Source organism: Pezoporus wallicus, unplaced genomic scaffold, assembly GCF_028554395.1.
Source record: "Pezoporus wallicus isolate ANWC-B61680 ecotype Strahan unplaced genomic scaffold, APGP_CSIRO_Pwel_v1 contig_7506, whole genome shotgun sequence".
Lineage (NCBI taxonomy): Eukaryota > Metazoa > Chordata > Aves > Psittaciformes > Psittacidae > Pezoporus > Pezoporus wallicus.
This window is the reverse complement of record NW_026637546.1, coordinates 1,117,688-1,261,866: the sequence shown is the minus strand read 5'-3', so window position 1 is coordinate 1,261,866 and position 144,179 is coordinate 1,117,688. Positions and strand designations below refer to the sequence as shown.

The 144,179-nt window shown below is 43.2% G+C and overlaps 2 protein-coding genes across 2 annotated transcripts in view; both read left to right on the top strand.

Moving 5' to 3' along the window:
* The first annotated feature begins 54,397 nt into the window (after positions 1 to 54,397).
* Positions 54,398 to 109,262, top strand: KANK1 (KN motif and ankyrin repeat domains 1). The gene is made up of 11 exons (XM_057406096.1): positions 54,398 to 54,514; positions 81,268 to 83,922; positions 93,110 to 93,328; positions 94,115 to 94,223; positions 94,959 to 95,168; positions 97,095 to 97,182; positions 101,592 to 101,811; positions 104,313 to 104,455; positions 104,991 to 105,191; positions 107,517 to 107,615; positions 108,268 to 109,262. Exons 1-11 carry the CDS (start codon positions 54,478 to 54,480, stop codon positions 108,328 to 108,330), a joined length of 4,044 nt encoding a protein of 1,347 aa, XP_057262079.1. The 5' UTR covers positions 54,398 to 54,477; the 3' UTR covers positions 108,331 to 109,262.
* Positions 109,263 to 123,015: 13,753 nt separating this feature from the next.
* DMRT1 (doublesex and mab-3 related transcription factor 1) overlaps positions 123,016 to 144,179 on the top strand; it is a 56,651-nt gene continuing 35,487 nt past the window's right edge. Inside the window, exons 1-2 of the mRNA XM_057406095.1 lie at positions 123,016 to 123,385; positions 125,922 to 126,105. Of these exons, the coding sequence (XP_057262078.1) occupies positions 123,101 to 123,385; positions 125,922 to 126,105 (469 nt within the window). The 5' untranslated portion in view covers positions 123,016 to 123,100. The remainder of the gene's footprint in view (positions 123,386 to 125,921; positions 126,106 to 144,179) is intronic.

The following is a 144,179-nucleotide window of genomic DNA, read 5'->3' as shown; positions in this document are numbered from 1 at the left end:
TTTTTGGAATGCCTCTGTTGGTATCTCTTTCTGGTGTACAGACTGTTTGCAAACTGCTGCAACAGCCCTGATAGTCCTGCACAAATCAACAAGCTGTGGCAGAATGATGATTATATATGTGGTCAAGTTTTCATCTGCGGTGACCCTGAGTACCCACAGGCATGGGGAGCCTTCACCCTGACGTGATAAAGCACGGTTGCATGGCTTGCGCTGGCTCTTTCACTTGCTTTTCCAGTTGGTCCTCTCCCTCCCCTGCCCTTTGCTGGCTGCCCTTGCGAAGGAGACCCTGCAGCTTTTCAGGTGACATCGGCTCAGGTCACTTTGCTCTGTGGTGTTCTACAGACTGGGGGTAGAGGGGATTTCTGCAATTGTTTTTTACTATTATTTTGACTGTTCAGGGGAAACATATGCTGAAAATCACACAATTCACACGTGTGTTTTTCCCCAGTCTGCTTTGAGATATTAGGCTGTTGGTTTACAACCTTAATGTCCATGTGCTGGTGCTTCAAAGTCCAGGATTCAGTGTGCATATATGTTTGTATCTTTTTCCTGCATGGATAGAGAGACAGAGCACTATGATTGCACTGTCTCCCTACTTATTTTTTTGGCAGAAGCAACAGGAATACTGCCCTTTGTGTGTGCCTTCTTTTGTGGAATTTCTAATTTGTACCATTGCTGAATATGCTAGCCAAACAGTTTCACCAGAAAAGAGTATCTTGACCAGCAGCCTCATCCTTGTCCTCTCTTTGCTAGGATCAGTTACTCTCCTGCTTTGCTTGAGGGACACAAATGTTTAGGGTGATAAGGCTTGAAATAAAATTGGGGAAAGCTGTTAAGGGCTAGAAGTGGGACTCTGGCAAATAATGTCCTTTCTGCTGGAGGCCACATGCTTGTTTGCATAATTTTCCTGGTCACCGAATTCCTGGAAACACTTGGTTTTGTTTACTGCCCCTAGTCCAAAATGAGTTGCCGTGTCTGTAACATACTGTTCTTGAAGGCGTAAGGACTTCCATTGGTTATTCTAGATGTGTTTGTTTCGTAGGAAGCAAATTCCAAATTACTTTATTTTTAGCTTTTCTTGTTCAAGTTGTTGATTTCGAACATCTGATGAGGCAGCTGTCGTATTTCTTTTTCTCCCTGTGACTGTGTTTACACTTTTGAGGATCCCTCTCATTGCAGCCTGCTGTACCAAGCATACCACCCAATAGCACTGTGCAGCTTGGGCTCATCAATTCATTGTTTTCAGAGCTGTAGGCTGAAAATATGACAGGGTTATTCTTCAGTACCAGAAATTTTTTGGAGCTATTACAGGAGTTTGTTGTGTGGCTGGTGTACCATCCAAAAATTCTATCCCTTGGGAATATAAACTCTGGAATGTCAGTAAGGATGTGGTGGTAAGACCTGTTTGAAAATCTCAAAAGTAGGTAAGCAACATGCGTATGGAAAGCCCGAGCTGCAAAGCCAAGTGATCTGGTCTGAGGTTTGCTTTAGTGCCAGAGAAAGACATGAGAACCATTATTTTTTTTCTTTTTTTGGTCCTGCCAGCTTAGTCCTGGGATGTGGCCTGTCCTGAAATAAGGGGAGCTTTAGCCTCCAGACCTAGATATGGAGATGGATATGGGGGATATGAATGCCTGAAGATGCAGGTTCTTGGAATGGTCCTAGAGCAGATCAACTGCCTATTTCATTGTTTGCTATAGCTGTGTTATACCGTGAAGATACGTAGTGACGCTCAACAGCTGGGGTATGCTTTCATTTTCTGTGAGGATGGGGAAATAGCACAAAAAGGGAGTAGAGTTTTTATGAAAGTTTTTTTTTTTTTGTCACTTGAAATCTAGCAATTAAGACTTTTTGGGGTTCATCAGAGTTACTAGTGTTTCTGACCTGCTGCTTCTGGAGATAATGGCAATCAGTTCTATATCTTTATCTTAATTTTGAAGGTTATTAAAAGCTTTCTCTCCCTTCATCTGCTTGTCCAGCTCAGATGGGACCAGAGGAGTGAGCAGATGGCTCTCATTAGGGGCAGCTTTTGTCCACTGGCAGGTGAGAGGCCATCTGACCTAGGAACAAGGCAAACAAGATAGTGTTTTAGCGGTCCCTTTCAGTTTCATTCTCCACCTTCCCATTTCATTTTCACTGGAAGACAAAAGAATGACCTTCATGGCCTTTCCTAATCTCTGCTTCCCTTAAGGAAGCAAGCACAGTTTTATCATATATGCTATTGCTTGTAAGAGGTGTTTCATGATATGGTAATGTGAACAAGCAAAGGGTATAACTAGATAAGGGATGTAGCAGGGGATGTAACTGGTGTATTGAGAAAAGTTAAATGAAGACTGTGACTGAGGGTGTTCCCAGTTTTCCTACTTTCCTGAACCATTGCTCTGTAACATCACACTAGTGCTTCATTTGTGGCACCCTCTTTTCCCTCCATTCCTTGCCTAAAATGAAATATCTCAGCTACACTGCCCTTGTCAAGCCCATCCTGCTTTAGAGTCCTAGGAAATACATGGTTTTTAAATCTGGGCTGTTTTGGTAACTTAGCCTTGCAGACAGAGAATAAAGAATCAGATCTGTCCATGCAAGTGGTCATCTGGGAAAAAGGGGAAAAAATTACCACAAACAAAAATTGGGTGTGCTAATGACTTTACCTCCTCTGACTCTGGACATGAGTCCTATAGGGGGGTGATGAAGTCCATAAGCAGCGCATGAGCTCTAGCACTGTCAGTGACATTTCATTTGTGGCAGCAGCCACAGTTGTTAGAGTGGGTATTTGTGCCGTCTCTTTTCAGAAGTTTGCCCATTTCTGGTTAAAGCTGAAATTGCTGTCCGCCAGCTGAAGATAGCAGTGGTGGTTGTGTCATGGCACTGTTTGTGCTACCTTTTTCCTTTCAGAAAGCCCATGGTGAACTCCACAGTTTGCATAGGGAAGTATTGGAGGAGTGGGATTTGTGTATCTGGCCTCTGAGGGTACAGTGAATGGTGAGTCAGTCTTGCCTCACTTGACAGATAAAGGTGTTAAGATTCAGCACATCTGCTTGTATGGCTTGCTGGGTTTTATGTTTTGTCACAATCTTGACTAGTTCTTGTTGGTTGGGGACTGAAATGTTTACCTGGATTGTCAATTCACATTCAGCATGTGAGTCAAAAAAAGCGCCAAGAAGGTTTGGAAGGAGACAGCCTTTTATTAGTCAGTCTCAATCGTATATGTGCACCAGATGGGTATGAAAGTAGTACTGTTTTTTAAAGTGATCAGGTGGCAAATGTGTCTTTTATTACACGTTTCCATTTTTCATAAGCTGACTTACTGTGTGTCTAACATGAGAACTGCTTCTTTAATACCTATTTATCAAATGCAGTTTAATTTCTCATAATGATTATGCTTTTTACACTGGTAGAATTTGCATTCAGCCTTGCTGGACCTGGCAGATTTATTTGAGTCCTTGTCCACTCTGATGAGAGCACGAAAGGCTCAGGTAGGGTTTTCATGCTGCTTTTTTGATGTGGCTTCACCATGTCTCAATGCAGCCTGCTTTATACTAGACCAGCATTGTCCCTGTTCTTTTTGCCGTAAGAAACAGCTTACTTGTTGAAACCAGTCACTGTTTTTTGACCACTGTACTGCAAACCCTGGACCAAGGTGAAGCCGCCCTTTTCTGTGCTGTGACCTCTGCCTGTGTAAATGGACTGAAACGTGAGAAGCCAGTGTTGCCCTCCAGGTTCTAGCTGAGCTGGTGTATCCCATTTACCAGCAATGCGAGTCCCCTTGCTGAAGTAACTCATGCATAAATTCATGGGGCTGTACTGTGCAGAAGGTCTGCAGTTCTGGAGAGAGGCCATATGAGCAGTACTGTCTTGGTAATATCTCATTTTAGGTGGATTAGGGGGGAGGGGAGGGGGGACACACACGGACGGGCAGACTGAGGCTGTTCAGGCTCTGAAATTCTGTTCTGCTTGGCACTGTAGAACACTTTTGCTCGACTTTGCCTTGTTTGTGCCAGAAGGTTTGGCAGACCCTTCTTCTGTCTTTCCATCTTCTGGTGTTGGGCAGGCTATGAGATTACATTCTGCTGCAGGTTGCATTCCAAGGCAGATGTTCCCCTGGCTGCTCACAATCCAGTTACTGTTGGGTACTGTTGAGTATGTTATTCCTTATGGGATGTGTTTTAACAAGTCACAAGCAGCTCAAAGTCCATTTGCAATAAGTACATGAAGTCTCTGTACCAAGAAGTGGCATCAGGTACAGCAGATAAGGTGTTCTGGCTTTAGCCCAAGACCTGTCTTATCACCAGAATGTTGAAAGGAAAGTTGCTTTGGCACCAGTTTGACTTTTTTAAATGAGCTAACAACCACACCATTATCTGCTGTTTAGAACCTACTAACTCCCGAACATTTATGCTAGCACTACAGGGTCTCTCCTTGTTCTATATTGAGACCAGTTGGGAAATTAGCATTTGTGGTCAATTGCTGCAGGTGATTGGCAGACAATGACCATTATTATTACAGGTAGCTTCTCTGAGATGCTGTCCTGGACCTTTTCTGCTGGGGTCGAGGAGATTGTCCATAAATACTTCCTCTTAAGCTCCTCCTCCTAGCAACGAAGGATTCTCAGTTGATTATTTTCCTGGTTGTTAAGAATTAGAGCAACGTACAGCTCAGTGTTGTCTGCTGTTGTCACAGACTTAAGTAAAAGAGCTGTGTGATACATTCTGAGAGGAAGCATCCCTCCATAGGGGGTTCTTTGGTGTAAGACACTTCTTTCACGTGAAAGAGACTGCTTGGGACTGGGGGTGGGATGTGTGACCAAATGGCATGATGCATTGGCATGAGGAGATTCCCAAGGCAGCAGAGTACTCACGTTGCAGTGGCACCCTGCCCAGATTAATTAGTGTCTCTGCAGGGTTAATTAGCATGGTGCTTTGTGCCATGCAGACATAGTTTTAGTTTATTTCCTTTAGGGATTATGAGAATTTATGCGGGTGAAGTGTACCAAGATTCATTATTGCTTTTGATTACATAGAGGCGTTCTGTCCAAAAACTTAAAACATATTCATGGGGAAATAGGGTCTTTTCCCCTGGAAATGTTACCTGCAAATTCAGATTTATTTTAAAATTCCCAGCAAGAATGTAATGACCCTTTGGTGCTATGCAAGGCACCTTTAACTGACTTTGAATTGTTTGACCCAACACTGGAGGCATATCACAGTAAGTTATCCAGGCATGTCCTTGCAGTTGAGGGGGCTAGTGTTTTTTCAGACCTCTTTAGATAAGTGAATCTGGCTGCTGGAGGGAGGTGTGTGTGTTGGAGGAGTGTGTGGGAGGAGGTGTTGAACAATGTTAAAATGGAAAAGGAGAGAAGATGGAATATGTGTGTTAGCTGCCCATGGGGAACGTGTCAAGCTAGAGTACGCTGTGATATAGACTTCCTATGAAAAACTGGTGAAACCATGTCTTTGGGAATTTAAGAAATACCTGTTGCATAGCAAGCTTTGTATAAATTAAAATGTTATCAAGGCTAAAGCTTCATGTAAAAATTACAACTTTATCAGCAAAAGTCCTCCTTGTGCTCCCTTTGTATATTCAATATCTCTGCTTAACTGTTTGACCATGTTTGTTTTCATTTCTGCTTTTCTTCACTTAGCACTCAGTTATGCTGATCACTAAGTCAGTTTTCTGACTGGGAATGAATTTAGATTGCCATTTGCAAGGCAGTTTCGAAGAGCAATTACTTTTTGGTACAAGATACATAAATCGATTTTATACCGATTCAAATTTTGCTTAGTATTACGCATATTTTTTAACATCATATCAGAATGTTTTCTGATGTTTGGTGTTTTTGCTAATACTTGCTAGGTGTGGTTTGTTCTCTTCTTGAGGGAAAAAAAATGGGTGTGCAGTGTAATGTTTTTTGTTTTGGTTGGGCTTAGATGAGTAGGAGTCAGTTGATTGTGTTTTGCATGTATGCTCCGATTTGTTTGGGGTAAAAGGCAAAACTGAAGCATTCTTTCAGTCTGGCATGAAAACCAGTACAGTATGTGATAAATCTTGGCTCCTAAAGGATTTCTGACTTTTGTTCAGTTCTCTTTGACAAAGCGGAAAAATTACATGGATTTGTCCATAGTCATCTCGGAACTCAAGAGTGTCCTACTTCTGGCTTTTGGTGTAGCACCATTACTGTGCTTTCAAACTGATCTGGATCAGGTGTAAGCATAAACACTCTCTCTTCAGCTTACACAGAGTACCTGGTACAGGGTTTACGGTAGCTGTGGGATAGTGTGCAAAAGACAAAATCTGTTGGAGCAGAATTAACCCATGAGAAGTACCTGAATAATCTTGACACCACATTATGGGGACATGATATGCTGGGTGTGGTAGTAGGAGTTTCAAAGTCAGAGTGTGTATCTGTCAGTTGTGTATCTTGAAGATGAAGGCTGAAGTTGTGAAATATTTGGAATTTTTACACGAAACTGTTGTAAGGCTTATATGGAAGTGTAAAGCAGGATGTTGTACAGAAATACAAAGATTGTGGTGCTTCCTATTAGCTGTGATTATATAGCGCCAAGGATATAACTTGCTTTCTAACATCTCAAGTTTCTTAATGCATTATAGTTTTTAGTATTATGTAAACAGAGGTACTTGCATCTTGGAATGCACCCCCACTGAAATGTAAGGAAAGCATTTTTAGGGTGTTGTGAATAGCTAACGTGCAGTGCAAACAAGTTCATATTTTACATCAATAGCTGAAAGTATAACTGAATGTATTGGGGAACTGTTGGAGGGGTGGGGAGAAGAAATTGATTCCCATTTCCTAGGGGAAACTTAAGAGCACTGAACACTGTATTAAAGCTTGCCTAAACTTGGGGCTTTTGAGATTTCTGGTTTTGTAACAGATGTTGTGTTTCTGGTTTATCTTTCCACAGTCTACTATCTCCCACTTAATTCCTCCTCTCCTACAGCAGAGAGACCCTTAAAGTTTCCCTTCAAATGCTACTTGTTTTAGTTTATGAAGACAATTAACCCTTAGGAGGCTGGTTTAGGGATTTGTAAATGATGTAGGATTAGAACAGTATAAATATATGTAGGGACATCGGTCTGTGACATGCTTTCAGTGGTAGTTTATTTATTAATTTATAATAAAAACTCTTTCATACCTGGTATGATTCCCTTGTACTCCGTGAAGCCCACATGTAGCTTTACAAACTGGGACAACAATAGCTTTTTATCTTCAGACTAAAGCTTTAGGGAAGTACTTAATTAAAATTTGGATGATAAGAAGTGTCTTTTTCCTGAAGATAATCTTCAAAACTCTCTTGAGTAACCATGCTAGATATAAATTGTTTTGCTGTCCCATCCCTCCATTGCTGTCAAATGTCATAGCAGCTGTCAGATGTGATAGCAACACTGTTGTGCAACTATTTAACATCAGCACAGCTTCAGGGTGCAGCTGGCTTAGCCTGTACCTTTAAGTGATTGTGAGGCAGGATGCTTCAGTGCAAGGAATGGTGTCTGTGTATCTGTGGTCTTGGGAAGTTTGATCATTTGAGGGACATGCCAGCTAGTTAGAACTGAAAAACAGGAGCCTATACTGGCAGAACATCTTTGCTGAGTTGCTGTGGAGGAAAAGAGCTGTCTTATGTGCTATATAGGTGCAGGCATGAACTTTGTTGCAGTTGGAAAACCTTTACTCAGTGAGGGCTGAGCATGTACAAGTCCTCGCGAGGTGAGAATTTCTAAAGAAATGAGACGAAGCAGTCTGTAGATGTCTCTTCTGCAGTCTATCAAGTACTTCAATGTGTCTTTAATGTACATCAACATCCTGGCTTATGTAGTGCTACTGCATAGCTCACATGGACTTCTGCTGTATTTTCCAGTGCAAACTAATACTAGGCTACCTTTCCTTCAACATTCACTGTTGTGTTTCTGCATCTGGCATGGCTGGTGTATCCTGAAATGCCTGGAGTTTTGTTCCAGTGCATTCACACAGACTGTTGTTTGAACAAAGAGGATTTAAATTGGGAAGGCAGTGCAGGGTGACACAGCTATTGCAAGACACATGCTTTCTTTCCTGGGGGGACTGTAACCAAAATATTGCTTATGCGTTTCACACTGGAAGCAAAAAATTACTTGGCCTTTCATATTTGTAATTGTTGGTAATTTCATTATTGTTTAGCTTGGCTTTATCAGGTATCACTGGTTTTAAGCATGTGATATATTGCTTGACATGTACAATGGCTAATTGGTGCTTTTCATTTTGCTTCTTTAGGATGACTCTCAGCTTCCTGAATGTGCTGTCAAATGCTGAAACATTGAACTAGCTGAATCCTTTGCATTATTTCTGATGTTTAAAAAGGCCTAAAAGAAAGTAGACAACTGGCGCTTCTGTTACAGTGTTTTAAGGTAACACGTGACTTCTTTTTCTGGGTTCAGAGGGAAGAGGATAGGTAGACATGATCCCACTCACACCAGAACTGTTTCTTGCTTTGTAATAAACCTGTCGTGGCTTAACCCTGGCCATCAGTTAAACACCTTACAGCCATTCCCTCTGTGTCAGGATGGGGGAGAGAATCGGAACAGTAAAAGTGAGGGAAAAAAACACTGGTTGAGAGAAAGACAGTTCAAGAGGTGACGCAAAAGTCATAGAGGCAAAGCAAAACAAGGAATTCTTTCACTTCTTCCCACTGGCAGGCAGGTGTCCAACCATTTCTAGAAAAGCAGGGCTCCATCATGCATAATGGTTGCTTGAGAAGACAAACACCACCACTCCATATGCCCTCCCCATCCTTCTTCTGCCCACCACATGGTCTGGAATATCCCTTGGGTCAGCTGGGGTCTGCTGTCCCAGCTGTGTCCCCTCTAACTTCCTAGCCTGCTGGCTGAGCTGAGAGGCTGAAAAGGCTTTAACTTTTTATGTAAGCACTGCTCAGCAGTAACTAAAACATACCTGTATTACCAACATGGTTTTCAGTAGAAATACAAAACATAGCCCCATACTAGCTACTATGAAGAAAATAAACTATCCTAGCCAAAACCAGCATGAAACCATACTAACATGAAGTCTTAAGAATGGACCCAACTATCACTAGTTGTTAGCTACAGGTAAATTTACCGACTTCACTGAGTGAGTGAAGAAATGAAGAATGAAGTGAATAAAGCAATGAAGAAACAACTTGGTTTCTTTTCCTAAATAATGAATTCTACACTCTTACATGCTTCCATTAGAATTCCTTAGTCCTTCATCTATGCATTAATAATGTTTCAGTAGTAAAAAGATAGCCTTCAGTCCCTATGGGATGTCAGGCTGAGACAAATTCTTCACTGCGAAAAGTACGGGCAAGAATCTAAGCACAACTGTGCCTAGAAAAGTGACCCTTCTGCTTTGACTAGAGCTGCTGCTGCTGTCTTTTATCAATCAATTACCATATTTTGTACCTATCTTTTGTATTCATAGTTGCATTGTCAGCTTCTTTGCTTTTTCTGTGCAGCACAGTAGACAGCAGAGTGACTAGGCCAATGGAGAGTATGTTTGCGAAATGCCCAGTGCACAGCATGGTCTTCTCTTGCTGCAGGGTCATTTCAGTGAGTAGGGAATGGGTGGAAGCACCCCAGCAGGACATGGCTATACAGAAATCTTGCTGTGCAAAGACACAAATCATGTTAAGAGCAACACCAAAGGGAGGGCCTGAATTAAATCTGTAATAAAGGAAATACAGATGGGTAATCCCTGTGTAAAGGCTCTCTTTGCTGCTGTCTCCTGGATTCCCTCAGGTTTGGCAGCTGCTGTTCGAAGTGGCAGCTGACTCCTGTTTACTTATGGTGACTGTCACTGCCCACCTTATTATATGCACTGCAGTGTGCTGCAAGTTCAGATGAGAGATGAGACACACCTAAAACTGAGCTCATCTCTTGGAGAACAAAGATTTAGTCTTTTGGCCATTCCAACTATGAAGGACAGCTCACTGCAGATTAACTCTTGTCTCATGCCACTTATGCTGCTTGAATCAGTGAAACTAAGCAGTGGGGGACAGCTTGTCTAGCTTTTGAGCGTGGAGTAAATCTTAGTGTTTGACTTTGAATTGATGACAGCTTTTGGGACAGGTAGAGGGCTACTGAATCTAGTGATCCAAAAGATATGCAGGCACCAGCTGTTTTCCCAAGCTGCGGAACTCAGCAAGTGTGCAACAGCAGATCTCCTGCCTTGCTGCATCACTTTCTGAACTTGCCATTTCAGTGGGGTGTGTTCATGTGTGTACGTGCATGCACCCGGGCTCCACTGACTCTCCCTTTGGCTCTCTTGCGCAAAACTCAGTTGAGAGAGGGTGCTGCAATGTACCTGTGGCAAGCTGCTGTGTACCTGTGGTACACAGCTCACAGCCGTGAGCAGAAAGCCTCCCTGCACTTCCACTCATTGCAGCACATTTCAAATCGGCCCTGGGTTCTTGCAGTGGCTGTACCTCCTTGTTTGGTGCTGTTCTTCATTAGTATGTGGTAGGGCTTTGGGTCTTCTGGAGGTTTTTTCACTGGGAAAAGCATTTGTAGGTTAATTTTGTCTTTTGTGCTGGCAAAGAATTGCTTTGTACAGGAGTTGGCGGAAAGTTCAGGCCTGGGCCCTGGAGCAAGGCTGTAGCTGGCAGGGGGGAGAAGTGCTTAGCAAAGGCTAAGTAAGGAAACTTATTACCACTGTGACTAGGCTCGTCCCAGTTCCTGTATGGCTGTGTGCCACAGCTGTGTCCTGGCTGTAGAAGTTTGCATCCTGAGCCATGGGTGGGCTTCTAAGAGAAGGAAATGCAGGTATATGCATGGAGGGGCTCTCAGGTTGCCCTTGGAGGCCTCCAGGCTTGTCTGCCTGGTGCACTGCAGCAGGTGTTGGTAAACCAGTGTAGTCACAGCCTGGTTGTCTGGCAGGGTGCACAGGCTAGGCTAGCAGGGTATGGGGTGGGAGGAGAGGGGGCTCTAAGGAAACGTGCGAACAGAGAGGGAGCGTATGACTGCAGAAAGGCTGGAAAGCGCGTATCAGACTTTTATCTGCTGTCAGGAAGCCAAAGCAGCAATGATTGCGGTCTGCCTAGCAGTCAGAAAGCATGACAGCACAATGTACAGTTGCTAAGAAATGGACCATGAAGGCACCTCCTGTGTCAGTGATTGTCACAAGGCTGTGACTATGGAGAGGAGCAGGATGAAGTGTTATGCTTGTCAGATTCTCATGTTATATACATATATATGTATTTTCTTTGCATATAATTATACCAAATACATAGCAAACTGTTGTGTATATTTAAGTAGTGCTGGGCTGTGACTCTGCTACAGAGGACGAGAATATACAGGCATTAATGGCACTTTAGTAGAAGTACTCAAATAAAATGTTAATACACTAGGGCTACTAATTTAGTAAGTCTTTGGGAGAAGTGGGCTCTATTTATCTTCGTAAAATGCAGTGTTTGAAGATCATGTGCACGCGTGATTGCATGTAACACAACCACATTTTGGTGTTCTCGAAGCTATACAAATCTTGTATTTCTACAGGTAACTGGTGCTTTGAAATACTAACTTAACCCCCTCAGAGTATTTTGCCTGTGAGTTACAAAGGTAGTGTCCCACTGAAGTGACATGCTCCATGGAGAGGGCCCTAGAGCATCCTGTGTGTTTCTCAGCTTCACTGCATATGATCCCTGTGCAGGTGATTAAAGCAGTGCACTTTTAATTGGGTCACAAGATTCGGCAATGTAAGGTGAGCAATGAACTTAATAAAATTAATTTCTGCTTATAAAGCTGTAGTTGCTTCAGTGGGATTGGCTGTGCTTTCTCAAGGATGTGTCCTGTAGCCTTGATTTAGCCAGGGATTTTACTGCAATATCATCAGACTTCAAAACAGCAGTTTCACTTTTCACAGCAGAAACTCAATCTATTAAATGGAAAAATACAGCAGCCAACCTCCTGAAGAAAACCTTGCACTTCTGACAGGGTAAAATACAAATGCTTGGCAATTGCTTTCTGCAGCTAAGTCTTAAGCTTAGTTTTTTAGATTTCTGCTTACCTTGAAAATCTTAAAAAAGATTTTATAAAAGCTATGACTAGATGTCAGTAGAAGTTCATCTGGAATAGCTTCTACCCATAGGGCAGAGCAAACATTCTGCTGTCGCAGGGATGCAGCAGCTTCACTAAAGGCTGAGGGGTGGTTGCCCTGGCACAGCAATGTAGTGATAAGATTTAGTCAAGTCTGACTCTTCTCTTTCTGAATTTTGTAAGTTAAGTTAAACTTCATTATACAGTAATACAGACCTTAAACAGGAAATAAAAGGTGTCTGCGAATGCACATATCACTGATCAGTTTATTTTTTTTCTCTCTACTCCTGCACAACAAAACCAGTCACATTTGGTTTTATTTCAGATATTTCCACTTGACCAGCTTAGAACAGATGTGGCTTAAGTCTTGCCTTTTACATAGTTCCTGCTTTGGTTGTGGTTGGGATTAAATATACCACAAGACATCAAGCTGCCAAACCATGCAACATCCTCTACCTTCCCACATTGTATAAAAGTGTTTTTCCCAGGCAGGGACATCATCTTGTCATGACAGTTACAGAAACACGGAGTGTCCTGCCTGGAGGAGTAGTGCTGTGGTTATAAAAAGGCTTTCACAAGCCTCATACTTGCTAGTGTTGGAATCGGAGGGAAGCTGGGCTCTGTGACTGTAAAAGAAACAGTGGTAGAAGTCTGCAGCGTGACCCAAACCCACCTCCTGGTGGTGCTGCCATCCATGTTGTGGCTGCACAACCTGATGCCACACCTGAAGCCAGAACGTGGAGACCTGGGTAGCACATTGGCCACTGCCAGAGCAGAGCCTGGGTAAGACTGTTGGATGCATGATCCTGGCATCTGCGTCCTTTTGCTTCTGATGGCCAGCTCATGCGCTACAAGTTCCTTGATGCCTTCATGTGTTCCAGACATTCAAATGCTGGGACTGCTGTGGTAAGAAGAGGTGGGATTAACCAAAAGCAACCAAATTGTCCCATACCATCTCCTGGTTAATTTGGCCTGGGGAAGGGACTCCACCTCTCACTTGTTTGCTAGTGCCATAGATGTTGCTGAGGCAATTTCAGTATGATAACTAGTTCTTTATTTTGATGAAAGCTTTACATGTGCTTTTGTGATTTATATGGCTTGTGAAGGATTAAAAAAGAAGTCTATTAATCTTTGCAGCTACCTAGATGTAAACAAAACCCATCAAAACTGTCTTTGGTTTTTAGCTCTCTTGTTGTCAGAACATGACCCTTCCAGCATCTCTCAGGATTTTCTGGGACTGACAATCAATTTCTTGTATAGAAGACAAATTCTCTTGCTTTATGTTTTAATCGTAATAAATTTAGGGGTTTGAGTTGCTGCATGTATACATTTCTTTTTTCCTCTTGCTATTTTTCTACATGTAAGGCACAAGAGTAACCCATCTCTCCTTCTGCTAGTTTTACTTTTTCAAAGGAGATGCTTTGTCCACTAGGAACTGTGGCCAGCATGCTAATAAAACTCACTGTATGCCTTTAAAATATTTATTCAAAGTGGCCTGGCTTGCTTACAGTAGCTGTGTGGGTGGACTGTCCTTGAATTTTGTAGACTTAATTTAGTACTACACAATACCCAGTGATGGAAAACAGCTATAAATTGTCTTGTGTGCAGCCATGCGTTATTGATATAGGGTAGAATAAGCTCTACAATTTCTTTATTTGATGTCGTTAGTGCAACAGCTGGCTGATTTGTTAAGACTTTTTCCCCCTTTTGGCAGTAAAATATCTCTTCATTTTGAACTCTGAATTTCCTCCTGAATTTTGATTTGTGTGGGGGTGAAAGCTTCCTTTTTGTCCAGTGCTGCTGGAGAAATCAGATGGAAATGTTTCCACTGAGTAGAAACAAGCTTCATTTCTGGGAGAACTAAGCAAACAGTAAGTTTGACTGTATGAAGAAGACAAGATTTTTTTCATTGTCACAAATACTTACAAATGGAAAATAGAGCATAAAGTGTGCATTTAGGGAAAAAAAAAAAACACTTAATATGTGTGATTTGGCACATGCTTAGGGAAAATGCTTTACATTCAGTTAGGTGTGCTTTGTAATTTCAGTGTTCCTTCGAAGTTCATGAAAGAATCTCAACAGTCTTAAATCTGTCATAGGTTTTTTTTCTGTTAACGCTTATGATGAGTAAAGAGTCTACTGAATATAATTTGCATATAAAACTGTGCTGTAAACTAAACAGTTCTTTCCCTGTAGTTGAATAAAGGTATAATGAGCTGCTCATAACACAGGAAATAAATAAGTAAAAAACAACACCACTATAAAAAACTTACTATTTCCAACAAATGCCCAACATTGAAACCTCTTTTTGAGCTATAATGTCTGGAATGGTAGCTTCCCACAGGTTCTTATTCTAATATGACACAGGGAAAATATAAATTGTGGTAAGCAAATACTGTATTTGATTACAGAATTGTTTACTTCCGTCTTGTATGTGTGTGCAACATGTATGTGTGTAAAAATGTGTAAAAAGCATTAGGGTAGTGAAGAAGTATGAATATAGTTGATTCTCGCAAGCTATACTGATGCTTATAACAGTTTATTCTGTGGTGAATTGCTGTGTATTAGTTTAGCTTTCATATATTTATGGCCTTTTAAGGTAAGAAGCCTTTAAGTAATGAAGTAATTAAACTGGTTGTGTGGTTTTAATCGGAGGCAGAAAAAAACTAATGGAGAAAGGACTTACATGATTGACAGAGGCTTGCTGGAGATTTACATTGAGAATAACTCATTCTTCAAAACTTTTTCATTTTCTGATAGAAATTGTGGGGTAAATCAAATCAGTGGCTGTGAATGATTAAAATGTGCAAGTTATGAATTCTTACTGACTTTGTAAATCTCTAACTCCTTCACTGCTAATATAAAATCATTTATCTTAAAGGGGTCTTGGGGCTGTGAGGATTTAAATGAAAGCTTCAGCTTCTCAAAGAAGACTATTCTGATATTCAAGATCATGAATTTTGTGGTTTGCTTGATGCATAGAAGGTTGTAGAAGGAGAATGGGAGATTTTCCATAAGTCATCTGATAGGTCTGCAGTAATTCGCTTGACTGATCAAAGGGGCAAATTTTCCAGTCTTTTAAGTGCTTATGCAATTCAGACTTAATATGGGCAACTAGACATTCTGTGCTAGTTGAAGAGGTTACCTTTGATCTTAAAGAAAATACAAACAATTGGACATCGACATGCCTATGTTTTGTTTTTGCAGTAAGTGTGCAGCTGTTTGTGTTTTCATGCAGAAGGATTGACTTCAGCCATATTACTATAATTCTAGCTTTGTCATAACCACCTTCTGGTCACACTGTTTTGGAGTATGAGTGTGGGTGTGTGATTTTTTTTCCTGAAACAAGTATACTTCTGTACTGAAATACAGGTTTGGAAGTTCCTTGTTCTTCTTGTTCAAAAAATCATCTTTCACTGGCATTGATACTGGCTGCTGTAATGAGAAACTGAAAGAAAAGGGAGCATCACAATGTACACTGGGGATGGATTCTCCTTCAGTATATCTCTGTAATCTCTGCAGGCAATGCATAAATGAAGTCACTGTGACCTCTTAATATATGCCTCTAGAAATCAAATAAAAGTAGCCAGACAAACAAAAAAGAGCTTTAATGCAATTTGGCATTTCTTAATTTCTTCTCACTACCAGAATATGCGCTAGTCCTGAAAGATAAGTGACTCAGTAAATTGCCTAGATTAGAAATCTACTGTGCAAATGCCCTGAGGGCTGCTAGCTACCATCCCAAATTCTCTACCCTTGGGAAAGCAGTTATGGAGGAGGCCTTGAGAGTGGGATGGATGAGGTGGTAAGAGATCAGCTTCACATGACTGATCTCTGCAGGCCGTGCTCAAAATAGAGGGACACCTGCAGCAAAATCTTCTTCCTGTGCCCTGTAAGTAGGGCTTTTAAAAATAAGAAGAAAAGAAATAGAACAAAATTAGTGTTTGATTGTAGTCCCAAACAGGCAGTGCAGGTGTTGCATGATGCAGAAGGACCTGAAAGTAGTTGATTTAGAAATAAACAAATATTCATTTAAAAAATTATGCTTTCCCAAGGGAAAACACAGACTTTTCCTAGCAGTTAGTATAAATGCAAAGCGGTAGGGAAGCAGTGAGGTAGGTGGGCTTGGCTTGTGAACAAAAGTTACCTGACAACCTTCCATTACTTTTAAGGTGGTATTTCTTGTTCCTTTTCAAATGTGTCAAAATATGATTTATGTTTTTTCTTCCAGTGTAGGAATTAAGGTGTGTGTGGGGATATTCTTCAATTATTTTTGAAAGGTACTGCTTAAAATACTCTATTTCTGAAAGCATTGGGCAGGATGGTAAAACAGGTGTGGTTGCATCCATCCCTACTCAGGGGTAGCACCAAGTGCTTTGCCTCTTGACAAGTTGCAGCATGTCCTATTATAAGGAAAAGAAAACCCCTGTTCTTTCTGTTCTCCCTTTTTTTGGTAAAAGAAATGTATAAAACTTGTTTGCGTGAGACAAAGTCCAGCAGCCTCTTCCAGGTTTGATCAGTGATGCAAAAGTCTTGATTATAACACAGATGCTTCATGGTCTGATTATCTGTGTGGGCTAGCTTGCAGGACGCACTCATCCTGTGCATCACATGGACATCATCATGGACAAAATAATTTTTCTTCTCCTTTTTGATGTTGCATTATACTGACCTCCATTAATTTGAAAAAGAAGGGCAGGATAATGAATTGCATGCTGATTTTAGCAAATTACCCTGATGACAATGCTGTTATCTGCTCTGGGGGGTTCTGTAGTGGCAGAAATTGATTCTTAATGTGACCATATAATGCATTCACTAGATGCCAAGAACAAACTAACTTTCTGCTGTAAAAGTAATGAATTTTCTACAAAACTTGCTTTAAGTGGAGCTATGTCCTTGCCTAATGTCTGTAACCACAATAACTAATCATGTTTTGTCCTTCTAGAGGCCTTTATTGATTATCTTTCCAAAGTGAAGTTGGTGAGTCCTTTTTTTGCAGAGAGCAGATAACTTTTTAACCCTTCTTCTCCTAACAGCCATTTTGGCTGGCAACTTTCATTCAGTTTACACGAAATGTGATGTGCCAAGGCACATTACTCATTTGCTGTGTATAACACATATAGCATGTATAACAGGTGCTTTCCTGCTTTTCTTCTCTTCTGCCTTTCTTCCTCCTGTGCATGCTGCTCTTAAAGAGGTGCTCAGGGATGGCAGCACAGATTTTCCCAGTATGCATCAATGCAAACACGTCTAAGCTGTATGCAATATAAACAAACATGGTTAGAAATGGCCAAAGAACTGCTGGGTAGGTAGAAACTGAGCTATATTGCTTGGGAAAATGATTGAGCCTCTGACTAATTACAAAATAATTGAATAAATAGTTATGCATGCCTCACTGCAAGCTTCAAATATATGAAACATGATCTGGCTTTTAGTGCTGAAGTTTGCTTTGAAATGGAAAATGGAGTAAATAAGGTTTGACTCCAGCATGATCCTAAGCTGTTCTTCAGAGTTGCTCACCCTTCCTCCTTCTAGTTTAACTGAGGATATTCTTGTGTACCTGGACTACTGTGCTATAAAAATGCAGAATTTTTATTGTTTTGTTTGTATTTTTACTTTGCTCTAGACAAATCTGAAAGCTTTCTGGAATTTGCCTACAGGGAAGACCATACTGGCAGGTGAAATTAAAATACAGAATAGGCTGGAGAACTGCATTTTTAGGGGGACATCGTGAATGATAGGGATTAATATGTTGTACAGTCAAGGAATTCCTTCCTCTCCCTTCTCTGCTCTCCCTTCCCTGCCTCACACCCCCCACCCCCACCCCCCCCATATTTTTGAGTTAAGTACCATTTTTAAGTAGTCACCACCTTGAAACAGAGCTTGTTGTTTACTTTGGGACAAATTCATAGAATCATATACAGGTTAGAACTGGAAGGAGCCTCAAAATTCCACTCTCCCACCATGGGCAGGGACATCTTCCACTAGACTAGGTTGCTCCAAGCCCCATCCAACTTGGCCTTGAACACTGCCAGGGATGTGGAACATCCACAGTTTCTCTGTGGGACCTGTGCTAGGGCCTCATCACCCTCGTTGTAAAGAACTTCTTCCTAATATCCCTTATCTAAATCTCCTGTTTTTTTAGTTCAAAGCCATTTCCCCTTGTCCTGTCACCACATGCCCTTGTAAAAAGTCCCTTCCCAGATGTTTTGTAAGCCACTTGAGGTACTGGAAGCTGCTTTAAGGTCTTTCCGGAGCCTTTTTGTCTCCAGGCTTAACAAGCCTCTCTCTCTTAGCTTGTCTTCACAGGAAAGGTGCTCCAGCTCTATGATCATCTTCTTGGCCTCCTCTGGACTCACTCGATCAGGTCCGCACTCCTCTTGTATTGGGGCTCCAGAGCTGAAATCACAAGTGACTTCAGCAGGTTTTGTTCCCCCTTTCTCTGCTTTCTTTGCCTTGGTTTCTAGTGTTTTGGCATCTTTTGCTGCCTTGGTTCCATACAGCACCAGCTGATGAGGCACTTCAGCTTGCCTCAGTAGAGATGCATCAGCGATGATGTTACCTTCCCTGATGAAGAAGGATGCATGCTATTGCTTCCCAATGGTCAGTGTCAAGGTTCAGATGCTAACAGTGTCGCTGTGAGAAGGATCTAGGCGCAGGCATTTAGGAGCTGTTACAGCTTATTGTAGCTGTCAGTCCTCATGGGATAAAAGGAAAATTTGTCATTGACTTTGCTGAAAAGCTATTAGCTACTGTGCTTGAAATATTCCTCAAAATCAACAAAGTTAATTCTCTCACAGGTAAATGGGAAATGTTGCGTTTTTCATTTTCTGATTTTTAAACTTCAGAATAACTTTTTAGAGTCAGTGGAGAATCCATTTTCGGAGTTGCTGGGATATATCCATGATTCCCAAAGGTTAATAGGTCCTGTGCCGAATTCAAAAGAGTGGCAAGAAATTTTACTTTAAATCTGTCCTCACCAAAGGATGGATTATTGCTTGCTCTGGCCAAATTAAAAACTGTACAAAAGAAGGAAAATGTTTTCTGCTACGTTAAGCCTCATTTGTGAGTAATGCTACCATCCCAAACTTGTTTTTCTGTCACATCACTTAAGGTTAACTCCTCTCTTTGTTTTGCTCCAAATTCTGTGGTATAAAATTAAGTACCAACTCCCCTCTGCTTTAAGAGAAGGGGAGGGGGGGGGGGGGGGAGTGTATTTCAGCAGGATTAATGATATTTTTAAAAGAAATAGAGAAGCCAGGAGACTGCCTTTCAAAGTCAGTAATTGATGGGATTTCTATTCAGGGAGGAGTTTTGCTTGTTTAGTGTAACTTTGCAGCAGAAATATGCATCTCATTATTTTATGTGTCTATATTTATTTAACTTTTGGCTGTGAATTTTAAGGTGCCTGTAAAATTCATTTTTGTTGTGGCTGAGATCAGGCTAAGAAGGTAAGCACTGGTTTAAATGTGTAATAGTGTGGCTTGGCTGCGGCTTGGCTTTTAATTAAAAATGCATAGAAATAAGAATCAGTAATTTATTTAAAACTGAAATCTATTTTTGGACAGCACAAATATTTTCCTTGTGTTAAAAAGAAGGGTTGGCTACTGAGGCATTGTGTCCTTTGCTAGGTATCAGGAACAATTTATGATGTGTCAGTGGTCACTGACTAATTGTTTGAACCCTGGTTAAAATAGGTTTTCTCTTTAGACACCTAAGAGAAAAAATGTGCCTGGAAGTCCAAGTAATTTTGAAGGCAAGGGAGTCTTGCAAACACAGGAGAACTCGGAGATGTGCATAGGCAATGAACTCTGGTCTTGAAGGAGTTGAGAGAGGAAAAAAAACTTTCTTCTGCTGGTTAACTCTTCAGCCTTGAGTACCTTTTCTGTATTAGATTTGCTCTTCAGAAACCTGCTTAATTCATGCTATCCCAACATTAGCTGTGATGATAAACTGCATGCACAGTGTTTTTTCTGAACATGTAAAGTGACTTAAGTATTATATCAAGACTTGTGCATATGCTTTGGAGATGGGTAACTGTTTTTCAATTTCAAGATTGCTAATGCATTGAGCAACAAAAGCTCTACAGCCCAGACTTTGAAAGGAATATCATAAGCATTATTTCAGCTGTAAAGAGCTTCAGAGGTTGACTTTCATGCTTCCCCTTGTGCAGGTGATTAAGGGTTACCTAATACTACAAAATCTATTCTTGTGTAGGGCACTTCTGAAAAGGCTCTCTAAGATTAATGGTACGGGTAATTCATCTAAGTCAGACACAAGCTGATGAAGCAGTTGTTATCCAGAGAACTCTGCACTGTGAACCTTTGTCTCCAGCTGCATGTGCTCTTCATATAGGAGTAATGAATATGCAGGCAGGACCACATAAAAAGACAGCAAGAGAAGATTGGTGTGAAGGAAGGATATGTAGGAGATAACAGGACTTCAGAGAAGATAGCAAGCCAAGCCACAGAACTGTTCTACTTGTGAAGGCTTTTTTTTATGCAGTATAAGAATTATGATGGTGTATGTATCGTAGTGGAAAACTAGTTATCTGGGAAGCTTGGGGGTAGCTTTCTATCTCTTCTTACAGGACTCGAACACACTAAATGTCTCGGCAGTAATTAGCCTGTGGTGCAGCTGAGAAGAAAGAGATTAAGGATCTGAAACTTAAAAGTCTATGTAGCAATTTAATCTCAATAAACATAAAATAGGTCATAGTCCATTCATCTCCTATTTCACTGATTTTTTTTTGGGAAAAGCAAAGTCAAAAGTAGTTCCCAGTGATGCAGCATCCCTCTGTGCCTAGGGGTTGACCTCCCTGCTTGCCCTGGTAAAGGTTCTTTTAATGGGGTTTTTCCCTGCCCCTTGCTTTCTGGAACAATTTTCAGACAAAGCAGGATAAATAGATTTATTGAGGAGGTATGCAGTTCACCTTATGTTTGGGGGGTGGAAAGGGAGGGGGAAAAAAAGTATAGTGAAAGGAAGATGACTGTGTGTTTCACATGTGTTACTAGCAGTGGGGAAGATACCTCCTCAGGCAGGAACTTGCCTGTGTGATCAGGCCAGGGAGGAATTGGAAAAAGAAGAAAGTATTTGAAATCATGAAAACAGTTTGGTTTATCACTAGTTTTTAAATCTTAAATGCAAGTTACAAGAGCTTCTTTGTTGTAGTGGTGCGATTTAAAATAGTTTATAGTAGGGAATATGTTGGTATCCATTTTATCTGTATGGCATACAGCTGCTTGTGTCTTTGTAAACCTCAATAAATGCAATGATGGGACTAGATAATTTTAGAAAAGCAAAAAGCTTAATTGAGAACACCAGAGCTTTGTAGTAGATTTTACTTGTTTTGCTGTAGATGCCTTCTGCCTCATTGTAAGAGAACTTAAGTTTTTCTTAAATAAAGGGGGATGGGGAGAGATATAAGATCTTTTATGTAATCTCTGCCTTCCTTTTTTTCTACTGAATGCTTTGGGAAGGCCTTCTGATTCAGTAATCATATTTTATCATTAATATTGCTGCAGCATGGTATTTGGCCAGTGTTGCTCATAGAGCAGTGAGAAGTGATGGCCTATAAAGTGGATTAACAAGTTAAAGGAGCTGTCAATCACAGAGCTATATTCATACACTGTATCACAAAGCAGGTGTAGGAAAGCAATAGATGCGGATTTTAAGCAATCACCTTGGTCCCATGTGAAGTCTTCCAAGCACGGCTTCATGCTGAGTGTTGACTTGAGCGCCTTCAGCCATGCGTGCTGCAAAGATACATGATCTCAGAGGTCAGCCTTGGTTATGACCTCCTCCGAGGGCAGGGGCTAAGTGACCTTGGGTGACAGTACCTTTGTAGGTGGCCAGTGATTCATGATTCTTGCAAGGCTGTTTCTAGTCTCATACTTACTAATGAGGTCTAAAAGTTGTATATCCTATCCTACTGACAACCCCATAATGGATTTAAAAACTTGAATGGCCTTGCTTTCCTTAGAAATGCTTAGCATATGTTCTGAGTCATGGTTTTAGACTGAGTAGGTATTGCTGTTATTGAGCGTAGAATATTGGTGCATTGCAGTGTAGTTTTGGAAGGTCCTGATTGAGGCGGGAGCTCACAGGAAGAGGAGGATATTAGAAAAAACTCAAAAAGAAAGAAAATAGGCTTGTATGTGAATTTTGCATAAATCAGGCTGGTGGTGCCTCAGCTGGAGAAGTTTCCCATTCTGGGTCAAGGCTGAACATTTGTGCCCTGGAGAGACAAGGCGAGCTGGAAGAAATGCACATTCAGAAATGCTAATTCAATGTGCTGATGTTTGGAGCTCTGCTAATTCAATGTGCTGCTCAGCAGAAAGCTGACGTGACAAAATAAACATTTCTACTGTGTTAGTGAAATGGAGTAACACTCTGAGAGAGAGCCTGGGTAAGGACTAGGATAGAACTGCACGGCAATGGTAATTTATCTTAGTTCTCTATTTTGACATTCACTTTTTTGTTCTTCACACAGATGAGTTCAGGGGAATGCTGCATGCTGGGTTTCAGTGTGCTGTTGCAAAAGTCAGTTTAATTTTATGCAATGGAGAGTGAAATGTAAAATCACTCAGTTTCATTTTAGGAGGCAGTAGCTGTTCATGCTTCACTCTGTAAATAAACACAGAGTCTTAGAGGAAAGACCTTCAAGCATGTCGAATCATAGATTCATTCTTTTGTTCACTACTTGCAACCAATAAACACTGTTTTCATCTGATTACTGTTAGTTCTGCACCTGTGACCTTTTTTCCTCCTGTGTGATCAGGTAAAATTAGAAACTCTGTGGAGATTTTTCAGGTATTTCTGTCTGGGGATGCTAATAGCTATTAATATGCACTGATTGCTTTCCCTTTTCTCTTGGGAAGCAAGGAATTATTTTGTTCTTGACTCTTAACACTTGGTGCATATAAAAATGTGCATGAAAGAAGATTGACTTTGCCAGCAAACTGTTGGTATGCTCTTGTAGCTTAAAATCTGTGCATCTGTTTTCCAGAGTGGTGAATTTGTTGTGGAGTTCGGGAGATTGAGGTCACAGTTCCCAAAGTCACAAACCCTGTGACAACTCTGAAGGAGCAGGGGGGTTTCCTGTCTGTGCAGTGCATAAAAGTTATCTCGAGGTTAGGATTTGTGCTCGCGGTGCATATAGCAGGCAGTGTCCATTAGGTGGCTCTCGGTTATGGTACATACACTTTACATGCAGCCTAACTTGGAGAGGCATTAGCGGTGTGTCCTGTCACACAGTTAAAACAAATCAAGAGGCCATAAATATAGGCTTTCTTAAAAGCTGGCAGCTTTTGGTGTGTTGAACAGCTCTGCAAATACTGCCTTGTCTCTGTTCACTTCTGTTGTTTGTAAACTGTTCTCTGTGGCAGGCTCTACAAGTGAGATAAGATGGAGACACCATTACTGTCTGTTACAAGGCACTGGAAAATGATTATACTGTTGTTTCATTAAGAAAGATGCCCTTCTTGTAAGAAACTGACAAGGTAATATAAAGCATTAATGGCGATCATGACTCCTCCCTAAGTGAAGCAAGGCTGATGCAAAATTCAGGCTTTCTTGCTTGCTCTTTAAATTAATCTGGTACAGAAATGACGAAGCCCTGTTCAAAGCAGCAGGTGATCCTCATGCCTTTGAATGTGCAGACATGCTGGAGCAACCACTGAGTGGACTAATCTGTCCCTTTCTGTTCCTTGCGCAATTACTCCTGGAGAACAATGGTTACAGTTGAAATACATGGTAATTACCACATGCATGGTTACATGCTTTATCCGTGATGGTTAGGCTGAGTTTCAGATGCTGTCCTACACGCAGAGCAAACATTGCTGGCCACAATGCTGTGGGTACTACCACAGGTGCTGCTCTGAAGGTTTGTGGGAAAGCAGAATAAGATTAAGGCTGCGTGTGATAGTCCTCGGCTCCCTGAGGCTGCAGCAGTACAGCACAGCCACAAGCTTTGTTTCTACATCTTACAGATCCCTCCATAGACTGAGTATCTGTGTGAGCCCATGGGGAAGCCTTGGACTTGCCTTGACCATGCTTTGCAAGCAGGCTAAACTAGCCTTTCTGGGGGTCAGTGGAGGGAGGAAGGGCACAAGTTGGTTCTTTGCCGTTATCTTGAGAGCAGGCACAAGGAGGAGTGGGTTGGGAGATCTGGCCAGCAAGAGGGGTACCTTGTTTGTGCCTCTCAGATTTAATTTGGATTAAACCCTCCCCACAGGGTGCAGCTGCATGATCTCCCCTTGAGCCAGTACATCAGCCCGCCTGCCTGCATGTGAGCTGAGTGGGGGGACTAAATGGGAATAAAACCAGCACTACAGGAAAAAATCCCAGCATTTTCTAGCTGTTCATCTGTCTGATGAGCTTATGGTAAGGCATCCAGGCAGTGGTGGGGCTGTAAAGACCTCTCCTTTCAGCAGCTAGCGGTGAGACTGGCTCTGGGGCATGTTGCAGGACTCCTGGTTTAAGGACTGCTGCTGGCTGTCTGCAGGGGACTCCTGGCTATCTGCTCTGCTGTCCTGCTTTCCAGGGAGCAGAGATAGTGGTTATCCTGGCAACTCATATGCCTGTGTACAGGCCACGCTTCTTGAAGGAAGACATCTCAGAGAAAGTGGGGATTTTTTTCCAATTCAGCCATTTGTATCAAATGTCTTTCTGAAGGAAAGTTGGGATGCTCTCTTGGGTTTATGCAAGGGAGGAAATAAGCTTTAGAGAAACTGAGATGCTGAGAATCACATATCGGTGGCAAAGTAGAGAGAAACTACAATTTTATGTGTTATTTATTGTGGGACTTTGTGCCTTACTGAGAGACGCTATGCCTTAAGCTAACACTATTTTTCAGGTTAGTAATGCAACAATTCTTCCACTGGTGGGATGTTCTTTTTTTTTTCAAGAGAATTTAATGTTAATCCCAACAATGCTATACTTCATGCTTGAGAGCTTTCATAAGATTGTTACAAGCCTCTCACCAGATGTATATAATGTATGAAGGAAACAGAAGGCCTTAGGCACACAGTGATCATGGGAAAATTAAGTCTAAACCCCATCTAAACAGGAAAGACAATTTGGTGACTTTAATGTGCTTGGCTGAGTTGACACTCCTGCCTTCTTCTGTGTTTACTGCAGGCTTTGTCCTTAATAAAGATCATTATCCTGGCAGTGCTGTTCTGGGTTTTAGATGACAGCAAGGACAGATATCTGAGAAATGTCCTTGTACTCTTGTGTTGTTAGGCCTAGCATATATGTGTGTGTCCCACGTTTTGAGTAATGAGAAGGTTAAAAGTTGCATCCAAGCACTGTCTCCATGTGTGTACATTTGCTTGTTTATGAATTCTGTCAGTCTTTCTATTGTTTCCTGGTACTTATGCATAAAAGCACAGCTTGCTTCCAGAACAGTCACAAGTCTTGAAACTTGGCTGTAAGGCTTCAGAAGTGTAATTCGCTTCATGCTGAAAGCATTAAAGGCAGTGATATATAGTGGGACAGTTCCCAGGGCTTCTGAGACATCATATTAACACAGCCAAAGATGTTCTTGCTAGGGGGAAGAGGGAAGTCTGTGGACCTTGGCACTCTCTTATGGGCTCCTGAGGCTTACAGCCTAGGACTAGAAGGCAGAGGTACACTGTGGTGCTTGCTCTCAGCCCAGGAGCACTTATGCAGGCTGGGTCCCATCCCTGGAGTTACACAGAGCCCTCACTGGCACACCTATGGCGGAACTGGCTCCATCATGCTCTCCTAATTCCTGGTGCCTTGACAGCATTGGACAAAGGCATGCCCCAAATGAGCACATAAATTATTCACTGGGAGGCACTTTGAGTGCTGTGTCATCCCTGAGTTCCCTTTTGTGCTAACCTGCAGAGCAAGTCTGGAAATCCTACGAGAGAAGTGTGGGTTTTATCACTCTGTAGTACTTTAAGCGTTGTATCTTTATGAATGTGGCAGCTCCTGGTCCCTCCATGGGCCACCTAGACTCCTTTGACTGCAATGGGGCATTGCCTGTGTTGTGCTCAGTAGCGTACTCTCAATGCAGTGTTAGCCCAGGGGATGCCCCACATACTCTCCCTTCTGTTGTCTTAGTGTTTTCCACACCTCCCAGCTGTGTCTGTTTTACAAAGTGGAGTGTCCCTGGTCAGTGTTTCCAAAATGTGCTGAATGTGTCTAAGGAAGAAGTACAGCTCCCAAGAAAAATACTGTACATTCACTGATCTATTAGCTCCCATGCCAATTTTGACCCATGTGGAAATAGGACTGTTCTTAATCCAATTTGCATTGGATTGTTTTGTTGTTGGTTCTTTTTTTAAAGACGCATTACTCTTGTGCAGTGCTAATACTGTACAAATCATTCTGCATTGGCTTCAATATCATAATTCAATAAGCCTAAGTATTTAGGTGTGACTCATTAATCAGTCTCCTGCTAGCCTCCCTGTCTCCTAGTACCAAAGCTGCAAGGGGCAAGATGGGCAGAAAGGTGAGTATCGATGGGTTTCACAGGCTTGTGAAGTTAAGTGCAGTTACAGAAACCCAGATATTAGCCCATGTATGACAAGGACTCAGATGATATCAGGGTGAGATTCTTGCACTGTGCACCTGAGTCTGCTGCCTGATCCCCTTCTTCCTACAGAAGAACTGCAGGCAGCTGAGCAGCTACCTATGGAACCCCTGCAGGAAATGAGCAGCACTGTATCCTCAAAGGGCTTGTGACAAGACTCCATGCTAGGGGTGTGCATTGTAGCCTCCCACAGGGGTTCAGTGGATGGAAGGTGAGGCAGTTTGGAATTCATGCTTTGCTTGTGGTAAATCTGTGTGAAAAGTCTTTTAAGAAACATATTAAGGGCTGTTCTTTTAAATGTAAAACTATTCGGGACAGAAAACTGCTCCAGTTTTGCCTTTCCTTTAGGGCTCTGCCTTTCCCTCGCTGAAAGTCTTGGTGAGTGCAGTGGGTAGCTCAACACAGAAGGTGCTGCATGGAGTAATCATCAAGATATACAACTTGACTGAGGGGGGGAAAAAAGCCAAGAATGAACAAAGCAATCTTCAGAAGTTCCCAGGAGTCTCTGTAACAGTCATGAGGGTGAGCAGCTGCAGCAGTTTGGCAGCAGGCACCTCTGTTTTTCTCAAGAGCCAGGCTGCTTTAGAACTAAGCTATCAGGTAATATCTGTGTAAATCTGCCTGAGTATGCCCTGAAGGATGTTCTCTCTCTCTGTTCAACAGGATGGCCTCCTTTGCAAACACTGTTTTTCATAACATGCTGTGTGTGTATAAATAAATCATGCTAATTAGAAAGGTGAGAAGATTTTCCTCTCCATCTGAGAAGAACAAATTTTCAGCACAACATGCTGTGGGTGTGAAAAAGACCTTTATTTCCTAGCCGGTGATAATCCCTAGACTTGCCAGGCTTCTCTCAAGACATGTGTGGCTTACATTAGCCATTCCTTAGCAAAATGCCCTATCTGTAGATGAGCAACACCCCCCCAAACAAGTTCCGTCTGTGGGCACTCTCACACAACCTGACAGAGAGCTAGTCAAATATTTCCATGCCTTTGAAATTTAGTTAGCAATTCTGAATAAGTTTTGGCATGTGCCTGTGGAGATAGGATACAGAGCTTGCATCTCCTTTGAAATGTCATTCCAAATGACTTGGAAATGCTAAGTGTTGATTTAAAAAAAAAGAAAACCAGAAAGCCAGCTGTCTGGAAAGCTTTAAGAGAAGCGCAAACTCTCTACACTATCCTTAGGCTCTTTCTAGAGTTACAGAGTTGAGCATGCATTTTCTAAAAAAAAGATGAGGTTGACTACTTGAAATAATCGCTTCAAACTACTTCTGTTAGTTTCTTCCACTAGTAGCAGCATTATCTGAAATGGTGCTTTCCTTCTGTCACTTCATTCCATTCTATTTATGTGGATGTGGCTGTACTTGATCAGGTCAAAGTCCACAGGGTTCAGAGTGTTCCCAGGTGGTGACCAGGGAAAAGTGTCCAGTGAATAACATAAGAACTGGAAAGGCAGGGAATGCTTTCCCAGCATATTGCTCCAACCTTTTGTGGTGCAGTTTTGTCAAGCCATGAGTAGCTGTTTCTTTCAATAGCCCTTGCTAGATGAATACATTGTATTCTTCTTCCATTTGGGTTTTTAAATACCTGGAGACTGTTAGCACAGTCAGCATCCCGTGTCAAGGAGTTTCATGTATGAATTCACCTCACTTTCACTTTCTCCTTTTAACCTGCCTGACATCTCCTAGTTTTTTGCAGATTTGGGAAACATTTGTTCTGTGTTCACAGTTTTCAAGCCACACATTTAATATGCCTTTGTATGAATAAAACTTTTCATTTTCCTTCAGATATGCCAGTAAAAAGCCCCAAATAATAATAAAAAAATAAAAAGAAAAAACCTAAAATTTCAGGGTTTTGGGGTTTTAAAAAATACTGAAGGGGTGGGGGGAGTATTGGTATTTATTGTGCAGAATTTATCCTTTTTGCACAGTCTTGTTTTGATAGCTGAATACTAGGAAAAATACTTGGTTTTCCTTGGCTGTTGCCAGAGGCTTGTTGTTAAACTGGTAAGAATATGATCATGAAACTCAAGTGTATTTCTTTTATCTTCCATTTTGAAGTCTTTTGAGTATTTCTAGCTCTAAACAAAGAGGAGGAGAGCAGGAATCAAGGCAATCCTGTTCTGTTTGTGCATGCATCAGCAGAGATGAAGGGTTTACATATCCAAAAAATACTTGCTGCTTTTTTTATAGCATTTAATAGTTGTTGTTTTAATGTAAGAGAGGAGGAAACATTACTCTCTGCCAGTGAAATTTATTTCTTTCCTTGCTGCTCAGGTTTGGTCTGGTAATTGACGTGATATCATCCGTGTCACAGCTCATCAGCTCTGCCTTCAGATGGTGAGACCTGAATTGCCGATATGGTGAGCTGGCCAAGGAGCTGCCAAGTCCTCCTCCCTTCCAGACCAGAAGACTGTTTCCCTTCCTGACAACTTTATGGCTAGGCAGCTTTTCAGTAGAACTTGTTGTTAGGGCAAAATGTCAGAAGCCTCCTTTGCAGCAAGGGACCCTAGTACTGTCCCTCTGGGTTGTGTCCAGGTGGCCATTGGGGGACCGTGGCTAATCTGGGCCCAGGTAGAGCAGAGTGGAGCTGCGGGTAAAAGTAATGCCTCCTAAATGCGTGGTACTAGCTGACCACTGTGACTTGGAGAGAGGCTGTAACAGATAACCAAAATGGCCCCTGGAGCTGGCACAGTGGGTGATGACCGCTCTTGGGAGGCTGCCACCGTCATCTTACGTACCATGGTGTCTTCCAGACTTAGCCATTAATCTACCAGCCCCCCCTTACTTTTTGGTACCTTGGGTAAGGTGAGTCTTTTTTTGATTGTAAGATAAAAGCTCAACTGTAGGTAATGGATCTGTTCAATTTTAGACAAAGCTCTTCTGTTCCTGAAGGACAGTAGAAGGGTGGACAGAAGTGACTGGTGCCTTGCCCACGCACAGCAAGGCTTTGTCTGCTTGTCACAAAGGTGACTGGGTTTAGTAGGCAGCTGTCTGTGCCATGGACTGTTTTACTTTTCTTTGCAGTGCATCCACTCCCATGAAGCAAACTCTTTCCTGTTACCAAGCTTTGTAATTACACTTGAAAGAAAGGTGCCAGACTGGGGCATGTCCGCTGATTGCCGATCTTGCTTCTCAGGGCTGTTCAGCATTGCAGGTGAGTTAAGTGGCACAGAAAGCAATCACTTTCCATGATATACAAATGTACATGGCCTCCATAGGATCCTCTCCAAGGATGTTTAGGACACAAAGCAGAAAACCTCTAGCAAGTAATAAAAGGCACAGTCTTCTTCAGACTGCGCAAAGTATTTGTTCATTTAAAAAGCTTTAGATTCCCCACCTGTATGGGTATTTTTTGGAGATGGGTGAACCTTGTTCCTTTATGACAAAACTAAAGAACTTTCCATTCTCTTCTTGGGATGCTGTAGAGAAAGCAAGCATTACTCAATCACTGCTCTTGAGGTCTTCAGCCCCAGGGTGGAAGAAACTCATGCACAAGACTGACATGAGAAGGAGAGACATCTTTTTTTCCCCTCACTGTTACAGGTGTTCTTTTAAGATGCTGGCTTGCAGGAGGGTGTTACACTTGGTGCACAAACATTCCTGCTTTTCATCAATGCTAAAAACGAGGTGCCTTCAGGGGTCCTGCAGAGGTTTTGCTCTACTCCAAGTGCAGTGCAGACCTCATGGCATATTAACATCATATAACTTGGGCAGTTAGTTGAAGAGGGGGGTTTAATTGTTTTCCCATTATGACCTGGTGCAGGAGGCAGGCAGGTTCCTGCTGTAGGTAAGTTACAGCTTTTATGGGAAGTTTTGACTCCTGCTCTTGAGAGTAGCTGTATATCCCCATTCTCTGGACAGAGGCAGGCATCCACTCTTCACCATGTAAGTGGTATTGCTAAATGCTGAGATGTGAAAATGCCCTGATGAAACAGCCCAGACTAAAAAGATGGGCTTTTTTAAGGTACTAGGCAGCAATGCTTGAAACAGACAGACTTGATACTAGCTGGCAATATGATTTTCCCTTCCTGCTGACCAGAAGTTCAAATAGCTGGTGTGGTCCCCTCAGCATCCTGCAGTGACCCTGCTGGCAGGGTATGGGGTGCCAGGTGACCAGCAACGTGTGCTCTGCCTCGTCCTTGGAAGGTAGCCAGGCAGAAATTGCCCCAGAGACCCTCTTGTGCCTTGGCTATTCATTCCTGTCCCTCTGTTCTCTCAGCAGTGGTAGTTCAAACCATCATGCAAAGCTGCCAAGCCTCTGTATTGAGTTTTTCCTTGTACCAAGCTGCGTAACGCTTGTCCTGTGCGTTTTAGTTCTGACAGCATCTACAGCCAGCAGTGGTTTGGCTTTAGACATAGTGTAATGATTAGTGTAACACAAATAATAATTTTGTTGTAACATCTGCCACCCTGTTGGGGTGAGGCTGTGCGTTTTCCCCATGGGCTGACACTTGCTGGATGCATTTCTCACTAGGTTCCCAGACACACCCTGGTTTCTGTGTAATAGATGTGCTTATTAAAAAGGCAATAGAAAACCCTCTTCTATTCCCAATACCTGATTTAATAATAAACTTTCATTTCTGTCTGTGAACAAGTCTTTCTTCCCAACCCCCATCTCTGGGTATTATGGTATGTTGTACAACAGTGAGAAGTAGCTGTGTTGGCCATTGAAAAGAAAGAAGATTGTTTCTCAATTCTTATCTCCATTTGCTGCTACATAAGGGAGAAACACACTGACAACTTTCACCCTTAAAACTAGTAGTTAAATATTTTTTTTTTTTTCTTAGAGTGACTTTAACTCAATGTGGATAGATTTACAGGAAACTTGTTTTAGTTGCAAAAATCCTAAGAATGATGATAAACAGTATTCAGTATAAAAAGCATTCTGTGGTGACAACAAACAAAAGCCACTTTAATGATTTGTCCGACACTCATTCATGCTGAGGAGAAATGGGTATTCCAGGTCTAAAAACCTTTGGTGTAGGAGGTGCCCATTCTCATGCTTTAAAATTGCATTTTTCTCCTTTTCAAGTCTTCTTCTTACGTCTCAGATGTAGAGCTAAGTATTCATCTGCTACACATTACTGTCACTCTGCATACATAACCCCTGAGAAGGATTCTGCTGAAGGAGCAGGGACAATTGCTAAATATTAAAAGTGTGCCAAAATTATTGGCTATGTTTACTTATTCTTGGCAAAGGGTTAGCAGTGGTAAATAGGTACATCAAGTGCAGATATCTTGAAGGAACTGTCAAGATTAAGCCATAGCTAAGAAAAATATGGCATCCTTCTGTGTATAAAAATACTAAGCACAGAAGATAAACTTAGTTGAATAAAAAGATGCTTGTCCTGTACTTAAGTGTCAACATGCAAATAAAATCCCAGTGAACACTGGAAATCTTTTACTGAAATTTGGTAGTTCTCCTTTACACTGAAGGGAGAAATGGAAGGGCAGACCTGAATTGAGACATAGTATCTGAAGCTCCTTTATGAGTAGATGGTAGAAGTAGATGTTAGACACTGGAAAACGTTAAGGTCCATGTTCTGAGCCATTCATGCCAAAGCATGTCTGTGAGATGGTGGAGTTTGGTCTGTGGAGTAGCAAGCCCTGCCTACCAGAAGAGAAAAAGGTTTCTCCTGTAGAGGAACTGAAGATAATCGATGACAAAGCCACTTGCATTATTATTTTGAGTTAGGAAAAAGTTGCTATCAGGCCTAAGAAACAGTTTCTAATTATGCATGAGTTGTAGCTTAAGTAGAAAAAGTACCATATAGGCAAACCATGAGGAAAAGTTGTCTCAGGTATGCAAAAGTACGCTTTTACCTGGTATTTTGTGGTATGTCTGTTAGCTCTCATACATAACAGAAATAAGAAATTAAAATTTAGTGCTTTGAGACTGATTATCAGATTTTAAGTTCAAGTTAATTATGTTGGTAGGAGAATTAGGAAATTTTTAACTGCAAATAGGCAGTGTCCAGGTGCTCTTATGCTGAAGTGACAGTATCTTTCTATGACTTGTACTACTTGCATGAAATAAAGTATGAAAGATAAAATTAAAATAAAAAAAGGGGGCAGATAATCAACAGAAGGAATAAACCTTGGCTTGTAGACTATCAAACCGGGTATCTGTTAAGCAAAAGCTAACTAATGTGTCATGTCTGTCTATATAAAGTCCCAACCTTTCAGTTAAAAATGCACCTTGTTTTTGTAAGAAGCAAGCAGGCCTGAGAAAAATAAAAGTAAGTAATTGAATTTTTTGGCCTTGGCAATGCATGTAAAGCAAAAATATTTTAATCCTTAAGGCTACTTAAGTATATATTGTCAGAATGCTGAAGTAAACAAAATTAATTTTGCTACTTGCAGGGTTGCATTTTTTGTTTGACTTGTTTAGACGTCTGCTAGTTAACACATAGTATTATTCATCGATTTGAATACAAATGAGAGTTTGTTCACAAATAATTCCTGTTGGAATGAGTAGCTGTTTCTTTATTGCCCATTGCTCTGCTTATTTTTTACTAAGAGTGTTAATACTAAGTTTCTTAATCAGGCAAAAACTGCAGTGTGATATAGGCTGGATTAGATACTCAAATGCTGGAAAAAAAAATTACATTTCTTTCACATTAAGAGAGCAAATTGGATGACACTTCCATTCTGTAAGTGATTGAAAAGAGAACTGCTGTGAAACAGTCTGAATTTCAGTGCCTGGAATGAAAATTCACAAAATGCTGATGCTCAGTCACAGTTCTGTTCTCATAGGCAGTGATTTAAAGTATAGCTGTGGGAAGACATGGCAGGCAAATTAGGAGCACGGACTTTACAAAGGAACTTCTTATGCAATTGCTCTGCTTTGACTGAGTAGCAAAGCTAGAGGACAATGTAAAACAATTACCACTTGAACATGAACCTCTTATCTTGCTACTCCAGGGAATATTTGTAGTTAGAAAAAGGCCGTGTTGTTGTAAGTAGGAGGTAACTGAAAACACAGACAAAGATTAGGCTCTCCTGAAGGAGCATGTCATCTCTAAGCACAGCTTGTGATTGCAGCCTCAGCTGATGTTTTTGGTGATTCCATAGGCTGCTAGGCAGAGAGTTGGTACCAGTCGATAGTACTGCTGGTACCTGTGGGGCTTCACCTTTAAACTGGTTTGTGCTACAATTTGCTGCTATGCTGAAAGTTGCTGCTTTTCATGCTACTAGCAGTCAGGCTTACCAATACTTAACAAAATGTCTATTTTTTGCTAAACTGTTAAACTAACTAATGCTGTGGCTTAGTCAAAGGTACGCTTCATTCAGCTGTCATCATAAGACCGCATTATCTATGTTAAATGGCTAGGATTTTGCTTAATTGAATGCTGAGTAAAACAATCTCTAACCTTATCATCTTGTTTTGACTTAGATACCAAGGTTAGAGCTACAGTATATATTATGCGGTAAGATTAGTGTACGTTTACGTAAGTGTCTAGCTGTCCTTTCGAACAGTGACAGGTTTCACAGAACAAGTTAGGACATGGAACAGTTGGAACAAGTCCAGAGGAGGGCCACGAGGATGATCAGAGGACTGGAGCACCTCCCATATGAAGACAGGCTGAGAAAGTTGGGGCTGTTCAGCCTGGAGAAGAGAAGGCTGCGTGGAGACCTCATAGCAGCCTTCCAGTATCTGAAGGGGGCCTATAGGGATGCTGGGGAGGGACTCTTCATTAGAGACTGTAGTGATAGGACAAGAGGTAATGGGTTCAAACTTAAACAGGGGAAGTTCAGATTGGATATAAGGAAGAAGTTCTTTACTGTAAGTGTGGTGAGGCACTGGAATGGGTTGCCCAAGGAAGTTGTGAATGCTCCATCCCTGGTGGTGTTCAAGGCTGGGCTGGACAGAGCCTTGGGTGGCATGGTTTAGTGTGAGGTGTCCCTGCCCATGGCAGGGGGGTTGGAACTAGATGATCTTAAGGTCTTTTCCAACCCTAACTATTCTATGATTCTATATTCTGGGTAAAGAAAATGCAGTTGTGTTTATTCATGAGCTGCACAGCATGCCCAAGATTTAAAAAAATTAAATAAAATATGGAAAAAGTTGTTTGCCTCATACTAACCCCCTGTTTTCTCTGCCTGTCTTGTATTGGAAAATAATAAGAAGTTAGTATGTTTTACTTCTTTTCCTCCCCTTTTTAAATTAAACAAAAAAAAAAAATTAAAATATCCCCCAACACACTTTCTGCTCTATTTCTTTTTATGGTCTCCTCCACCAGAACACTACTTTGCACTGTAACCATTACAGGGAAATATTTCTGGGAAACTGATTCCCTAGGGGTACTTATTAAGAATCATTGCTAGTTGTTTCACACTGCAGTACTTAACAAACAGAAACCTCAATCCTTCCTTCCAATTTAGAGTGACAGATGACCTTAAAGAGAACTCACAGTGCCAATGAAAAGGTTGTGGTCTACCAAAGATAAATGGAAATACATACATGCTATAATATAAAAGTTACAGAAAATTGGGTAATAACCGGTTTACATTATTCCGTAACCACTGGGCTGAGTGTGCTCAAAGTCAAGTATATTTCAGTGAGTAAGAGAGGAGGAGTTTGTTTTCAGGAACAGTTGTTAAACACGGGTGCTTTGACCAGCAAAGGAAAAAGGGGCAAAAGGAAGCTTGATTTGTGCAGCTGTGTCTTGCTGATACAGTGTCTCCTGCAGAAGTGAAGCTTCTGTGGCAAAAGACCTGGTTATTCCAAGTAATATTCTGAAGTTTGTCTTGGTTTGGTGTGGTTGAATTAGTTTGAACTGAGAGGAGCATACAGTTTCCTGAAGGAGTAGCCACAGTGCTGGGAAATTAAGTTTGTTATCGTTCTAGTTATCTGTTGATTGTTCACCATTTTGCAGTAAATAAGATTTATACTAACACCAGAGTTTATACTGCCTTAGCCAGATTTGCCCTCAGTGGTTGACATTGTGCTGAAAAACTCACGTTTTCCAGGCTGATTAGAGAAAATGTATCTATGTAAATGTGTGCACATATACATATTTCCTCTTATTTTTATAAGTTTTGAAACTCGGACTACGCAGTGGAAAATGGTCGGTCACACCTTGCAAAATACCAGAGGCATCTGCAGCTGGACGGATTGGTTAGCAGTTTGAATGCTTTACCCAGGGAGGCTGCCAAAGCTGAGGAAGTTAGGGTTTACAACTTGGAGAACTTCTCCAGCTGACAGAAATTTTGCCTGAAGATTTTGGCCTCACTTAATGGAGTTCAGTCAGTCAGTGAATTTTGGGGCAGTTAAAACATCAGCAGAGTGAGTTACGCACCAAGAAAGGGACCTTTATGAGGTCAGCCACACTGTTCACGTGGGAGCTCTGATCTCAGCAAAGCGTGTGCACAGCAGCTGCTCTGAACCTGGGCTTGACCCTCCTGTGGATTTCCTGAAACAGCAGCTTATCAGTTGGCATGGGTCGCAGCTTGCACATTTTTACCACTAATGGCCTGGGAAAGTTGGGTGTTTGCGCATCCTGTACTTACCCATTGTTAATGTTCCCCACAACATGCTGTGAAATAGGTGGGAATAATACCTTGGCACTTGCTGTTAGCTTTTAGTTTATCAGCTCCTGAACCTGCTGGCTTAAGCTAAAAGAAATGGCTGGGCTGGAGGGCAGGACAGGCTGCCCAGGCTTCAGTTTGGACATACGTGGAGGGAGCAGCACTGAGCATGCTGACTTCAGCAGGTCCCAGTGCTGCAGGCTGCTTGGGAGCTAAACTGCTAAATTAGCAGTGTGTCCTTGTGGAATTTTTTTTGTTGCTGTTTTCACTCTCTGGATGTACCTGCTGTGGGATCTTACGATCTTGCAGTAGTGAAGAGGACAAGGTAGTGCAAATTAATAGTGGCGCACACCACCAGCAACCTGCATGGGAGCAGCAAGCTGAAAGTGGGGCTGGTCTTGGTGACTACTTGGCCTATGCCCTGTTACCATCTCCTGCAAAACTTCCCCTTCCTGAGGGGAAGCTTACAGATCTTGTAGATTTGGGTCAAAATTCAGAGGCTTTTAAGAGGGTAAATGTGTAGCATACACACCTAGCATGTTACTAGCCTAATTCAGGTTCCTAAGTTCCCTTTCTATGTAGGATACAACTGCTGTAGTGGATTCCTGCCTTTTGAAAATTAGTGTCCTCATAGTTCCTTTAAATCTGCCCCTCATTAGCTGAGGAGTCTTCATATAGAAAATATTCCTGGTAAAAATGGCATGCCTCTTGGCTTGCAGCATGTCCCCCTGTCCTGTTTGACTTTGAATTGCATTGGTTGGGTATATTAGGCAGCACCTATGGGGTAAGAGCAGGAGCTAAAGTCTCCTCAAGAACAGAGATATTTGCCTGATTACACCCATATAGAGACTCAGAATTTTCTGAAGAAAGTTTGCTAAAACTAGCACAAGTCTGCCACAAGTCAACATGATACACTTTGATTTCGTAATATGCATAAATAACCTTCATTTAATCAACAGGTCTGGTAAGGTCAAGAATAGGATTGATTAGGACATAAAAAAGACAATAAAATTAATAAACAATCATCTTATCTATGGTTGGAGATTGGTGTGAGAGAGTTGGCAGGAAATAATTAAAATACATTTCACTGGGAGATTTGGTTATCTTTCATTCCTGTTATTTATTCCTCCTACGTTTAACTAATGCAAATTTCCACCCATGCTATAACTACTAACTAAGCTGGTGCAAAACACAGCTGGCCCTGAGGGATATTGAGAAGTCTGATGTCTGTGTTCCCCCTTCCCCTCAGTGGATGCTCTGTGGACGTATGCATTGCTGTGTCCACTGATGGATTCTGGCAAGTCTGGGAAAGAAATGTGTAGGTTCCATCTGATGGTGCTCAGAAGCCACCAGCCTTGACCCTAGAAGCTGAAAAGAAAATGTAATTCCTTCATAATGTCTTACAAACAGGTTTTAAGTGTTGTGATTTGAATGTTAAAAATTAATTCTTATTGCCATTAATCAGTGTTTGGATACCAAAGAGGATGATACCATAAGCTTTTTAATGGAGTCACTTTCTGGAATTAAGAAATTTGGATTAAAAAAAAAAAAAAGCTGCTAATTGTTACACAAAATATGATCACCATTGGGTGCATCAGACGTAACATTTGTTCTTGGGAAAATTATCTTGTTTTGCTTTGAAATAGAATAGGTCTTATTCTAAAATCTTGCTATTTTTCTTTATGGTCAGATTTTTCAAAAGTTGTTTATGCATAGACAAGCCATACAGTCTTCTCAGTGATACCATGAAGAATTGTAAGTGCACTATGGAGATGATCGCGTTGGGTATCCCTGACTGGACTTTGATAAGATGAGCTCTGTTCAGTTCTCAGCTGTGCATCATTTCATATCAACCAGCGTTTCCCAGTGCTGCAGAGCAAAGAGCTCAAACATCTGTCATACAGCACACTATAACATGGATGAGCACAGTGACTTGTGAAATATGGTTTTCTACAGTATTTCACTGTACAGGATGAATGGATGAAACAAATAATGTTTCTGAAGGAGTGCCCAAATATCTTCATTCTGCTTGTTGTCCCTTTGATTTTATTTTTGTCCTTCCTTCAGAAACATAAACTGATTAACATAGAATTTCCAATTAACTATGAAATGCAGTCTGCAATGTTTATTTTTACTGTAACTAAGGTCTTTCTCATCTTCACAGGGAGAAATTAATCAAGTTTTTAGACAGTAGTTGTCTCCATCATGAGTCAACACTAACTTGCAGTGTTTATCAACACTTTTTAATAAGATGAAATTTATATTTACAGATAATATTCATATGCAAAGAGTAGCTCTGATTCCTAGAGATATTTTTTTAAAAGGTGTGTAATCTTCATTGTTGCTTTTGAATGCTATTTTATTATTGCAGCAATGTAAACAGGTACTAATCTCTCAGATTCTGGGAGGGGCTGGCTGGTGTCTTTACAGGTCTAGAATGCAGAGGAAGCAATTTCTGCCGTTCTGTCCCACCTTGCCTCAGCAGCCGGTGTGGAACTGAACGTTCTCCCAACAGTCGCATTCCTTCTGCCACTGTTCATTGCTGCAGTCAATAAAACAAAGGAAAATTTCTTAAAGCTGCTCTTTTTTCTTTTTTTACTTTTTTCTTTTTTTTTTTTTTTTTGAAAAAAATCAACCCTTAATGATCCTGTGCTCCTGCTTTCCCAGCAGGGAGCTGCTGCCGCCAAACAGTACGCCTCTTCAGGTTTTGCCTTCCCACATACTTGCTAATTGGCCCTTTTGGGAAGGTTTGTGTCTGTAGCTTTTTGGAGCACAGCAGCTGCATACCAAGTGCTTCAGATGTTCACATTCACAGCTGCCTTTATTAGTATGAGAGAAAAACTGCCCAGCTCCAAAATACACTGTCGTGAGCAACACCAGAGCACTGTAGGCTACCGCACATATGGAGTGAGGGTTTATGTGCCCATCCTGCAACAAGGACAGCTGCCTTGAGCTCTCAGCAAGGAGAGGTCAATGCCATGAAGAGCCATGTGTTCAGGGGTGTCACTGAGCCATGGAGAGGTGATAGTCAGAGGCACCTTGAAAATACTGATGCGTCTTTATAACTCTTGCGTTATAAAGGCTACCTCCTACTTTAGAGAAAGTAATTATGGAACAAGAAATGTTGCTGTTAACTCTGGTGCTAAGCAATTTATTTTGCCTGCTTTTTTGCTACACCTTTTCCTGCACAGGGTGCAGGATACATCACAGAGAGGGATATTGCCACCTCCTCTGTCTCAGGGATTCCCTGCTGTAATTATCAGCAGTTCTCTGAGTACACTTTGAAAGTCTGCTGCTGCTTCTGCAAGTCCTGCATGAACTCCCTAAGGCAGATCAAGTGCCAAATAGCTCTGAAGATCTGTGTTCTACTTTTTGTAGCTGCTACTGTTCACTCCTAAGTGAACCTTTCCCTTTCCTAAAGCAATTACTCAGGAGTGTATTATGGTACCTGAGATGCAATACAAGGTACTGGCTGGTGACTTGCTTTGATGCTCTCAGGCCCCCACCTGTTTCTTAAAGCCATCCAATACAGACCTCAGTAGTAATCACAGCTACCTAGTTATTCTAAAGAAACTGTGGCTGTGTGATTTGTGCACAAATACTCTTAAAGCTAGCTGAGAGCTGGTTTTAGTTGAACACAGAGATACATGCATAGTTGCGAGGGTTTATGCTGCAGCTATAGGACTTCAGTTAAGGATAAAGTTTGCAGTCATCCAGTTCTATGCTTTGCCATGGGCATAGTTTGCATGAAAAGCATGGTGTGACTTGGCTTATTATCTTGTGAGGTGCATGATGCCCTGTAAGGCTTGACCAACAGTTGAGATCTGTCCATGTTTACCATCTGCATTCCTAATTTTGGTGGGAATGGAGACAATGTAAACTGAAGAAGTTTCTGTAGGAATTTTGTTATATAAGATTTTTACCTTTCTTAAAATTGGCCCTTGAAGCATATGCCTTTCTGGACAGTTGCTGATGAAAATAGTGCTTGTCTATGTGTCCTTAAAGGCTCGTGTGCCTGAGCTGTCATATGATGAATTTTAGCTATACTTAGAAGGGAACTAATGCTGGCTTTCACCATTTAAGAACTGACCTAGATAGTCTTTTCCCTTTCTTGGTAATGTCCTATTTTCATAGCAGTCAGTGTTCAGTATGATGGCAGCAGGTAAGAAACATACACAAATCTGTTCATGTCCTCAGATAACTGAGGATAACCTTAATCTTTTTTTTTGTATTTTTTTTCCAATTCTAAATGTGCTGTAGGATTATTAACATGTAGCAAAAATACACACCTGAATTGTAGTATTCAGTTACATACATAAATATTGTCTACTTCTTATATCAGAGCTTTAAAATAGTAATTTGCACACAGTGTTCAACATTTCAGTTTTTAAGGTTTCTCTTCTGCAGACTTTGTCTTCACATTGTTTGCTTGGTATTTCTTTTCACATTTTTCTTGTGAGGCAGATATCCTTTCACTGTGTTGGAAAAGTTGTTACCCTGTTTACAAGCTAGTATCTCGTACTGGTAATTCTGTGCTGGTAGAGGTAATCTCTGGCAGTTTTTTTACTCTGTACTTTTGTAATCTTTGAAAATCAGATCATGTTTTTCTCAACAGGATGTTTCCCCAGCTTAAACAATTGCAGGGAGCTTCCACCTTGGTCGCAGCCTTCTTTCCTTAAAGTAGAACTGCTTTTTTGAGTAGGGAAGTGTAGAATATTTCTAAATACTGTGCAATATACTTTCTCAGTTTTTTATTTACTGCATTGCTTAATGGCACAACATGACGTATACCCAATCTCATGAAAGTATGTATGTACAGATATGTAATGGCAGTTAGAAACAGACAACGGGAAATGAAATGTTTATTTAAGGAAACTTTTTCCCAGTTTATACATTTTCTGCTTTTGAAACTTCACTGCTGACTAATATCATCATGCTGCCTTCTTGTTGTTTGTTTTCCTTTTGAGGTTTTGCTACGGGAAATACATTGTGAGAGACAAAGGGCAAAACATGGGTTAATAATTAGAAATAAATGTGTCAACAGAATTCAGTTATAACCTCTGGGCTTGTTTTTGCTATTGTATGGTGAGAAGTGAAAAAGTCATTCCAGTGCAGTGGAAAGGAGCAAACAGTAGAACTTAGTTATTTCCTCATATGGTGATTACATAGCTTTAGAAAATTAAGAAATTAAAGAGAGGAGGAGGAAATGGATTTGCAAAGGTCTTTAATCCTAACATGCCATGCTGCCTTGTAATGGTTTGGGCTGTTTATTCTCTTGCCTCCCAGTGGAAGTGTAGAAGTGTAACAGTTCCCATTGCTTGCTTTTAGGCACTGAACCTGGTGCTTTGGGGAATGGGAGTAGGTGAAAATTAGGGCAGCTTAGCCTTGAGTAAGGTGCATGCATCCTTGGTGACAGAAATACGAAAATAGGCAGTTCCTGAACAAGTAAGGCAGGGGAGAATGAGCTTCAGCATATCTACGAACAAAGGCCGGGAGAGAACTTCTACTGTAACACCCTTCTATAAAAACATTTCTCAAAGTTAATTAAAATTAGTAAAATTTATCTGTATTGCTGAAAAAGGTTATTTTTAGGCTTTGTAGGGAAATTACATAGGCTGCATAAGGGACCTTTGAGTTCTGCTGTGACTCAGAAAAACAGAATGTAAATTTTTAAAACTTTTTATTTTAATCTGACTGGGACAGACCAAATTCAACTGCTCCGTTTTTGATTATGCACAGAGTGAGAGGAAAGAGGGAAAGGTATAAATAAGTTTTGTATTTCCCGTTTTGCAGCTCTTCCAAGAAGACAGATAGATCTGATTTTAGCTCTGTATTGGTTTGTTCACTGTGGCTGGCTGTTTACCACAAATCCATGGGCACTGCGGCTGGGAAGAGCACAGACTACAGCTTAGCTTCCTGGGGAAGTGGGATGTGGATGGGAATAATCTCAATAAAAAAAGGGCCCTTCTGCTAGTTCCTGGTAGGCAGGCATTGGCAACTGTGCAGTAGTTTATTTTGCTCTCCAGATAATGCGAGGGAATATGACAGCCATTCTTCTGTTCCTAAGAACATCTGATTTAGTTTTGGTTTTATACATGCCACATAGTTCCCTGTCTAGGAGTGGTCTTCTGTGAAGAAACACATGAATCACATTGAAGATGCATTGTTTCATTGACAGTCCTGCTGTGTTCCTTTTCAGAAGATTTAAGTTCTTGTATTGCTTTTTTCCGAGATTTTGGCTAGTGGTGAAAGATGCAATGCCATCTATTTATGTTTGTGTGCTCATATGGGGACTGATAAAGATACAACCTGTTTTGCTCTTTCTTCATGAATGTGCTGCTATCCAATAATAAATCAACTAAAAATATCTTGAAGGTAACATTTATGGATCTCCACAGAAAGGTACAGTTTTTGCACTTTATGCTGGACTTGATCCACTATCTCAGTTTTATAGGAAGGTAATTTTCAGATGCATATGACATTTTGGGGAATAAAAAACTTGATCCTAGCTTGATGCGTGCTATAAGATATAGATGGTCCCTTGTTCATGGAGCATGTCTACTCGTGTCAGCACCAAGGTGTAGTTTTGGCTGATAGACAATTTGAATGGAAGCCGAGTTTATTGAGATGTGACTGACTGGTGCAAAATGAGTGTCAGTGCTGTGAGCCTTGATGCTGCACATGGCAGTAGGACTACATGTGTTCCCACAGCTGGACACCCATTTGCTTGTGAGCACCTCTCCTTCCAGGCACCCTTGGCAGACCAGTGTGTGTGCCTCATGCCAGCAACCAGATGCAGGTCTTTAGATAAGAATTTGTAGGTGAGAGACATAATTCATAGAATAGCAGAATGGTTTGGATTGGAAGGGACCTTAAAGCTCATACAGTTCCAATCCTCCGCCATGGGCAGGGACACCTTCCACTAGACCAGGTTGCTCCAACCCTGTCCAATCTAGCCTTGAACACTGCCAGGGATGGGGCAGCCACAGCTTCTGTGGGCAGCCTGTGCCAGTGCCTCACCATCCTCTCAGTAAAGAATTTTTTCATAGGATATAAACTAAACCTCCCCTCTTTCAGCTTATAGCCATTCCCTCTTGTCCTGTCACTACATGCCCTTGCAAGTGTCCCTCTCCAGCTTCCTTCTAGGCCCCTTTTATGTACTGGAAGGCTTCTATAAGGTCTCCCCTGAGCCTTCTGTTCTCCAGGCTAACAAGCCCAATTCTCTCAGCTGCCTGCTTCCCTCAGGTGAAAAGTCCTTGTACAATTAGTCAATCAGCGCACTTCTGCATGCAATGGCACTCTCAGAACTTGCCATTGTACAGGTTTTTGGAAAAGAAGAGGGGCATGAGCATGGTTTGAGTAACTAATACAAGTGTTGGCTCACCCTCTCACTGAGGAGGAGGACAGGTTGTGTAAACTCTGTGCTTACTTAAATTACTTGGATTAAATGGCAGAGTCCCTGAGCATTAGGAACAGGTTGTTTTAATGTTGGTTTGACTAGCCAGCAGAGAGGAACACCCCCTGTACAGGACAAGTGCATTGCCCTGACTTGTGGTCCTCTCCTTTGGGTGGGCGAGTTCCCTGCGGGTGGCCACATGCAGCAAAATGTTTTTGGCTGCACACAAGGCAGAGGCAGTAAGACACTTGCAGAAAACTGACAAGTCTTTCTCCATGAGCTGTTGAGCAGGAAGAGTTTGGGGACACCCAGCGAGCCTGGCTCCATCATGCTCCACTGCAGGCGCTGCTAGAGAGTCTCCATTTGATTCATGCCAGTTCCAGGTCAAAATGTTTGTTGGGTTTTGTGACTCTGCATGCAGTTTTGCATGTGGTGGGGTGGCTGGTGGGTTCTTGCTGCCATGAAATCCCGCAACCCTGCCATGACAGTGTGCAGGCTTGCAGTCCACAGGCTGTGGTTTGAAGACAGTGGCTTTGAAGGAGGGAGCAGAGAAACCTGCTCACCTCTGGAATGAAAGCAGAAAGGCTCAGAGAGATAGTCTGCGGTCAGGGGAGGAGGCGAGAAAAATCATGCACACATGCTGGTTGTTCTGTGATGAAATAGGAAGGGAAAGCAGCCTGGAGGATGTCTTCAGTGTGTTCATGGGCCAAGATGAAGCTCATCGCTTATGGTCTTAGTACAATGGAAAAGTTGCAGGGGATGAGGTCCCATTTCTGAAGGGCCTCCAGCAATTGAGAGAAATGGGCCCATGTGAATATTAAGGCTGTAGATCCATTCTGGCAGTTAGTAGTTACGGGATATTGGCAGTGTGGGCTGTAGAGTCACATGGAAAGTAGGACTTTACAATCCTCTGTTGTAAGTTTGTGATGGAGGAAAAGTGTGATGTTGGCCCTTGCAATATTGTCTCCTTGCCCCCACAGTTTTTCATTTGCACTGCGGGAAAACCCTACAATTTCTGTGTTTCTGTGTGGGAAGGACTGGTTGATACTGGAGTCCACAGTACCCATATTTGTAGTTAAAAAAAGGAAGAAAAGAGCTACCAGGATTTGGCTATTGATTTGGGGCAGGACGCAGCATTTAGGGCTAGATGGGGACAAAGCTGATCTATTGCTGGAACTGTCTTTTGTAAAAATACTCCTTTGGCTGGTGTATTCCACCACCATGGAATAGCTACATGGGCAAATGCTGCTAGACAAGTCTTTGAACTTCCCAACTGTCCCACAGCATCACGGCTGCAATGCATGCCACCCTTTTGTCGCAACAGATTTATGGTTCCTCTGACTATGTATAGTACCTCAGACCTAAAATCAGAAGACAAGACAGACTGAGATTTGGCTGTCCACCTCTAAATATGTTTTGTGCTTGTGCCACTGTTTCTTAAAGTGTCATCAATAACTAAATACTTGGGTGTTTTGTAGAAGAGTTAGATTTCTCTATTTACCAAAGTTTGTGCCTTAAAATCCTTTTTTTAGATGCGAAGTCTAAATCATAGTGCATTTCATAAGCTGTTTTATAAAATTCCGTGATTGGTTTATTCATCTCAACCTTCAAGTTTATCTACCTTTAAATTCACTTTAAATAAGTGAATTCATTTTAAAGTACTGGGAACTGCAGATGTGTTTTCACAACTGTTATTCAACTTTTAATGTTTAAAAGAGAGTGAAAAGGCTTCTGTGTTTCATCCTGTCCCACTGGGTGAACAGGTGTGATAGATAGTTTAGGTATACACTGTAGAGGAGAAAGTGGAACTGCTTCTTGTGCCAGGCACAGCAGCTTCGGGGTTGTCAGCGCTGGGAGGCCACAGGTATACTGCAGCTGGCATGCGTGCATCCCCAATAAGCATTCAATCCTCTCCTAAATTGACAACTGTTTTGGAAGCCTCTCCATTTGTTATTGGTGCTGAATTTGGGTCTTTGTCATGGCAGGTGAAAACACTGCTCAGCACACATGTTGTTTCATTTTCCTCTTGGGGAATGATCAGACTGAACTCTTTCAAGCCAAGGAAGTCTCAGCCCTCCCACATCTCCACAAGAAAAATGTGGATAGCCCAGTTCCATCCTTTGGGCTCCCTGTCACAGCAAGCATTACAACACATAGCAATATCATACTGGCCTGAATTCATGTACTTTCATGTGACTCATTTATTCACTGGCACAAACAGAAGGGAGTGTCTTCTTCATCACCCATTAGGAATTTCGGGTATATAAAAACCTTTTTTTCTACCCTCGTGTTTCTTTTTCTAGTTGATGTTTTTTCTCTAACATAAACAGAAATTAGTTTCTGAGTTACAGCACTGTGCAGCCTCCTGACATTGATGGGGTTATATTTTGGGTTTTTTTTTCTTCTGTAATGTAATGTGATGACAGTGATGTTGTCAGGAATGATTTGCAGAAGAGATTGGTGGTCTGACAATGTTTGCAGGGTGTTGGGGGCCTTGCAGCACTGTGTAATGAGTGTCATCTGAACATACCTGTCTGTGTTCAGGCTCACATCATATGAGCAAAGATCATGCCTCCGGCACATTAGACAGAGGCCACCAAGTCAACACACTGGACAAAGATTTTACCCCAGTTCTACGTAGATGGGGTATCCTCTTTTGGGGGAGTGTCAAGTGTGCCACCTACAATGTGCAGAATCCATACAAGGACTTGCTTTTACCAGTGAACGCTGATGCTGATAGTGAGAAAATAAGCAAGAGCTGCCACTCCTGGCTGACAGTCAGTCTTCTGGATCTCAGAGAACAGGTATGGTTACCTCAAGTCCATTAGGCTGACCTAATGTGCATTTGGATGCTTGGGAAGGCTGTGTTCAGCGTCTGGCCTATACTAGGGAAACCTGTGTGTGCTGCACATAAGTTCTGTTCTGTTTTAATTCTTCGCTTGCTTGACAAAATTACCAAAACTGAGGGTTTCCTTCCTATGTATTAGCTGGTTGTTAGAGCCAAGCTCAGTTACGTTAAGAAAAGTGCTGAATTTACCATTTTATAAGATTGTTCTTGCAGACATTTTTTTAGTAAGATTCTGTTCATAACAATGGTCTTTTGCATGGTCAGGCTCACAGCACATGAAAGGATACAAATAGGGCAAGAAACATGATCTGGGGACGAAACTGCTGAAGAGCTGGGGGAGAAGATTGAGTTCTATAAAATCGTGAGGGGGGTGGATAAGCTGAATCTGCACTGATGTTCAGCAAGCCCTGCAATGCAAGAATTTAGTGTCACTTAGTAAAATTGTAGAACTTCAGTTTAAAACCAGAAAAAAGGTATGCAGTGGGTATTGATAGCCCTGGACTTCCTATCCCAAAAGGCAGCAGAGGCAGACAGCATCAGCAGGGTCCGAAAGGGGCCAGTCAAATTCACAGGGGACTCACTTGAATATTAAAATGACACAGTAAGCATCATATAATCAGAGCAGGTAGAGTTGGAAAGGACCTTAAGATCATCTAGTTCTAACCCCCTGCCATGGGCAGGGACACATCCCACTAAACCATGTCACCCAAGGCTCTGTCCAGCCTGGCCTTGAACACCACCAGGGATGGAGCATTCACATCTTCCTTGGGCAACCCATTCCACTGCCTCACCACCCTCACAGTGAAGAATTTCTTCCTTATATCCAGTCTAAACTGCCCCTGTTTAAGTTTTAACCCATTACCCCTTGTCCTATCACTACAGTCCCTAATGAAGAGTCCGTCCCCACCATTCCTGTAGCCCCCCTTCAGATTCTGGAAGGCTGCTATGAGGTCTCCACGCAGCCTTCTCTTCTCCAGGCTGAGCAGCCCCAGCTTTCTCAGCCTGTCTACAGGAGGTGCTCCAGTCCCCTTATCATCCTCGTGGCCCTCCTCTGGACTTGTTCCAACAGCTCCATGTCCTTTTTATGTTGAGGACACCAGAACTGCACACAATACTCCAGGTGAGGTCTCACAAGAGCAAGTAGAGGGGCAGGATCACCTCCTTTGACCTGCTGGTCACGCTCCTTTTGATGCAGCCCAGGATACGGTTGGCTTTCTGGGCTGCGAGCGCACACTGCAGCCGGCTCATGTTCAGTTTCTCATCGACCAGCACCCCCAAGTCCTTCTCCACAGGGCTGCTCTGAATCTCTTCTCTGCCCAACCTGTAGCTGTGCCTGGGATTGCTCCGACCCAGGTGTAGGACCTTGCACTTGGCATGGTTATATACCATATACCTTAAGGATATACCTTAAGATATTTCCAGTCCAATTATTGTTGATGCTGTAAGCGCATGGAAGCATGGACTCATCATCAAGCAAGTGTACTGTCCTTAAATAGTATCTCTTGTTGCCACTATTGAAAACAAGGTTGTCTAGATTGACCACTTATCTGGCTCCATTGGATGCTGGTTTGTATCTGCTGGGTAGTATTTTGAACTTCTTCCCCTGTTGCTCGGTTCCAGCAACTCAATGCATAGCTAGTGCAGAACAGCTGATTTATTTTCTGGATCCTCCAGACCCCCTTGGGATAACTCCGAATGAAGGGAAAGGGAAACTAAACCCAACAGCTGATGGTAGAGCATTGCTGTCATCAGTAACACACTCGACCAAGCACTAATGGGGGAAATCCAGAAAATTGCTAGGTTATTTAGGGTAGCTAGAAGAATTCAATGCCTTTGAAAGATTTTCATATATGTTCATTTCCTGAGACATAATCTGTACCAAAATCTGCCCAGTAAGCCCCAGCAATAGATAGGTGGCTTGGGAGAGGGAAGTAGAAGCTTTTGTATAAGCTTAGCTCAAGAGATAAGGAGACCATTTTCAAGTATGCAGAAGAAAAGCCCTCAGACTCTTACGTTATTGAAGACTGTACATTTATTCTCTGCTTGCAGAAATAACAAGGCAGGCAGACAGCTAATGGAAGTCTGCTTATGATGGGGGGCAAGACATCTTAGGACATCCCCGTGAAAGTGACTGTTGGTTAACTCCAAGAGAACTTGAGAATTAGAGCCCGGCATTGCAGTAGTGGGGAGTTTGTGGTTCAAAAGCAACAAAGCTCAGTTGGATCTCATTGGTTTTGGGTTTGTGGCAGAAGCGAAGCATGGGCCCTGGCTGGGAGCACTCTTGACTTTTCTTTCTTCAGCTTGATGACTCAGGTACCAGGATTTCTGAGACATCACTCTCTTAACAGAGCTTAGCTCAGCGTTTGCCTGGAGCTCTGCTGTAAAGAGAGACTTTTTACAGGCCAATGCTGTAAGTGGAGGGAGCGAGGAAGACAGGCACGTAAAATCATGCTGACCACAGGCATATCTGGTTAATTAACTCACCTGTTGAAAGGATTTACAAGGCTTCTTTTGCTCCCATCATACTGGAGATCCTGCAGAAAAGAACATACCATAGTGAGAGGTGGCTTTTCTTGGTTGCTTGCTTATATTCCAAAACAAATTGCCTGTCATATTGCATACAGTGAGAATAGCCTCTGGATCATCTCTGTTGATGGTAGAGGCTGAATCACAACAGGCTGCTGCCTGAGAGTGGCTGCTGGAAACACTGATTCCAGGGAGTTTTTACTTTTGCATTTGAGGGTGGCCTAGGCAAACAGCCTGTGCTAGCGACTGATCTTGTTCTGTTACTGAGACTTAAGCAGCAACTGGCTTGTGTATTTCTGCTTGTGACGTGGATGCAACATTGAAAAGACATTCACTCTAGAACGTGAATTGTTACATGGTTAAATAATAAAGTGAAATTTAAAATCGTTCACTGCTTACCCTTACACCAAAGTACACTGCTCTGTGTCTGACCTGGAAAAAAATACCCTTATATGCCAGCATTCTTGCTTGGGTCTTAGCTTTAATTATAAAAAAAAAAAAAAAAAAATCACTCTTACCAACTTTGCCTCTCATTTTATTGGCCACCTGTTTTGATAAACATACAGATAAGAAGAACACAACCACAGTAGGGGGTGAGATTAGAAAGCAAATATCAGTGAGATACACAGACATTCTCCCAGGGTAGATACCAACCACAGAGCAACTCCCCACATACTTTCTCTTTTATGGTTGCTGGCTTCAGCCCTTGCTTCATTTAAATTGCACCTGGCATATTTGGTTGAGGGTATGAGTTATGTTGCAGACATTCCTGTTTCCTGTAGAGCCACGCAAGTCTGGAAAGTGCTTGCCCCTCTGGCTGAGCAGGAGGAGGGATTTCCAGTGCCAGTTTCTTCTTGCAGCTAGAGAAATTACCATCTGTGTGTTTAGATGGGCTTTGCATGTATCTTGGCTCTTGTGTGCAAATGTTATTGGTATCTTGCAGAATGAAACTGAGTGAGTTCTACCCACATGTGAGAGGGAAGTGTCAGGCAGAAGTCTTGTTGCACTGATGCCTAACAGGAATGGAGCAGTACCAGTTCTTCCTCGAGTTCTTCATCTTGCTGGTCAACTTGCTCTGTCAAACCGCTCTACCCCAGGTCTACTTAATCACTGCTTTGTGCTTGTTGGACAGAATTGCAGGGCTGGTTTTCCTCCTGGGACCATCTTTTGACTGCGTCTCTCTGAACAGTGGTGAGCTACTGTCTTTGAATCCTACACGTCCCTGCCCACAGTGCTCCCACTCTTAGTCCAGAACTTAAGCAACAGCATCTTAGTGTCTCAGACATGTGGTTCATGATATCTGCACATCTGCAGCTTGTGTTGAATGGCTGACGTGACCATTTGCTCTTAACAGTCTGTGTGCCATGAGAAAAAAAGAAAGTAATATGCATACCTACTTAGCCTAAAGCCCTGTTGCCTGGGAAGCCAAGGCCTGTCTTCTTGACTCCCACAAACAAGTGTGTAATGCATCACTGTTTCCCACATGTGACTGTGGTCCTCGGATAAGAGGACTTTCGTGACTGCTTTTTTGGGTTAAGAGCTGAGGTATCTTTCTCTTCTAATTACTGTGTTGCCAACATGCCATTCCACAATCTCTCTTAGATTAAACCTCAGCTGTTTACTGCCTTAAGTCTTTCTTGCAAACATCAGACTAAAATGGGAGCCTGGGTTCTCAGCAAGGTCTGTGCTTCTTGAGACTGCAGCTCTGCTTTGTGGATGCCAGAACTGATATATATGTCTTCAGATATTTCTGGTGCAGAAAGAGTAACATAGGTGTAGGTGACTTGACAAGATGCAGCACAAAGGAGGAGCAAGGTTCTTGTCCCTTGTGATTATGACAGGGTTAGGACATAAGCTTTATGTTCTGCTTATAGAATCACCATTCTGGAAAAACCTGTAAAAGCTGCAGTGTCGTGAGAGTTTATAGAAACTGCAGATCATGTGTGTTTAAGGTTTCTGCTGTTGAACCTTAGGGCCGAAGAGAGTTTGAATATCTAATTCAAAACACTTTAAACAACTGCTTCATTGAGCAATAACACTTCATATAGCTAGTCCCTGCTTGTTTTGCATTTGCCCTAGGGCCTCTAAATCACAGTGTTCGCAGGCAGGCATGGCATGAGCATGTAAAAACACATGGGCAGAAAGTTGAAGAGTTGGGAATGGAATATATAATCTCCTCTGCTGATTTTGTTTTGTGAGATGTCTGTGCTGGAGAACACCCTTTGCTGTAGAGCTGGCTAAGTTTTCCTCCTGTGTATTCCAGCTGTCCTTCAGTGCTGTCCTGCGCCTGGCCCACACAAGACGCTTCTGTCAAAGTGCAGCTACTGGGATGTGTGTGGCTGGGGAATCACATGCACTGCCTTTCTAAAAATGGTCCATGTACGTGTGGGTGCAGCTTCAGAAATTCAGTTCGCAACATACTGGGGCTCAAAGCAGTATGAATTCCCTTCCTCCATGAGTCAGCTGAACTAGATCAGATTTTTTACATACTTTAACAGCTGTTTAATTGTCAGGTTGTCAGCTGCAGTTAAATTTCATCAAAAAAACCCCAACCCCCCTCAAACCTCAATTCTTCCACGAGTTTTAGCTAGAAAATTATTAGACCCTATGGTTTTATCCTTTTTTTGTCTTTGTTTCTATGTGTAGAACTAAATATGCTTCCTGAAATATTTTATTAATTTAAGCTCAGAGGCATCGCTGTTTTAACTAGAGTCAAGTTTGTTTCTTAATGGAGGTACTTAAGCCTGCACAGCTTTGAAACCAATAGAAGTGTGCCCAGAAGGGATTTTGTAGCAGGCCAACTGCATCTCTTTAAGGCACAGCAAAATGTAGACCTGAGGCCCTGTCTTGGCTTTCAGCAGTGTCTTTATTAATTTTATGTCAATTCTTACCTCAACTGCATTTGCTTCTTGTTATTGGGAAGCTCTCCTCGCGTATGCCCATGATGGTGACTGTAGCTTTTGAAATTGATGGGATGACTCTTAACAGATATTAAATCCATGATGAGTTTCCAGGCATGCCGCAACATGTTAAGTTGGGGTTCACTGGCTGACCAGCTCTCATTTGGGACTGCATTGCACCTAAAAGAGGTGTGTGCCCCAAAGTGCCCCCTCCCGCCTCTCTCCCTGTACCCATCCCTTGGTGCACATTCTCACATCTCCCGTTGTACAGGCACTAGCTGTAGTGCAGCTGGTGGTACAAGCAGAGCAAGCTCAGGCAGCAGGCTGACATCCAGCCCTGCACAGGCACCAAGGCAAGACCCTGACAGACTTGGGCCTTCAGTATGGATGCAAGTCTTGTGTCAGATTTCCTAAGCAGCCTGCCCTGGGCTTGCTTTGCTTCTAGTGGGATAGGAAGGTACAGATGGGCAGAACATGAGTAGTCTAATAAAGCAAGGGCTGCGGTAAGACAGTGTGCTCGCTGGTTAGGTTTACTGTGGTGCAAGGCTTATGCTGCAGCAGCGTCAGATGAATGTATATAGTGAAAGCAGGGCAGCACACCTGTTGCAGGAATAGTGAGAAGCAGAGAGCAGTACTTAACCGATTAGAAGTGGGTGAATTACTTCATCCCTGCTTACCCTGTGGGGCACTGCTGGTAAAGCCTGACATCCAGCTAAGTGCAGCCTGCTTGAGACAGTGGCTGTCCTGAGAAACTTAACAAGGAGACACATAATTTTTCAGAAAGCATTTGCTGCGACTCAGTACAAATTGCCTTTCTTAAAGCATAACTTTATACATCGTGATAGCAATGGCAGAGATGGGAGTGATGCTTTAAAATTTCTCTCTTTGAAACAAAGTGGTTAATACTTTACTAAAAGCTCACAGATCTCAAACTTGGGTCCTGACTGAAAACTCAGCCAGCGACATGCTCTTCTGTTTTGTGTTTTGCCAAGCTTCGTTGTTTCAGAAATCTGATAATTATTGTTATGCCTGGAATCTTGTGATGGGCCTCCCTCCATCACGGTCTGTGTTGGATGCCTGCTTTATTTTGTTGTTGGTAGCCTTCTGCTTTTACCTCTTTATGACAGCTTCATGTCCTACCCACCATTCAACAAGCGATCATAAATGTAAGGGTGTATGGCAGAGCCTGGGGAGGAGGAGTTGCAATGGAGGTCTTTTTGCATTCTTGGAAAATTGATGCCAGGATTGTACTAAAAATGAAGCAATTTGTGCGTATGTTCATTGAAGGGGAAATCAAAGACTTTATGATGGAGCTCTGTCAGTTTTAAGAGACAGCCAGCTTCTCTGTCAGTTGGTATACCTTTGACTCAGATTCATATGGTGCTTACATCAGTTCATTTCTGGATTTTCTTTTTCTTTGCTAATCTGCTTAGCTTTTAAATACCTCCACGCACGTACTGTCAGAGCCAAATCAAATACAATTGGGAAAATGTGACTGCTTTGTTGAGGAGCTGTCAGCCTGAGTCGACTGGGGTCGGTGTGGCAGGATTTTCTTCACGCACCTAAGCTCCGCCTATTTGAGTCAACAAAATGAAATGCTGTTTGTAGAAAACTTGAAGCAGAGCCAAGAGGAGGCATCTCTGCAGCCCCAGACGAGTCAGATCTGTTGCTCTGAGGATGAGGGTTGTGATCAGGTTGCCCCTGTGGTTGGCAGAACAGGAGCCCAGTTGCAGGGCCAGCAAGGCTGGCTTTGCAGAGACAGGCAGCAGCCAACTAGCCACAAAACTGCTGCTGGTTTTGCTTCTGCCTCTCGTTTGCCTTCTGCTGGGCAGCCACCTGCCCAGAGCAACAGTACCCTTTTTCTGTACCTGCAGCCTGAGCTTTAGGCAAGCGCTGCTTCTCCATTGAGTCTGCTACATGTGGGTTGAAAGAAAACCTTACACCCTTAAAATCCTGAAAGCCCGTTGCTGCAGGGACCTCAGGGGACAGGTCTTCCGGACAGTGGGGATGCACACGCTTGTTTTGGCTGTGTCCTCAGTGAGGTCCTTCTGTTCTCACCTTCTCAGGGGACATCTGAGCTTGGAAATTGCAACACGTCCCTTGCTCGCTGGTACAGCTCTTCTATAGGTGTTCTTCACCTAAAATCCTCTACTCCTGCCTCTGTAAACTGTTGGGTAGTCTAAAATTTTACATATGTGCCAGCAAATGTGAGGAAGCTGCTCTGGTGCCAGGGAGGCTGGGGACAAACTGCAGAAAAGCTGCAGACAGGCAAAAAAAAAAAACAAAACCCCAAGGCCAATTGCAAATTCATTGGGCTATGTCCTCACTGAGGGCAGATCTGGAGCAGCGGTGCTCCTTGGAGTTTGTCAGAGAGCCACAATTCACCTTCAGACACCAGGACAGCCTTGGGTTTTGTGATAGCTGCAGCACTGATTAAGAGAAATATAAGTTACTGCTATGGTGAGGCTTGCACTGAAGATGAGACTTGAAACATTCAGAAATGCCTACTGCTTAATGTACCTAACTTCTTAAGACTAAATGGTTTTAACTGACTTTTTCTTGTCTGTTCCAGGTTGTATGTTAGGTTGGACTGGATGCATGGCATTTGCATGATACCTAACAGCCTAACTCTGGATGTGTCACTGAGCAAACATGGCCTACCCAGCAAATACTAACGGCGGTGCTACAGGTAACTGATCAGGAACACTTTTCCAACTTTTGGATTATAAATTTTTTTTAAAAGCTTTGTTCTTAAGCTGTGAAAGCAGCAGCAGAGTAGCACCAGTGAAGATTAAATACTGAAAACTGATTTCCTGGTCGAGCAGTCCCTGTCTGCTCCCCCTTCCCCACCCCCAATAATCTTTTAAATACTTAAAGTGTGGAAAGTTGTTTGCAAAGATGTAAGGGTTGGCACTTAGCTGTTCAGTATGAGCATGAACTTAGTTGTTCAAGGACCTATGCTGCCTTACACCAGACTTTTGAGAGGCCTAGGGGTTCGCTGTGTAAGTCATGTGGTTGTTATCTTGTGTCTGTAATTACCTGGTGAAATTAACCAGCTCTTGCACATGGAGTCTGCAGCCCCTCTTGGCCACCTTTACTGTCCAAGCTGATGTTGCTCTTCAACAAAACATAGAAGCATTTCTCAAGAAACATCAAGAGGAGTGTTCAGTTCACTTAGTGTTACCATTTTTTTAAGAAGCTCCTGATTAGACGTCTCTTTTGTTTGGGTGATACTCTCTGAAACAGATTGCTAGGCGTGTTCAAAGGTTGCTGAATAGGGCTGATGGGTCAGGAGGGGGCAGAGATTGCAGAATGATTGATAACAGCACAGCAGCAGCACTCCTCCTTTGGTTGTGTCAATATTTTCCTGTTCTCCTCATCACTGCACAAACATAACTTTAGCCCACTAAAGCTGAGGCTGCTACAGTGGGATTATACGGAAAACTTCAAGTGCGCAGCAGGAGCTTGTGGGTGTTCTTGTGAGACGTCCTAATGTAGGTATGATGGGAAATGGATTTATCAGTTAAGGCTGGGGTAGCTGGGAGCACTCTGAATATCCTGGGAAGCAACATTAAATATCTTTTTTTGTTGCCTATGTAAACAGAAATTTCAGCTCTTCCCCCCCCCCCCCCCCCCGGCAATGTTCATACACTCATGTTCAAATGCTGCCTTGCTACATCATGACGTGTATATACTGAGAGTTGGCTTGTCTGGTGGATTTTAGCACCAACCTCCTTTGCAAGTATATTCTGGTATGGAAACAAATCCTTAATTATTCACTGTGCTCACTGTAGAATTGTTCCAATTAGTGCAAAGCATTTTGTGTGCCCAGAATTAGAAATACGGAGTGTTGTTATCTGCCATTTATGTAAAACAATAAGTCTTTTCTAAAGGCTAGTGGAAGTTACGTGGAGACATTGGAGTTACTATTATGTGTTGATGATTTAAATTTTCCAATGTTATTAAATCCTGAGACCTCTGAAAGAGGATGTTATCTCTTCTTCCTCCTCCACCCATTTTTATACAATTAGAAATGCATTCTCTAAGAAAGAAACCATACCCTTTTGTAACCTTTTGTAATTCTTTTGAGAGGGCAGACTTCAAAACCTCTGCTGTGTGACTTAACTGTAGCTGTTTATTGCCTAACACCTCCCCATGTAACTTGACTTTTTTTAGTAATATGCTTTTAACTTAAGTCATGCAGAGCAATTCCCTCTGCTTACAAGGAAAGAAAAAATATGTGTGGATTGTTACTGATTGGTTTACTAACTTCTTCCCCCTCCCTCCCTCTCCCAGTAGGATTGTCTGTTGAAAAAGTTGGTAGGCTGATGTGCAAGTCAAAAAGAAGCTAAATGCTTGTACTGGGGATGTGTTAATGCAAGATGCAGTTTCTTCAGGATTGTTATGCAAACAAGGCTTCTTGCAGGCAGAAGCTGTTTGTTACCTTATTGGTAGAAAGACTATAATGAATTGCAGGTATTTAATTCAGAACTAAATTGGACAACATTTTGCAGAGATTGTCAGGACTTGTTGGCTTTGCAAATCCTTGAGGCTGGCGTTCTAACATGCAGCTATGTATGCCTGTGTCTCCAAATGCTCAGCAGTTCATAATGGACAGAGTATTGGGGCTGCAGAGATCTGTGATTTGTTATCCTGCGCTTGGATGAGCAGGAGCTGATTTGGGCGTTGGTGGAATTGAAGCAAGTTTCTTAATTGCATAGAGCTCTAAGAGTGGAAAGACAAACTTCAGGGGTGGTGTTTTCTGCACCCTCTGAATCAATCAGCAATAGGAAAAAGAACTAGAAAGACTTGTTACGGACTACTAAGCTGCATTTATGTTACTTGAATATTTTGGCAAGATTGACCACATCAGCTGCACTCAAGTATGAGGTGACTAAGGAGCAGTGGTTTGCTTTGGTTAACTCAAGGATGTAAGTACTTGCACTATTAAATGGTTATGCCTATGTGCCATTTCGGTAATTTTTCTCAGTATGCAAGCCTATATGGACTACTGCTGCTGTGATAAAATCTGTAGAGGAATGCTTGAATTCAGAACTTGTTTCCAGGAAAGGATCAAGCAATTTTGCATTTTTGCTGTAAATATTTTCAGTGTGTGTGTATGCAAGATAACCTACAAAGCAAATGATGACTTTATCATGAAAGTACCTATCATAAATTTCTGTGCTCTTGCATTATCTTGTTAAAGTCATGAACTTCGCATGTGATGAATAAATAGCAAAGACTGTCATTTAGACTTCAGTACTGTTTGTCAATAGTTTCATTAAAGTTTTAGCACTCTGTTCCCAGTTTCATCTCGCAGAGGTCTGTGAGCTGCAAGCTTATTTGTTCAGTTTTAGACATTTTGGAAACTGGTTTAGAGACTTGGTACTGATTTTGGACTGGGCTCAGAAAGTAGCTGAAGTCTCTCTAATGCTCATGATAGACTAATTGGTCTCACAGAAAAATTTATTTTATCAGTTGGGTACTGAATAGTCAGAGCTGTTTGCTGTGGCATGTGAGCTTACTGCTCAGTCTGGTAAACTCAGCAGGGTTAAGGGGTACAGTGGAAGTGCAGAGCATGTGGAGCGCTCGTCCGAGAAGCTGCAGCAGGAGCTGGAAAATGCCCTTTGTCTGTGGGGAGCTAATTAGGAGACTGGAGCTGGTTTGGTGCATGATAAAAATTAATTTCTCTTTGCATGGTAATTAAAAAAAGAGAGGTGACTGTTTCTCGAAATAGTATTAGTGTCTCCATTAACTGCTCAGTGAAACTTCCAGTAATTGTTAGTTTCTGCCCTTGCTAGGACTGATGCATAAATAATCTATTTAATGAGGCTCTGCAAACATTGCTGTAGTGGTATCTGCAGAAACGTCCTTATGTCAGCTACAAAAAGCACAGTGCACACCAGCCTAAAACTTACCGGGCAGTTTGGAAATGCTTCTGGCCGGATTTTCATTCCTTTCACTAACCCCTGATCTGCTGAAACTTTCTTTTCAAAACACAAGTTCTGAAGAGGCACTGAATGGTGTGAAATTCCAGTACAGTTTATTCTGATGTGGTAAACAGGGAAGCAGCAAAACTAACATAGGAATCTGATTAAAAAAGATAAAGGGTTAAAAACTGCATTTGTTTCTAACCATAATGAAAACATCTGTTTTATTTGACTTTCCTACGCACCTCATGCTCTGTATCCAGAGACCGCAGTTGTCAGTCATCTCTTTTAACAGGGACATAAAGTGTTTTAACAGAAGTTAAGCTTTTCCAGTTTTCCCGAGTAGGATGGGCTGCAGGGGTCAGTATAGCAAGGCTGTTGCACAATTCCTTACTTTGCTGTAACACAAATGCATAGTTTTCTATACATGGTGTTTGAGATTTCCCTGATCCTTTCTGTTTTCTTCCTTATGATCGTTGCGATTTTCTTCCTTCTGTCTGCGCCTTCCCCCTCGCTCTTGTTTAAACAATTGTGTTTTCATGCCTTCCCGTCTCACTTCTGACGTGCTTCTTCTTACAGGAGCACTACATCTTATACAGATTCATTTGGACTATTTCCCTGAGTGTTTTAACTCTGCTATATGCTTTACCTGTCAGAGTTCTACATGATTCTTAAAGCAGTGGCATCCTAGGGAGTCACTATTGTTTTTACTGTTGGCATCTTTGTGCCCTTGAAGCAAGGCACTGCTGCTGTAATAGCCATCGTGCCTGCATCAAGGGTTGTTGCTTGCAGTTTACTCCTTTCACTTTCAGCCTCCCAGGACAGGGAGATGTCACCACCAGCAGACCTGAGCATCTGCCTCTGCTCTGTAGAGTGCACCAGAGCTGCGGGACAGTGGGGTGTTTGATGGCAGATACAAATAGTGTTGGAGCACTGGGTCCTCTGCAGCAGCCTGGTGTCCCTTTGGTTATTCTGTATATGCACAGTTACTCTAAAGTACCCCATGGACCTCTCCTTAGATTTTCTTTGTGTCTGAGCAGTTTTCTTGACTCCTAAATAAAGCTACAACTATGCAACAAATTAGAGAATGAGGCCATTACAAGAGGCTGTAGCCTGGATTAATGTTGTCTGAGATATTAACGTCAGCATGAATTAAAGACCAAATGTTAAATAAATGTGTTTTCCAACTGCTGGTATGTAAATGCTTAAGCAACTGTTGTAAAGTATTATGAAAACCCCTACTGACTTATTAACCCTTTTTATTGAAGCCAATAAAATAGAACACACGTTTACTTAGAGTGAATGTTTTTATCATACATGTCTTCTGCACTGATTTGTAACAACCATTGAAATGTACCAACATTTGTAGACATGCTTTCCTTTCTGTTACTGGATTATCTGAGCTAGACTCTCGTATGATTTCATTTTCCTGATGCGTACAGTCTTGAGCAATATTCATGGAGTTTTGCATGATTTCCAGCCTAATGATCTGAAGTGTAGCCTAAAGAAGAAAGTGCTGAGCTCCACAATATTACCACCATTGTTTTTTTAGGAAAATATCATTACAGACCATCAGTCAGTAGAAGGAAATTCACAGGCATGAAGAAGTTAGCAATTGGAAGTGTTTGATTGCTAGGTAGTAGTCAGTCCAATAGAGCCTTTACTCCTGCGTATTGCAAGTGCCTGCCGCAAGAGCCCAGCTAACATCTTCTCTCTGCTGTTTTCCTGCAGGATAGGTGCCATTGAGGTACCACTGTGGTGCTACTGACACCCCAGGCTCTAAGCTTAGCAGCCTTAAATGCACTGAGTTTGCTTAGCTTCACAGATGCAAATGACCAGGGCTCAGGTGAGCTTGTGTTTTTATCGAATCAGCCATGCAAGCAAGGGCAATTTGGTTGAGTCAGGGCTGTGTGATGAGAGGCTATTTAAGCCTGGGCTTGCTTCCTTATGGTGCTCCCTGCTCTGAGCCTCCACCCGATAACCATCAGAGTTGATGGGGACGGGTGTATGCCAAAGGTGTGCTCTGGCAGGTGGTGGGAGACTCTTGCCATTGGGAGAGCTTGCTGAATTGCCACATAGTCCTCTGCTTTCTGGATGGGCAGATGGCATTCAGGGCTGTCATTGGGATCTTGCTCCTGCCTCACCCATAAATGATCTAGTGAGTCATGCTGGTGGTGCCCAGTATATGAAAACAAGCTAGGGTGGGACCATGAAATCTGCGGGGCGAAGGGTGAGTGAGCTTCCAGTGATTTCACATCAGCTCTATCACACGGCATATCCGAATTTCCATCAGTATGCTGTAGTACACTCAGTGATGCCCGATCTGCTTTAAGGACAGATGGCTGGAGATGGAGGATCTCACAGACAATGCCAGCTTTCTACTTGAACTAATACTTGTTTCTGCTGCAGTTGTTTGTTGATACCTGTAGTCCAAGGGTGCATTTGCCACTGCAGCAGAAAGCCTGAAAACACATTGGTTTGTATTTGCCCAAGTGAGAGGCCTTTATCAGAACAAAGAGAATCACAGGGATCATTCACCTTCTTTTACACATTTGTTGCCTGAAGAGTGCCCTTCAGGCCTGATTTTGGAATCTGCTGGAAATGGAAAGGGCAGGAAGAAGTTAGAAAGGATACAGTAAATACAGTGTCATCAGTAGTTGAAGACATAGCTGTATGGACCCAGATGGCCCAGTCCTTAAAATGGAAATTAGATGCAGTGGGAAGCAGGTGGCCCAAGACACAAAGCTGTGTAAGATGCAGGGCACAAAGTGCCCTGAGATAGGGAACAGATTTAATTGGTCTGTCTTTTGTTCAGAGATTACTGCAGATGTATCTTGTTCTGGATTATCTTCTGCAGCTGCCCAGGAGATTCTTATTTCTCACCTAGACAGAGGACTGCGTTCATTCCTCTGGGGCACAGGCTTGCTCATGGAGTAATGCATGCTTTCCTTGTCTTAGGTGTTGAGATGCGCTTCCATGGGTAGCACGTGGACCTTCTCAGGTAGCCTGCTGCTGCTCTCTCTACGCCCTCAGAGGCAGCTGAGGAGGCTGATCTTGTATTTTAAAACCAGTAATGCTCTAGGGGCTAAACAGGCATGCCTTGCTGCTTATGGTACCTGCAACCTCACTGAAGTGGTGGTGATTAACTGTGATTAAATCCCTAAGGTCTTGTGATGGAAGACCTTAAACCCACAAGACCTTGTTATGGAATTCACTGCTTCGCACTGATTTGGTGGTAGTCTGGTGAGAGCTGCCTGTATGGAGGAGCAGCCTGTGGGGCTTGTGAAGGGCAAGGATCTGCATCAGGGCTGGCATGTGCCACTGGAAAAATACTGAGAGTAAACATTATTCAGACTTAAAAATTATACCTTCTGCATCTTCTTCCTTGCCCCTACTCTCTGATACACAACTCCACAAAATCTTCTGTGGCTGTTTAACTCAAAAGTTTATTTTTCCCAAGAAACTATTCTACAGTGTTCCTCAGTCCCTTTCCAGATTCCTCTGCAGAAAACAGTTTATGAATAATGTGCATGAATCTCCTCCTTGTGGGAAGGGATGGTATTTTGTTGCCTTCAAAAGGATACAGTCCCCCAGGGAAATGGCTTGGATGGAAATAGCCTTATTGCAGCTCGTTGTCTTCTGTCTGTGAACACAGAGTGCCTGCATTTAGACATGTTCCTTGCAGAAGGGTTGCTCCTGGAGCAGAAGTCCTTGGGAAGCTTCTTGTAATGGCTACCTCTGCCCTTCCCCCTTCCATGCCATTTGTAAGGCTTTGGATTAGAGATGACAGAAGGGCAGCCCTTCCCATATCATGTTTTCACAGCAGGTTTAGGGACTGAGGGAGCGCTTGGGCTGCCCACATTGGCATTGCTGCTCTATCTCCATTTCCTTCCTCTGGAAACACGACTCCCTTTGGTGACAGAGTACAGATTCCTGCCAGGATGTCCCCATATGACCAGCTCTGAGCTCCAAGACAGAAGTGTGCTTATGGCCATCCTCCTCTTTCTGTCTCCCATTGCCTCCTCTGATTTCATCCGGAAAACATAATTACAATATTGGATAAAAGCAGTGGTTAACCTCCGCTGTGGGATGTACACTGCAGTGTGCAGTGCTGAGGGGGGAGCACATCAACCAGCTCCAAATAGGGCTTCCCCCTACCCTGTCTCTAACTCTTTACTCTTTGTAGCATATACTTGGTCTGTGTAAAGTACAGTATCCTGAGATTTTTCTTCACCTATTCTTCACACAGACTGACAAAACTGAAGTGCTCAGACGGTCAGAGAGGTAGGTGAGTGTGAGATCCCATCATACTCTTTCATGCTTTTGGTCAGTCCTTCCCCACTTGTAAAGCCACCTTTCCCTGTAGAAGTAAGTAGTGTGACCCTTACCCCCTCTCACAGCCCATCCCTTTTTCTTGCTCTTGTCCTCCCTAGTTATCTCACACTGTAATAAGTGTTTTATGTAATTGTCTTATCTTTTTATTAATGTATTCATGTATATTTTTTTCTTTATAACAACATGTTACTTCCCTTCAACATACAGGACCCATCTGTGATGAAGCTGTTTTTAATAGCTGGGTTTGAAGGTTTGGTCAGGTTAGGGGGAGGATCAAATTAACTGATAATTGGGAACAGATTGTTTTCCTATCTAAACCAGACATCACTGGTCTGGAGTAGTCTCTTACTGCTGAGGGGCATGTTTGTTGATGTACTCCCAGCCCCTTTCCTACCCTCTCTTCACATAACCAGCCTCTCTGCCTGGAGCGCTGTCATATGGGTTGCAGAAGATCAAATAATAAAAAGAAAACACTTGTGCAACTTAGCTGCTGTTTCTGGAATTCCAGGTCTAATCCTAGCAAATAGGTCAAGTTTTAACACTTTATGTTATGTTGGTGAGGCACTGGAATAGGCTGCCCAGGGAGGTTGTGAATGCTCCATCCCTGGCAGTGTTCAAGGCCAGGTTGGACGAGGCCTTGGGTGATACGATTTCGCGTAAGGTGTCCCTGCCCATGGCAGGGGGGTTGGAACTAGATGATCTTAAGGTCCTTTCCAACCCTAACGATTCTATGATTCTATGATTCTATGTACACTGCTTGGTAAATCTAAAGCATGCAGCTCTAAAAAAAAAGTATAGTGCAAGAAAATACAGTAGAACACATTGTGTTTGTAAAAACAGACTGACATTTGCATATGATAGAAGCATAATGACAAGATCAGGGCATTCATGTTTTATGGGATTACAAGGTTCAGCTGTGTTTTTTCACTTCAAGGAGTCCATGGCTAAGCCCTTCCCTCTCCCCTCCAGCAGAAATTGTGATTCTTAAATTTTAGGCAAGTTTTTTTTTATATCTTATGTTAAGGGATTAAAGAAAAAAAAGTGGGTTTTTGGAATTACTCTGTTCTGCTCCTGTCCTCTGCTTTTCTACATGGAGACAGACAGTTTAAGCTTGCCAGTACTCAAATGTGCTCACAAGGCTGTGCATCCGCTGCATCGTCCTTTAGACATTCTCCCTTGATATCATTAGTTACAGTCCTGTTCCCATTCTCCATTCTCAGACAGTTTGTCATCCAAGGTGCTCGTCCTTTCCTTTCGGTTCCATGCTATTCCTCTTGGCCCCCTTCTCCAGCGCTTGGTCTCACCACAGCTCTTCCCTGCAGGGACTTCTCCCTGGGTGCAGTCCCTGAGGAGCACAGCCTGTGCCTCTCTCCCCTGCTATCCAGCCCTCCTCCACCCCCAGTTCTGCCTTCAACGCTCAGAGGCTTCCTCACAACTCATCTTCAGTGCTATGGAAAATGCAGTGTTGACATTCTGGGAAAATTATTTCCCCTCTCCCTTTGCAGAGAACAGTTGTAAAACTACAACTCTAGAGGCACACGTATGGCTCAGCCAGGCCGTCTGAGCCCATATCCCTGTAGGACAAGACACCGGGTACAGCCAAGACCACAGCAGTGGGAGAGACACCTCTGAGCTACTGAGTGTAGCATCTCCTGCTCTGCTCCAGCTTTACCATCTTTCTCCAATCCTGCTGCTGTGTAATGTACTGCATGCACTGCTTATCAGTTACATGGCACATTAAAAATGGACATGTAGTCTTGCCCATGGGTTCCTTTAGTTATTATGCATGGCACTTGGGTTTTTTAATCCAGTTTGTGTATCACTTCTCCTTGCCTCAGCCTTTTGCATAATCGTTATGTTATTGTGGGTAGAACTGCAGTATCTCTGCATTAGTAATTATTACTAGAAATCTGTGGTGTTTGATTGCAGAATCTTGATCCAAGGAGGAAAGAGATGCCTAAATCTGTAGCCTGTATGCTCTCCTAGGAAAGCTGTGAGCTCCTTCCTGCATCCCCTGCCTCTGCCCACCTGGGGTGATGACTGAAGGACATGAGATACCTTCTAGGCTGGCAGGATCTGCCACCTGACCCCAAATGATTCAGTCAGGTTTTTTCAAATGCACCAGAAGACAGTCACTAGGTTGACACTTCCACCTAAACTCCCAACAAGCAGATACTCACTTTGCATCCTTGTCTGTGGCATACGTGTATTTCCAGCTTTGAGACTGCATCTCTTTCTTTTACAGCCATGGATTTTTCCTTACTCTTGTGTTCAGTGTTGCTTTTCAACTCTGCAAAACAGGAGACAGAAGCTGACCCATGAAATCCTGCTGGGAGCCAGCTTATTCAGTCCTAACCCCCAAACAGAAACAAGCAAGTATGCCTGGCCATCTGTATAAGGAAAATAAAAGCTGCTCATATGCCAGTAGTGGACAGCAGCAGTGAGCACACCTGAGGGAGGTGCACCCAGATAGAGGAGCTTCTCCACTTACTGACAGAGCTCTGGGGGCTGGTGAATAGGTTGAGGAGTATCAAGGAGTGAAAGAGAGAGATAGACTACTGCAATTGCACCCTACTTTCCCTGAGACAGACCCAACAAACAGACAGGATGCATGACATAGAGAATTCCTTATCCTCTCTCCACCTGGCTGAACACAGTGACTTACAGGATAAGGAGCAGTGGCAACAAGTTCCTGGCCAGTGCAGTGGGCATATCTCCTCTGTCACTACCCCACTTGCCCAGGTGCCCTTGCACAACAGGTACAAAGCTCTGCAAGTGGAACTGAACAATAATTAGGATGATGATTCATTCTGAAGTCAGCCTGTGCCCTGCATCAGAAATGCTTCCATAAAGAAAAAAAGATGGGTCATTGCCATAGGAGACTCCCTTGCAAAAGGAACAGAAGGCCCAATATGCAGACTTGACCCACTTCAGCAGCAATGGTCCCTTCCAGCCCAAACCATTCTGTGATTCTGTGTTTCATAGACCACCCAACCAGGATGAAGAGGCAGACAGAATATTCTGTAAGTAGCTAGGAGAATTCTCATGGTCACCAGCCCTTGTTCTTGTGAGGGACTTCAACTTACCAGATGGTCTGCTGGAAATACAACTCATCAGACAGGAAACAGTGTCAGAGGTTCCTGGAGTGTATGGAAGATAAATTCCTAACTCATCTGGTGAGGGAGCCACGTAGAGAAGGTGCCCCACTGGACCTGTTGTTTGTGGACAGAGAAGGACTTGTGGGTGATGTGATGGTTGGAGGCTGCTTTGGGCATAGTGATCACTAAATGACAGAGTTTTAATTCTTCAGGAGGTAAGGAGTGGGATCAGCAGAACTGCTGCCTTGGACTTGTGGAGGGCAGGCTTTGGCGTTTTTAAGAGACTGGTTGACAGAATCCCCTGGGAGGCAGTCCTGAAGGGCAAAGGGGCTCAGGAAGGCTGGACATTCATCAAGAGGAAATCCTACAGGCACAGGAGCACGCCATCTCCATGTGCTAGAAGATGAGCTGGAGGCTAAGAAGAACAGCCCAGATGAGCAGAGAGCCTTGGCTGCAACTCAGGGGAAAAAGAAGAGTTAATTACTTTGGATGAAAGGACAGCCAGCTCAGGAGGACTAGAAGGATGTCACGAGGTTATACAGGAAGCCAAAGCACAACCAGAACTTAATCTGGCTAACTGCCCTAAAAGACAATTAAAAATGTTCCTATAAATACATTAGTACAAAAGGAGGGCTAAGGAGAGACTAGATCCTTTCTTGGATGTGGGGAAAAACACAGGGACAAAGGATTCGGAAAAGGCTGAGGTACTTAATGCCTTTGCCTCAGTCTTTAACAGTAAGTTCTCCAGGTACACAGCCCCCTGAGCTGGAAGACAGGGAGCAAAACAAAGACCCCATAATCCAAGGGGAAATGGACAGCAACCTGCTACACCACTAACACATATACAAGTCTATGGGGCTGGATGGGTACTGAGGGAACTGGCAGAAGTGCTCACCAAGGCGCTTTCCACCATTTATCAGCAGTCCTGGCTAACCGGGGAGGTCCCAGCTGACTGGAGATTGGCAAATGTGACCTCCATCTACAAGAAGGGCTGGAAGTATGACCCAGGAAACTACAGGCCTGTCAGTTTGACCTCAGTGCCAGGAAAGGTAATGGAGCAGATCACCGTGAGTGCCATCATGTGGCACGGACAGGACAACGAGGTGATCAGGCCCTGTCAGCATGGGTTTTTGAAAGGCAGGTCCTGCTTGACCAACCTGATCTCCTTCTATGACAAGGTGACCCACATAGTGGGCGAGGGAAAGGCTGTGGATGTTGTCTATCTAGAGTTCAGTACAGACTTTGACACTGTTTCTCACAGCGTTCTGGAGAAACTGGCTGCTCATGGCTTGGATGGGTGTACTCTTCATTTGGTATAAAACTGGCTGGATGGCAGGGCACTAAGAGTGGTGCTGAATGGAGTAAATCCAGTTGGCAGCTGGTCACTAGTGGTGTACCCCAGGGCTCAGTATTGAGGCCAGTTCTGTTTAATATCTTTATTAGTGATAGGGATGAGTGGATCAAATGCACCCCCAGTAAATTTGAAGACAACACCAAGTTTGGTGGGAGTGTTGATCTGCTGGAGGGTATGAAGGCTCTGTAGAAGGATCCGGACAGGTTGGATCAATGGGCTGTGGCCAGTGGTATGAGGCTCAACAAGGCAAAGTGCCAGGTCCTGCACCCGGACCACAACAACCCCATGAAACACTGCAGACTGGGGATGAGTGGCTGGAGAGCTGCTTGGTGGAAAAGGACCTGGGGGTGATGATTGATAGAGCTGAACATGAGCCATCTTGTCCCCAGGCAGCCAAGAAGGCCAATGGCACCCTGGCCTATATCAGCAATAGTGTAGCCAGCAGGCCAGGGCAGTGATCATCCCCCTGTACTCAGCAATGGTGAGGCTGCACCTCATATCCTGTGTTCAGTTCTGGGCCCCTCACTGCAAGAGGGACACTGAGGTGCTGGCGGGGGTCCAGAGAAGGGCAGCAAAGCTGGTGAAAGGTCTAGAACACAAATCTTATGAGGAGAAGCTGAGAGAACTGGGGCTGTTTAGTGTGGAAAGAAGGAAGCTCTGGGGGGACCTTATCACTTCCTACAACTACCTGATAGGAGGATGGAGAGAGGTGGCTGGTCTCTTCTCCCAAGTAACAAGTGATAGGACAAGAGCAAATAGCCTCAAGTTGTGCCAAAGGATGTTAAGATTGAATCTTAGCAAAAATGTCTTCACCAAAAGGGTTGTCAAGCATTGGAACAGCCTGCCTAGGGAAGTGGCTGAGTCACCATCCCTGGAGGTATTTAAAAGACGTGTAGATGTGGCACTTAGGGACATGGTTCAGTGGTGGACTTGGCAGTGAGTCTAACTGTTGAGTTCAGCAGTTGAACTAAGTGATATTAAAGGTCTTTTCCACCCTAAATGATTCTCTGATTCTAAGAAAAAAAAAATAAAAATCACCAAATGTGAAGGCTTGAATGGCCCTACTCACTTCCACAGCAAGACTTCTTACTATCAGCTTTTACAAGCAGTCATGCCCCATCCCTGGAATTGTTCAAGACCAGGTTGGATGGGGCTTTGAGCAACTTGATCTAGTGGAAGATGTCCCTGCCCATGGCAAGGGGTTGGAACCGGATGAGCTTTTAAGGTGCCTTCCAGCCCAAACACTAGAGATCATGACTTGCCTCATGATGAACAAAATACCAAGCAGTTGAAGTTCATTCTATAGGAAGCTAAACTAGTTGGACAAATACAAGATACATTTTTCAGCTGCATCCTTTCTCCATGTGGATGTTAACCAATGGGGGACCTAACTGTAACATGCAAAGTCTCTCAGACAGGGGTTTTGAGTGTTATGTAGTCATTGGTCAGATTAATCATCCATAAGTGTATCTACAGGCATTTGACCAAAAGATCTCCTTACAATACTATCATATGAGCTGCAGTCTCACATTTTGAACGCAGTTATTGAATACATCCCCACTACCCTGAAAATATACATTTGACACTGTAATTTAAAACCCACCCTGGACCACCCCTGGATCAGGAAGTCTCTGGGTTGCAGGTTTCTGGGAGCTGAGAGGAGAAATGTTGCTGTATGTTGCTTTCTTCTGCCTTTCCAGAGGCATCTGCTAGGGGGGAGAAGGTGGGTAGGCCAGATCAGGCTCAGGTTTGACCTGAATGCCTAGTTTTTGATTGTGTTTTAAATGGGTTTTAAATCATTCTGTGGAAAGAAACTGGCTGCCAAATTCTGAAAGTCATTAAAGAAAGCAAAACAAAACAAGCCCGTAGCAATGTAACCCATCTCTCCCAAAATAAAATCCACAAAAATAAACCCAAGAAGAACACTATATCCAGCCTTCACCAAAATGCAGGAGCTGTGTGTTTGGGGGTAGGAACATAAACCTGACAGTGGTAGGTCAGGCCAAGCTCTGTGCTTCCCTGGACGAGACTGCTGTAGTTGAGCAGTTTATTTCATTCTTTCCAAGCAGAGCCGCTCCAGTGCTGAGGACATGGTCTGTTGAAGGCATGTATTTTAAAGAGCTGTGTTTCATCCATCACCCTTCACAGTTCCATTGTGCCCTCTCTGCCTTTTGTTTTCAAAAGGGGTGTGAAATAACCTCCTTTTTAGATAAGAATTTATCTGCTGGATGGCTGCCCATGCACCAAATCTTACATTTGCTCTGCTTTGGACCAAGTCAGGTTTTTTGGTCCCCGTGGAGCTGTGCTCTCACCACAGTTTTGTTTCTACTGTAAACAGTAGCTGAATGAGTTTATTTGGCACCATAATGGTTTCAAAGGCCAAGAGAACAAATATGCATGTGCTCTTTGCCTTTGGGTTTTACTGGTGCCAACCCAGACGTGTGCCTCCATATTTGCTTTGCTGGGCAAGGGACAAAGTACTGATACATGTTATGGGTTATTGCTTCCACTCGTGGCAGGTCTTTTTCAGCCTGCTGAGCTGACCAAGTTTTGAGTCCACCAAAAGTGCGTGACTTGATTCGGGGCTCATTCAGATGTCAAGTGCTTGAAACCTTAGAGTAATGATAAACAGATGGAGCATGTGGAGACAGCTGCTAAAACTTGTTGTTCTCTAAACAGGATATCATGCTGTCTTTTTAAGAAAACTGGTATTTTACAGTGTTAGAGGTTTTTTCTTTTTCTCTGATCAGAATCCTAACTCTTGAGAAGGATGCTTTGGCCATACTTTATATTCTCATACTTCATCCCAGATGTCACAGTCATTTTCACAGCAGAAAACTAGATGGGTATTTTCATGTTTTCCCCTGCCTGGTGTGAAGAATCTGCTGATGGAGCTAGAGATGCCCACCAGTAACACCCACTGCTGGCTGTATACTGCTTGTCCTTCCCTTGCTGGTCACTCGCTCTGCAGGTTGAAAGATGGGCCTTGAAGGGCAGCAAATGCAGAGCTGCTTCTTCAGGTTCCATGGACCTTTTCAAGGGCTGAATTGTTGCTTTTGTTTCCCAGAAAAGAAAGCATGGGTTGGATTTCAGTTGCCCTACAGTTTTTCTGTCTTCTAGGAGAAACTTCAAAATACAGTTAGAAGCTGTTCCCAAAGTTTTTAATGGAGGGCTGCTTTATTTTACGGATGGGGTGATTAGAGCAGAGATCAAAACAAACTTAAGTTCACTTAAAATTCAGTACCTTCATGGTCCATAGGTGCAATGAGTTGGCTACATCTAGAAACCTTTTTAGGTTTTTTTTGTGAGCTCATGTTTTATAGTGTTACGCATCAATGACTTGTAATTCAAGGAAATAAATGTAAAATTACCTAGAGGGCAGGACACAGTTTATAGTCCAAGAGCTGATGCCTGTAAGTATGAAATAGTATTTTGCATTATATTATACCACTGAAGCTACTAGACACATTCAGGAAACACTTATTCCAAGTCTGTGCCATTTTAGCTGAAAGCGCTGTGGAGGATTTGGAGCTCTCTCCTGTCATTCCAGCACAAGATCCTCCTTCTGTTTGAAGCACAACTCTTCCAATCTGCAGTGACCTTGGAAATTATTTTAACAATTCATGTGTCTTTTTTTCTATCCTTTTAGCTGTATTTTGGAATTTGGGTGGAAGGCATGGTAATAAAACTCTTTTCCTTCAATTCTGCAAAGTCTTATGACCACTATCCTTCTTGACTTAGCCTGTCCCCTTGCCCATTTTCTTTTCAGGGTCCTTGTTTGGCTATATTACAGCAACAGTTACTGTAAGCAGAGATGAGAGATGGAGCTCAGGCTTTTGAGGGTCTCTTTATGATGCTTAGAAATTACCCTTTTTGTATCTGGAATCACAGTTATCTTTACATAAGTTAAGACTTGGTGTTATGTGGAAACCAGAAAGTTGATTATGGAAAAGTCAAATATGTTTGTGCATCATTTTGAAAGTGCTTGTAATAGCATGAAGGATATCTTGTGTATTCTGGCTGTGTTTCAGAAAGAAAGAAAACTTTGTGTCTGTAACTTTATACTAAAAGTTTTTATTTTTATCCTTCAAATTATAAGGTGCATTTGAGAAGCTTCAACAAAATGAGATTGAATGTAACAGAGGCAGAATTGCAAGTGGTGGTGGTTACAACAGAGGTAATTGTTCTGCCCAAATTATATCAATGAACCTTTCTGTGCTCTCAGTCCACACGTGGGAGTGAGAAATGAGAGGGACTGGGGAGGAAGGGAGAGCAGGCGGAAGAGAAGTGACCTGAACTTTTAATTCCTTTTTGGGAATTGAATCTGTCTTCATCAGTGAAAAAAAAACCTCACCTTCTTAGTGTGTCATTTGGTACAGTTCCTTTTGTCCTGCTGCCCATTTAATGCATATTAATCCTTGGGGAGCTAGAGGTGTTGGGCAGCATGCAAAGTGCTGTGAAAGAAACCACTGGCACTGTGCTGGGCTGGCCTGTCTCAGGAAATTCCGAATGAGTATAAATAAATGCTCTGTAGCAACCTCTGGGCTCCCTGCCTGCTGATGTGTCAGGAATACGCACTCCCTTTAAGGCAAAGGAAAGTGTGCTTCAGACTTAATTTCCTGAAAAACTAAATGTAGCAACGTCTGAGGGTTTGCTCCTGGGTGGATTGGTGAGTGAGTCCCTTGAACAGGCTATGGGGAGAGGTGAGATGCAAATGGCTGGCTCTGCCAGCGCTGCAGGCCAGTCAAGAAAAGGGATGGGGGCACCCTGGGGTAGCAGAGCTGAAACCAGCCCTCAGTGTTCTTACAGGATATTAAGCTGGAATTTTTTTAATGTTTTAGTTATTTTTTTTAGCAGTGCCTGGTTAGCTGGGCTGCCGCGCCAGTGCTGCTCTCTGATGGGAGTTTGCACTTGCAGCTTCATGCACCTCTGGCAGCCTCTTTGGTTCTGTTGTTACACACAGAGTAGTTTCCTTCCTTCAACAAACACAGGTCTTCTAGTGGGAGATGGGCATTGTGAACACTCAAGTGAAGGGAGTGCTGCACCTATTTATTTATTTTAAGGCATGGTTTCAACAGCAGAAAGGTAGCTGTTATTCTTAAAGTTGCTGATTTTGAATATTTTTCATACACTTTCAATTATAAGCCACTGGTTTTAGCCATTTAGAATGTGCATATAGAAGTAATTCTAATAATGACCTTTTCCATATTTTCTCTTAATGATAGCTTTTTTAACTTTCTGAAGGATTCAGCAGTCTGAACTCTTTTAAGTGCTGAGAAAAAGCTTTCAGTGTTTTTGGATAATGCAAATTGCTCATACTTTTGAAGTTTGGAGGCAACACACATCTTATCTCACAGAAGGAATCAGTACTAGATTAATATAAAAAAGGGTAGGAGGCAACAATTCCTGGTATTTGAAATATTATACTGATTATGCAGCATAAGCCATATTCCTCATGGAGGTAAGCATGTGACAAAATAATGTCCTTACAGAATTCATAAATACAAATATTTGTAGACTCGTTCTAGCAGAAGACAATTCTTCCATTTTTTCCACCTTGTGCACAACTGTAAGAGTGAAGTGTAAATCAGTTTTAATATTCCATGGCAGGTTTATATCCCAGGAGTCCAGGTTCTTTCCTGATGGTTACCTCTGTTACAATAGCCCTATGTATCTGTTCTCCACTTCTCACCTCTTCAGAGATTTAAAGGCACAGAAGGGTAATGACATAATAAATCTAAATATTTTGGGTTTGTGATTCAGTTGTTCTTGGCCAGAAAGCAAACATATCCCTCTTTGCTTGGGCTTCAGCAAGTAACAGTGATGCATATTTGTGTTAAAAGACGTTTTCAGGCAAACACAAGGTTTGCATGCATGACTCCTCTGGCCCACATGGGAAGTGGGGAGATGATCTGAATGAGTGAGGAAAAAAGATAAGTATTTGGGGATTTACTCCTCTTCTGCTTTTCTAGCCCTCTGTCTGTGTGTTGTGAAGCCCATCCTATTATGTGGATGCAAGCCTTGGTCTTTTTATTTATTTTCTTTGTAATTTTTCTTGTGACAATGCAGTGGTGTAAAGTAACACGGGGTGATGTATTGTTGGAAGAGTGGAGCAGGTATGCCACATTTTCAAAGGTTAAGGGAGGTAGGGGACCTTCAGGGTTTCTTCTACACAGCAGAGGTTAGCAAGATGCCTTGCCCACACTGGAGCTCAACCTCATGTTCATCATCATTAGCGCAGATCTATTGGGCTATAGTGCTTTGATGAAATTGAGCTGCTCTACAATAGTGTTGAGTGAATGGCATCACATGGCTTTCTCCTCGGCTGCAAGGAGATTGTGATTGGTATCTACTGTTTGCCATTACTTGCTTTGCCAGGCCTCAAGTTAGTCTGATTTGGAAAGTATCTTTAAATTGAAGGCTCTTAATTTATCACAAACGTGCCCTGAGCCAGGAAGTATGCACACAGTAGAAAGTGAATGAAATGCATGTTTCAGGGAATGATGGAGGGCAGTTCCCAAGTAGAGAGATACTGTAAGATGAAAAAAATGTACATGGAATCGGGTGCTTGGAAAGAATAAATTCATTCTGATTTGGATTTGCCTTGTTGGCGTCTGGTTTTCAAATGTAAGTGAACTGCCCCCCATTTCAAGTCCAGAAGTCAAGGACACCTTGTCACTCTCCTGGTGATACCTGAAAGAGCAGGAGACTAACTTTACCATGAGTAAATGAGCATCTTTCAGCGGAGAGGATTTTCTGTGGCTGAGCCAGCTAAGCCCCCATCACTATTTCAGTGGTTTTCTTTCAATGCTAGGCAAGCTCACTCTTTCTCAGTTACGTTTCTTGATGTGTCACATTGGTTAAAGTGGCATTGGATGTTTGGGAAATGCATCAGTGCAATGCAACCTGCGCTGCCACTTGCTTCTGACTTGCTTGATGGTGGACCTGCTGGTCACACTTAGAGCCACAGTACTTGCAGGTTCACTTGTGACAACAGTCTGCCCAAGGGGCCACTGTTTTTAGAGTAGTTTCTACCCAGAGGTGGCAGCGCTGTTGACAACAGCAGCAGCCCCCACTGTGGTTTCTGCTCTGCTCTTCCTTGCTGTTGGTGAGGCAGTTGTCAGAATAAGGTAATGACTGTATCCTTTCCCACCCATGCCCTGCTTCCTGCCAGCTGTAGTTTGATTTCCCCTGGGACCTGTGATTCAGAAACTGGGATGGAGGCAAAACAGCCTAGTCTCTTAGTTTTGAGTTTCTGTGGTTAGTGGCCTTGGGGTGGTGCACATACAAGATGCTCCACCACGGAACTGCCACATCTAGAGCTATTCCCAGAAAATGAGAGCAGTTTAAAATGAGCTTTATTGTTGGCCTCAAATAAGGGAGGTGTGAAGAATATAAAGGAGATTTTGTGCATTTTGATAAGGGGGCATATTGCAGTCATTCTCAGGACAGCTGGTTGTGCTTTTTTATTTTTCCCCAGGAATATATTTCTCATAAACAAGATTAATCCTTTATTCAGGGCTAATTAATTTGCATGACTTGCTTATAGTCTGTATTTTATCTTTTAAATGAGCTTCTGTTTGAGCTGCAAGTTTTCCACTCAGAGATTCTAGAAGTAAAAGTTTTAGATACTAAAAAGACTGCAGAGGGTTATGAGGTGTGGTCTTTGAAATGTGGTTTTCACTTTCAGCTCACAGAAATGATTTTTAGTTGTGGTTATATGAAGTTCAGATTAATTCTGTAGGTAACTTTTTTTACCATATGAAAGAAGACCTTTAATGGAAGACCTTTAATGGTGTAAAAAAAGATAAAGTGACCTCGAAAAACCCTTTCCCAGACACCAAAAAGACTGTTTACTATATATATGCCTTTGGGTACAGGCTGGGAAGCATTCTGAGTATTTTCCGTGTGATACCAAAATGCGCTGTTTTTTTTAGCTATGAACAGTAGTCAGTGTGTAGTTAGTAAATATGCAGCAAACAGAAAAGAATAAGAAAAGCCAGAGTCTCGTCTATAAGGATAAGAAATGGCTCTGTGGTGTATGAATTGACCCTTGAGGAGGAGGTGAGAGTGGGACATGCAGAGTACTGCATGCATCTGATCACCAGCACCAAGGCAAGAGCTGGGTCATTGGTTTTACTATAATGCTAAACAAAATTTTTATTATGCTTTTTATTATAATGATAATTCGCACATGGTGCAAAGCAACTAGGATTTTTCAGGTTCAGAGGAACATAATTGTTTGAGAGACTTTCCACTGTGGATTGATCAAGTCAATGGAAAGACTTTTGATGCTTTTAATGGCAACTGCATTGTGGTTGTGATTGTTTTGAGGTTTTCTTCTATTGCTGTAATGGTCCTACTTCTTCTAGAAAGAGCATGGTACTAAGATTGCAGATCCACTCTTAAAATGCCTTCTTTTACCAATGTTGCCTAATAAATGTGATGTCGTAGTCTAGTGCCCTAGTGTTTGTGCTCAAGTGCAACAAAAAACACAGCAGCCGTCTGAACCATCTTTCTTCAACATTGCTGCTATGTTCACTGGCTTAAGGTGGTGTCCTCAATTCACTTCTGTGAGGTTTACCTCTACAGATATCTAAGCGGGAGCTTCTACATCTTGAAATAAAACCTATTTATTACACAGTGTTGTAGCTTCAGCCTTTCTCTGTTATTAATATCAGGGAAGTTGCCATCCTCCATTTCTTTAGTACAACCCCTATCCCAAAGCACTGAGTATTTAGATGTCAGATTTAAAAGTGAGCTCCCCAGCTGTGGTATTGACATATTGAATGTTAAAAAGAATCTAAAAACCTTATACAGATATTTAACCATTCTTCTGCTGCTCATTTTTCTTTGAGATTAAATTTGCAGCAAACATTTTAAACTGGAGATTTATTTATTTAGTAAAATGTGCAGCAAATGGAATTCCTCTTTAAGAGGAGAATCCTCCACACCTATAACTGTAGAGTTTGTAGCAGGGTCAGTCTCTCTGACTAGGGCATTTTGGTTTAGACTGTAGTACTCCATACCAAACAGCCTCAGGTGCATCAAGACTTAAATCCTGTTCAGCTGCAGGCATAGCTGTAGCTGAGTAATAGCAAAAGAGATGGCCTTTCTTAGAAGGTGGTATTTAGTGGTTGTTTTTCCATGTCACAGAAAGAGAGGAAGGGGTTATCAGCCATGTCTACACTATAGTGTGTGCTGGTTGTGCCATTACTTGTACAAAACCAAAACACTCGATGCTCTTGCTGGGTCTGACAAAGTACAGAAACAACTTACTGTTTCTGTAAGTTTCCCCCTCTCAGTTCTTGGAGAAAAATAAAATAAAAATCTGGTAGGTTGATTGACTGTATTTTGGGCTTTCCCCCACCTTTGAAAATAGTGGAGAGCCAGGCTGAATTGTTGGGAGCTAGTAATTTCATGGCACCTTCTGTATATTGCTAGCTGAAAGAAGGCTGATCAAATGGTAACGTCTGTTTTCCAAACGGTTTTGTTGTGGTTGATTTTTTTTTTTTTAATTTACATCCAACTCCCAACACCTGAAAAGGGGAATGAAATAAAAATAGTTAATTATTTCATTCTGCTTTTTCTTTTCAAATGAGCGCTCAGCCTCATGTATTTTGGTTGGGATTCTCGTTTATGTGAGAACGGAAAGAGGAAAGAACAAAAGTAGTATTTCTGTGGAAGGAGAAGGGGAAAAGCATGAATTTCTTCTGTTGTAGTAGAATATCAAAAGCCAGAACTCTTTTTTGGTTGGTTTGGTGTTTATTTTTTTTTAAATCCCCTCTTTCCCTGCCCCAGAAACCTTTCAAACTGAAGTCGAGCATATAAGAATACTGGTTTGACACCATTTATGCCAGCGATTGCTTCTGTGTTTTTCCTCTGCAGCATTGTTTATGGGTTGTCTTGTGCCATAACTCTGGAAGGAGACTGTTATTCATACCATTGTTTCAGTGGAAAAGACATCTTTAATAGCAGTCAGATCCAACATAAAAATGCTTTTGAGCCGATATCATAACCAGATGGGGAGATAAGGCTTTAAATGCAATGTCTGTATTTTTCAAGGCACCTTAGACATCTAGCTTTAGAAATACATCTTCACTTTTTTCTCTCTGTGCTTCCTGGGCTCTCCAAAGCAGCTTTACAATACAGTTTTCCTAGCTTGCATCACCAGAACTCTGTGTCTGCCCACATTTCCACTGCTTTTCACTCACTCAGAATCTTGAAGCACATAAACTAAATGTCCTATTTTTTCCAGTTCTCCTGGTCTGGGAGCAGACATGATTAGTGTGGACTCAGGTAGGGCTGACTCAAAATGTTAATATTCTGATGTTCTTGTGTAGTGCATTGGATAGGATGTAATTTAGTAGAAGTTGGCAAGACTGGAATGTTTGGACAGAGTCAGTCCTCCAGTGCAGGAGGCGAGAACTGAAGAGTGCATCTTTTAAATGCTGCTTGTATCCTGCCCGTGGTGATCCTGCAGCAGGGAGAGGGAAATGAAGTCTTTGTATACTTGTGGAGAAATTCATTAATAGCAACAGTACCACAACGAGTCCTCTGTGCTTCATAGAGTGTTTTGCTTCACATGTACTGGCCTAAAAGCATGATGTGTTCGTGTCTCATTGCATTTAAAGAAAACTGGAGTGTCTGCAGCATTTTCACAGGCAAAAGTGTATGTGTTTGTGCATCTGCATATACTGTTTCTGTGCAACACAATGCCATGATTAGTATCTGCCTGAGCTACAGCAGAGACTGGGGAATAACTTTTAATTTTAGCACTGCCCATGATCAGCTGGCCAAGGATGAGACAAGAAGCCCAATAGGAGTGTTTGTACTGCTCAGGATTTGGTGCGGTACTTCTGTGTGTGCTGGGGTGAATGAAGTAGGAATCTTTGGCGCACTTGAGGAGATGAAGGCTTGCCTTTCTGGCTGACAAGCAAACTGATACAGCTTCCTCTGAGATTAATCTGAGGTACCTGCTTGTGTAGCACTTTGTACTCACCCACCAATGCTAGGGAGTAAGGCATCCATGGTACATCCAGGACCTAAGGCTTGAAAAGAAGAAAGGCCGCACTCTTATCAGGGGTTTATTCATTTCCTTTTTATTATATATATTTCTTTTTTCCTTTTGGAACCACTAAACCATTTTTATTGCTTGAAAACAGCGATCCGTTTTGCTTTGTTCCATGCTTACCAGGTACACCCGTTTTGGCCCTTTCTGTGAGACAGCAAAATGCACAAAGGCTTGGCGCAGCTCCTGCACACTGCATCGGTGTTGTGTGGTTGTTGGTAGATTGCACGCCTGACCCTCGTTTGCCTTAACGTATCAAGAAACGTCTCCAGAGATCAACTCATAATGCTGGGATTGTGTTGGTGTAGGGGAAGTTGCAGGCAGCCAGCTCCGCACACAGTCTCATGCTTGTGGAATGGCAGATAGGAACTGTGTTGTGGTAGTGCTGCCAGCTTCAGCTAAAGGAGCAAAGGGATTTCATTGTAAAGACACTGAGCTGCCTGCAGGTGTTTGTGGAGGGGTTTAGTGAGGGATTCACTGCCAGTGTAATTATTTTATTACCATTATTTGTTTTTTATAGGTTTGTGTTGAGCAATCTTAATACTCCCCCATGAAAAGAAACAAAATATGCCTGAGCATCCAGTTTGGCTCTCATGACTTAACATGAGATTTGCATGTCTTTTTAGAGGTTTTATGAATATTTTTCCAATGATGCATTAATTCCTAAGTCCTGGGGCTTCCAAACAGTCTGTTCCTCCCTCCCCCATCCAACTTTTGTGCACTGTGCCCAAGGACAGCTTAGAGGAGCTGCCTGACTTCACTGGTGTAGTGATGGGAGAATCAGAGATGGTGGCGGGTAGAAGAGAAGGACCAAGAGAAGCAGAGGAAAGCAACTGGGAAAAAGAGAACAGGTAAAACTGATGGACCTAGAATTTACAAGGTGAAGCGACTAAAAGCAAGCCTGGGATGAGGGGCAAGAGTATAACCAGATTTTGGGTTAGAATCGGTGGAGCAAGCAAATGGATTTAAGTATAGAAAATGGGTGAGAAATCCAAAGTGTGGGAAGAAGGCCAAGAGAGACTAGAAGACTACAGTGAAAGAAAGCCAGTGTAAGAGTGGGGACAAACCTAGGGTGCAGGCAGGAAAGTGACCAAGCTAGGGCAAAGAGCTGTGGGGTGTGGGAGGGAGTTCTCTGTCTGCAGGGAATGGAGCCAGCATGAGAATCTGGGAACAAAGTACTGAATTTGGAAGGAAGAGAAGTAATTCAGACAACATGCTCTGTCTCATTCTCTCCCTGTCAGGGGGGGTCCTGGAGATTTTTTCTGTCTGACATTGAGGCAGTCCCGCTGGAAGGAGCTGTGTGCTTATGTGCTTAAATATGTGTGTATGCATGTATTTTTGCTTCCACAGTGGTATTTAGATGGCTATTTTGGGTACATCTATAAGTAAATACTGCAGCATACTGAGACTCTGGTCTTTCAACAGAATCATGTGGTCGGGGAGGGGTGTGTGGGGGGTTATGTTTGTGTCTGCCCAACAGACTGTCCGTGCTGCAGAACCAAAATACCAATGTGCTTAGGTCGGTCCCACTTCTGTGGCTCTCACACACGTCTGCCTGTGTCTGTGTCTCCATCCTGTTCCTTTCCCGTGCTGGGGAAGATGGGTTTTCACTCGGCAGCATCCTCCTTCTAGCTACTGCTCCGGGTGTCCTGTGGTAGCCAAAAGCATAAAGGATCACCATCAAAGCAGTTATACTGTCTGCAGACAAAGCTTTTCTTAAGCATGCCAAGGAAACTGGAAAAACAGGAGCTTTTTTTCCCCCCTTCTCCTGAAACTTTTCAGAACAACATTAAGTCACTTCCTGTAGTTGCAGTAAATCGAGAGTTTCTCTTTTCTCTCTCTCTCCCTCTTCCTCTTCTTCTCCCTCTCCTTCTCCCTCCCCCTCCCTCTCCCCCCTCCCTCTCCCCCTCCCCCCTCCCTCTCCCCCTCCCCCCTCCTCTCCCTCTCCCCCTCCCTCTCCCCCCTCCCTTTCCCCCTCTCCCTCCCCATCCCTCTCTCCCTCTCCCTCCCCCTCCCTCCCTCTCCCCCTCTCCCTCTCTCTCCCCCTCTCCCTCCCCCTCCCCCTCCCTCTCCCCCTCCCCCCCCCTCTCCCCCTCCCTCTCCCCCCTCCCCCTCCCTCTCCCCTCTCCCCCTCCCTTTCCCCCTCTCCCTCCCTCCCTCTCCCCCTCTCCCTCCCCATCCCTCTCTCTCCCTCCCTCTCCCCCTCTCCCTCCCCATCCCTCTCTCTCCCTCCCTATCTCTCCCCCTCTCCCTCCCTCCCTCCTTCTCTCTCCCTCTCGCTCCCCTTCCCTCTCCCTCCCTCCCTCCCTCTCCCCCTCCCTCTCCCCCCCCCCCCCCCCCCCCCCTTCCCCCGCCGCCCCATTTCCCGGCTCTCCCGAGGCTTGTATTCCTTTAAGAGGAGCGGGTTCCAGACTCGCCTTTGAAAAACGAAACGGAGAGCTAAGTTCACTTCCAGCCACGGCAGCAGCCAGCAGCGCCCGGCTGCCGGGCCGGGCCGGGCCGGGGGCAGCGGCCCGGGGAAGCGGATGGACTGACGGCTATCGGTCGGTCAGTGTGTCGGAGGTGCGCGGCCGGCCGGGCGGGGCTGCGCGGGTGCGGACAGCAGTTCCTTATGGGGTGAAGGAGAAAGCCGGGCGGGAGGCAGGGCTTCGGCGGGTGACACATGAAGCTGGAGCAGCCATACGTGGCTGGAAAATTTGCAGTGTGGGGGTAGAGGCATGTGGCTAATTCAGGTAACCGGAAAGCTGGCTTTTATTATTCTTCCAGCTCATAACTCGCAACAGTTGGGTTTCTTTTCCTTCCTTTATATGTGGGACGGTAGGAGCAGATTGTATAGCAGCGCTGTTTATAAATACTCAGCCCAAGGGAGCCCAGCGGATCCGGTGGAGTTTTGCTCAGATTGCTGTGCGGAGAGGCGAGTGCCGCGTCTGGAGGGCATGCGGGTCTTCCTCAGATGCGCAGCGACAGTCTCCTTCCGCAGGGGGGGATTTGGAACCCCGCTGGAAGGGGATCCCGCTGCCTCTCTTGGGGCTGGGGGCTTCCTGCAGTTAAAAATGACAGGGACAGAGGCACTGGTGGAAGTAACGTGAGCTCGGGTGAGAGCAGATTGGCATCGCTGCTCCTGCAGCAGCAGTTCCCAGCGCCATAAATCAGCTGCAGAGCTGTATACATTCTAAGGCATCGGTTGCATAAGGAGCAGAGTAAGAGTTCCCCTCGGGTGCTCCAGTGCACCCTCTGGAGAACTTGGTGTCCGCATGATCCGTGCGGTTCGCTGTAATCCTGTGGTCGTCATGTCCCGGCATAGCGTGTATGAAAGCTTGGTGTGACGCTGAAGAGTGGAAATACTCAGGGAAGGACAGCTTTGAGCTACTAGCTGTGCCACTTTTGTGCCCCTTTGCTAACAGTTCTCCATGTATTCTTGTGGACACATTTATGTGTGTATGTGCTTCTCAGCATTTGAAAACCTACTGATTAACTTTTTAAGTTGATCAGGATTTAGTGTCAGCAGAAAGTTGGTCAGCTTGCTGAGCTGCAGCAGCAGTTTCTGCCTCCAGCTGCCTGTGAGCGCCCATCTTTCTGCTCTTGTGTTTCAGCATGCAGTTTACTGATACATAGTTTCTTTCCCAATGCTGATTTTTATTTCTTTTTTTCCAGAAAAAGAGGAAGTTGTTATAAATGGAGAAGATGAAAAAGAGCGGAAGGACCCCTATTTTGTGGAAACACCTTACGGTTACCAGCTAGACTTGGATTTTCTGAAGTATGTGGATGATATACAAAAGGGGAATACCATTAAGAAACTAAACATCCGGAAGAAGAGGAAAGCCATACCAGCCTTGGCAGGTACCAAGAACTCTGGTAGCCAGTGCAGTGGCTGGACCTCCACGGAGTCTCTTTCTTCATCAAATAGTGATGAGAATAAGCAGTCTTGTTTGACAGTGAAGCGTCAAGTGACCTTGTCTCTCTCTGCAAGACCCTCAGTTTCCTTTGAAGCATCTCCTTCCTACTTAACTGTTCCCGATATTAAGCAGCTTCCTCCTCCCTCCCCCCAGCCTCCTCGGCATAACCTCCTTGTAACAAAAACGCTCATGGAAACACGGAGGAGACTTGAACAGGAGAGGATGATGCAGGTCATACCTGGAGATGTCCGCAGGCCCCGGCTTTCCAGCTTTGGAGGCATGGGCTCCACAAGCTCTCTCCCCTCTTTTGTGGGATCCAGCGGGTATGGTCACGTGTCTCAGCAGTTGCAGAATGGGTATCAGGGGAATGGTGACTACGGTGCCTGCTTCAGCTCCTCATTGGGCAGTTCGATTCGTCACAGCCCCATGAGCTCAGGAATATCCACGCCGGTCACCAACGTGAGCCCAGTGCATCTGCAGCACATCAGGGAGCAAATGGCAGTTGCTCTCAAGCGTCTCAAGGAGCTTGAGGAGCAAGTCAAGACCATTCCTGTACTGCAGGTCAAAATTTCAGTGTTACAGGAAGAGAAGAGGCACATGATGGCTGAACTCAAAAATCACAGGAAAGCCACTCAGAATGACACATACGGTTTCAGAAAGCGATCCTACAGTGCAGGAAATGCAGAGCAGTGGGAACACATGTCTCAGGTGAGAAGAGGTGGAGAACTGTATATAGATTGTGAGGAAGAGGTGGAGAGTGTGGAGCAGAGCTCTCAAAGGATAGAGGAGTTCAGACAGCTGACTGCTGAGATGCAAGCTCTGGAGAAAAAAATACAGGATAGCAACTATGAAAGTCCAGCAACCTTTCAGGTTAACAGAGAAACCCTCACAAAAGAAGCCCGATCTGTTGCTGTAGGTGCTGATGAGAACATGAATGATGTGGTTATATACAGCAGATCTGCAAGGCAACACAAAGAAGTAGCTGTGGGGACAGAGAAAGAAATGAGAGAGTATGGTGTTGGGGTGACGGAGGGTATGCTTGGCTTGTCTACGGAGGTTGAGAAGGAGATAGAGCTTCAGCAGCAGACCATCGAAGCCCTTAAGGAGAAGATATACAGGCTAGAGGTTCAGTTAAAGGAAACAACCCATGACAGAGAAATGACGAAATTGAAACAGGAGCTGCAGGCGGCTGGGTCTAGGAAAAAAGTGGATAAAGCCGTGACAGCTCAGCCCCATGTCATCAGCAGGGTGGTGGAGGCCATCGTACAAACAAGAGACCAAATGGCGGGAGACCACGTGGACTTTGCCGATTCATCAGTGGGAAACCACCTTCAGATGATCAGCATTGGCACCTCCTGCAGACCTGCTGTGCAGAGCGTGGCTGCGGGCCCTGAGCTCCTGATGAGCCGGTGGCTGGTGAGGGAGAGGGCAGAGGTGAGAGACCAGGGCACAGGGAACCTCCTTGAGCTGTGCCATAAGGCGGTGGGTGTAGAGACAAGTGTTTGTGAGGCTGGCATCAACACAGAGGAGCTGGCAGCCATGCTGGGTCCCCACTGTGTGGCACAGGCAGCCACAGCGGTGATGTCTGTGGGCTGCGGGGATTGCTCAGTGGACGTGATGGTTTGCACCCCCAAGGAGCACGTGTCCCGTGAAACGGCCACAGAGGCTGTGCTCAGCATGGAGGCAACAGTGATGGCCGTGCCTTCTATGGCTAGCCAAGAAACCAGCACTGCTTTGGAGATGGTGAGCCGGTGCACCAGCACGGAGCTAGCCTCCCTGGCGGACTGTGGGACAAACACTGCTCTGAGCAACTGTGATAAACAGACCAACACAGAGAGCATGGAGACACGGAGCGTGGCAGTAGGAGATGGCCGGGTGAAGGACATACAAGCATCTGCTAAAACACGTTCGATTGGAGTGGGCACCTTGCTCTCTAGCCATCCTGGCTCTGAAAAGCCCTGTGCAGTAAAAACCAAAGACTGTGGTGTTGGGCAGATAAACATTCATGAGAACTACTTGGTTGGTCTTAAAATGAGGAGCATTGCCTGCGGACCCCCTCCATTGCCAGTTGTGCCGCCTGGCACCAGGAGCATTGGAGTTGGTGGGGAGTCTGTATGCGAGCCGGTGAGTGGTCTGTTGGAAAGCCCTCTGCCTCCACCTGAGCTGAGGACAGGCTTGGATCACTACATTGAGCGTGTGCAGAAGCTGCTGCAGGAACAGCAGATGCTGCTTGCTGAAAATTACAGTGAATTGGCAGAAGCCTTTGGTGAGCCCCACTCTCAGATTGGATCTCTCAATTCGCAGCTCATCAGCACCCTCAGCTCCATCAACTCCGTCATGAAATATGCCAGCACAGAGGAGCTGCGGAGCCTGGACCTTCAGAAGCAGTGCATGGAGAGAAGCACCACGTCAGGTAAGCTCGCTGCCCAGTCAGCTCCTTGACGGATCCAGAGGTCAGTCACCTCCTCGGATCGCGTTTAGACCCAAAGCAGGTATGTGATCATCCCTAGTGAAATGCAGAACATAACATCATTGCTGAATGTGTCTGTTTGGGTATTGTGTCCAGCAAACCACTGGTAACTGAGGAAAACACAGGTGATTTAATCTCTCCCAGTCCAGCAGACTGAGGGACCTGATGATGATGGCTCTGACTGTGCAAGAGAGGTATCTAAAAGTATGCAAGGTCTGACCACTGTGCAAGGTGTTGACTTCACTTATTACTTCAAGAATATTGAAGGTTAATGCCTGTTGGTTTGGAATTTTTTCCTTCCTTTAAACTTGGCATGCAATTTTTAAATCTACAGTGTCAGATTCGACAAGAGTTGAAAGTCACATTCAGCATCTCTATCAAACTGACTTGTTTCCACAGACATTTCCCTGGGTCTTGTAATGTTTCTTCCACTGCCTTCATTCCTTGTGCCAGAGACCTGTGGAGTGCTTTCCCCATTCCAGCAAGTCTGATTGCTTTATAATACTCAACTCCAGAGCACTTCACAGAAACCACATCTTGCATCTTTTCTGTTCCAATAACTGTCCTAATGCCTAATTACAGCCTCATGTTTGAAAGGCATGAGCTGTAATTATTGCTGGAGGTTTTGGTGACACTCAGAAAAGTCAAGAATTGAGATTTAAATACTCCTTGCATTTATTTATTAACTTTACTAATTTTTATACAATTGATTTGAGGAATTTCTTTATTCCCTGGGGTAAAGTTGCTTACTTTTTTTTTTTTTAATTACTATTAATTTTGGGTATCCGATAGTCTAGTTCAAAACTTGGCAATGTTTTCTAATACCTTATTGGTGAATCCAAGCACATTACTGTTAAATGTAGAAATATTGGCTTACTGCACACCAATATGTAATGCTCTAGCGGTGACTGTTAGATACTTGGCTTCTTGGTCCTGCCATACAGTGACTGAAACAAGAGATTAAGGAAATGTGAAAAACGCAAATTCATCTGTGTCTTGGATGCTGAATTGGGAAAAAAAATCCTGAGTAAATACCATTTAATGTCATGATAATATTATTTGCTAATGAACTGCTATATGAAAGCTCTTGCAGATTGTTTATGGTCTTAAATTTTACCTGGTTTTGTTAAAAGGCAGTTTGGTAAATCTGATTCTTTTCAATGTTCATGCCCTAAATGGAACCATCCATTAAATAAGCTGAAGTAAAAAGTTTAGCTTCCTGTAGTAAAGTAATAAGGAACATTTATGTAGTGATAAAGAAAACAGATGACATCCTGTCTGCATACATGCAATGTGATACTATGTATGCAATATTATTATCTTTCTGGTATGCACTTCGTATTTTGGGCTTGTCACAAGTAATGATACAATAATAATAAAGAGTATCTAGCGGACACCAGAAATGTCCTTAAAAACAGTCAACCATATTTTTTTACTAGCTGTAAATCCTTAATTCCTTTCCCTGCTTTTACTACACAGTATCAAATGTGTAGTCTAGAGATCTTGAAGTATTTAGACACAGGTGGAGCAGCGGATCATATTTTATAAAAACATTCTTACTCGGATTCAGATTTCACATTCTTGATAAAATTATTCTAGAATAATTTTAATTTGTAATGCCGTTCTCTTTAGCTGTGGATGCTGAGTGTAAAATCTTTATTTTTAGGCCCTGGTGAGAACTGCATGCCAGGACTGTGTGCATAAATCAAGCTCTGGGCTATAACAGTTTAGACCCATAGAGAACTGGAGTGGGAAGGAGGTCATAAGCATGCAATGTTTCTCCTTCTCTTTCTATGAATGTCAAAATTATTGTCTTTACTGCATTTATCTGCTGGTCCTGCTGCCTGTTCCTGTGGTTTTACAGACGATGTGTTACTTTTATTCTGTAGAAAGATGTTTGCTGAATGAAGCACTAACCGAATAAGTCTGTAAGCACTTGAACTAATAAAGCCCTTTTATTCCATGGATCAGTGCCTCATGATAGCTCTGGTATGGTTAAAATGAGCAATTGGGTTTAAGTTAATGAAAGAAACATGACCTCACACAGGCCTCGATTTCTTAGAAAAACAGGCTGAAAATAGAGGCAGACGTGTCTGGTTTCAGATTGGCAGCAGAAGTGTTGTCTTTAATATTTTGTTCAAAGAGCACCCTTAGGAAGTGCCTCTTATAGGTCAGGTCATTTAAGGGCAAAAATACCTGAGTTGGCTTGGAGGCATGTGATTTGGGTACCAGTTTGCTGTGTTAAAAGGTTAGTGGTCCATACTGCTTCTGATACTCGAGGTAGCACATCAGTCATGCTCTCAGCTTTACAGATTTAGATTGCTGCCTGTGCTGAGGAGATGGAGGCATGCTGCAGGGCTGTCTCGCAGCCCCAGTACAGCTTGTGGCAGGTGATGGAGACAAAGGCATGAGAACTGCAGCCTGCTGCATAGGATGTGGATAGGCTCTGTTGCTGACATCCGTAGGTGCAAGCCAAGTGGACCTCTGAGATGATCTCTGTGCTGGGTCCATCAGCAATGAGTATATTGCTTGTTGAAAAATAAAACACCTTCACTTAGGTAACCAAGCAACTCCTATTTACATAAGCACTGTCTCTCAGAAGCCCTAGTGATGTCAGGGAAATCAACCCTGCTTGTAAGATAGGTCAGTTTCCACTCTGCAAACTCATGTTTGCCGGCACTGGCATCCTGTCTGTGTCCAGCTGGATTGTATGGATGGGCAACAAACCTAGATGCTAACCGATCTTTGTTTTTAGACCAGACAGCATATAGGAGGACTAAGAGAGGTGAGTGTATTCAGAGTCTTCATTTACCGTTACAGAATTTTTGGGAAGTTTCATAAAGTTACAGCTGAGTGCACATGTGATATGTTTTGCAAAGTATGAGATAGAGCCCTAATGTCACTGGTAGGGGTTTTACTTACATGGACTTTTCACAAGTCTTGTAGATGGATGCCTTTCATAGGCAAGGAGTTTGCAAGGGTGGTGTTTAAAAGCAACTCCTCTGCTGTTGCCCTGAAAAATTACCTGAGCATGTTTGACCTGAAAACGCATGGATATTTGGCCTCAGAGATCTTTGGAGTATCAGTTTTACAGTCACTTTTGGCGCAATCCTGACTGAGCACCCCAGTGGAAGCATTACACTAATCATCATAAGGAAGGAGGCAACTTCTTGAGTTAATACTTGAGGGAGTGAAAGGAAGTGGGAAGCAAGTGGTGTAGGAAAGTCTCATAGGTTAGGAAAACATGATGTGCTATGTGGTGGAAAGATCTTTCTGGGTTTTCAGTTTTCCATCTGGGATGGCAGGCTGAGGGACAATGGACTGACTGAAGGAATCATGGTCGTCCCAGGAGCCCCTGGTTGTGCAGTGTTGGTGTGTGGGACTAATGAGATTTTGTGGCCATGGTTGTGTCTCTCTGTGTTGTCACTCATAATGCAAAACTAGCAGGGAATTGGAGAAAGCTCTTTTTTATTTCAGAGCTCTTCTATTTTATGAAGTTTGTACACTCTTCTCTCAAAGACTGTTCGGTGGGTTGGCAGCCCCTCACCTGGCAACATGGACCATGTTAGTGCCTCTTCAGAGTTGAGGCTTGCCTGATACTCAGTGCCAGTGCTGTTTGAGGTGGTGGACGCTGTAGAGCTCTGGGCTGCTAGAAATCACACTGGTTGTCTACATCCAGGCAGGTGAATGAAGCCCTCAGCTTCAGCTCTGCCCAGGTGTATGCTTTAATCACCAGGTTAAGTTTCTGTACAGATGTGCTTGTTTATGTAACAAACAGGATCCATTAGTGACTGGTATATGTGAAGCATTTTTCATACTTCCTGGGAGGTAGTGCCTGATGCAGAACGGTCATACAGATGGTCCCATCTGTGTGCCAGATTTGTTCATGCACATGTCTGACTGGCATCAAAGAATACAGTGCCTCATCTCTGTTTTTCTAATGGCAGGTGGTATTTGTTGACCTGCTATTTGTGACAACTTACAAAGCTCAAATGCCTCTGTCATTCACAAAAGGCAGCAACCTCTGTATTAGGAGCAGAGGTGTTTGGGGGAGAAGGGGGTGTTCAGTTTTAAATACCCATCCAGTTATATCAAAAGAGAAGCAGAATCCTCTTCAGTAATTGTTCTATAAAGATATTATTGAAGTGAAACTCCATAAACCTATTCAAAAAGGTTTGACATACCTTCCATGTGTTAACACAAGCTTATTACTATTATCAATATTACAATATTTGCTGCTTTCATTTTGTGGCAGCATTATATGGAGTGCCTCCTATCTCCTCACTTCTGCTTTGGTTAATAAAGAGCATCATTTGCCACAGTTTAAATCATTTTTTCTTTCAAGTCTGTTGGTGCTTAGAGTGGTGAGCTGCAGCCTGCTAGCCTCTCTGTTAAAGTGGCTTTGGTAAAACCCCAGTTCTTTCCCAGTGCTATGGCACAGAGGCACTGAGCTTTTTTCAGAGTTCAACTCCCATGGTAACAGGCACATCTATGAATATTTCATGGCAGGAGATTCCCATTTTTCAATGGAAGTGTTGTTGTATTGCAGCAACAGCTAAGCATCAGTTGAGATCAACTCCTTGTAAATGAGAAAGAAAGAAAAGCTCTGAGATGACCTTCCTGCCCTGCCCAGCACCATGAGTTGCTTTGATTTACCACTCATCAGGGAAATTAAGGATGGCTTTCACTGAGCTTCACACGCAGTTGTCTTGGAAAGGAGAGCATTTCATAAGTAAGATGATTAAGTGCTTCACAGAAGTGTAATTTTTTTTATTCAGTCTTGTTCAATTAGAGGAATTAGTTTTGACTTCCAGTTTCAATAAACTGGCTTCACAAGCTAGTTTGGGGATGGAAAGCAGCTTCTCAACACAAAGAAACTGGTTAAAGAAAGAGTGAAAATTAAGATTATTCTTGCAATCTGATTAAAGGAGTCGTCCTGCTAGAAGGAGCATTTTCCCTGGAGCCAAATGGTTGTTGAAACATTTATGTACGTCTGGGCCCTAGGTGAATCTGGCTTCTGTCAGCTTATCATATAAAGGGTTTTTATGTGGCAAATTTTTTTTCTGAAATTTTAAATTCACTATCTTCTGACCTGGAATTGTTCAAAAGTACGTCTGAAAATGAAAAGATGCTTAGTCTTCTACAGGTGACACATTTCTCAGGTGGATGGGTTAATATCAATTGTTGTAAATGTTTAAACTTAACATGTTTGCTCATTGCTGCCTTTTTGTTTACCTTGGTAGAATGTTGGTTTTTTTTCCTTCAATACTTCTGATGTGTAGACCAAATGGAAAGTGGATTAAAAATTATTTAGATGAAGAAGATAAGTTTTTAAGGATAAAGCAACTTAGTAAGATTTAAGACCAATGAAGAACAGTTTGTGTTCTTCAATTACAGCAGTTTCTAGGGAGCTTGTTGCTACCATGAAGAAATCATTCAATGTGGAATAAGTACTCCTTGCTGTGTATGCTCCAGACAACATTGATGCACTGTCTTTAATAAGGAGTGTATAAGCTGTATCATTTGCTGTTATATTGTGCAAATAAATGCTTGCATTGATCAAGAGGTTAAAAATCTTTGTGTAGCTAGCACGTGGGTAGCAATCTTGTGCCCTTTTTTTAGCTAGAAGCCTGTGATGTTCCAGCCAGAGAGCTAGGTTCTCATCCTGATGGTATATAATTCCTCTGGCATTGTTTGCACTTGCCTGTTTCCAGTGGTTTAAAAGTATTGTCAAGCTAAATCATTTTTACAGTATGCTTAGGTTTGCTTCTATCAGGTTTATGGAATTTTTCAAAAGCAGGTAAAAAAAGGCCAGACTTCTGTTATCACAGGTTCATCAGAAATTCAAGGGAATAAAATACTGTTTAAAACTTGCCCAGTGAATTTACATGACTACTCATGTGCTCATAAGTGGGAGGGAAGGTCTGCGGTTGGGAAGAGTAATAGCACCTTAATAACAATGAATGGATTTAATAGGTGCCACAAATGGCATGAGTAATCTGCTGCTGATATATACTAGTTTTGCTGTCACCCTGTTTTAAATCAGTGAGGTTTCAAAAGAAACACAAGGAATTTAGGAGAGGAGCTTCCTTCTAAAAAATTAAACCCAGATGCTCTCCTTCCCTCAAGCCACTGGGGCTAAGCTACTGAAGATGCTCCAGTCACTTGTTTCACTCTGAAATTGATGAAAGTAGCTTTCTGCATAAGGATTTATGAACAGTTAAGTCTGTAAGTTTTTTGTTTACTCCTGCTTCTAAATTACTAATGAACTTTTCCAAGATCCCCTGTTATATTGCAAAACACGTAGAAATTCTGCAGCTCCACATTGTGCTAAACTACACTGTATCAATACTTAGAAGTCTGCATTATTTGCCTGCAGCAGTAAACTAACAAAAATCAGCAGGGTGAGTCTACCTGAGTGGCCCTGTTTAGAGGCAGTGGCTGGCTAAGTGCTGAACCTGTTGGCTGATTTACTGTTGGTGTTTTGCCCCGTGACCTTGTGTCATGGAGAAGGATCCTGTGCAAGCATACTTGAGATCTGTGTGAGGTGAGATGAAGAGACTATTTAAGGTCTGTGTAGGCTGGCGGTGATCTTCAGCCAGGGTTTCATTTCCGCACTTGAGAAGCGGGCAGCACCTCAGCCCTGATAGCAGCCTTGTCGAAGGATGAGAGGACTTGGCTCCTCCAGCTTTTTGGTTTGGGCAGCAGCTGATGTACTTGTTCAGTAACTGAACATAGTGTTGGGTAGCTCAGCTGCTTTCTTCATCCACTTTTCCAAGTGATTTGCAGTAGGTTGCTGCTCCCCAAGCATCTTTATGTTGACTGTCTGTAAAAGGGAATGCCTGAGAACTAATGTTAAATGCTAATTACAGCTTGTGGCATTAATGCTGTGTTGGGACCAAAGTTGTCTTTCCTTGAACCTCAGGTGCTGTATTACAGCAAGTGTGAGTATCTAACAGCTGTACTGGGAGAATGAGTGTACTGGCCAGTTTGTCTAAGGCACAATTGTTTGTTGTGTGCTGGTTCTCAAGCCCTGACAAGAGGAGTTATCCTCTTCTGTCAGGTTCTGAGGGCTGAGGATGGTATGCCTTTTCTTCTTTGTTTGAAGGCATGGACCACGTTCCCCAGACCCTGAACTCTGTGTTGGATGAACCAGGAGAGACAACCTATTGAGATGGCATCTTCTCACATTGGTGGCAGGTTTAGCTAGGAGAGAGGTGTGAGGCAGGGAAGAAAAGCCTGCTGCTCTTTCCTTTGTCCTACCTTGCAGCTCCCTCCCCAGCTGTGTCCCAGGGCAGAAGGAAGACACCCGAGGAGTTTCAGACTCTGGCTCTTGGTGGCTGAGCATTGCTGAAGGCAGGGGATGATGGGTCTCACCAAGGTACTGTCAGTTCATGTGAGGCAGGACTGCTGCTCTGCCCTGCCACAGCCCTCCTGGCTGCCCACAGTGCTGCCTCACACAATGCCATTCCTGACCCCAGGGCACACTGTGGTTATTGCAGCTCCTTCGGAGGAGGGCTGTGATGCCTGGCAGAGGACAGGCAGACTGCAAACCTGACCGTAAACCCAGGCAGCTTTGGTGGCTTGGTATGTCTCTGCTCCTCCAGAGCAGGTTTCCTCCACTCTCTCCCCATGTCCTCAGTGGCAAGGTAGGAATAGGGGGGGTGACCTGGTAAAACCAGCTGAGGCAGCCACCACCAGCTGCAATTGGAAGCAGTTACTCCATTTGGTACTCTTTAATTGTAGCTGTCACCACTTCAAGCAAGTGGCGGGAGAGGCAGTTTCCTTTTTTTTCAGCTGAGTTTAAAAATCATTGTTCTTGGCTCGGCACTCCATCACCTTGGCAGCCCTCTTCTCCTTGGCTGGCGGATGAGGGAGGGCGCTCTCTGTTATGAAGAGACCTGACTGAAATCGGTCACTGCTGTGAAGCAAGGAGAGATGGGGAAGCGAGGGCAGGACTTCTCTCTTAATTTCCAGGGGTGCATGTTTCATCCCAGGTTTTCTCTAGAGGGGTTGCTTCTGCATGGGAGGATGAGAGTGGCTGCTGCCTTCATCCCCTGCTTCCTTGAGAGGAGGGTTTTGGCTATATCTATAGTGACGTGTCTGTCAGTACCCTGCTGTGTGCCTTTCCCAGGAGGCGGCTTCCCCCTGTAGCTTGGAGAAGCTATAAGCAATGGTGGAAGTGAGCAATAGATCTCATTGCTGGAGAAGGCGACTTGGAAATGGATGTGGGTTAAGAAAGAAAGAAGTGATAGTGTTTATATTTAAACATTATCTTTTTTATCCTTGAAATGCTAGCACTTGAGGAAAAGGTGTGTGTGGAAAAAAAAAACCTACTGTGTACCACAAACAGAAGTGTTTGTGCAGCTTTGTAAAGCAGTTGTAATAGCACAGCTGGAGGAACTCCAGGGGAATGTAAAAATCTGTGCGTAATTAGCACCGCTTTTTAAACATACAGTGGGAAGAAATGAGTGGACACCACTAAAGGAGAAAAGAAAAAATAACCCAAACACTGGAATTTGATTTAAAAACAACTACTACCTCAGTACAATCCTGTAAAAAAGGGAAAAAGGAGAAAAGAAAGAAAAAAAAATGCAGTGGGTGGTAGTTTATTGCAGTTGTCTCAGTAACTGAATAAAGTGTGTAACTTTCAGAATTAGTTGAATGCTGGCAAAAAAGGAAAGTTTCCTGAAAAGTTTCTGCTCTCATGGGAAATGCAGTTTCTTAAAAACAAGTGAGGTGAAAAGTGCTTGGCAGAAGGAACCTGCGGAGCCCATGAACATGCTCTTCAGGCATGTCAGTGAGTCCGTAATGAGCCAGGGTGGCAGGACCTGGGGTCACTGAACAAACCAAAAGAGAAGGAAAAGGAAAGACCATTCCTTTCATCCGTTTTAAAACAAGTATAGTTACAGTTTTTCCTTGTATTGTATGTTTTCATGGAAAGAAAAACTCACAGGTTTTTTTTCTTATTTTCTGAAGGCGATCACACCCTTTTCCTATTGGATCCTCAGAAAAGAGTATTGTAAAGTACAAATGTTGCCTTTTCTTTCCAGTTTGTTTATTACTCCTGTTATTACAGCATTGACGGATATGTTTTGGTCTGACTCCTTCGTGATGCCTTCCCTGGCAGGTGCTACTTTGGAATACATCCCTCACGGGCAACTTGCAAACTCCCACTTAACTTCCAGTTTGCGATCACTGAAGTTGGAGCAGGACACTGTACCCACACAGGAGGAAAGGAAGACTCCCCTGGTGGAGGCTGTTCGTGGGAGGAAGTCCTTTTCTTCTCAGGACAAAACTCTCGCTCCAATTAACCTGACCGATGACCAGCTTGCCTCTGGCCTCTATGGTAATAACTGGCTGGCATTCGCCTTTCATCATGCTGATGGAGTTTGAGTATGAAATACAGATAAAAATGGTTTTCAGGTTTCTCAAAATTGTGAAATCAGGGAAAGATGTGGCTATGGGGAAATTAACAGTGCAGGACCCTGGTTAGTTTTTAAATGGCAGATTGTAGCACATCAGTGAAATGCCATTTACTGTCTTCATGAGAAAACTATACTGAGAGAGAAAGGGTTAATAATTTTTTAAAACTTAAATTCATATGAATGTTATACATTTCTGATGCTTAAAAATTGGTTTAACAGTTGTTTCAGTGAATACTAAAGTCTAAAAGACCAGTCTTAATTGAACCTTCCCATGCTGTTGAGTAGGTTGTTGTTAAATATACTGTGTACTAATGCGTTAGTTCTGGCAATGAGCTGCTGTCATCTGACACCAAGAATTAAGATTTTAACAGAGCAGAGTAACCCATTTCAACATTAGAAGTCTTTCACAGATAACAAAGAAAAAAAACCCAAACCCACAAAACAAACGTGTTTTCTCAGAGTTTTCTAAAGCATAAAGATTAGCAGCTGTTGGAAGACTAGTTTTCTATTTCTGGAGTTAGTTTTGGAAGCATTCTTCTGTATTTCTAATGTGCATCTCACAACATGACTGCATGTATAAAAAGATCAGAAACCCCAGCTTCAGTTCATAAATTAAACAGAAACCTGTTTGTTTGTGTAATGCTGCTGCAGTCAAAGCCAGCTACAGATTTGTACTGATATATGTGCTTTGTCTCCCTTTTCAACAGTATGTACTAATAATGAAAACACACTCAAATCTATCATGAAGAAAAGGGACGGGGAGAAAGATTTGAGCAACACCAAGAAGAACCTGCAGTTCGTCGGCATTAATGGCGGGTAAGAGTCATGCTTCCAGAATATCTGTAGCCTTTTCACAGTGGGAACGATAGGAGGAACCCAGGATCATATGGATAGCTTCTGCCTTTTCTAGATTTCCGCTAGATAAATACAGAAACTATGCTACACAAATACAGAAACTTTGCTATATAAATACAGAAAACACTATGGAAAATTATCTTATTTAATATACTTAAAATAGGGGAATGTTATCACTCATATAAATCACAGTTGTACATGAGAAGAATAAGCTTAGTTCATTAACTCATCAGCTGCTGAGGTTGGTGATGTAAGACAATTCATTAGAATCAGCATTGTCCAGATCACTTACATTGACCTAAAATACCAACGTGTTTTAGATTGTCACAGGAAAACATGTTAAAATTGTGGCTGTTACCTTTAGATAGGTTTGTTAGCTTTCCTGCTTATATCTGCCTAGTAAGGTGAAAAGCAATTACTCTGAACATAGTATTATTTTGGAGCTAAGGCGAGGTTAGACAGAATGTTAAGAGTTCTGTTTAAAAAAGGTTGTTCTCTCACTACACACTGTGCACGCAAAAATCAGTGTTAGCTGGCACTGACACTGAGTTCGTAAGTAGAAAAGGTCTCTTGAGTAGAAAACAGCAGGACTAAACCTTGGCAAGATGTTTTTCAACTTGCACCAGCGCAAGTGGCTACCAACCACTGCTGAAAGCCACTGAGCAAACAGCCTGCCCCTACCCAACCTTCCCCCAGGTACGAGACGACATCCAGCGATGACTCCAGCTCCGAGGAGAGCTCCTCCTCAGATTCAGAGGAGGAGTGCGAGGGCCACGAGTATCCACACAGCCAGCACACAGAGGAGGGGCAGCCAGTGCCCCATGCTCCTGAGGTCTGCACCATGGGGCCAGAGAAGGAGAGTACCTCCCAGGAGTGCGAGGCGGAAGACGTGGAAATCAGAGAGAGGTAGGCTGCTAACCCTCTCTTGAGTGCCTCTGAGGCTGTTACGCTGCCTCATTGCTTGGGGCAAACCATGGGCTGTGCCAGTACTGGTTGAGAACGCACCAGCCCCATCACTGCTTGACTGCTGCCTGCTTCTCTCCTCCTTAAGCAGGTAACCAGATGTGGTTTCATGCTAAAAGAACCATGTGTGAGCAGGAAGAAGGTGTCAGAGGGTGTCCTTTCCAGTGGCTGGCCCCAGCAGCTTTAAATGGCCGATTTATAGGGAGATCCAGATGGCTCCCTCCAGGCAGAGGCTGTCACAGATCACAAACAGCACTTGTCTGGGAGCAGGCAATGCCTGGTCTGTAAAACAATAAGTAAGCAAATGGGCCTTGAACCATGCACACTAGGTCAGCAGTCTGCTGGAAGTGCATCTTCCACATCTTAGCCGCGGCTGGTGCTGCTCTATAAGACAGTTGGGTACCATTAGCAAGGAGCTCATCCAACTCTGAGGTCATATACTTCGTATGAGATCATATACTATGACAGCATTAGGGCTGCTGTCATACCACTGGTTCAGCATTTCATGTCTAAGTTACTTTTCACATTGATGGTAATGATCTGTGTAGGGTAGCATATGACAGGCAAGACATTTTTCTTTTTGTGCATGGAAAGCAGTAGTGTGGTGAGTTTTTACTGATTCTTGATTAGTGAACGGAATAAAGAAAGTATGAACAAAGATAATGAAGGAGTATTATACTGGGTTTGCTAAATGTTTACAAGTGTGTTAGCTTAGAAAATTATGTAAATGGAATCTAGGACAAAATATGACGTGTTTCACTGGACATAAACTTATCAAACTTACCTGTAATCATCAACTGCTAAATAAAAGAGATGCAGAAATTAATGATTAAAAGCCATTCATAGGCCTTGGAGCTGTGAGTTTTGAAGTGCCCTGAGCTTTATTTATACAGTACTGTAGGATGGCCTGTTATTTTACAGGTGGCATAAAAAGATGGTGAATTTCTCAGAGGAGCTCTCTGTATTTACCTTAGCAAGAGGTGAGTGTGAGGAGGAGCAGCAGGACAGCCTAGATAGCCATGTACACCTGGGGAGCATGTTCTTTGCAAGCTGGCTGCCCTGGCAATGCCCTCCAAGGGGAGGAGGCAGGGCGCATGGCCATGTGGGACTGAGCGTGGTCCATGAAACAGTGGAGCATTTCGTTGCTCTGGAAGCAGCAGCAGCTGGCTTGTAACACTGCAGGGCTAAAATGCCTGCCATCCACACATGAGTATGTTAGCCTCTCTGTTTCTTGGGAGATTTTTCCAGGAAAGTTGCCATTATTTATGGTGGGTTGTAGGCAGAGATGGTTGGCCACAGCCTGGTGTTGGCATGGGCATGGGCCTTCTCATTTTCAGCTTTTCCTTGAGTTTCGAAATTTGTGATAGAAAGTGGGCAGAAGTGAAAACATGAAAGAGGACTGAGGAAAGAGATTGAATTTCCAGAGTGGAAGGGATGAAAAAGGCTGGTTCCAGTGAGCAGGAGCTGGCAGGAGGCACTGACTGTGGCCTTTCCCACAAGTTAATTTCCATCAGAACTATCATTATTTCCTCAAGTTAATCAGGTAATCAAAGCACTGGGTATGTAATACATGCTCTGCGGTCATACAGCAGTACGTGAGAATTTCCACTAGAAGAGTTGCCAAGTCTAAAGCATAGAAGTGATGTGTCACCTTCTCTCCATTCCCACTGCTCCTCTTTGGTACATCTCCGCTTGCTGTGGAGTTAGTCCCTGTGAAGAAGAGCTGCCAGAGCAGCTTCTGCATTGCAGCAGCTAATGGCTTGCCTGGAAACATTCATTCCCACACAACTTTCAGAAGAGTGAATGTTTCTATGCTGAAACATCAAGAGAAAAATTGAAACATGCCATGTATTTTGCTGTCTTCCTCAGATATGAACTAAGCGAAAAGATGCTTTCTGCCTGTCACCTGCTAAGAAACAACATGGACGACCCAAAGGCATTGACCAACAAAGATGTGGTAAGCAATGCAAGGCAAAATTCTCTCTGAGGTGTAACAGGAAAACTTCAAGGAGCTTAACTTGTGGTTTTGCAGGACCAGCACTGCAGTGTCTAGGTAGAAGAGCATTTCAGCTTTCCTGGAAAAGTCACAAAGTGCTTTTTCTATCAGGACTTCTTTCCCAAAAGCGTACTTGTGCTTTGTATGCTGGGGTGTTGTCATCCCAAGGCACACACGTAAAAATAGTAACACAGAAGTGCAGTTTCAACACATCTGTGCATTCCCGTGTTATTTTTGTAAGTGCTGCTTTAGCATGAGTCTGGGCAGCTCTCATTAAGAGACTGTACAGGGGTGAGGAGCCTGTTTATTCCTATGACAAAAGCTCAAGAGTCTGTTCTTAAAGTGCTCTGTCTCCTGAGCACAGGAATACTCTTCCTGTCTCACTACATTGGCAGCTTTTATCAGTGCAGCAGGGAGTAAGCAGGATTAGCTGTTATATTCAGTCTCAAGAAATAAGGTTGAGTGTGCTTCATGTAGGAATTGACTGTGTGCCTCCTATAGGACTTACCTGTGCTACTTTGTGAGGGCAATCTGAAATCAGAGGAACACTGCTTATTGATACGAAATTAATTCTGTATCTGTTACAGTTGTGTGTTGATGTAAAGGCAACAACCCAGTGCCAGTCTCCTCTACCATAGAGCATCTGCAGCTTCTTAAAGACAATAATATTGTCAGTAATACACAGACAATAATGTTGTCTGTGTTCAGTTCTGACATTTGTGGTGCAGGGAATGTTTTGAAAGGTTGTTTAATACAGTTGTGATAGGTAGTTTTTAATCCTGTTTCAGTCCTTCAGGAGTGTAGTTTAGGCATTTGAACAACTAACATTTCAGGTCCAGTTGGAGTTGATAGTGTCAAAAATGGCACAACCATCTGATAATCTCTCCGTTGGAAGTGTAATTTGAATGTACGTTTTTCTTTCTTGTGCTTAAGATGTTTGCTACCGCAAGCGGTGCTTTGTAACTGGAAACTGCAGACAAATCACCTCTTGTTCTCTGTCTGTGATAAAGAAGTCTCGTCCAAAAAAGCTAGGGATCTGTATAAATTGTCCCAACTTCTTCCAGCATACTCAGCTCTTGTAGCTGCTGTTTACATCAGAAAGGACTTCAGACTGCTTCTTTCGGGATGTGATGGATTTCTTGAATTAAAAAAGTGTACCATTTACTTAATAATGCGTGTGATGCTGTGACTAAAAATAATTTCTTAGTAAATAATTTCTTAGGCACTTAGTAGTGCCTAAAATAAAAACTATATTTATACTGTGCCGTTTTATGACCACTTTCATGTTTCAGCTCTCTGTGATTGCAAGACACATGGTCTCTTAACTCAAATGGCTGGACCTTGTGAGTTTTTATTACAGTAATAGTGATGTAGAATATTCTGTGTATATGTATGTAGTACAGGTATATACGTAGTATTGACATGTGTAGTATATTCTTCTTTTACCAGACATGGCACCCTCTAGAGCTACTGGTACAGGTCATCTGTGCTTTCCCCAAAATCTAGAGAAATGTGCTGTCTTCTCTGCAAAATTGTTCTTGAACTTACTGCCCACTTTGCAGGAAGGGGTTTATGAGAAGGCAGACACAGTGGTAATTCCAGGTTAGAGAAATTGTCTCAGAAGGTCAGAACTAATAGCGACTGAAGGAGCTTCCTCGGCTCACAGTTAAATCCACTCCCAACAGGCAGTTACCTGGCCAAAGAGGTTCTTACCCCACCACACTCAGTGATGGAATCACAGAATACTTAGGTTTGGAAAGTACCTTAAGATCATCAATTTCCAACCCCCCTGCCATTGGCAGGGATGCCTCACACTAGACCGTGTTACCCAAGGCTTTGTCCAACCTGTGAGGGACGGAGCATTTACCACTTTTTTGTGCAACCCATTCCAGTGCCTCACCACCCTCACAGTAAAGAATTTCTTCCTTATATCTAACCTGAACTTCCCCTATTTAAGTTTAAACCCATTATCTCTTGTCCTATCACTACAGTCCCTAATGAAGAGTCCCTCCCCAGCATCCCTATAGGCCCCCTTCAGATACTGGAAGGCTGCTATGAGGTCTCCACGCAGCCTTCTCTTCTCCAGGCTGAACAGCCCCAACTTTCTCAGCCTGTCTTCATATGGGAGGTGCTCCAGTCCCCTGATCATCCTCGTGGCCCTCCTCTGGACTTGTTCCAACAGTTCCATGTCCTTTTTATGTTGAGGACACCAGAACTGCACACAATACTCCAGGTGAGGTCTCACGAGAGCAGAGTAGAGGGGCAGGATCACCTCCTTCAACCTGCTGGTTACGCTCCTTTTGATGCAGCCCAGGATACAGTTGGCTTTCTGGGCTGCAAGCACACACTGAAGCTGGCTCATATTCATTTTCTCATTGACCAACACCCCCAAGTCCTTCCCCACAGGGCTGCTCTGAATCACTTCCTCCCAGCCTGTAGCTGTGCCTGGGATTGCTCTGACCCAGGTGTAGGACCTTGCACTTCACATTGTTGAACTTCATAAGATTGTCATTGGCATGACCTCTCAAGCATGTCCAGGTCCCTTTGGGTGACATTCCTTCCCTCCAGTGTGTCAACCGCACCACACAGCTTGGTGTCATCGGCAGGCTTGCTGAGGGCTCATCAATCCCACTGTCCGTGTCACTGACAAAGATGTTGAACAGCATCCATCCCAACACTGACCCCTGAGGGACACCACTCATCACCGGTCTCCATGGGGACAACTCTCTGCAGCCATACAGCTAATTCTTTATCCACCAAGTGGGCCATCCATCAAATCCTTGTCTCTCCAGCTTAGAGACAAGGATGTTATGCAGGACAGCGTTGAACGCTTTGCAGAAGTCACGGGAGGTGACATTTAGTGCTTTGCGCCCATCCATCAGTTCTGTGGCCCCATCATAGAAGGCCACCAAGTTGGTCAGGCAGGATTTCCCCTTAGTGAAGCCATGCTGGCTGTCACCAAACACCTTGTTGTTTTTCATGTGCCTTAGCATGCCTTCCAGGAGAATCTGCTCCAAGATTTTGCCAGGCACAGAGGTGAGACTGACTGGTCTATAGTTCCCCAGATCTTCCTTTTTCCCTTTCTTGAAAAGGCAAGTTCCCTTTTTCCAGTCATCGGGGAAAAAATTCATGACTGCCATGATTTTTCAAATATGATGGCCAGTGGCTTAACAACTTCATTTGCCAGCTCCTTCAGGACCCATGGACGGATTTCATCAGATCCCATGAACTTGTACATGTTCAGGTTCTTAAGATGGTCTCAAACCTGATCCTCTCCTACAGTGGGTCCAAGGTCTTCATTCTCACAGTCCCTGCGTCTGCCTCCCAAGACTTGGGTGGTTTGGGCAGAGCACTTGCCAATGAAGATTGAGGCAAAGAAGTCATTGAGAACCTCAGCCTTCTCCAAATCCAGCGTAGCTAATTCTCTCGTCCATACCACTGGGAAAGTTTATCCTGAATGTCTAGCCTGCATCTTCTAATTGCAGCTGCAATCCCTCACTATTATAGCCATCCCTCCTGCAGTTGAAGAACAGGTTCTTTCTTTTCTTACTGCAACAGCCTTCTGCACTGTGAAAATGCTGTGGGGTTCCTTTCCACAGCTGTTCTTTCAGCAGAGCATCTCCAGTCCTTCCTGTATGTCCCATACATAGTTCAGATTTCCTTGACTTGAAATTGTTCTCACTGCTCATATTTGAAACAATTTCAGCCCAGTCTTTCATGTCATTCAGTATTAGGCCAGCCAACGTAGTCCAGCTGCTTCCTTCATAGTGCTAGGCAGTGAGAAGGGACTGCATCACGTGCAATGGAACTTACAGATCTGTTTATTCAGCCCAAAACAGTATTTGCCTTTTTCATTACAATGTGATGTTGATGGCTCTGCTTCAGCTTGTGATCTTCTGTACTGCCCCGCTCTTCTTCAGAACTGCAGTCCAGATAGTTCGTCATGCATTTGATAATTCATGCTTTGGAATTGGTCCTAATTGACTTACCGTGCTGCAGGTTTAAGCCCCCAAGAAACATGCACTCCCACTGCTGGTTTATCAGTGATTTATAAACTTAGTCAAGTATTTCATGGAGATAGTTCACCAGTATTTGGTGCCCTGGGAGTAATCTCATCCTAAAATACTGTGTCCTCAGAGGTGAGCCATTCTTGAAAATGAGATCAAATGAGAGGAGTTAAACAATTGGTGTTTTAAAGAGGGGTTTAGTCAGAGGGTTTAGCTTCGATCTGTACAACTTGTTTGTGAGCTGAATGCTTTCTTCCCACATTTGACTAAAAAAGGCTTGACCTCCTGCATGGCTGACTTGTGGGATGGCAAGTCCTTTAAGTAGATTGCCCATATGTAAATTTTTCTGTCTTGGTTTTGCAGAGGTTTTGTTTAAATACTATCCAGCATGAGTGGTTTCGTGTCTCAAGTCAGAAGTCAGCTGTCCCTGAAATGGTTGGAGATTACATAACTGCTTTTGAAGAGATTTCTCCTGCTGTCCTCAGACATATCATCAATATGGCAGATGGAAATGGAAACACAGCTCTGCATTACAGCGTCTCACATTCTAACTTTGAAATTGTAAAGTTGCTTCTGGATGCAAGTAGGTTGACTTGTTTGCATAGTTTTTTTTATTATTATTTTTTGGTTTTTCAATCCTCGTGGTTGAAATTCTTGATAAGCAAGAAGTCAAGTTTGGGCTTCCTCCAGCAGCTGTTAACATTTACACGGTGGCTCACTTGTGTACTCTAGAATCCTTGTTTTAGTGCTAGCTTTGGAGGTGGTGGTGGTGGTGATGATGGCTCTTGAAGAACTTCCAAAAACACTCAAGTAAATTATATATAGAGTTGACCAGTGTTTGGGACAGATGGGTGGATCCTGACTCTTGCACTGTAGCCCAGATTCAGCAGCACCAATGTCCAGCAGTTTACTTTGGAGACAGCAGAGCTGCTGCTGAGCCAAAGGTAGGAGGATACTGGTGGAGGAAGATGCACTGAGGTATAAACATCCATGGTAAATACTCAAACTAGACTAGCTTTATCTTACTAAAGCAATACAGATGCTTTTTCTGGCCACCATCTTGACATGTCTCTGCTGCTTTCCTGAAACTGGAGCAATATGGCATTCTGCCACATAGGAGTATTTTCCTGATCCATGAGCAATGTGGTGATGTTTCATGTGGTTGCTTCTGTTGTTGATCTTTCTCTCGATCACCTTGCCATACAGGTGCAGAGAGGGTAATGGCAGAGGGGAGACTCCAGAGTCTCTGCTCTTTCTCACATGCACTAAGACAGAAGGTGTCACACTTCGGAGCTGGTCCCAGGCAGGATGTGCTCTGTGTGGGCCTTGTTTTGCTCACTAACTGAAGTTTCTTTCTCTAATCTAGTTGGTTGTGAAGCTTTAATTAGGCAAAGGAAGTGGTAAGCTTAGCAATAATTACAAATCCAGAAGGGTAGCATCAGGTAAACAAGGATATTAATGACACAAATCTCAAGTTTGATAACCCAGCACATCTGTCACACATGCCGAGACTTCTGTGCAGGAAAGCAAGCACTCTGAAATCTCTGGTCCTGTTTGGGGGCAGCCAGTTGGGAACAGTGAGTCATAGCAGGGGAATGCAGGGAATGTCAGGAACAGAGTGAAATGCAGCAGGCTGGCTCTTCAGCACAGTGGTGGGAAGGCTTCCCTGGCTATCTCAGGGTAGCATGAGTATGCTCATCTGTTGCTTCAAATCAGGACTCCTGTAGCTTACAGCAGCTGGTATATTCCTATGTACACAGTGGGTTTTGACTGTAAAATCCAAAACCATGACTAGTGCCAGGTATGCAGGAGCACATTGCACATGACAGCACTTGGGAAATATTTGTGAACAAGCAAATTCCTTCAGGTTTTAACAGTCCTCCTCTGGACCATGTCTAAGTGGTCAGTCACTGTTTGCAGTGTGGTTATATCACAGGCAGATTCTTGGTCCAAGATCTCTCTATCTGTGTGTCCACTGGGAAGAACAAAATGCTCCTCTGTATCATCATGCAGTGTTACCAAGAGGACATATAGAAAAACAGCTTTGCTTATTAGCCATACAGAAAAAAAGTCAAAATGTGACCTCAGAAAACACAGCTCTGCTGAAGTAGTCTAGTCAGGGTAGGAGAGCATCACTTCCAATAAGTGCTCATTACTCATAAAGTAATGCATGTAGCAGTGTCATGTTTGGCTTCAGTGGCTTCACAGTAGTAACTTCTGAAAGTAAAGTTGGTCTAGTGGTTGGAAATGAATTTGAAGAGTTTCCTGAAACATTTTTGCTTGTTAAGGTATCTCTGGTGCAGTTTAAGTCCAAGTCTAGAGGTAATATTGATTTAGGTCTGAGTCTTTGCTTTCAAATATTATGAGCACACTGAAAGCCCTGCTGCCTGGTAAACTAATATGCCCTGCTGGATTTCTGCAGAATGTTAGGAACATACTGGGAGTTAGACTTGAATGAAAACAAGAACTCTTATCAGTTGCTTGCACTAGTCAGAGGACTTCACTGTACTTGTTCCCGGAGTACTTTTGTTCACAAATACTCTGTAGAGCTGACAACAGTCTTTAACTGTAAGTTTTTTTCTGCAGCTTCGAAATGTGTTGAAGTACACTTGCAGATCTTTAAAACACCACCAATGATAGGAAAATGTTTGTGCTGAGGAGAAACAGCTTTTTCCACTGACCATGTTGCTGGGCCATTTTTGTTTTGCAGTATGGATCCCCTCAGGAGAGGAGTTTAAGACTCTCCTGATGGTATTCCTGGGACCCCATTGCTCATGTCAAATTTCAGACCACTTGCTCATACAAAAAGAAAAAAACGCACAAAGAAAGCCCTAAATGATGATGTATAAAATGGCTATGTGCTCTCCTTTGTGTTGCATGCATAGAAGAGAACCCTTTTCTTTCTCAGGCTCAAGAGCACCCGTTTTTCTTTTCCCCACTTTCCCTTGAATTGCTTCCATTGTGACAGCAGTCACTCCTTTTTCTTCTTATAGGCTCTCTACTAACAGTTTATTCAGTTCATTAGCACAATTGCTGCTTTTTGGGTTTCTGCTTTCCAAAAAAAATTATCTCATCCTTCTGCAGATGTCTGTAATGTAAATCATCAGAACAAGGCTGGCTATACCCCCATCATGCTTGCTGCGCTTGCAGCTGTGGAAGCGGAGAAGGACATGAGGATAGTGGAGGAACTGTTCAGCTGCGGAGATGTGAATGCTAAAGCCAGCCAGGTCAGTCAAATGGTTCACAAGACACCATTCGCCCTCTGGGGTCTTTTTATCTTTCTTTCCATGCTTTCATCCCTGCTCCACTGGTTCAGCTTTCGCATTTGTCTACTTTCACCCTCTGCAGTCTTTGATGTTTGTGTATGGTTTTGATTCCTATATACAAAATGGAGCCTTGGAAAAACAGTTGAGCTTCAGGTCTGTATCTCTTCTAAAAATGATTGAATATTATGTGAAAGAACCATTATTGAGTTTTGGGATGCATTTACAAATTTTGCACCATTTAGCTTCTTCAGGGGAACTCCAGATGCTTGAAAATGGATATGCTATCTTCCACTAATTTAATAAATAGCTGTGTCAATATGGGATAGATTGTGCATAAAAGGTATTTAAATAATAGCAAGCAGGGCCTTGACTGTGCTGTATAAAATAACAATTTTTTTTTTTTTTTCCCAGAAGAAGCACTGCCAAAAAATAAGTATGCATGCTTTGCCACTGATTATCTGTGTAGTTATTTCATTCTCCTCTTCTTTCCACGCAGGCTGGTCAGACTGCACTGATGCTAGCTGTAAGTCATGGGCGGATAGACATGGTTAGAGCTTTACTGGCCTGTGGTGCAGACGTCAATATCCAGGACGACGAGGGCTCAACAGCTCTTATGTGTGCTAGTGAGCACGGACACGTAGAGATTGTCAAACTTCTGCTGGCTCAGCCTGGGTGTAATGGCACCCTGGAGGACAATGTGAGTCACGTTTCCAGATAGTGCTTCATCAGACAGCTTCTCCACTCTGGAATGTGTTTCTAATTCAGGTTTTCTTTATTCAGTGGAGAATTGCTGAAATCTAGTTACACGGACCTCTGACTCACAGTGCCAAAGTACCAAGTGCATGATGCTCTGCTTAGTAGTAGCAAAAGGTGTGATTATTTGGCTAGTATCTTTGCTTTGCTAACAGACTTATCCAGTAGCAATTTCTGTGGTTAGCTGTAGGTGTGCAGGAACTGGAACAGAAAATAACATTTTCTAGCTCATGGTGAAACATCTTCTCATATTCCTTCCCCTGTTCTCAGAAGTCTTCCAATTTTCAGTTAGAACCTTATCTGGTGACTTCACAACTTTGCTATGTTGTTTTCCTTGTCCATGGCAAATATAAACCCTAGAGTTCTCTTCATAGAATGTTCACACAGTGTCTTCATCATGACTTATTAAGAGTACCGGTTTAGTCTCAGTCATGAAGCAACATTGTCCTGACAGTAAACAGATAGAGGCTGTAACTTCAGTGGCACGTGAGACACTCACCTTTCTTGTTTGCAGACACTGCCAGCAGACAATTTGATCTGTAGACTTTTTAAGCTGTAAAATACTGACTTAGCCGATTTCTTGCCAGTAGTATGTTCTCATTAACAACATGACTTCTTGGGTACATCTTCCTACTGCTTTACTCACTGAGCACTGAAATTGAGTCTGCGTTTGGGATCTGGGAGAGCAGAGGGTGGTTATTTGTTGAAGCTGTTGCAGAGGAGCAGAGACATCATTTCTGTTCATTCACTCATCTGCTGCAGGAGGAGGCTCAGTTGCCTGGTGGTTCTAGCAGTGTGTAACTGCTAGTTTGAATGTAAGAAGGCCTCAGTATAACAGATACTTTTAGGGGCATTCTAGGTTACTGCAGCCTGGATGCTGTTAGCACTGTTACTCATCAAGTCAATAATTAAAACCGTTATGGAAAATTACACTTATTCCTACAGGCAGTTTGATACTTTTCCCAAGCACAGCTTGTCTGCTACTTATTTATTTTATAATGGGTTTGTCTGAGCTGTGAGATTAAGAGATTTTTAGCATTCCTCTAGCTGTTCTGAATGTGACAGTGATGCTTTTGCAGTCAGCATGATCAGTAGTAAGCTGAGCTTAATTCTACTGATGTATGCCACTCCGACAGTGATTCAGCACGTGTCTAAGAAGTTGGCTTTTCCTGGTGTTGACAGTGGAGCATTTGTTGTTCGTGCATTATATCGCATTGGAGTGAACAACTCTTCTAGATCCCTGTCTGCTCAGGATGTTTATTAGAGACTATGTATAATTGTGCCTGTAGTCTCATAAGAAGACTTTCCACTTCAATGCTATCCATTGTGTCCCACACTGGAAAAAGGATTTTCAGTTTCCTTGAACTGGTGCCACCTTCTCCAGTACCAGCGCTAAAGCAGTGCAAGAAAATGTGCTCCATTCAGACAGACAATGTAAGAGGTGATCCCTATGAAAGGGCATTTCAGATACTGGCATTATTGTGGAAACTTCTGTGCATAAGAGGCAAAAGTCAGGTTGTGGACCAGCAAGCCAGAGATTCGCATCACAGGTTATCGTATCATAGGTTATCACATCACAGGTTATCACATATACTTCTTCTTGAGCCAAACATGATATAATGGGAAACAACAGGTCAATAAATTACCCTTTCAGCAAAAGCACTCTTTATTTCTAGCAGCCTCAACAACTATGGTTTCTGAAAGCAATAATATCTTTCGAGAAACAAAAGTGATCAGGAATGTCCATTTGTTTGTAGTTAGACTTCCATCAAGGAGCATTTGGAACTATGAATGCAACTGTTCTTAGTGTTAATGGGAGCTATAACACAACAATTATCATTGTAAAACAGCAATTATAATGATATTTGATTAGTATTTGTCCCTCCCTTACCTTCTCTTCCACTTCTTACTGACATTGCAGTTTCTTTCAGACAGCCCAGTCTTCTGAAGTCACTGGTCTTACACAGCTCTACACGTACTGGTATTGTCATAGTGGCATTCTCACTCTTTCTCAGCAATGGCCGAGAGATCATTTCTCTCGCTGAGAGAAATTGAGGCCTCTGACACTTGGACTGCCTCATCAAACAGCAGTGCAAGGCTTACTGTTACTTAATTTTAATAAAAGAAATTAATCAAGACTCTGAACTAACCTAACTCTGTTGGAGTAGTAGGGTCTCCATAACTTCCCTTCTCTGGGGGCTGATGGGTTTTTTTAAGAGATCTGTTAATGCGCACATGCACTAATTCTGTTCTTCCTTTCTTCTCCTAGGATGGCAGCACAGCACTTTCAATAGCCCTGGAAGCTGGACATAAGGACATAGCTGTTCTTCTTTATGCCCATGTCAACTTCTCCAAAACCCAGTCACCGGTTAGTACACAGCCTCCTACAGTTTATGTATTAACTTGCTACTCCTGAACATAATAGTAAAATATAAACAAAAAATTAACCCTCCAGCAGCTGTACAGCAGCACAGCATATGAAATGTCAGGTTTATTCACAGGATTATTTTTATGCTCATAAGTGAAAATGTGTATTTTTAAATACAGCTCACTGAAGAAGGCTGAACCCTGGCTGCAAGATACCTCCTCCTCCCCTTTATCTGGGGGTATATATAGCTCTCTAGCAGGGTTCACTTCACTGACTCCTGCTGTTATGCAGAGGTGCTGTTGCATCTCTGTAAGGCTAATGATTGACCTGGTCACCAAAACAGAGCTGTTTCTGGAGGTAAAGCTGTCCTAGGTATTCTGGCAACTATCTACCTGCTCTCCCAAGCCCTGAATCACACTCCTGTAAACTGCTCCTAAATGTCACTGTCTAAACAACATGCAGTCTCAGTTACTAGACTGTATGATAGCTGGTACTGTTCGTCCTAAAATGAAAAACAAAAAAGGGAAAAAAAAGAATGCAAGCAAACTTAATCTGTGCAATTAAAGGCAAGGGACTGAACAGAGTTCTTGCAAGTGTACTTATCTGGCTGAAATAATTTCCCTTTGATTAATTGTTCGTTCCTCTTTTCTAGGGCACTCCTAGGCTTAGCAGAAGGACATCTCCTGGTCCCACCCACAGAGCCACGTTTGAGTAGTAGTGCATGAATATCTGTAAAAATCTCTATGCCATCTTTAAGCTGCTAAATGTTACTGTTTTACTGAGACAGATACTGAATGTAATTGTCTTGTGCCTGAACTCACCAGCAAAGTGAAAGCAGAGATCTAAAGTGCTAAAGGTAGAAAACTGTAAACTTGAAGCAAGCATGTAAGTTAAGTAGTGCTTAGCTGAGAACCTTAGCCAGAACTGTTGTTTTGCTCACCTACTTGTCTTTCTATACACTGGCATAAATCCTGGTTTTCTTTGCTATAGATTATCCTTTCCTGTGTTATGTGCAACCTAAGACTTCTAAAGCTATCCATGCAGGGGTGTCCCGGTGGCTTATCTTTAATCATTCTAAAATGTATTTACTGTGCCTAGATTTTATTACAGTACCCTGTTCATAAATTTCATTCCAACACGATTTTGATGTTTTCAGTTACTCTGAAATTCAGAAGTTGCATTTGCTTATATAGTCAGCTCCGTGGATCTTGAGCTGGTGGGTGAGTAGGTAGGTGTTGGGGATAGCGCCCTTCATCAGGTCTGAAGTTCACTAAATAAGTTGTTGCTAATTGGGGATAATGTATAACTTTTTATATGAAAGATACTAGTATCTATAAAATTAACTCACACAGTATTTTCAGCATTTTATATTCCTTAATAATTAAAAACTACATGAAGAATTACATGTCCTTTTACCATATTTTTATTAATTGTGTCAGTCTATAATCTCCATACATGTTTACTGGAGAGCAAAATTAGAGGTACCAGCTGTATATTCCCCTTGAGTGGAACCGAGTGTAGTTCTTGGTGCGTATTTATGGAATGCTATTCCCTTGTCACATTCACTTTAGTCACGTGTATTGAAATGTTTGAAGTGCCTTAGACTCTTGCCATATTTTCAGAATAAAATTTCATTATGCTGTTTTACTCCTCTCCTGTTTTACATGTGATTTGGCATCATCCAGAAATGCTGCAAATTACAACTGCAGCAGCAAAACGGGGTAGATTGCTAAGTCAGGGAAGGGAGGATCTGATGGTTCAAGCCTTTGGGGCTGCTGATACGAGCAGCATTAGTGCCCAGACTAGCGTTTTCCTGAGGACTGGCAGAGTGAAAAGCCCAAGATGATCTGCATTCGCTAGTCTTTCACATGATGCAAAGGTTGGACCCTTGCTGTTTGGGAGAGAAGTGGCTTCTCTCGTGACTGTGAGGATCATGGGAAGGCACTGAAGGATGGTGTTCAGGCAGCTTGTTTGAACTGCAGTAAAAAACGTTGAGCTTTATCTTGCAAACAATCATGGCAGCTTGGTGAAGGGGATGCTTTTTACATGGCATTAGAGCAAGTCCTAAGCTAGTCTGTATTCTTGTCAGTTCAGACCTACCAGACGAGACAGAGAAACACACCGCAATGCCTTCCTTCAAGGGACCAAAACACTTCTTTTATGTCCTTTTTCTTTCCCTCTCTATGTCCTTATCAAATAGTTTTTCCTACATAGTCTCTTTGAAATAGGGGGCTGCTGAAGCCATCCCCATCCCATTTGGCCTACATGGACGTGATGGCTTGTACTGCATGAAGTTTCTGTGAGCTCTGACAGTGCTTGGGAGTGTCACAAAGCAAAGGGCAGGTGAAGTCTAACTGCTGGGTGGCACATGTCTTAACATAGTTGCACACAAGCATTCCTCCACCTTGAGGTCGAGAGCCATGACTGGTATTTTTGGGGTTGGTACAGGACCCTGTCTCTCCCTCCACAAGTCAATGGGAGCTCTGGGTGTGATGGGAGGCCTGGGCACACAACAGTCATAGAAGGGTTTAAAAAGTGGACCGGTGGTTAAGGTGGCTTACAACGCAAGAAGAGTCATGTACAGGTGTATTTTAATTTTTTTTTCCCCTCCCCCTTGGCATATCAAACACCAGCACATAAGGGGTTAAATTTTTCTGTGTGATTGCACTGATTTCTAACAGCCCTGACTGGCAGAATTCTGGGGAGGAATCTGACATTTCCAACAGCATGCAAGAGTCAGATTATGCAACTCGAAGTTCCTGGATTTATCTAGGTGCTGCCTTCCTGATAAGCAAAAGGTTTGGCCCAGAACTCACCTCGTAGAGCTTTACAAAATGTTATGTGAAGCTGTGGATTCTGCATTTTTGTGCAAGGTTCAGTTTCTTCCTGAAGGCCCACTGTCTTGCGTTAAAATGCCCAAGCAAAGTGCCCCCAGTTTTAGCTGTATGGTAAAGTAGGGCATTTTGGTATGCCAATTCAGGAAGATTGCCAAAAGCAAACAAATCCTTGGATGTGTTGGTGGATATAGATGAAAAGTACAGAAACTGACTACTTTACTGAAGTCTGTCAGTGTCATTTCTGGCCTAAAATCTTATCAGAGATTTCATGGATTGAGCTGTTAAAAAAAAAAAAAAAGGAGAAACATAGATTACTCCCCTTGATATTTTATTATCTTGGATGGCCTTCCTGCCTCTAAGAGGCGGACACCTGCAGCAGTTTATACATTGGAAATCAGGCCCTTCCCTAGGAAATAGTTACGAGGTTCCCAAAAGCATTTGTATCCACCGATGGCCCCTGCAAGCCAAGTTTAATTCCACCTGCTAATGGTGGATAGGATTTATCACAGGTGCTGGGATTACCAGCTGGCATACCAGCTTTGAACTGAACTTCCCCCTACACACTCCCCAGCATTTGTTTTTCAGTTCAGATCAGATGATGACTGACTCAGTATGGTCAAGAAGGTGAATGTTGTCATCACCTTTGAACTCTGACTGTCAGTGAATATATAAAAGCTCTGGCCCCTTTTCAAGACTGTAAAATACAACACTGTCTTTTTCCAGTTACACTGTCATACATTAAGTGAAGCTGCCACTTAGAATCATCTGAAGAGATAAAAGGCAAGTGTTACTGGTAACCCTCGTGGCACATTTTAAAATTATGGAAATTAGCCAACACAATATTGATCTAAACAACAACGACTGAAGAAGCCATTTTTGCAAGACACACAGATTTCATCTTGATACAGCTGGAAGAACTCAAGTTATGCCAGAAATAGCTTTTTCTCCTGGTGTCTCATACTTCTGGCTGCAAAGTCTGGCTGCAAAGTCCAGTTCAGCCATGGTGTGTATAATGCAAGCCTTGGCATCAATCCCTGACACACAGGATTGGCTCTGCTGTGATGGAAGCAGCCCAAAGGCTACAGACATTCTCCTGCCTTTGAAAGCAGAGCTGGCCAAAACAGTGCTCATGCTCTTACTGCAGCTGCAAGCAGCCCCCTACAGTGGGCTCTGTGTGCATGCAGGTCTGTAAATTTCATCTCTTCCTGCTCTCGTACATCAAGAGCCTGCATCCAGGTACATCAATTGAAAGCTTAACCACAAGCATCTCCTCACTAAAAAGAGATGCTTTCAGATACTCAGTTCACATGGGGATGCTTGGGGCTGCCACTGAGAGCCCAGTGTGGGGCAAGGGACTGAGGCAGGAGGTTAAGGAGTGATGCTGGAAGACATACAAGTCAGATTTTGCATTAAACACTCATAGAAATAACCACCATGAGATTGGAGGAAAGAGGTACCCAGCCTCTGGTTTGTTTCATATTTCAGTTGGGAACTGCAGAAGTATAAGCTTTCAGTACTCACAGCCCAGTGCAGTGTCTAGGGAAGTCAATTTAAAAAATTCCTGCCCATTTCACTTTGGTTATTGTGTCTCTGTGAGTGCACACACTGAACAGAAGTGCCACGCAAAGCCAGTACAACACATCAGGGCTACAAAACCTCTGATGTAAGTGTTCTGCTTCCTTAATGATACACACTTTAAGTTTTCCTATTGAAAGAAAAAGTTAAGCATGTTTCTATGCACTGACACCCTGCACAATCCCTAGAAAGATCTCAGGCATTTGGTACCTGCTGTGTGCACTTCAGCTTTAGGAGCCTTAAAGGGAGTGCCAAGGGGCACAGGAGACAAGCTTAATGCACATTCTTTTTCTCCTCTACTATTCTACTCACCTGTGCCACTGGGTGAATGGTAGTCCTTCCCCTTGGCCAGTTCTCTCTGGGAACCATGCCTGTGTATTTTCTGTTTGGTTAGCCAACAGAGCCAGCACCAGCAAAGATAAATTGCCTTTTAAATAACTCTTGCAATACAAAACTGCCCTTCAAAGACCTGTACAGTAGAGACCTGTAATAAAGGCATCGTTATACTCTTAGCAGGGTATTATTAAATACATTAAGTTATGATTTGCAGACATCAACCTCCATGTCCTCTGAACACCACTACTGCTATTTGCAGGATTGATTTAGAAACATAAGGGGTAACATTTTTGCAAAGCAGTGCATGTGTTTTTGTGCTGATCTGAATGGAAGTAGCAGAGATATTTCTAGGAGATATTTTGGTAATCTTTTTCTTCAACTTTTCACTTAATGGCTTTACTTGCTGTTACAGAAACAGACTTTACTTGAAAGGGTAGCTCATGCTCCCCCAGTAATACTGTCCTTCCTCATTCAGCCACATTAATGTCACAGAGATGCAGATATGCCATTTCATTTGCATACCATGGCAAAGATGAAGATTAATAAACATCCTTCTGCACTTCCTGGCCATGGTATCACACCTCTCTTTGAGGCATGAAAAGCCACCTGCTGTCTCTGGCAGCCATCCTGCAGTTCCACTGTTGCTCTTGGGCATTTTCAGGGGCTGGAAGAGCAACTTTTCTCCTATCCTAGGGGTGAGTGATACTGAGAGCCAGCCAGTTATAACCCCTTGGTAGTGGGGAGGTGTGAACAGGCAGGGTCTGGCCCAGGAAAAGGCTTCCCCCTCTCTGTGCACTCATTCTTGCAAACCTATCATGGGAATTTTCCAGCACAACCACAAATATCTGCTCAGAGGCCCTTTATTGTGGTGGTTTAATCTGCATCACTGGCATAGCAGGAGGAGCAAGCAGCATGTTAATGCCTTCGGCAGTATATGCTGATCTGGGAGAAGTGTGAGTAGAACAGCTGTACAAAGAGATTGAGAGAGATTAGAAACATGGTATGATAATAAAATGGGATTTGGTTTAGGCAAATCAGACTGAAATAACTGGAGAAAAACAATACACATTTGTGGGAGTGGAAGTTAGAAATCTGTAATGCTGAAAGAGAAGTTGCCAGAGAGTGAGTAAATAGGAGTTGGCAGCGCAAGGAGAGCAAAACCAGACCAGGGCTGGAAGTGTGATGAGAGCAAAAATGGTCTATGTGGTTTTTTTGTTCACTTCAGATGGAAGAGAGGCACTCAAAACTGGAAGAAGTAATACAACTTGACACCACTGATGGTCAGTGTGTTCCCAGGCACACAGCTCCAAAGGCTGTGACGATCAACTCTGTTAAACAACATCTGTTAACAAATTGGAAGTTGAAAATAGTAAGTTTAAGAGGATAGTTTTGTTTTACTAAGACACAAATCCTGTAAATAAGGAACTTAAAACATCCCACAGTATGTGACAAGCTGCACAAATGACTTGCAAAGGGGCAGAAAAAGAGATACGCTGGAGGTGCGAAAGTTCTTCAGGTTAGTTTTGCAGAAAATGAGTTTTAGTTCTTGGGAAGCCTGGGTGAGGTTTTAAGTGAATATGAGTTGGTCACCATTTCCATCCACTGTGTCACAAGATAATTGCCCACTCTAGCGTTTCTACAACAATTCCTATTTGGTCAGAATTGTGTCAAGAATTGGTGGGAAAGGAGGCACATGCAGATGTATGAAAATGGGTAAGCATGTGTGTGTTTCTGCAGACGTGCCACAGATAAGACTGTCAATCCCTCCTTGAAGCTGCATGAAGAAAATCACCCAGTGCCTTCCCCTTGTGCCCTGCTGATGTGCCCCTTGACCTGCTGGAGAGCCCAGCAGCACTGCAGCAGTGTGGTGGCCATCCTTCCTTCACCACCCAGGCCTTCCCGGTGGCTTCTCTGCAGAGCTGGGAGACCTCTACAGACAGAATGAACCCAGCAGTGCTGCAAGCATGCAGAGGAAAATAACCAGACTCTAACAGAGGAGTTAGTTACTGGGGTTTGCTGGGGTTTGGGTTGGGGTTTTTTGTGTTTGGTTGGTTTGGGTTGGGGTTTTTAGTGTTCTGGTATTTGTTCTGGTATTGTTTCATTCATTTTCTTCCCCTTTTCATTCATTTTCTTCACCTTTCAACTGTTGACATATGCACAAGACGCATGCAAGTCTTCATCTTTGATAATTATTTTCTCAACATCACTCAGTTAGTAGACCACTGCTTCCTACACAAGTTTTGTGAGTGAAAGGAGGTCCAGCAGCATTCTCCTGAGATCCAGGGTCAGAAGACAGAAAAATGCTGTTGTTTTTACGCCAGCATTGCCTTTGGAAGACGTGGGAAGTATTGCAAAACAACTACCAGCAGAAATGTAAGCTTCACAGACAGAAAAGAACCTTGCCATGTCACCCTATGCTAAACTGCAAAACCCCAACAGCTCTTCTACAAAGTCAGCATGGAACCTTCTAGGAAATCTCTAGAGGTGGCATTTTTTGGCGTGTGAGGAACTGGTCTACCCAGGAGAAAGAGTTAGGAGGATGGCCATCCAGCCTCTGAGATCCACCTCTGCTCCAGAATTTAAGGTTTCCCTCAAATTACAGGCCGATTTTCTTGAGGATGCTAACAAAAAAATTATCTGTCATGCAACCTGGTGTTTCTGGTGTCCAGGAGTGCCTTTTCCAGCTAAAGTGTGATAAACACACAAACATGTCAACCCCTGCCCCTGGCCAGCAGCAAGACCAAAAGGGACACTTTCCCTAACTTGCAATAGCTGAGGATCAAGTGCTAGAACTAACACTGTCTTTCTCTACCCACGATCACCTTCACTGGTCCACTTACAAACTATAATTAACAGTGCAAACTCATATGGCTTAATCTGGTACTTCAGTTATTTTGACTATCTTTCATGAGTGGTCAAGTGGTGCCCCTTAGAACTTAGTAGCAATGATAATAGCAATGATTTGAGAGATCTTCTTCAAATAGGGAGAAGAGGTAAGTGCAAGACATTCCTTGTAACATCACTGCCAGGCTCCACAACAGCTCCTATTTTTAAAAAATGGGTGTCATGATGTGACCAGATGAGTACAATTATTTAAAAAAAAAAAAAAAGGTTGTGTGTGTGCAATTTTCATTTTATTCCTAACATATGTTTTGAAAAAATGATAGGAGGGATCTCATTGGAGCATATAAGAATAAATAGCTACTGGAAGTTGTTTAAGGCTTGTGTTCTCCATCCCATGGACCAGAACATCAACAGGCTGATGGGCTACCAAGTAAAGTGAACATCCAGGCAGGTGTTCAAGGTATGTACAATTCAGCTGGTGGAACACTGTGAATCCTACAAAGAGGAATTATGGCCCATTGTGTAAATAGATACTTGAGCAATTTTAGATGTGCACCCTACTTATTTTCACATGCCTAATGAACAATCTCCTAAGACATTGCTACTGTGAATTCACAGAAGCTGCCTTCCAGTAATAAAAAAGCAATCTCCATGCCTTAGTTTCTTAAAGACAGGTAAGAGAAAATAATAAACAACTACGAAGCAAAGCTAGTCTTCATTCTCAACCCCACTGTGTGTTATCTGTTATAACTTCAAAATCTGAGGGTATTTTAAAAGATTTTACTCAGGCTATTTGAATATCTGCATGCACTTAGTTGGAATGGCTAAGGTGGGCTCAGAACTGTTATCTAAGGAAGCCAACAAAGTGATCTGATATCCATCCATACCTTGATAGCACTAAGCAAAGCCTTACTTAAGAGATGTAGGTGTCCTGGGACCCAGATCTCCAGGCCCTTCCTCTGAATTGGATTCCTGGCATGGAGAAGGGAAGAGCCCATGAGCCCTTGAAAATGGGAAGACTCAATACACTGTCAGCAGCATTTGGGAACCGCCTCTAAACTGCCCAATTGCTTTGAGGCACTGAGTAGAGATGGAAGAGGCGGCAGGAAAAGAGTCACACTGACAGGGAAGAAGAAACGCTCTTTCTCAGCCTGGGATATGAGAAAGGTCAGTGGCTCCCATCAAGTAATTTCACAGCATGGCTGATTAAATAACAGTCATTTGACTTCAATTAAAATATTTGGAGGAGCTCAGCTGTGGCTGCAGTCAATTTTAACATCCCTGTCCCCTTTGCCCTGCAGCTCCTCAGTGGATTTGAAAGACTTCATGCAGGAAACAGGAAAAAATAGGTGACTAGCAGCACAACACTTTGCTCCTAAATACATGTGCTACATTGCCTGATTTTAATGGAAATCCCACAGGATGAAATGTGCTCACCTGACAGCAGAATATTATGTGAAAAAAACTAATTCCTATTTACTTAGGCCTAAAGACAAAAAAATAAGGAAACAAAGCCAGAAGGAGCTGTTGTAACAATATTTTCTGTCAAGCACTGGGATTAGGACCAACAAATAATAATGCACAAATAATCAAATAAATTGGGCAGCCAATAAATTTACACAACAAAACCTGCCCCTTCTGTTATTTCAGTCAAAACATGCCTCACAATCATGGACCTCCAGCAGTTTTAAGTTACTGAAAATCAAGAATGCAAAACAATGAAAACTTGCACAATTTAAAAGAAAGTGTAGGTAATAAAGCAAGTGCTTTATAACTTGAAGTGATCCATTTGTTCCTTTAAATACCAATCAGCTTGCTCAATGAAGTGGAAATTTAACTGTATCCATTAAAAGATTAAATACTATAAACAAAAAAGTAGCAATTACTTGTGTTGCCTGTTTTTAAGAGGTTGGAGCTTAATTTTTCACACTCTGGTAGTTTATCAAACTCAGCTCCATTACAAATGTCTCAGAGCTCAATTGATGAGGATATTCAAAACTGAGGGCATTCTCTTCACTAGTCCTACCCTGATGAAGGAGCTCAAACATATATATGGCTGATGTGATTCTATTATTCTTACAAATGTTGGAAATGTCAGCTTAATGAGTCATGCAAGAGTCTTCAATGTTCTAAGTCACTGGATCCAATTAATTTGTAAGTGTGCCTAAAATGAACAATGAAGACTGAGAAGCAGCAGTCCAGTGGTTTTCCCCATACTCACTCTGTTACTTCTATTTCATAAGTCAGACCTAATAATGCTTCCAAATAGCTATTCAAATCAATTAACTATGATTGAAATTTCCAAGAGGCTGACAGTGTGTTCTCTTAAGCCTTTGAATGTGCAACGAAATGATTACAACTTAGATGAACCAATAGGAAAAAAGAGAACGTAAGTGTTAGTGCTAAAAATGGCAATTTATTGTTTTATATCTTTCACTAGCAAAAAACAGTTACAGTGGTGACATGGCAAATACATGCATTTGTTTTAAATATCTCCATTCTATTTGCTTCATTGCACTTGAAAACTGCTTTGGTTTTGTACTGTACTTCGCCCAATGCAACAGAATGAATTTTGTTTCTGGCAGACTGTGGGTTCATTGAGCACTGTGGGCTGGGTTCATATTGGCTGGCTCACAACTCTGAAGGGGAAGAGCTGTCTGTTGTTACAGGCAGGCTTTCCTTGAGTTTTACATAAATAATTTTTACCATAATCTGGACATTTGGACCATTAAACTCTGGATTCTGACTAGCAGGTATCTTGCCAAGTGTATCTGACTAATGTGTTACCTGCATTTGCTCAGGCAGAAATCTCTGGTGGCTTTTCTCAGCTGCAGGTCATTCACAGTTAACTAATGTGGAGGCTCCCATTCTCCCTTTGCTCTCTTGTTAGGAGAACACCAGCAAGCAGAGTGTGAATGAAACTCCCATTTCAATGGTCGTTAAGGCATGCTACCTCCTGTGGCAGCCTGTTCTCTAGTTTGGTGTACAGCTGATGCTTTTCTCCACCCCTGACAACATCCCTTCTCACACACTTTGAAGGGCCCCGTGGATGGAGTGTCACACTTTATCTTCCCAGTGGGTGTGGACTTGCATCAAGAGAACATGTACTGAGGGTGCCGAAGAGCATACGCATTTTAATCCACCTTGCAAACAATCAGTGGTCTTTGCAAGCAGAGCTGGACACAGGATCTTTGGAGGCTAACGGAGAAAGACACCCCTGAGCTCACGGGTGAGAGGCTGTAGATCCCCTTTACTAACGCTTAACTGAGGAAAACCAGCAGCCAAGGGGTGGCAGCACTATAAACCGCTTCAGTTGTTCAGTGAAAATGAGCCCCTGAGCCCAAGACAGCAAAGGAAAAAGGAGTTTGAGGAGAAGAAAATGAAGTAGCATATCGAGGCTTCTTACACCTAAACGCAGCATGCCCTCGATGTATTATTTTTAGTAAGGAAGAATAAAGCATTTGAAATCTTATGTCTGAATGATCCAGCTTGACTGAATGGCCTTTTAGCAAAAGTCATCAGTAGCTTACCAGATTTTACTGATCTTGAATAATGCCACTGGTGCCAACACTATTATACTATCACAGAGAAGTGACCGAGACAGCAACTCTAGGACTGACTTTAAATTCTTGCAAATACTGGGCATTTCAAGGAAAGGTTTGGGTTCAAATCTATCTGTCCTAAGAAGAAACCCTCACCTTTTGTTGAGGTGCAGGCAGTTCTAGAGGTATAACCTGGAAACAGAAAGTGTAAAAACATTAATATTGAAACACACACACACAAAAAAAACAAAACCCAACAAACAAAAAACACCCCAATTATATACTGCCAGAAAATTCTCCTTCTGCCATACAGAATTTTGCCTGTGGGACTGTTTTAAGAGCCAGGGGACAAAGCTTCAGCTTTCCTGTGAATTAAAGGAGTTTTAAAATAAGGAATTAATGAAAGAGAACTTCGCAAGTGAAACTGCAAAAAAATGCACGGTTTATTTATGCCACCTACTGGATTTTTCCTGAAGTATCGTTCAATCCCTTTAGTTCTCACGATCATGACTGCCACTCCAGTAAATATCTACGTTCTCATGGGAGGCTACTAGCACAAGCAGACCAGCTGATATCAGGCCGATGACTTACATCAGTAAATGACATGTGTGGACTAACGTAGCTCCAGGTCTGGAGATGGGGTCAACTGCATACCTGTTTATTCTGCTAACTTGCTGGCTGTAGGGCAGCCAAGACACCCAAAGCTGCAGGCAAGCACTTAAGTCCAGCACAGAGGAGTCTCACAGCCCGTCAGTGCCTCAGGAAAACATGACTCCCTCTGGCTGTATTTGATATTTAGTTCTAAATGTCCAGAGTGTTCATGGTCACGTTGATGTTTTCAAACAATGCAGGCTGGCAGTGTAAATGCTTTATTTCTGTCCCTTGGAACTCCTGCAGCTGAGGCTCTGCTGGGAATCCACAACCAGCCTTGGTATTACAGTCTGTAAAATCACCTGGCAGAGTAAAAAAAATCTGCTGTGAACAGAGGGGCGAAAACCCCTTCAGCTTTACCCACTGAGACAAAAAAAGCAACCCAACCCAAACAAAAACCAAACCAAACCAAAAAAACTCACAAACCCAAACAATGCCCTGAAAAAACAAAAAACAAACAAACAAAAAAACAAACAGGAAAACAAAAAAACTAAAACACAAACCCAAAACACCCCCCCCCAAAAAAAAAAAAAAAAAAAAGCCAACAAACCAGTATCATATGTAACAGATCTCTAAAACAGACTTACTAAATGCACTCAACCCTGCAGACTTCTGTGAAGCTAAAGGTCTTTGCTTTCCAGGCAATGGTATTAGAACCAAACCCTCTTTATTACGTGACCTCTCTACGGAGATACTCAGCCATGCCAAACGTGGTGGAGACACAGCTTGTTCACATCTATCCCTCAAAACCATGATCTCTTTAGCCAACAAAACACCTTTGCAAGGTTCAAGGGATGAGCCACAGGCATGCACTGGCAAAGAACTGACTGTCACTAATGGATGACATTTTGTATTTTAAAGAGTTGTGCAAAAAGCCAAAACTAAAGTATTGGCTACCCAGGAAGAAAGTAAAAATGTAATTTCTTTTTTTTTTTAATCAGAAATATTAATTACAGTTATTTCCAAAGGTGCCAGCAAACTGCAGTACAGTTTAGTCACTGACATCATCACTGGATTCAACTCAGAGATGCCCAGACTTACATTAAATTAATGACTACAATTTCCTGAAGACTTGCAGTGAGATTGCTCTGATTCCTGTTAGAATTGCTGGAAGTTTATAACCATCTCCTATTCCTTTGTGACTCCAGTGGATGTCAAACCCAGTAATGTGTTGCTATCCTCACAAAATAGCCATTAAAAAAATGTGACAAACATTACACACTAAAACCATACCTAAAGTACAACTTAAGCTAGCAAAACCAATTCATTATTAAAGGATTGATTATGTAATTGGCATTCATCAGGCATTTAGGCATTTTGGTGATATTCATCCGCAACACAAAATACCAGATAGGTACTAACAACATTAATATTTTGTTCCTCACCAATAGGTTCCCTGTATTATGGATAATGCAGGTCTGTGCCTGAACACCAGAAGTCGAAAATACTAGTTATGTAAAAGGCAGCTGAATTAATGTTTTTCTCAGAACTGTTGCATTTTTTGCATCTTGTGTTTCATCTCTGAGCTTGGCTGTCCCATTTAGTTTCTAGTGAAAAATCATATAACCAGCTGGTGACTGCTACTGTTTCTCCTTTGTCTGTCTCTGTCTGCTTTATGCACTGTGTTTCTCTTCTATTTTCTCTTTTTTCACTCTCCAGTTTTTCTCTTTGTCCTCCTCCTCCTGCCATTTCTGATGTGCTCTTTCTTCTACCTTTTCATACCTCAGTTTGTTGGTCTTTATTTTACTTTGCCTTTCTTCCTCTTTCGATTTAGCTTCCTTTCTCTTTTTAATTTACATTTTCAATTGTCTTCAAGACATCTTGCATGTGAGCACTTGAAAACATCCCTCTGTGTGTGCTCAACCACAAAGAGAACTTCACAAACTGGAGTTTCACTTTCAAGACTCACTCCTAGACAACTTCAGCACCTGATCAACACCCCGATGAGCTGCAAGAATCTCAACTGGTTTCATTCAGTGAGGGATTTCACGTTTCTATAGAGGAAGATAAGCATGCCAGTCTGCATTGTTCACTTCCTTATCAGTGATATGCACCATTAAGTGTATACGCAAATCACATTTTTTTTCCCCCAAATAAATGTTGTATTCATCTTCTCCTCTTCTGCAGAAAAACATGCAGGTATGGACAGCAGAAATGTCAATCCCAGCAAAGCAATGCAAAGCAAAAAGTTTCCATTTCTGTGAGTTGAATGATTGTTGTAACACCGTGCCAAACCTCACTTGAGGACCACCTGACAGCTTGAGACTGGGGCTTAACAGAATTTTAATTCAGTCTCTTGGGAGGATGAAAAGTGCCATAAATGTCTCCAATGCTGTAACGAAGGAAAAAGTTATTTAAATGTAACTTACTGAATGCCAACACAAAGCATCAGGCAGCAAGGATCTGGAACTTTCGACAGGCACTGATTATTTCTGGCCGGGAGGCTCAGTCTGAGCAGAATCAGCTGGGAGATAGCTGATCTCAAGGAGGGAGAAGCTTTCCTTGGCTTTTTCTAGCAGAAATAAATTTCTACCTACTGTAACTTATTACCATCTGATATGCTGAGTCATGAAGCTGGGCTTATAGAAATCTTTATGCAATCTTTATAAATCAGCCTCACATAATCTCAGGCGCTTTCTGCTTCATCTCTGTTGAGTCACTCACTTGACAGTTATCATTCATCTTAGATTGCAATGTAATTTAATAGTTTCATTTCAGCATGAAGATAGCGTCATCTTGAGCCTGGAAAGATTTAAAGGTGTAACAGAGAAAACATTAATACTGTAAATAATATCTGTAGAGCTGCATGGGTCTGTAAATCACAGTGCTAAGTTTGAAAGGGAGCCTATGTAAGAAAGAAAAGAAAAAGCATCTCCCCGTCTTCCTCTGCAGATCATGGCTGATCCAACCGCCCAGGCCCGCTCCAGAGGAGCTGGTTACCGAGCTGTCCACGCAGTGTCACTGCCTGTATTTGTTGGGATCACCTGCTCACCCAGATACCCACCGCAGCGTTAAACCCGGTGAGGGGCACGACCGCATGCTAACCTCCTCCAGCGAGGAGCCAGATGTCCCACGAAGGACAGCAGCTGAGCTGCGGCAACTCGGTTGTTTCGCTTGGGGCTCACACCTCTCCCCGGGCCACGCCATGTGAACACAGCCCACCCAACACAGGCCAACCCAGGGCTTAAACATGGCCGCTACGGCCGCCGGCTTCCTCTGCCACCGCCATAGACGGGGCCGGGGCCGGGGCCCGGGCCTGCCCCTGCCCCAACAAGGCGGGAGGAGGGCTGTGGGGCCGCAGGGCGGCGGCGGAGCCGCTTCATATCGGTGACGATTCCTCGTGCGGGACATGCGGGCAGCGCAGCTGAGCTGGGCCCCGGGGGCACCTCCACAGTCCCGCCGTGCACCCGACGGACCCGCCGCCCGACCACAGCAGGAGCTGCTCGTTCCCGCCGTGGGGCCGCCCAGGCTGGTCTGGCCGGAGGGAGGAGCGGGGAGACGCGGGTGGCCGCTCCCCCACCCCAGCGCCTGCCCCGCGGGGGAGAGAGGGCTTCGCGGCCGCACCGACCAGCCGCGGGGTGGGGGGCGCGGCGGGAGGGGAGACGCCGGGCAGCTGCCGGCCGCCGAAACGCGCGGGGTGGCGGGAAGGAACGAGTCAGGGCAGAGGCGCGCCGAGCCCGGCTGCCCTGAGCCCGCCGCGATGTCCAGTGACTCCCCGTCCTTCAGCAAGCCCTCGGACGCCGCGGGGCCGGGGGACAAGGCGGGCGGCTTCGGGAAGGCGGCGGCCCTCATGGCGCCCTCCCCAGTGGATAGGGTCGCCGCCGCGGTGGGGAAGAAGCCGCCGCGTATGCCCAAGTGTGCCCGCTGCCGCAACCACGGCTACTCCTCGCCGCTGAAGGGGCACAAGCGGTTCTGCATGTGGCGGGACTGCCAGTGCAAGAAGTGCAGCCTGATCGCCGAGCGGCAGCGGGTGATGGCAGCGCAGGTGAGCCCCGCGGGGCGGCCGCCTCGGCGAGGTCTGCCTGGGCCGGGGTGGGCTGTACGCCCGGAGGGTGCCGGCGGCGGGGTCGGCTCCTCCGCGGCCGGCGGGGTCTGGCGCCCGCAGGGGACAGGCGACGGGGCGGCGCGGCAGGGCCGGAGGTACCCCGCCGCATTCCTCAGTTACTGGAGTAAAATGTTTATGTATTTATTGGTTTTTAAATAAAAACAGGAGGTGCGGTGAGGGCGGGTAGGGTTAAGTCATGGTGAGGTAGTAGCGGCCGCGGCGGGCGTGTGAGGCTCACCTCGGAGCGCGCCTCACCGCTTGTCCGCGGTCCTGTCGTGCAAAACTCGGTGCTAACGTTAAATTGCCGGCTTCCAACTTGGTTTTAAGTAGATAATGAACAATCTAGCCAAATAATTGGTTAGCCAGAGTGTTTTCCAGTGGTGGTTTTAGATGCAATGTACCCGCTTTTCCTGATACGTTAGTTGAATACATCTATAAAATTACTTGTTTGTTGGTTGGTTTTTTGTTTTGTTTTGGGTTGGATTGGGTGGGTTTTATTTGTTTTTAAACGGCGTTGTTCTTGTTTTGCATAGAGCGGCTATGTAAACAGCTGTGTAGCGGGGTCTCACAACTGTCGACGTAATAGCATTCGCTAAGAAACCAAGCTGCATCCAGTTCTGTGTAGGAATAACTTTTTTGTTAGGTAGTCCGGCTGAAGCCACAACTCTTCGGGGCAGGGTAGAAGACGGCTGCGTTAGTCCTTAAGATCCGTATCTGGAAACTCTCATTAAGAGGAGTTCTGGGAGTGTAATGGCTACCGGTGTGCTTGACTTCTGGGAGGGGAGTTGGGCGTTCTCGTTCGTGCGAATAGTCCCCTTGCAGGCGAAGTGCAAGACGTTAGGACTGTGCGAGTGAAGGAGTATTAGATCCACCATCAGTTTGCAGTTAATGCGTGCTCAAAGCTTGACATCCCACATAAAATCAGTGTCTCACTGACAGACTTTAAAGCCTTTAGAAACGTTGCATTAAATTCTCCCGTACTTTTTTATTTAATTATTCAGTGCAGGTATGCTAAATGTCCTCTGAACCCACTGGGAGCTTTCATTCATTTAAATAATTCCTCCTTGACCGTTTCATGACAGCCCAGAAATTGCTGTTATATCCCAAGTTACATGCAGCTTCTCTGCCTGCTGCAAACCAGGGAATAACAAACATGGATCCTTTTGCTGCCTGCACTAGGGGAGGGAGCACAAAATGGGGTGTTCCCCACACAAGTGTCCTCTTCTGCACAGACTGTTCTGCTGCTGCCTAGCAGCGTCTATCAGGTGGTGACTGCCTCCTGCTAGTGGGTTCTGGAGGTGGACCTACTGGGGGTTTTCTCTTCCCTGCCTTGTATTTGAAAGTAGCTTTGAAAACCTCCCTAGCAAAACCTTATCTTTGTAGGAGTTACACATTGAAAGTCTGTCTTCCCCCTTCTGATATATTTCTGCAGTAAACCCCTTGGCACTGGTGGAATTTTACAGGTCAAGGTTGTTGGCTTGTGAAGTCAAAGTTACCCATGGTATTTGCAAGTCTACACCTCCTGTTTGGGATATCTCTATTGCAAGAGCTATTATTAATTTTTCTAATGGTATTTATTGCACATCTGTATTAGAAGAATGTTGCTGTTGAACACAGAAATGCAGGAAAGGCCTCTCCAAGTTACCCAGGAGAATTTCGAGCAAGAAAAGCACATAATCCCAGTCTGTAATCTGGGACAGATTTCAAAGGTTCAGATACACATGCAAATCAGTCACCTGGCAAGTTGCAGGTTAGGTATCTGTAAGGCCCCCATCATAATCTGTATACCCCCCTGGACATGTATCACAACTCGGCAGGTGTGCGAAACTGATCTGCCAGTTCAAATGAGGCAGAAGGGGTCCTCTGCATATTCAGTAAGCAAGCCAATTAACTGCAGTATGTGTGACGCTGGCTGAGATGCTTGCAGACTGGTTCCCCATGTTTGCTGTGCTTCTTCCATAGTGGCTGTCTGTCCACAGTGTACTATGCACTGAAATTTACTTGAAAGGGTAGATTTCTAGCAAAGAGCCAATGAGGAAGACAAGCAGGCTTGTACAGAGCAGTAGATTGCAGGTGTAAGCTCTCACGAAGAGCTGCTTTACATTGGTGAAGACGCACAGTGGAGTCCTGAAAACTGGTGAATTTTGCATTTTTCACAGTATGCTTTGCCCAAGAGCAACTGCATTGCGTGAGTGCAGTCAGCTTTAATACATCTTCAGGTGGTGTCACTGAAGGAAGATGTATATGGCACTAAGATTTCATAGGTTTGTTCTTGTGTGTTTGGGAGCCAAAACAGCTAGTTTTGAATAGCCTTATAACCTCCTTTATATCTTTGTCTACCCACTGGCAGTAACATCAACACCATACAGAGTACCAAAACTTAAAAACAGCCTTGAATTTGAGTCATCTGTTGTTGCCATTATAAATTGTGCTCAAGCCCCAGAACATGCACTATGTCTTATCTTCTTGTTCTCAGGTTGCGCTGAGAAGGCAGCAAGCTCAGGAAGAGGAACTGGGCATCAGTCACCCAGTGCCCCTGCCCAGTGCTCCCGAGACGTTCGTGAAGAAGAACAGTGGTGGCAGCTCTTGTCTCTTGTTGGAAAGCAGCAACCCTGCACACTCTACAAGTACATCCATGACAGCAGCTAGCACACCATCAGGTAAAGTGCTGGGAGAGCGATGGTCACTGCTGTGGGCAAGGGTTGATGCTGCTTACGCCTGCCTTTTTTCCCTCTCTGCAGCATTGGGGTTATGGAGAGTCCCTCTCCAAGAGTGGTGTTGCAATGTTGGTATGGTTAGCCAAAGGATAGAATCCAGGATAAGTCTTTCATATCTTAACTGATTATTTTTACTTCAAAATTAGTTTGGTACAGACTGGCACTGTAACTGACTTTAATAAGGTGTGTACTTGCAGGTGGACATTTATGAGCAGCTTTTCTCCTTTCTCCCAAAACGTGCTCCTTCCGCAGTCGTCTGGTTGTGTATCCTCTTGAAAACTGGAGTTTTCAGCACTATCTAGGAGCCAAGTATGTAGGTAATAGGATTGGCCCCAGCAGCAGAGATCTACCTACCTTACATGACTTTATGTGGTACTTCTGTGAGTTCTGGCCAGGTGTGATGAACTGCAGAAAATGCTAGAAAGTCTGATTCTTCAGTGAGGAATACTACTTAAATATTCTGATGCTTTTGGTTTATTTATCATATAAAGATCTTTGTTAGATATGAAAATGCCACATGTGATGTGACATGAAGTTCTTGGTTTAGGTGTCAGGTTGTTTCAAGACGAGGTACTCAAAGGATTCCTGTATCATTGTTTTATCATTTTACTGGTACCCTCAACAGCAAGCAAAGCAAGAGACCATGTGAGAGCAGATGTCACAGTGTCTCAGTTTGTTAGGCAGAGGTGCTGATTTTGCAAGAGTTTACAGGAATTAAGGCAGGCAGAGAGCAAAACCGTTTGTGGTAGGAAGGTCAGCAGCTCCCTGCAAGCCCCAGGGAAACTGGTGGCTCCTGGGAATGCAGTGTCTCCTGTACAACATGCATTAAACTGGGCAAGAGATGGTTTTGACAGTGGTAATTCTGTTCCTCCTGTAAGCTTTTAGCTTCACAAGAGCAGTTTTTCTTTTGGACTCCCATCATGCAGAGCATTGTTTGCCAGCAGAGGAGTAATGTGTGAAGGAGTCACACAAATCAGACATAGTGCCAGAGAGAGTCTTTCCTCTCTGTATCCTTTTTATTGGCAGATCAGAAATACTGTGACACCTGGAGAGGCCAGAGACAATTTTTCAGATCCCTTCATGACATGCTGTTTTTGAAAAGGGGAAAAATGAATTATCATTGTCACAGTGTAGGGGTTTGTGCATTTACTATGTGAGACTTGGAAACTATCTGTACTTTGGATGGAGCATTTTCTTCCAAGCTCAAAAGCAAATTGGGAGTTTGCAAGCTATTTGGAAGGGAGCAGATCATGATCACAGGGCATTACCAGAAAAACTTCCAATCAGATTTTGCAGTTTCTGCATATTTACCCTTGTAAAAGTTTGTGGGTTACTGTGGGCCATTTAATCCTACAGAGCAACAAAAAATCGTGATCCCAGGGCATCTAAAGTAACTGCTTTTTCTTCTGTAGGGTAAGTACATCTTGTTAGGTTAACTAGTGGGTAAAAATCAGAAAAAGACTATGGTGAGGCATTTAAAACATGCCTTTCAGACATAGGCGGTTTATAAAACCTGGGTTCTCCGCTGTTCCTCATAAGACTTATTCTCCAGACCCTTCACCAGCTTAACTGCCCTTTTCTGGACCCGCTCCACAGTGTCTTTGCTGCACTGCATTCATGTTGGCCTAATTTAGAAGCATCCCATATAGGCAGGATTACTGTATGATGCTAAATGCCAGCTGCTGATCCTATGCTCTGCAGTGATCAATTTCCCATTGGCTTTGAAATGACCATTAGTAATGGTGTTATTCAAGTGCCTGTGTAGTATCACTGGTTGACAAAGTAAACATATCATTGTCAGCAGTTGTGAGTAATAAGCTTGCACTTCTTATTTCCCTTTGCTACATTTATTACGTGTGATGGAAACAAAATAGTGTTCTTTTTACATTTCTTTAAGTGGGTGCTGCTTTCACTTTGAAACTCCTTGAGGAGCAGATGGAGTTTTATCTGCTGATAAATACAGACTGTATGGGGGTCAACAGTAATAACTATGCCTAATGAATGATGGTACTGAGATCCCTTTGAACTTGCAGTGCCCTGGATGTCTCTGAAAACTATACCTTGCCTTCTTTACTCTTCTTTGCTTTTTTGGTGTTACCTTTTGCATTGACATTTTCTTTGACACCGTATTGTGATTTCAGAAATGGATGCCATGACCTTGTAGATGTTATGTTGCATAGCTAAGGAGGTACAAAAAAAAGTTGCTATAAGTGGAATAAACCATGACCTGTTCTTTTAAAGGGGGAGAAATTTTCTTTTTGAAAGGAAGCCCTTTTAAATCTTTACAGTATACTGTTACATGCTGTGAGAATTTCAGTTTTGTCAGAAAAGTCTCAGTCAGCTGATGGACAGCATGAGGAAGCTGCCATGGACGTTTTGTTGTGAGAGTGCTTAAGCATTGGAATGGTTTGCCCAGAGAGGTTGGGGAGACTCAAAACTCTGCCAGATGGTCCACAAGCAACATGACCCAGCCCTGCTGTGAGGAGTTTGAGCCAGCTAGCTTGCAGAGGTCTTTTCCAAACTAAACTTTCCTGAGAATTTGTGAAATTCCTACATTTTTTGTATTGATATTAAGTCAGCAGATTGAAATTTGAAGTTCAGCCAGCCTCAATGCTGCTCAGTATTTGCAACCCTGGGAAAGGAATCCTGACTCTTTTGGCTAAAAGCACTTTATGACTACATCTGCAGTAGATTTCAACAGAAAATTAGCATTATGAGGGTTGACAGGTGGTAGAGAGTATTGCTAGTTCAGGTGGCAGCAGCCTCAGAAGGCCTGAGCACAAGTAAGGAGAAGTAAGCAATAATTGCTTTACCAGGACGAACATGAAGGCTGCATGTCCTCAGAGTTCTTGGTGGGTCTGCAGTGGGTACTAGTCCATTATCCTGCTTATTCATTTTGCCTTTATCTCCTTGTTACTTTCTAATGATGATTTTCTTTTGCTGTGCCCACTGCTACTTCTTCACCAGATTTAAGTTGCTGGCTGCCACCTGGTCCTGCCAACTCTCCTCCAATACTAAGAGCCAAGCAGCCCCATCCATTGCTTCGTGGTACTTTTCCTGAGCTTCCACCCACAGCCAAGAAATCTCTGCTCAAAGAGCATAGTCGAACATGGTTTCTTTACTGGATTATAGAGCTGGCAAAGGAACAAGTTTTGCATTCTTCACCTGTGAATAACTAATACCTTTCCATCCATGATGTTTTTCTTCAGTTGGTTGCAGTTAAAATGACAGAAGAAGAATCACATTTGCATATGCTTCTTGTAAGAGTTTGTGAGCAACCTCACTTCCCTTGCATTGTCACTATTTCCACAGCACAAGTTAGACTTTGTATTGGGAAGTCATTGCTGGAGATGGTCTTCTGCCTGTATGGCAGTTTTCTCAGTTGTTAAAATCTCTTCCAGCTGGACGAAGTAAATATTCAGAGAGTGCTTCACTTTGAGCTATTCTTCTTTGGTTTAGAATAAAACTGTCTCCTAACAGGCTTTTTTAATTTCTGAACTGTAATAGCTATGTGATGAACAAAGCACTCTGCAGTGTAGTGGCCATGGCTTTGTAATTTTCAGTTCCTACTGAAATCACTTGAATTTTGCTCAGAGGTGTTTAAAAAGGCAATGCTTGAGAAGCAAGGGGGGTGTTTTTGCCTTTCTCCGCTGCTTTGGTTTTGCCGTACTTGGGAATGCTGCAAAGGAGTTTAGAGCATCTCATTATAAAAGGACATAGATAAATCTGAAAGGATAGAGGGAAGGGTGACAAAAATGATATATGGCTTGTAGAAAAGGAGACTAAGGGTGGATATAACAGTCTATAAATATTTGAGAGGTAATAATATGGAGGAGGGGGAGGGATTATTTACAGTGCTTGAGACAGCATAACAAGGAGCAACGGCTTGAAACTAAAAGACAAAATTAAATTAGACAGTAGACACTTTTTCTCCTAACTAGAAATGCAATTAGCAATGGAGTGACCTGTATAAGGACAAGGGGGTAAGTGAAGCATAATCAGGAGAGGTGTTTAAGAGTGTGTTAGATTATGATCTCAAGTGATTAATATGGGGGTAAACTCTGATCAATGTGCAGATTAAACTAGATGACAGAAATCTCCTGCAGCTTTGTCATCTCCTGTATGATTCATTGCATATGGCCATTTTTGGACTGTTAAATGAATCATAATGTTACAGGGTTCTGCATCCCTGGATAGATGTTTCCAGTTAATTCTCCAGTAGTTCTGGGGCCTGCAGCTTGCAAAGCTTGCACTTTTCCTGCTCCTCCTTTCAAGCAATATTTGTCCATCGTCTTTGCAGCTTCATGTGTGTGTATGTGTATGTGTGTACGTGTCTCTGTACTAACTGAACTAATGTCTGAAGTGCTGTAGGTGTTTATTCAGTGAGCCACAGACTGCCAAAAGTGTGATATTTCTGTTGTGCTGGTGAAGCAGGTGGCAGTTTTCGGAGTTAAGTCCAGAGTTAATGCAGAAAGTGTTTTTTTCCCTTTCAGGATTTCACTCCTGTCTGAAGCTTCAGTGGAACTTTAAATTCTAGTGTAAAAGAGATTTGGAAAACTTCAGAGAAGATTGCTTTCTTTTTCTGTGCAAGCAGTGTGCAGGGCTCATGCAGGGTCTGGGGAGAGCTTTCTGCAGTGTTACCAGGGAAGCAGGGGTGCTGCGGGACCAGCTGTGACCCACCCAGACCTGCATACTGTGAGAGAGAAGGGCTGCTCAGCCCCGGGGCTTCTCTGACCACTTTTTGGCCAGAGGGGTGGAGGTGAAAATGCACGGGCGGCTCAGCAGGTGTCTCCATTCACATTTCAGAAGAGCTTTTTTCTCCTGAAGAATTGGGAATAGATTTTGTTCCCCCCCAAAAAAAATCACCCTGGGGCTTTGCATGATCACAGCATCATTCTATGCAACTTTTCTCACACCAGGTTTGATTTCCAGACGTAGAGCTAATGATTAAGCAAGGTTCCTGCTGAGTGGTGTTTGCTGTGCTGACTGGACTTCACAGTGTACACTGTCATGGCACCCGGCTGCTTGGGCTTCTCTTCCCACCAAACGCCAGCAGGGCTGGTGGGCAGCCCCCATTGTTCTTTGTGCCCTGGAAGCTTTTCTTCCATCACACATTTGCATATGTGCATTCAAGTTTGGAGAGCTATCTGTGCCGGCTTGTGCTTTCCATTTGTCATGAACACTGAGATAAGGAATGGAGCAGGAGCAGAAGATGTACTAAGAATTTTCTATCCGTGGGCACATTATTGCACTATCTGCAGTTAAACTCTTGTTCCTTCTGTGTCCTTGAAACAGTTATTATGACTTATCTGAATGTGTGGGGCTTTGTTTTTAGAAAAGATGTGGGGAGTGAAGGAGTACTGCATGCTTCCTTAACTAATATGACTTCTTGGGTTTTCTTTTTTTTACATGCTTTTTCTTATACCTTAAATATTGCTTTCATTCACTTTATTCATCAAATAACTTCCTAATTCAGCCTGTTGGCCCATTTTCCATTTTCAGTAGATTTGTCACTTAATAACATGGCAGCTAAAGTGCAATTTTGAAGGTTTCCTTTGTAGGAATGCTTTTCATGTGCTGCTTCTAATTCCTCTTTTTTTTTTTTTTGTTATTTTTCTGTACTTTGCTAAACTTTCTCCTTAGTTTCCGTAACTGCTAGTCTAAGTCATAGTTGTGAATAGCTCAGTTACTTAAGTACAAACATCATTCATGCACTTCTCTCCTGTGTTTTGTTGAAGAGCTTGTGGAGTCAGTTAAGCGCTAAGCTTCTCTTCCTTTGTGGTGAGATTGGATGTTTAATTACTTTATGATTTAATTTTTTCTTAGTTCCTGCCAGTAGTCTTTATTCATACTATTTCTATTGTTTACAGGATAGGCCACAATTTGCTGACTTGGATGCCTATAGTTCTGGTCACAACTGAACCTCAGCTGATGTAAGCCACTGTTCTAGTTGCTATGCATTTCTCTCTGTCAGCTGTGCATGAAAAAAAAATTCATTAGTGATCGATTTGCATTTGCATGGAAGCAGATTTTATGAATGCAAATACTGTTGCATCCGTGCAGCACTGGCTTTTGTGTACTAAAGTGATGCACATGCATGTAATTTTTGCTTACTTGCCAAGACCCATGGTTCTTTACCACTCCTGATACTCATATTTTCATCATGCATTAGGCAGTTGAAAAGCCCTCCTGTTATTTCTAGTTGGTCTTTTTTAGCAACCTTTTGGATTTCTGTCATCATAGAGCTTATAACCAAGCAGGGACTCCAGCTAATTCCAACCATCATCCTACTCCCTCTATTATTTTTAGTGTAAGCCATAATGATTTTAACCCAGTTGTATTTCCTCCAAGGTCTCCTATCTCAGACACTTGTAAAGCCTTCCCTCCCTTGTAATGTTCTCTTTGATCTCTCGTTAATGACTTAAATCTCCTTACATTTAATCCACACTGAGTTTCTTTCTCCTCTCAATTTGCTTCTTTGCGCCTGCAGGTGCCTGGGCTGTTTTCTGTCACTGTCTAGAAATTTGGTTTCTTTTGTAAGTTCCTTTCTCTTTTAATTTCTTCCACTTTTTTGTTCAAAGTTGATTTTGAGTTTTGCTCCCATTGCACATTTGAGTAGCATGTTGGATGTCTGAATGCAGGGAGTTAAATGTTTGTAAATTTCTATCTCTAAGATGAAAGGTAACATGTATACATATATATATGTGCACACATAGTAGATATACTCCCAGCTGTTATACTGAAGATTGAAAATGGCACTTGTTTCTCATGCTTATAGTTTTCTGAAGCACTAATTTTTTTGGTTCTGATCCCATTAACTGTTACGCATGCTAATAATTTTAGATATGTAAATAATCCTGCTGTCTCAGTTCAGCATGGGCAAACATATGCGAGAGCATTGAAATAGTACCTTGCATCTTCACAGATACAAAGCCATGTTCAAAGATTTTGAGTGCTTTCTCTTTACTAAAGCCATTCTTTTTTTTTGCTGATATTTTTATATGTTCTCTAAAGCTGTATAATAAAGACCAGAAGTGCAAGTAAGGAAAGAATAAGCATTACCCCCGGCTCATATAAAAGGAGCAACTATTTTGCTCTAGTCACTGGCAGAAAATGTTGAAAGTGGAATTTGCTACTGTAGACATGTTATTGAGGGCCTGAAGCTTGCAGTAATTGTGGAAGTAAAAATTATTTTCTGCAAGGTTTATTCTTCAGACATACTAGAATTTTTAAGTTGCATGCTAGATGTTTGCAGCAGATCATTTTCATTAAGTTTATGCTAAATGTGAACAAAATACGCCTTCTCCAGTTCCACTGAAATTGGTGGTTATTTCAACTCAGCTGGAGCTGGATTGGGGTTGTGTGTATAACTGAAACTTACTATGCCAAGCTTCTGTCTTCTGGATGGGCTTTCTCCTTCCCTTTTTTTTTTTTCCCCTCCCAAATCACATTTTTTCTTTAAAAATCAGTGTTTTGTATGAAACTTATAATTAACTAAAAATTTTAAAATTGGGAGGATTTGGAATTTTATTAGGAGCACACATACACAGAGTTAATGGTAATTTGACCTCATGTAGAAAAAATTATATGTGAGAAAAAGAGGGGGAAATGCTTAACATTTTTTTTCTAATCTTTACTTTGAAAAAAAGGGGTGGTGACATTCTGCTTTCATTTCCAGCATTAACTGAAATCAGCATTAACTGAAATCAGCAGGATTGGATAACTTGCAGTTATGCAGTTAGTTTAATATGAAAAAACAGCAAAACCCAAACCAAACCAAACCCAACAGAAGAACTGGCTGAAAATCTCTCTGGTCCGTCAGTGCTGATTTCCACTAAGTCATTTAACACTGGAGAAATTCCTAAGGCCTGGAAAGCTAATGTCATGCCAGTATTTAAGAAAAGTGAGTGTGGTAGGATGGGTGGCTATAAATCCGTCAGCTTGACATCAGCTTTTATGAAAACAGTGGAACAGCGCACAGCAAACTGAAATGTACAGGAGGGGGAGAAATGCAGCTGTTAAAGGATGCTCATACAATGTGAATTAATGGAAATTTATTGGTAAAAGATTCTGCCAAATTAGTAATCATTATAAAAATTGCTTGACAAAGTGACATATTGATGCAATCAGATTATGTGAAGCATTTGATTTTTGTATCCCTTGACATCTTGCTTAGGAAATTGAATTGACAGAAAATCAATATTGTATGTGTTACATGGTTTTAAGAAGGATGAACCTATCTGTCTGACTGGGGAATCAACATGGTGGTTTTGTCTCACAGGGACCTGCTTTTGGCTATAAACTGTGCGATCTTCCCACTGGTATCTGGGAAGCAAGCCTGGAATTGTCACAGGTCATCTTGCTAGCTGATAGGTGCACACACTGGCAAGCAGTGCAGAAAACAATAGTGCACTGAGGGAAGGTTTGGTTGGAGGATCACTCATGGCCAAACAAGAGCCACTTTAACCCACACCAGAAGTGAAAAACAGAGGAGTATTTCCCTAGGAAACATTGTCCCTGCAGAGAAGCTCGTGTGCGCGGAGGGCACTATGCTGATTGTTGCTGGAATAGGATGACCAAGGACTGGTACAGCCCTTCCAGGCAGATCTCTGGTGATGGGAAGGAGGTTTGGTGTCTGTGGCTGAAACTGCTGAGGTGCTTGTGGGACTTCTTCCCCGGGAGCATTGTGCATACCGAAGAGTGCGCTTAAAATGGATATTGGAGAGGAGACTGTTGGTGGTTATTAAGTAGGCATGCCACATCAGGCTCTGGAGCATCACCGAACCAAAAAGCAATGGAAGGCTGGGAGAGGGCGCAAAGGAGGTATTGCATCTCTTTGCCATGTTCATACTACTCCCTGTGTTTCTCTTTATAGCTAGTGGTAGGGCTTTAGCCATGGTCTGTACCTGCACACCTACGCTTTATCTTGGAAGGGCTCAGGCAGGAGACACACAAATTATTAGAAAACCAGAAAACGTGTCCTGGAGTGAGAGACAGCAGTTTATTTTGTCCTTCAGTGACCTGCTTACCTAAGATTTAATTAATGCCCAGTATGATTGATTGTGCTTTTGTCAGCTCAAGTTGAATTTCCTCTGTCATTTTGTGGGATAGGTTTTGATGTGAACAGAAACAGCATGCAGATGCAGAATCCCGTGAAAAGCGTGTGTGTTGGGTGCATCTACTGTGGAGCTCAAGCACGATGGTAACAATAACTTTAATTGCAGTGTCTCACAGATTTTCTTGAAATGTGAAGTCCGTGCTTCATAACTTTTATCCTAGAGTGCCTCCTTTTGTCACATGTTGTTCTTGGTAACATGTCCCACTTAGGACTGGTTTAGCCCTTCATAGGTGGAACTGGAAAGCCTTTTTCCACTTTGCTTAAATGACCCCTCCAGAGTTATTCCTAGAGGGGAGAAAGAGTAATACTGTTCTTTCAGGGTAAAAATGGGTATTGTTGTGGCAGTGGAGTAATCCCTAAGAAGGACAGCACAGCCATTGGTGTCTTGATGGATACAGCCATCTCCTGCCCCAGGACACATGCCATGTGCCTGCAGACACCTCTGCCATTATGCCTGCTCCTTACTGACGATGCCAGCTGAACTCATGGTCCAGCAGCTGTGGCAGGTGAGGAGTGTCAGAGGCACCAGGACTCTGCCCTGGCTGTCAGAGAGCTGCTGCAGGAAAGGTGCTATGACTGCTGGTTTTGTCTTGGGGTGCTGAGAGGAGGTGGAAAGATTCATAAGAGTTGGCACATGGCAGGTGCCTGGGTGAGGCTTAGCTGTGATAAGGTGAGGGGGAGATCAGTCTTTGTGCACTTCAGCTGCAAGGAAGAGGCCAGGAGCCTGCAGAGGATCAGAGTTGCTGCACTCCTGGTTTTCCTTTTTTATTTCCTTTTTTTTTTTTTTTTTTTTTTTTTTTAGAAAAAAATACGTCTTTCTGCTTGGAAAAGAAAGGCATGTATCTGCTGAGCAAGTGTGTTCACTGGGTATGGTCAGAGAGATACTTATGGACTGTGGTAGCAGTAAGCTGTTTTGGCTATGATTTATTCTCTTTAGCCTGGAGACACAGCTGCTTTTAGCCCGTGTGTCTGATATGGCTGATAACAAATTTTTTGACCTCTTCCTCTAATAGATGTTAGAGCACAGCTGGGCATCCAGGGCTGTTCAGGCAGTCTCAAACAAGGAGGAAAACTGCTGGATTTGGTGTTTGAGCTTGAGATGAGGTTGTTGGCAGTTGGGGAACGGAGGAAGAAACATGCGTTTCTCAAAAGCTTTCTGGCCAAAACAATTGAAAGTACTACAGAGATGGTTTTCCATAGGTGAGTTCGAGTAGGACATCCCCGTATGTCTCAGAAATGGGGCTCTGGGACAGGGGTATGAATGCAAGCTCCCCTTCTCTGCAGACTCTGCTCTTCACTTTCACTTGCTGGCTCAGCTGACTAATTGCAGACTGACTCTTCCTTGTACCACTGTTAAGGTTTCCACCTCCCCACTGTCTGAGAGCCAGCACAGACTGATGGCCCAAGGTCTGCAAAATAGAGAAACACAGAGGAGTGGTGTGTCTTCACAGCAGTGGCTCAGGTAGCCATCTCTTAGGATCTGAATTCAGGGATGCTTTCAGCAATCTAGGGTCCATGTTTTTTCACTCTGCTTTTAGGGAGAAGCTTTCACTGGCAGATCTGAAAGGCCTGATTCTGCATACCTTGTGCTATAGTAATTTATACTGCACACTTGTAGTCCACAGTGAGTACCTTTATTTGTCATGGTGGCATGAAAGTTATCTGAGATCTTCTTGTGTTTGGGAAGGTTTTTTAATCACACAGTTCAAAAGCATTAAAATCAAGAGTTTTTACTAGGTTTTGCTAAACAATAACATCTTACATTTCTTCAGGTAGTGATGTGGGTTAAGAGTTTTATACACAGAAGCGTCCAAAAGAGAGGTTTTAAGGTAAAGCACCTTTGGGAGAATACTGATAGAGGACTAAGGGGAAAACAAAAACCAGGATTCAGGGAATCAGCTTTTGTTTTCTTGGGAAGGAATCAGACCCTGCAGTGTCTGTTTGAAGAAGAGGGACATAGTGTGTGGACTTACAGTATGGTGAGGCTGTTAGCTGAAACAAATAGTACTGGGATGCAGAGTCAGTGTCTGGTCCTTCACAGAGGGCTTTGAGAGCAGTGTAGATGAAAACATGGTCCTTTGTGCACTCACATCTGCATCCATAAAGGATAATCCCTGTGAATCTCATTGGACCAAATGTGCCTTTTCGGAACCTGTACTGCATTGGCAGAAGCTGTAAATTGATAGCGGAGAGTGTTTAAAGCTCCCTCTCTGCTTTCTGAAGGAGCAGTAACTGGGCTTCTGTGTGAAAGATTATGGTTCAGCAGAGTTACACAGGTATAAAATGGTATAATAAGCTGAAATGGTGGAATCAGATTCTGGGGAGGGAGGGAAGAAAGAAGAAAGGTGGCATTGCAGCTGGGACCTTCTCCAGAGCCCGATACTCGGGCTCAGCTAAGTGTTACTAGCCTGTTCCTCAAATTACTGTTGAGATTCTCCATACTCTTCCCATTCACTTCCTTCTCTCACTAAAGAGGTTTCCTTCCTTTTCTCATTTTAGCTAAAGCAGGAAGTGGGAATAGGAAGGTGTTAGTGTGTAATATTTTGTGCAGTGTCACTATGCAGGGTGCAAATAATAAATCGCACACTGCATGCTTAGACAATTTACTGCTGGCTTTTGTATGTGTGGTGACAAGTGCTCAAAAGGTCAAAAAAGCTTCCTTAACAAATTTGATAAGATAGTGCAGTGAGCTGTAACAGCATAAAGTCCTGGGGACCGTAGACCAGAATAGAAGAAATAATTATGCATGGTAATGGGTAATTACAGATAATGGCCTTTTTTGGGGGTGGCAGAAAATACACAGCCCCACAGTCTTGCCTGGAATGAACATTGTCTAGCACATTAACTTTATAGCAAGCTAAAAGTTCAACGCTGGAACTGAAGATAATCTGCAACTTCTAACAGGAAGAGAACAGAAATAGTCCTCTCAAAGGCAGAGCAAGTATTCAGGTTTTGTTCCTTGGGAGGCAGAGTGTCTCAGCAGAAAGTAAGTAATGGTGCCAGCTTTCTTTGACATCTGAAATAGCTCTGTCGTGATTGTCTGGTGGGAGAAACATATTGTTCCAGTGTTTCTGATTAGGGAGTGATTTCACACCAGCCTCATTCAAGGCTATTGTCCAACCTCAAAGCCAGCTGTGAATTGAACTAACACATTGCGAGACTTAGTATTGCCAGACCAGTTAATGCGAGTGTACTGATGCTTTACATACTGAGCAAGGGAAAATTGTCAGGTACAGATCCAAAACTCTTGAGGTCTGAAGACAAGTGTTTCCTGACTGATTAATTCTTAGTGTCTCCTGACACAGAGGCTGCTAGCAGGAAAATGTTAACATCACAGTGATTAAAAACAGTCACTCTGAATTGAAAACTACAGGAAATGTAAACTACCAGAAGCTGAACACTGCTCACTGGTCAATGGCTGTGCTTTCCTGCTCAAGAAAACACGTTACTTGAGTAGTTACAATTCTCCTGTGTTTTCAGTGGTCTGTCTGTGCACCTGTAGAGTCTCTGTAGGCATAGAAGAAATGAAAACTGCTAATCATAGGTGCATATAAGAACTCAAGTCAGTATATGCACGCAGTGAAATTCTCCTAATTGCCACGCTGCATATACAATTCCTTTCCTAAAATACACAATCACATGGAGACTGTCAGTTGTTATGGTCACATGAGTGAATTGAACTGTGCCGTTGCATACTCCCAGACATTGATACGTGATTGTATGTGCTATCCTGATTCTTCCAACTGTTCCTGGTGTGTGTGCATCCTAAGCTGACTAATGCTCTCCCCCAGATTGCCAAGTCAGGTCCAGTAACCATTCTTAGTAGGCAGTTGCATGCTACCACCCTGTTTTAGATGCTGAGAAGGTCTGATAATACAGACTTTGTACTATTGGACCTTAGCACTAGAGGCTTGCCCAGGGATATTTGAATGTTTAAATTGCTGTTATCAGCATATAATAAAATGTGTAACTGGCCCTTAACAGTACCAGTAGCAATAGAAAATACCACATGCTTATATACAGAGTGAGTGAATGTTAGAGACAGAACTTTAGTGTTTGCATTTCTTAGTGTGTATGCTTAAAAACACATTTGCATCGTGAAATGGAGATGATGATGGAAATTCCTGTAAATTCCCTGACATTTCACCTCTCCTCCCAAAAACTAAGAAGGGAAAGAATGATCTATATACTGGCTTCTGCACTGATTTTGCCATGCGTATCTGCAATTCATGTAAATTGCTATAGCTTTATTGAAGTAAATGATCTGAGACTGGTTTACATTAAGTGAGGACTGGACCACTTGTTTTTCACCATGCTCTGCTAAGTGAAAGCAGGAGCTCCTCATAGGTTACAGAATGTGTAAGACCCATGTGTGTAACTGACCCCAAGAACTCACCTTCCTTAGAAGAAAATCCCAGCCATCCTGAAATGAATTACTGGTTAACTACTATTAATATACCATAGAGGTTGAGAGTCGTCTACAACACTGCAAGATCAATAACAGTATTTATCGTGCATCTTATTGATCTTCTATGAAAGAGCGGGACATATTTCACACTGTGTACATAGTGCAAAAAAAGTAGCATTGGTTCTCTACAGGAGTTGGTAAAGGCATAGAAAAGAGCTCAGAGATCAAGGGCACAACTGGTTCACCGCAAGAGCATTGCTCACACATGAAGAGCCTCTGATGGCCCTAGATTGTAGATCAGGTGTTACAGAATCTGAGTGAGAATTTTACCCATTCTTCTTTTTTTTTTTTTTTTTTTCTTCTAATTCTGTTCCTTCCTGTACATATTCGGTCCCATATTTTTGTGTCCTGTTTGCAACTTGCAGAATGTTAAATTTTGTGTGGGCAGGGGAAAGACCCAGGAGCTTTTCCCGGTTTTTCCGTGTAAAGGTTCAAGACAGCTGAGGCATGAGCCTGGCTCCTGCAGCAGACCTCTGGTTTTAAAAGGCAGGTGGAGGGACAGAGTGGGAGCCTGATGGTACAGCAGCAGTTGCCTTGTTGACAGCTTAATTCCTCTCAAAAATTGCTTCCCTTAGAGCAGTGAACCTCAGGGCTGCCTGCCATGTGCAGGCGTTGTAACTTGGCAAGTTCTGAGGCAGGGGAGGACCCTCTCCTTGCCAGGAGATTTATGTAGCTGTGTTGAATTACACTTGGGAAAACAAACAAACCAACGAACCCAAGCAACAAACCACAGCAACAGCTGAAAGCTGCTTTCTTAACCTTGGTGTACTCTCTTTGGTGGTGGAAAAAGACTGCTTGCTGAGTGACCAGGGGTGAGGCTGTGGGAAGGTTCAGCCTGTAGGTAGGAGTCAAGAATTACTCCAAAAGAAGGCGGCGAGAGGAACCCCAGCTAATGAACATCTAGTTACAGCCACAGCTTCCAATAGATCCACTGTGTTCTGCAAATGGTGGTTGTGCCTGAGGATGCTGCTGCCTAGGAGTGGTGTGCTTGCACATCAGCTGACTGCTACACTTTGTCTAGAGAGAGCTGGCATAGATAGGGCAAAAACTCCCTGGGCATACAATAAATGTGAAGTCTTCTCTCGGCAGATCTCCAAGTGCCTTGCTTTATCGCTAGGAGAGTTTTAGCAGAGTTCTTTGGCCTTTAATTCTGTTCCCATTGGCAGTTAGCACTTCTTTGAAGGTACCCTGTGTAGGTACTGGCTGGTCTGACATGTTTTTCTTCCTGAGCTTTCATTGCTCAGGAAAAAAAGCCAAGACTTTCAGGGCTTTCTCTATTAATAGCAAAACTCTTTGCCCTTCATGTATTTACAGTTGTGTGTATTTTTTGTGTGTTGTATGGTGTATGCATTAGGTGACACAATCAGCCAGGCTGGATGGGGTAAGAGCTGCAGGTCTGCAGACCTGCCCTTGACCCGTTGTATGCTGGAGTCACCAAAGACTTGCTCAGCTCTCCAGAGGCATGCTTCCCTCAGGTTGGCTGGTGAAACACTGCAAGGAGTTTAGAGTAACCTTTGGGGTGCTTTGACCTGGTCTGACCTGACATCTGCCCAAAGTCCAGATGGCACAAGAGTATGTCTTCTGTGAGGGAGGCATCTGTCTTCTCCTGAGTGAAGCACCAAATCTCCAGATGCCACAGAAAAATAGCAGAGACTTGTCCCAAACCATAACACCAAAGAAAATCTCATCCTCTAAATTCAGGGGAAAATGTGAGTTGAAGCATGTGGCAGCTTTCTCCTGTTCTTTGTCAGGTGCTGCCAGTCCTTCCATCTTCAGAAGCATGATGTGGCTTGAGATTTAGGGAAGAGAAACTCTTCTGGCTGTCTTTCCATCACTGTGGCAAGAGTCCTTGTTCTGTATGGAGCTCGTTGTGTCTGTCCCTTCACTTGAACTTTCCCTTTTCCCATGGCTCCTGTTTTTATTGCTAATCTGCTGGGGCACATCCCTGTGATGTGGCTGCAGCTCAGAAGGAGTGTTTGCCAGGGATGTTACGAGGACTATGGATTCCATAATTCCATGTATGTAAGAGGAAAATGCCTGAGGCTGCTGACACCTGGAGATTTATGTGTATGGGTGCATGGGCATCTGAATGAGCAGGTGAATGGCTCTACAAACTCAGTGTTGAGTTTTGAGAGGACAGCTGATAGTACTGTAGAAGCTAGTGGGGAGTGGAGAGACAGCAGAAGGAAAGCAGAGGACCATTCTGGTGGATTAATAACAACACTGAGTACTGAACTGCTGGCAGCTGTTGTGCCGCTAGATAAAGGAGAAGTGGGCTGCAACAGGTCAACCCCTTTGCACATCCATGCAAATCATGGTAGCCCCAGCCACAGATAAGAGGTAAAAGTGGAAAAGAAAGAGCAAAAAGGTTTTGGTTTGGTTTTTGTTTTTTGTTGTTGTTTTTTTGTTGTTGTTTTTTTTTTTTTTTTTGCACCTATTTAATGCAGCAGAGGACTGTCACTGCTGCTTGCTCTTTGGGAAGGAGCTGTAGGACTACCAGCCACTGGAACATCACAGACACAGCAAGGATGTTTGTACGATTTTGTGGGTAGCTATGGGCAGGTCTGTGTTATATCCTAGCCCATCTTGTCCCATGTTAGGAAGTGTAGTGCATGAGACTTTTCCAAAAGTTGCAGCAGAACCTGCTACATTCTCCTCCTCTTCAGTTGAGCTGCTCGCATCTCAAGGTGGCTCACCTTTCGTGTGTAGATGTAGAGGCCCCATGTTCCTGGTGCTAGCATTCTTCATGGAAGGTATTATCGCTTCTTATGATGCCCTGCAAGTGGACACTGCAGAGGTTTCAGAAGAAACTGCACATCTGTGCAACATAGCACAGCCCTGACAGAAGTTCTGTGGCTGGCTGCCTTGTATATTTCTGTCTCCTGTGAAATCTGTATCCCAGCAGGGAACATGTTAGAGGATTTTGCATTTGGCTTCTATTTTACATTATGAAAAGCAGAACAATTAGACTGCAGCTTTATTTGGGAGCTAAGTCCAGGGGGTGGGTCAAACCATGATTTATCAGAACTGCTGGCTTTTCAGTGCCAGTGGTCTAAGTTCTGGTTTTATCAGAAACACTGACAAAAGGATTTGAAGAGAGGCCTGCCCAGAAGCAGAATAATAGCAATCATAAAATCTCATAAAAATATGGAAGTTCAAAAACTGTGAAGGTTTTTTTGTAGCATTGTGGACTCCTATGTACAAATCAAAGAGGTGCTCCCAATGAAAAAGGCTAGCTGGCTTGTTTCTCGTTCATATAGGGCTGTGGGGCAGAAAAATCAGATGCAGGAGGCATAAAACATTCTGCTAATAATAAATGGGTATAGTTCATTGATGTCAACAAAATGTCAGCAAGAGCTGAATGGGGGCACTGCATAATTTAGTGACCTGGAAGGATCTGTGATTGCAGACAGCTTTCATTACAGCTGCAGAAGTGAAACAGAATTGCATTGTAAATGGTAGTAACTGGTAAAACCGATCATTTGATCTAGTGTGTAGTATGCTGGAAGCTCTTACCATGACTCTGAGAAGCTGGTGAATTCCTGTATTCGTTTTTCAGGTATGTAACCAAGGTACAGATACACCAAAAGATGCAAGAAAACCAGGCAGTCCCTGCCTGGCATCCCTGTTAGGGGTATTATTTCGTATGTGTCTATTGTCCATGCTGCTTCATCTCCTCCACATGATAACCTTTGACAGCTAATAATTATGCTTTAGGCCACATCTTCTACTTCTCCATGGTAGCGTTAAACAACAACATAGGAAGAGCAGGAGCTCCTTGCAGAAACGATCATTATGCTGCGAACACTGTGTAGGGGTAGGTGCAGGACAGGGTAACAGGGATGTGAGGTAGAACCAGAGCTGCAAGGATGGCAGGATTTACAGTAGCTCCCTTGTTAAATATGTAAATATGTATTCACCACGTAGTTAGACTTTCCAAGGTTGTGGCCGTTTATTGCTGTGGCTGGCTCAGCCAGGCAGCTGATGCAGCATGCCAGAGAGAGCGTGGCTGTGGCATGGTGCCGACAAGCATCTTCCTTTTTCATCCTCACGAGTGTCGCACTAGACATTAGAGTGAGAAAAATGGGACTTAAAACATCCACTGAGAAGCCCCCTCCCCCTAGGGAACAGCAGGGAAACAGACATTTGTGGGGACAGCCTGTGGGGAGTGCAGACAGCTGGCCTGCAGTCTGGCGGCACTCCGGAGTGCAGGCAGCAAGTCATGAGCAATCCCCTCCTCCTCCTCTTTTGCCAGTGGTGTGGGAACTTGTTCTGCTCTGTGGTTCTGTAGGTAAACAGAAGTTAAATTTGGGTATGAAGGCTGGGCAGGGCCTTGCTCTGCTCACTCAGAGGTAACATGCGTTTTTGAGACACCTTGGCTGATCATGGGGGGCTTCCCCTGCTGCAGCTTCTTTTGGCTTTGTGGCTGTT

Coding starts and splice junctions, on each gene's coding strand:
- KANK1 (XM_057406096.1), top strand. CDS start 54,478: ATGGCCTACCCAGCAAATACTAACGGCGGTGCTACAG. Junction 54,515..81,267: donor TACTAACGGCGGTGCTACAG/GTAACTGATCAG, acceptor CTTTTTTTCCAG/AAAAAGAGGAAGTTGTTATA. Junction 94,224..94,958: donor TTCGTCGGCATTAATGGCGG/GTAAGAGTCATG, acceptor ACCTTCCCCCAG/GTACGAGACGACATCCAGCG.